The sequence below is a fragment of the Nothobranchius furzeri genome, chromosome 1, assembly GCF_043380555.1.
Source record: "Nothobranchius furzeri strain GRZ-AD chromosome 1, NfurGRZ-RIMD1, whole genome shotgun sequence".
NCBI classification, from domain to species: Eukaryota; Metazoa; Chordata; class Actinopteri; order Cyprinodontiformes; family Nothobranchiidae; genus Nothobranchius; species Nothobranchius furzeri.
In genome coordinates, this window is record NC_091741.1 from 97,968,891 (window position 1) to 98,113,069 (window position 144,179).

At 42.5% G+C, this 144,179-nt stretch overlaps 2 protein-coding genes and 2 long non-coding RNA genes across 5 annotated transcripts; 2 read left to right on the top strand and 2 right to left on the bottom strand.

Moving 5' to 3' along the window:
- The first annotated feature begins 1,738 nt into the window (after positions 1–1,738).
- atrx (ATRX chromatin remodeler) lies at positions 1,739–62,509 on the top strand. 2 transcript variants are annotated; one of them, XM_015943324.3, is made up of 34 exons: positions 1,739–1,973; positions 4,832–4,893; positions 4,990–5,039; positions 5,137–5,246; positions 5,329–5,409; positions 5,541–5,650; positions 5,762–5,829; positions 8,980–11,315; positions 22,250–22,319; positions 26,469–26,620; positions 26,704–26,874; positions 28,856–28,979; positions 29,819–29,921; positions 30,160–30,342; positions 30,556–30,697; positions 30,793–30,902; positions 33,015–33,161; positions 33,243–33,420; positions 34,077–34,214; positions 34,314–34,489; positions 34,579–34,696; positions 35,447–35,577; positions 36,790–36,884; positions 36,980–37,119; positions 37,390–37,528; positions 37,613–37,716; positions 38,254–38,362; positions 38,480–38,657; positions 40,036–40,227; positions 54,314–54,463; positions 60,273–60,389; positions 60,831–60,926; positions 61,058–61,186; positions 61,791–62,509. In XM_015943324.3, exons 2-34 carry the CDS (start codon positions 4,837–4,839, stop codon positions 62,013–62,015), a joined length of 6,429 nt encoding a protein of 2,142 aa, XP_015798810.3. In that variant the 5' UTR covers positions 1,739–1,973; positions 4,832–4,836; the 3' UTR covers positions 62,016–62,509. The 2 variants fall into 2 exon arrangements, with proteins under 2 accessions (XP_015798810.3, XP_015798801.3); XM_015943315.3 differs by having other exon boundaries at positions 1,770–1,973; positions 4,987–5,039.
- A 3,993-nt stretch (positions 62,510–66,502) lies between these two features.
- On the bottom strand, positions 66,503–70,790 carry fgf16 (fibroblast growth factor 16). The gene is made up of 3 exons (XM_015943303.3): positions 70,285–70,790; positions 68,291–68,394; positions 66,503–66,972 (listed from the first exon to the last, which is right to left on the bottom strand). Exons 1-3 carry the CDS (start codon positions 70,589–70,591, stop codon positions 66,727–66,729), a joined length of 657 nt encoding a protein of 218 aa, XP_015798789.1. The 5' UTR covers positions 70,592–70,790; the 3' UTR covers positions 66,503–66,726.
- Positions 66,757–73,282, top strand: LOC129162826 (uncharacterized). Its single transcript, XR_008562816.2, has 4 exons — positions 66,757–66,788; positions 68,331–68,399; positions 72,474–72,588; positions 73,075–73,282. It is a non-coding gene; the product is annotated as an uncharacterized lncRNA (long non-coding RNA).
- A 57,799-nt stretch (positions 73,283–131,081) lies between these two features.
- On the bottom strand, positions 131,082–131,360 carry LOC139070352 (uncharacterized). The gene is made up of 2 exons (XR_011520891.1): positions 131,247–131,360; positions 131,082–131,169 (listed from the first exon to the last, which is right to left on the bottom strand). It is a non-coding gene; the product is annotated as an uncharacterized lncRNA (long non-coding RNA).
- Positions 131,361–144,179: the final 12,819 nt, after the last annotated feature.

The following is a 144,179-nucleotide window of genomic DNA, read 5'->3' on the forward strand; positions in this document are numbered from 1 at the left end:
GCGCATGGTCCATTCTCAAAGTGGCGCAACCAAAAAACTATAATTAGCACACGATCGTTCATGTCCGCACATGTTCTCTATTTTGTCTTATTTGTGCCTGAAGCGCTCTGCTACTGCGGAGCTCATCACCTGCACTGCGGTGATATCACCTCACTGACGCAGCAACGAAACGCGCTCTCCGCTTTGTGGTCAGGAGATCCCTTTGATCTGCTCAAAAGTAACTGATGAGGTGAAAAAGTAAGAATCCAGGCAGCAGTTTTTCTGGAGAGTTTAGAGGAGATGCAGGAAGATGAGAGACAGACAGGACATGAAAATAGTTAAATAAAAACAAGAAAACAAAGTAAAATGTAGGTAGATTTATCTCCACTACACGTTTTTACCTGTATAAAACAATAAGTTATACACATGTCATATTTATACATCTGATACAATTCAGATCACCTTCAACACTCAGTCACACACCCAGGGCCGTTTCAAGACATTTTGGGGGCCAAGGCAAAATGACCCCACCCCCACCCCCCATAACTGGGCTCCCCAGAAGCCTCTGTGTAATCCATACCCTGTCCAGTAGTGTTAGTTATAAAGTGCTTATAAAAGCTCCTCAGACATTACTGACATGTTCTAACATTATCAGATGATAAACTAACTTATCAGACACGCGGTCTCATCTGCTGCTTTTCTAAACTTGCTAAAAGTAACAAAACCATTTCAAAGCCACTATTTGTGGATTCTCTGGAAGTTTCCATGGAGTGTGTGACAACTTATTTTATCATTGATCCTATCGTCTAATCTCACAGCTGAAACAAGCATCTTTAATAATCTGTGCACAGGAAGTGTACCGATGCTGTAATAAAACAAAAGGTATAATAATTTATTATTAATAAAACCTTATTGCAGCACTAAAGCAGAAAAATGAGATTTTGCAATAAACATGCAAAATATTGACATATGAATTGTTTTAGAGCCCTTTCATTGGCAGAATCTGATATTAATTTAGTTCTTACAAAAAAAAGGGTCCCATATGGGCCAAGGTGTGACATCATAGGCACAGATCCCCTGTCCTCTTATTTGGAAATGGAGATATGGTCACCCTGTATTAAACAAACTGTCCACCCGGGCTTTTGCGCTGCACAGAGACGCTTCGCTGCCTATGACTGAACGTCAGTTGAGAGTCAGTCTCATGCAGACGACCAATGAAGAGAGGGCCTCAAGTTAAGACCCTCTCCTCATTGGTCAGTCCACACAAGGTGGGTCAAAGGTTACCCTGAGCGGTTACGTGATGTCAGGCATTCAAGTATTGAGTATATTTACTGCATATTACAGTAATATATTCTGTATGTGACCATATTATGGTGATCCTTGGGTCGTGATGATGGGGCCCTTGAATATTGTTGCCCAGGGTACAACAAAGTGTTAATCTGGCCCTGCACCGGCCCTTGAGGACCAGGGTTCCCCACTTCTGGAATAAAATTAAAAAAACTAAAAGTAGAATGTAAAAAAAATCATTTTAAAATCAAGTCCCCCTAATGGTGACCAAACAGGTCCAAGTTTAACAGCATAAAAACTTATAGCGTGTTAGACACATCCTCGTCTTGGGATGAGTACGGTCCTGAGGAAGTGGTGTGGTTATATGTCACAACAGCTTGCTTTATCGCCTGTCCCACATTCTCTAGGAAATCCTTCCCTCCTTCCGCCGGATCCCTGGACCAATCACAGGCGCAGGCGCGCTTCCACGATCAGCCAATAGAAACGCTCACATGATGGAGACTGGATGCGCCATTTTACCGCGTCCATAATCATCCGGCAAGATGGTCCCTTTGCTTTGTCTCTCCTGACCGGAGTTATTTCGGTTTTTATCTTTAATTTTTGCCTCCGCACCATCGAATATTTTGCGTTTTGGAATAAAGGGAGTTTGCTAAAGCTTAAACCAAACCACTCTGGTTTTGTCAGGAAATGACGACGCTGAAAAGCCGGTAGGAACGCTGTTTATACTGTTTGTTTTTTGCGTTGGTCTCAGTTACATCTTTGCTAACGGCAAGCTAAGCTATCTGAGATGTTGCTTCTAGCTGCGCAACCGGCAACGCTGAAGTCCGTGCAGTGCACTGGCCAGTGCTCTCGTGTGAAAACGTGAAATGTTGTTCAATGCAAATAAAACGTTATGGCATTAATAATTTATGAAATCGCGAAAATTTACGTTGGGTTGTCAACGTCTAAACGTTGTGTAGCGGCGGCTACTTCGGATGTTAAGGCAGACCCGGTCTGCATGTAGGGCGCAGTTTGTGCCACGGAAAAGGCCTCCATGCATTGCTGCATGCCCATGCACCAGTCCCTGCATGCACAGGCGAGAATGCAGCGTTGCCAGGCCGGAAAAAGTGGGACAATGAGATTTTGCGGTAAAGTGCAAACCAAGCGCTAAACACGCAGATGTTAGCAAGCGGTTGCCTCACATCTCGTTTATTTGAGTTTCTGGGCTGTCATTGGCTTTGTTGGGGATTAAGGAGTTTCTCAGCTGGAACTGTAAAATTTTGGTTCGGAATTTATTCTACACCTCTGCTTAAATTGTGGGTTTTGGTGCCTTTGGGACTGACATTTGATCACGTCATGGCTAACTAATCAGCTCTGATGTAGCTAAAAACAAAAAGTATTAGACGAGTTAGAGCTCAACAAATGAAAGTGGCAGCCGCATCATGTAGATTTATTTGTTATCAAAATGAAATAGATACATAAATTATAAGGCTAAAACAATCAGCCCAGTCTATCTCGTCTGAATTAACGTGATGCCAGCGGCTGTTATGAACCGGAAGTTTAGTGCTCCACGAGGCAAAAAAACAAAAGGTATGTTCGTAGAGGCCGTAATGATCTTCTGAGGGGGTTGTTGTGTAACAACAGCAGAAACACGTGATAAGGTCAAAAGCAGCATGTAGAACTCACGCTGTATGAAGTTTAGTAGTAAAATGTGTAGATAACTGAAATCTGAGATTTAAAACCACAACTAACAAAAACAATAAATCAACAACAGTGAATACATAGAAACAGTGAAAGGAAGACTGGTGTGATCAGTGGCGATTCATAACAAACAGTTTACACATGCTGGATTTACAATTTTCTAAAGATATAGCCCACTGGTCCCACAATGTCATTAGACTGTATTTCCATTAATAATAATTCCATAAATATTAAACCGGTTTATGAAAACTTGTATAAATATATCTGTTGACTTTTTGCTTTTTATCTGTTTGAGGTTCGGTTCCTTTTTAATGTCTCACATGAGGAGATTTGGAGCAGAGCAGCTATCCAACTCGATATTTAGAATAATTTTATACTTGATTGTCTTTTAGGGTTGGAAGTAGACCCACATCAATCGTGCGACAAAACACAGCAGCAAGACGAAATTTGTCAAAACTATAAATTTCATGAAACCTTTTGTTCTGTCCTGGAATATGATGCTTTTAAATTATTTTTAGGGCTGGGGGTAAACGATTATTTTTAAAACGATTATTCTGACGATTATTTTATCGAATAGTCGACTATTCTAATGACTATTTAGAAAATTAATCTAATGATTATTTTTCTATTGCACAATTAACAAAAACCAGAAAATCTCAAATAAATTCCTCAAAAAAATTGATAAATTCTTACTGTAAGAGAATAAACACTACAGGCCTTCCATTTTGTATATCACTGCGTTTATTGTGTTGTTTGGTTATGTTCTGGTGATGTGTAGAACTTGGGAGTGCAGGCTGCTGCCTGAGAGGTGGTAGAAGATGGAGTGTCTCCATGCTGCTTTGTTTTGGTCACTTATGTGCGTGAGGCGAGTGGTCTTACGGGTTAAACCAAACTCAGGTGATATTTTACACTAAACCGAAAACCCACAGCACTCTAAATGTAATAAAAGGGAGATCTACACCACAAAAAAGATGAACTCTAAACCAAAACGTAACAGCTTATCCCAACGCAAGAAGCTGTTAGCGAAGATGCTAACAGTAGCTTTACCAACATTAAGTTCAAGTTACCAAGTTTAAATAAACCAAAAACACCCAGCAGCAAACAGACCAGCACGGAGGAGAGACTGCTACCACCAAAACAGCTCTCCTCGTGTCTGAAAGAAGCTCCTTAATGAAGGGAGAAGCGCTCCCGGTGATTTTCTACATCTGCGATAGACACGAAGCAGCGCATCTGACCCCGGAAGTTGTTGTCTGTTGCCGGGAGACGAAGGCGGGCAAAACAGGAAAATAATCTAGTAGTGGACGGACGTTGTTCCGGGTCTTCGGTATTTGGCGGAGATGTTAGTGAAGGCGGAGAAGAGGGCGAACTAGAGGAAAAACAGGCAGATTCCTCCTCTATTTACAAACTCCTGGGGATGCAACAAGTGGGCGCGGTGCGTCGACTTCCGGATCTGACGTCGACAAATTTTTAGAATCGAGCCGTCGACTTCGTCGAGGCTTCGCTACAGCCCTAATTATTTTAAAGTGATGCATTAATTGTTTTTATGATTTTTTTTCATCTTATGTCCTGTATAATAAAAGCAATAAGAAAACATAACTTTTTTGGAAGACAGGTTTTTTACATACAGTTATAATAATACAGTAAATTTTTGTGTTATCAATACCGTGAGTTAATAAATGAGAAGACAACAGAAGCAAGTTCTGTTTATAACCTGTGTGATGGATGGTGGTGCTCATGGTAATTTTAGTAGCTGTACATTAAGTAAGGAAGGACTGAGTAGAAACAGTTTGGCTGTTGACTTGTTTATAACCCCTGCTAAGTCTGCTAGCATAATAGCTTAATGCACTGCTGTGTTCCTGCAATGATACATTTCCCGTGTCTCCAGGTAAAATGAGTCTAGCTTCTTCTGAATCGCAAGTAGACCAAATGGGGGAGAAAGGAGATGAGGTAAGTGTTACCTCACTGTCAGTCATGGATGTTTAAACTTCCATTTTAAATGTTTTTATTACAAGGCTGTTAAAATCATTTCTGGTTCCTCAGCAGCCTGGAAGCTCAACAGAAAGCATGAAACCTTCATCTTCTCGCAACAAGAGGTGAGGAGGAGACATGAACACATCAGCACCAATTGCATTCAGTCATGATGAAGTTGAGTGGTTTGAACTAATATGGCTGCATGCTAACATGTCTTAGAAAGCCCATTGCTGTAACCAGGCACAAAGCACTGAATGAATCTGATGCTTCTGATGAAAGTGATCATGAACCAGCCACTTCTGACAGTAACACTGGCAGTGGGTCAAAAGGTATGAAACATTGAGTTTAATGGTTATTACTAATGCTAAAATTGCAGCAGATTTCTTTGTGATTGCCATTTGATTTTTTTAGGTACTTTAGTGATGAGACCAAGTGGGAATGAAAATAAAGGTGCCATGAAGGTCAGAGTGGATTTCAAACCCAAAAAAACAGGTGATTTTTATTTTTCTTTGTTTAGAAACTAAACAAAAGAGTTAAAAAAAATTAGTGTTGACAGCTGGGGCTACATTCAAATGTTTTTAGGGTAAACGGCTAAGAAGAAAACGTTCTTTATTTCACTATAGATGATACCCTGCAGAAGAAGGTTAGCTGCACCGCTTGTGGAAAACAAGTTAACCAGTTCCAGCCTAACTCTGTGTTTGAGCATCCTGTCCTCAAAGTTCTGATCTGCAAGGTAGGATTCTTCAGATACCCTCTTGGCATTCTCCTAACCTGCACAAAGATGCTTCACTTTTACCTTCTCACTAAGTGTCATGACATAATGTTTCTTTTTTTTTTATTTTAGCCATGCTTCAAGTTCTACTCAAGTGATGACATCAACAGAGACTCCGATGGGATGGATGAACAATGCAGGTACAACATTTTATAAAGTAACAACAGGCTGAATAATAGACTTAGGCCTTGCATCGGCTCCACTTTGCTACGCCCAGCCTCGTTCGTTTCATACTGCCTTAGGAATGCAGCCGTGATTGAGCACACGGGCGGTCTGTGATGTCCTGAGCGTATCTCTGAGCATGTGGGCGGGGCAAAGAGCACGGAGAAGTGCACTGTGTCTCCATTATTTAACAAAAGCAACCTGAGCACTCTTGCTTTTGGAGACTCTGACTCTGGTATTGCATCCTGGTTTGCTGTGTCTTGCAGCACTGTGTGTGCGTGCGTGTGCGCGTGCCTCCTTACAGCAGTGAGAGACAGAAAAACAGCTTCAGTCAGAGGCTCGTTAACTCCACAGCATCCAGAATGATAAGGAATCGCGCATACGGGAAGCCCCTGCGGGCTGATTCTATCCACCAATCTGAAGCTCCCTCTAATAGTAGGCGCGCTTTTGAGCCAGCCAATCGGTCAGCAGTGGGTGTGTCAGCCCTGTTCAGCTCTAGGCAGACCTCCTCGAGAAGAGAGCTGAAAAAATGTATGTTTGCATGCTCAGAATATTCAAGGCTACCCAAATGAGAACACTGCCAACCCGGTCCAGGCGGAGTGGAGCTGATGCTTGTGTGTAAAGCCTGATTTATGCTTCTCCGTCTGCGTCAGTGCGGAGACACGCAACGCCATTATCCGTCCTTGCGTAGGGATCCGGCAGGCACGCAAGTACGCTCGGAGTCGAGCCCACTTTTTTAAACATCCGTCGAACGAAACGGATTACGCAAGCTTGTGATTGGTCAGGACGCTGCTGTTGTTTACAGCGCCGCCATTGCAAAGAGAGCCGAGTTTAACTAGCGGCAGACACGGAGAAGCTTGAAGAATATCTCGCGAAAAAACTCTAAAAATATGAACGTTTAATTCTCCCGTGACTGGAGGAGTGAAAAGATGCGCAGCAAGCGTTTTATTTGTGGACGGAAATGACAGGAAACGTGGGTTTAGAGGTGGGGAACGCATGAAGCGGTGGAAGGATGAGAGACAAATATGTCCGTGTTAAAAGTCTCTTATATACACAAAAACACAATATAAACACACGATCTTGGACCGATACATGACAGGATACCACAGAACAGCGCTACGCCCTCTGTTGTCCTGCCGGGCAATTGCTTTGCAACACTCTCCAGGAGACGGAGAAGTATGAGAGCAAAACGCTTCCGTCAATCCGTGCGTGTCTGTCCCTTGCGGAGCTGACGGAGAAGCATAAACCAGGCTTAAGAGCCAATAGAGGTTCATGTACTTGTCGACCAACAAGTTTTGGTTTGGAAACAATAATCAGAACATGGGTCAAATAAAAGTAATTGGGTGTTTTTCATTTTTTTGTCACAAAAATACATGAAACAAAATAAGTCTTGTTTTTCATATTTTCAGTCTTTGATCAAAAATATGATTTGAAAAATTGGCTGCCGTACAGAATTAGATTTATGGCCGGGCGATATGGAAAACAATTCCTATCACGATAGGATAATCAATATAAATCATGATATAAACCAAGTTACTATATTTGTCACTCTTTAATGCTCTCTGGTGCTGGTAAGAGAATATATGAAGAGAATATATCAGAAGATTGTTTTGGATTTAGATTTAATTTCAAAAGCTTAACATGTCATAAAAGCAACTGTTTAGGAAAAAAAATTGAGAGATTTATTTTAAACTAAAATCTTCAAGCACTAAAATAAGCACCGAAATGTAAAATCTCAAAAATTCTCTGCTTGTTTTTAATAGAACTTGTTTAATGAAATACAATAAAAAAAGAAAAATATAAAGAGACAGTCAGAACCTCGCAGCTATGAGCTATAGCTGCACCACAATAGGTTCTAACAAACTCAAGAAAATCCAAACTACATCCACACAACTGAACTGTTTGGTCCTGTTCATTTGGATTTGTAGTGGTTCTTAAAGGTCGGGACACCATGGACAGCCTCTGTCAGAGAATCTTTAATCAGTTTATTTGATGAACTGGTTTCTGATTAGAAAGAGAATACAACATTCCTGTGTAAATGAAATATCCCACACAAATGAAATAGTTTTACAACATTAAGTAGCATGCATTCGAACCAACTAATAACATCTTTCACCAAATACAAAGGTTAATAGACACTAGTTAGTCTTAACAAGCGATAATTATGCCTGCTGTAGTTGGCATGAAACGGGCAAGAACTAAGCAGGATAATCTGAATTAATAAATAATGAAACTTACTTTTCACTCATGGAATGCACACCCGACAATAACCAAGGTAAATCTCCGTATTAGGTAAACACAGGCTGTTGTGTGAGACCGCTGAACAGCAGCTGATGCTTGTGTCGGCTTCAGAGATGATGTGTTCAGGGACGCTGGGAAATATGGCATTTCAAGTTGAAGGCTTTCGGACAGGTCCCTTTTTTTAAACGTCATTCTCTCTGTTTTTTTCCCCATTCAATGTTAAAGTTTTCCTGTTTTTACCTATGAAAAATAGATGCATGTAAACAAAAATATATATATTTTGTACATCTATGTGCGCGGTTTGCATTTTTGTACCACGTGGCTTTATGTATTATTGCTACAGCCTCGCTGTCCCGGATGTGTCGTAACCCAACATGAAGTGGAAAACGAAGCGATGCAGTATTTAAAATCAGTATATTAGTGTTTAACAATTGATTAGTTCTTTGCGATGGTCTTGATTTTATTTTTACAAGGTCTTAAAAAGTCTTGAAAAAGTCTTAAATTTAATTTTGAAATTCCTGCATATACCCTGATGATGTCAGTCAGAGGTGACTTCATAGGTACTTGTTCATGTAAAGACGACCCATGGAATGTTATTCGGCCCGTTTTTACATCTTGTATTATTGATCTGAGGAAGTGTTGAAATATTGAAAAACATGATTTTTGTAATGGATTGAAAAACAAATAACGCACTAAAAAACCTAAACACTATCATTTAGTGACTTACATGGAGTGTTTGACTTGAGGTTGTAGAAGAGTTTGTCTTTAATAGAAGTTATGAAGGGATCCTTTAAAAGTCAGTCTTATGATTACTCTTTTTACACTCTTTTAATTTTGTATTTTGTTGGTTGTTTGGTTTGGTTTTTCAGTGTTCTATTTCTCCCCAGGTGGTGTGCTGAAGGAGGAAATCTCATCTGCTGTGATTATTGCAGCAACGCCTTCTGCAAGAAGTGCATTCTCCGTAACCTGGGCAGGAAGGAGCTGTCGAGCATCACTGATGAGGACTCAAAGTGGCATTGCTACGTGTGCCAGTCGGAGCCCCTCCTGGATCTGGTCTCCAAATGCCACCACATAATACAGAAACATGGAAGTGATGAACGTAAACCAAAAAAAAAAGAAAAAACAGAGCAGCGTGAGGCAAAACGGGACAAGAGGAAATCGCCTAAAGAGCACAAAGCAGTTGCTAATGGAAAAGAACACACCGAAGGCTCAGGGACCATGACTTTCTCTTATAAAAACCTGCAGGTACCCAAAGAGCTCATAAAGAAAGCAAAGAAGCTTGTTGAAACCACAACCGGTCTGAATCATACCTTCATCCAGTTCATCCAGCAGGCGACTGATGATCAGGCAGACAAGTCCATCAGGTATCGGCATTTGAAAGCCTTCAAGGCAGTGCTGTCTGATTTGAAAAAGGCCCACGGTGCTTTGGAGGAAGCTTTAAAGCCAGAATTCAGGAGCATGGAGTTACAGAATGGCAATGAGGATCATACTGTGACAAAGATTCTGAATAGTGCTGAGCCTGCCGAAAATGATCTCATGGATGGTGTTGGAGATTCAGAGCATGAGGCTTATGCTGTTAAAGAGGACAAGAAGCAAAATATTGTAGCAGATTCAATTTGTGATGGAGATTCGTCAGAAGAGATGAAGGAGTCACCTGATGACATGGACTTGGCTTCCCCAGAAGAAACATCTGAAGAAATGGGAGAACAGCTTGATGAAACAGAGTTGGTTCCCAAAAAAGAAACGACCGAAGCGATGAGCAAACAGACATCTAATCACACAGGTTTAGTTCGTAAAAGAGGGAAAACAGAAAAGGTTGGCAAGGAGTCGCTCCGTGAAACAGTTTGCAAAGAAGAAACGACTAAAGAGAAGGTCAAAGGGCAGTCTGGTGAAACAGATTTTATCTGTAAAGCTGAGACAATGGAGGAGACGGACAATGATCAGCCTGATGAAACAGGTTTGTTTTGCAAGACAGAAGCAGTGGACGACATGGACAAGGCAGACCAGCAGAACATGAGCAGTGAAGTGTCTGGCAACATTGAAATGCATGATCACGAAACAGAAACCGATGAAATCACAAAGGTTATTAAAACTGAGGTCTGTAATGATGAGCTCATGCCAGCGGATGAAATGTCCTTAGATCAGGACATCATGTCAGTGCCTCCTTCGGTTCCTGAGGAGCTTTTTCAGATGGTGGAGAGCCTTGCAGATTCGTCCATGCTCTCGCTCAATGACAGCAATACAGTCAAAGATGTGGATTCAATGTCAAATGACAACACGGAGTCCCAGAACCCACAGCCCAAAGTAAAAAATCTGATAGTCAAACTGACTCCAGTACCAGTCGTAACAAGCCGTGATTCTAGGTCTTCAAGGTCCAAAACTAGAGATAAAGTTGCAAAGCTGCCAATCAAGAGTGAGGAAGATGGTGGGGACAAGAAAAGCTCTGGTTCTGCAGATGGGACTAGCAGCCCACCACCCACCCGTCACTCTGCAAGAGTAAAAACCACCCCCTTAAGGAAACAGTCAGAGAAACGGAACAAGAAAGAGTCCTCTGAGTCAGAATCAGAAGAAGACAAGAAGAACAAGGCCAAATCATCAAAGAAATCCAGCAGTGCCAAAAAGGGTGGCAAAAAGACCAAGAATCCAGAAGAGGTGGGAGAAGACTCAGACTCAGATGAAGTTCCTCACGCACTCTTGGAGAAAGCTGCAAAATGCGACAGCTCAGAGGAGGAACAGGAAGACACAAAAACCAAAATGCGTGTATTCAAATCAGAGTCATCCACAAAGGATACAGAAAAATCATCCAAACGCAAAAGGAAGTCTGATGGCTCTGAATCAGATGCAGAGGACAAAAATAAAAAGGTTCCTAAAAAGAAGAAACAAGAGAGTTTAGATGCTTCTGGTTCTGACTCTGACCAGGAGGACACAAAGAGCAAAGTAGCAAAGAGGAGATCTAACCGCGTAAAGAAACAAGGAAACACAAAGGAGGAAGAAAAGACATCTGAGAAAAAGGCAGCGAATAGAAAGCGCTCTTATGAAAAGAAACGCAAAGAAAAAGGAAGCAAAGCAGCCTCCAAGCTGCAGACCTCCTCCAGTGAGGTTGATGAGGAGGAAGAGGATCAGGCTGACGGAAACTCTGGAGAAGACAGCGATGAACAGAAGATCAAACCCATTGTGGAGGATAGTGTAGTAGGAGGAAGTAGAGCCTTCCATCAGTCCTCAGGTAAAGTCCGAATCAGACATTCAGTCATAGAAATGCCACAAGATGATTGTTGATTCTAGTCTCAACCCATTTATGTTCTTGTAAAGCTTTACTTACTGGTTTAAATCAGAGTACAATACTTCCTTTGTCTGCTTTATAGCTGGTATTCATCTGCTGACATACACACATTACCTAAGTTAAAGCCCCATTAGTCATCACACACTGGTGAAATTCTGAAAAAATCTTTGGAATGACAACCAGATTTGAACTCACAATCTCCCAGTCTCAAGGCATACCACAAGGCCACTGAGTTAAAGTAGGTTACTACTTAATAAAAACACAAAACAGTTAGCCAAACTCAAATTAGCACTCCACAAACTGATACACAAAATGTCAGCCAAGGCCTGAATTTGATTCTTACATTGTACTGGTACCTATTGTTAAGGTGGTTTTCCAACACTACTCAGAGCAACTCAGACCGATGCAGCCCGGCCAACCACTGTTTCCAAGGGCATGGTTTGGCATTTTCCTGCTACTTTCTTCCCTATTTTTAGTCCCTGCTATGTTGAGGTACCTGGCAAGGCTGACTCGGGCCGGCATTGTGCTTCTGGCCACTGATTGACTAGGGGGTGGAGTCACTGGTTGCTCTGGCGTTTTTTGCTTTCTGTTTCACTGCCTGCAGCCATTTCCTGGTTCATTGTCTGACAAAAAGCCATAAAACTGAGCAAAAGGTCCAGCAACACCACCATTTTCAGCTGAGTTGTGGTTCTGTGGAGCATACAGGTAGGGCTGCAGCTATCGAATATTTTTGTAATCGAGTACTCTATCGAATCTTATATCGATTAATCGAGTACTCTAATAAATGGCCCTTTTGTGTTTGTAAACCATTATAATATGAAAGACCTCTTAAAATGAGCAAACAATTGTCAGTTATTTTTCAAGTTTGATTCAAAATTAGTTTTCAAAACTTCAACACAGTAAACAAATGCCTGTGCAAAAAATAACCCCCAAATTCCACTACCTCCGCTCCGCTCCGACACGAACGCTGGAGCAAAATCGGTCCCATTGTAATCAATCAGAGCAATTCCACTACTGCGGCCGTGCTCCGGCAGTGCGGCGCCGTGCGCTGCCCTCTGTTCCGGCGTCCGGCAAAAATAGAATCGATCCTATTTTTGCCGGACGCCGGAGCACCTCCACAGTAAATGGACAGAAATCACAACCGCCCAACAGGAAAAGGAGCAAGCACAACTTCCGTTTTTCACAATGAATCGATAAACAAAAGGCGTTTTTTGTTTCATATGCTCAGGTTTAACAACTTTTAACAACTATCAATGGCGGCTGAAGTTTAAATGCACAAAAGAAAGCCATAAATACAGTTTCCACTATCAAAGTAGTCACACTTTGTTGATCCAAACACTGCTGATCTCTCAACACAAATGATGGGCAGATTAAACAGTTCATTTAGATGCTTCTCCCACACAACGGGTGTTTGGATCTAACTTCCGCGTTTATTGCTCGGACTGTATCGCAAGATCTCGAAAATCCCGCGCATGCTTGTTTGCCCACCTCAGGTCCCCGCACCGGAGCGGAGCCGTTGTAGAGCGGGTACCAGTAAAAATTGAGTTTGGAAGCGAGCGGCTGCGGGGGCGGATCGGAGCGGAGCGGAGGTAGTGGAATTTGGGGGTAAGTTTACAACCTGAGCCGATTTTCCCCTCGTGTGAGAATACTAGCCTGCAAGCCAGACAAAAACTAGGAGGATAACTGTTGAAGTAGTACAGCGAGCGGCTGCGGCCCAAACAGCACCAGAACCGCTCACGGCGCATGCGCAAACATAGCTCGCCAGCTATTTCCCTATTAACACACGTCCGTTTTAATTTCTACACTTTTCCTCACACAGTAACAAGGATTGTCGAGAAAGCATGTTTGCCGTGGTTATGTCAAATTATACTGATCACAAAACCATTTATTTACTTTCTTTTGTTTTCCTCTCATAAATACCCGTGTCCTCCTGCAGCAATCCCGAGGGACAACAGACGTCAATAACAGCACAATAAAAAGTCTGACGTGTTGTGTAAAAACCAGGGGCGGCGTTAGGCCCGGCTACTTGGGCTCAAGCCCCGAATCTTTAATGAAATGCCCCGGATCTCAAACGTGGAAGTAACATGCAGTACCAAAGTCCAACAGAGGGGGAGCAGCTGGCAGTAGTTTGTATACAGCCTGCCTGAGCCTCCACCACTGAAGAAGCCCTTCAGCAGCTGGCTTCTTCTGCAGTGCCTGGTTTTTTCTACACTCTGCCTGAAACGCATGAGTGAAGATGGACATAAGGAAATTTATTAGACCAAAAGTACCGCGACAGAACCCCAGCTTTGATGAGACTGTGGTGACTCAGGTTTGTGTCTTATTTGAAAATATTTGTTGTGCTGCTGGTTTGCCTAAAGTTAGCTTACTATCAGGTAAAGTTGTTGGAGAAAGAAAGGGAATATTTACTATCATCTCACACTAAACACTAACAGGAACAATACTCTGTCCTGAATATGCTTAATATGTAGCTTCAGATTAAAAATTATGTGGTACAAGACATATATATATGATGTTGACTAGTGCGTGTCACGTGTGTTAAGCCCCGGATCTTCTTCAGTCCATAATCCGCCCCTGGTAAAAACTGCTATTTTTAGCACATTTTTAGGTCTGACGTGTTGCTACCAGACACACAGTGTGAGCTGAAACTGAGTGCTACAAACAAAAAAGTCTCACAGTGTCCGCAGAATATATAGCGGACTTCCGAGTCCGCTTGCAGAAGTGACATTTACATGTGGATGTTTCCTGGTCAGGTGCTGCAGCATGGAGGATGTGGTGTTGTTGTAGGCTAAATCCATTTTACAGTATTACACTGGACTACATTTTCCGCCTTACGACGTGAAAAATGGTCCCACACCTTTGACATTTTCTGTCTTTTTCGCACTCCACCGGGGTCCACGTTGTCCGCCATGGCTTAAGAGAAAGTTAAGTTGTATTCGCTACTCGCGTGTGCATTCAGTGCAGTGTTTATGTGCATCGATTATTTCGGTCCGGGTGAAACATGACCCCGGGCGATTGCTAAGCCATGAATTAATTAAACATGAATTAAACGAAGCCTCGAGGCAGAGAATTTCACTCGAGGCTTTTTTGTACTCGGAATTATTCGAGGTACTCGAGGAATCGTTTCAGACCTACATACAGGTTACCTTACACTGTTTACTGATCACCTCATGCTATTTTGCCACAAGCAAAAATCGCGTGCTCACCCGCGATCGAAGTTCGCCCAGCACCCATGAGGGGCGCACCCACGTTCTGTAATGGAGCTGGCATGGGAACAAATCTACACTCAGATGGGCTGACTCGAACCACGCTGTACAGAACTGTTGTAGGCTGACAACACATTACTCACAATATAGAATCATATATAAACATGCAATAAAACCATTTAAATGCCGTTAGTTTTTCTCTGCCATATTATCTTTTTTAATCTTTTATATTTTATGTGCTTTTGAAGAAATTTGTGATTTTTATCTAGAAAGGTGCTTATAAAAAACATCCCTGGCTGATATTAACTGATATTTTTTCCATCTCGTCTCCCTTTGTTTGCCTGTTTCAGAGGATGAAGGGGTGATGTGTAATTGTTAAGTTATGTGAACAGTGAATGAAATCATCTCAGAACCATAAATGTGTGTGTTGTGTGTACATAATAACGTAAATTCAACTTTAATAATTTTCATTCTATACAAAATCTGCTTATTTTAGAAGCATTAATGTCAGCATATGGGTATCGGCAAATATCGGTTATCGGTAATAACAGTGATCTTAATATTGATATTGGCCCAAAAATTTCATATCTGTGCATCACTAGTATTTGGCCTATTTTCAGGGCTTTTGGGACATTATGAGCACAAAATTTTATGTGCTCAAAGAACAGCTGGAAAGAAAGAAAACAATCTCTATGTAGCACCTCTCAATATAAAAATCACAAGGCAATTCACAAAAACACAAAATTTAAAATATAAAAAAGATTTTGAAAAAGTTTAAAATGACAAAAAATAAAAATTGTAATTAAAAAATGTAAGGAAAGGAAAAATGAATAGGGAAGAGGGAAATTGGTGGATCCTGTGAAAGAAGGAACACCAAAGCCAGCTTGAACAGATGAGTTTTCAGCTGCTTCTTAAAGGAGACCACTGAGTCTGCTTATCTCAGGCTCAGGGGGAGAGTGGTCCAGAGTCTGGGGGCCACAGCAGCAAATGATCTGTCACCTTTAAGCCTGGTTCATGCTTCTCCGTCAGCTCCGCAAGGGACAGACACGCACGGATTGACGGAAGCGTTTTGCTCTCATACTTCTCCGTCTCCTGGAGAGTGTTGCAAAACAATTGCCCGGCAGGACAACAGAGGGCGTAGCGCTGTTATGTGGTATCCTGTCATGTATCGGTCCAAGATGGTGTGTTTATATTATGTTTTTTTGTATATAAGAGGCTTTTTAACACAGACAAATTTGTCTCATCCTCCTCCACCTCTTCATGCACTCGCCACCTCTAAACCCACGTTTCCTGTCATTTCCGTCCACAAATAAAACGCTTGCTGCATATCTTTTCACTCCTCCAGTCACGGGAGAATTAAACTTTAATGTTTTTAGAGTTTTTTTGCGAGGTATTCTTCAAGCTTCTCTGTGTTTGCCGCTAGTTATCCTCGGCTCTCTTTATGTTTTTGAGGGTGCAGTGGCGGCGCTGTAGACAACAGCGGCGTCCTGACCAATCACAAGCTTGCGTTGTCCATCTCGACTGACAGATGTTTAGAAAAGAGAGCTCGACTCCATCCGTCCTTGCAGAGCTCTCCGGCAGGCCCGCAAGGACGTTGCGTGTCTCCGCACTCACTCAGACGGAGAAGCATGAATCAGGCTGTAATCTTTAGGGTATAGGGACTGAGAAATTCACCAATGTAAGGTGGTGCTTGTCCGTGTAAGGCCCTATAGACCAGAACCAGGATCTTGAAATGAACCCTAAAGGTAACCAGCAGCCAGTGAATCCGGAGAGGCAGGGTGATGTGGGTGCTCTTTGATGATTTTGTCAGAAGCCGAGCACAGGCATTCTGAACCACCTGCAGCCGGTTCAGGGAGGTTTTGCTCGGACAAGTGAAAAGAGAGTTGCCGTAGTCTAAGCGTGAAGGGATGGAGGTGTGGAGAACATTCTCAAGTTAAGAGCGGAACAGAATGGGACTCAGGCTAGCAATGTTCCTGAGGTGCAAATAGAAAGGGCAAACAAGAGAACTGACATGAGAATCCAAGGTGGGAGGCCATGCCTTTGACACAGTTGATCACAATGTTCTTTTAGAAAGGCTTGAGCATGTTGTAGGGATCAAAGGAACAGCGCTAGGCTGGTTTAAATCCTACCTGGCTGATAGATTTCGTTCCGTAAACATTCATGACAAATCTTCTTCATACTCCAGGGTTACTTGTTGAGTTACACAGGGTTCAATACTTGGACCAATTCTTTTTACTACATATATATATATGCTTCCAATTGGTAAAATCATTAGACAGCATGGGATAAACTTCCACTGTTATGCTGACGATACTCAGTTATATCTATCCATTAACCCTGATGAACCTTATCAGTTAGTTAGATTATAGGCTTGTCTTGAAGACCAAAAATGGTGTTATCTTTGACCAGGACATTCATTCAAATCCCACGTTAAACAGGTTTGTAGGATTTCCTTTTTCCACCTTTGGATTATTGCTAAGATTAGAAGCATTCTTTCCAGGAGTGATGCTGAAAAACTAGTTCATGCATTTATTACAAATCAAATCAAAGCTTTATTTATAAAGCACCTTCCGCAACCCTGTCAGGAAGCCCAAGGCGCTTAACATGGTGCAGTACAAAGTTAAATAAAGTGAATAAATAAAAAAATAAAAGCAATTCAAAATACAGATTACAAATTACAAAAAAGGTGAAACATTCTAGTAGAAGACAAATGTGTAAAACAAGGGAAAAATTGAACCAATGAAAACTGTGAGATAAAGTCAACATAAAAGAGGGCCAAATTCAAACATGTTCAGGAAACGCCAAGCGGAGGAGGTGTGTTTTTAGGTGGCTCTTGAAGATTGGCAGAGATGGGGACAGCCTAACTGAGGGTGGCAACTGGTTTCATAGTGACGGTACTAGGACTGAGAAAGCCCGGTCCCCGCGAGTACAACACCTAGAACGAGGGACAACGAGCAGGTCTTGGTCAGAGGAGCGCAGAGCGCGTGATGGGGAATGTCTGTTCAGGAGCGTGGCCAGGTAGGGGGGAGCACCACCCTGGAAAAAATTAAAAACAAAGACGAGGAGTCTGAATTGTGAACGATAGCAAACCGGAAGCCAGTGCAGGGAGGCCAGAACCGGACTGATGTGGTCCCGTTTCCTGGTCCCAGTCAGGAACCTGGCTGCGCTGTTCTGCACAACCTGTAGGCGACGCAGTGATGACTGACACAACCCTGCATATAGAGAGCTGCAGTAGTCAAGCCTAGAAATTACAAAAGCATGGAGTACCCGCTCCAGGTGGGCTCTTGACAGCATGGGCTTGATTTTTGCAAGGTGTCTCAGGTGAAAGAAACTGGACCGGATCACAGAGTTGATGTGAGCATCAAATTTAAGTCCAGCATCAATTTTCACCCCCAAACTGGTCACAACTGGTTTTGTGTAGGGAGAAAGAGGCCCAAGATCAACATAACGATCCACATTCCTGCTGTTGGGGTGAAAAACAATGAGCTCTGTCTTTCCCTCATTCATATGCAGAGCATTGGCCATTAGCAAGACTTCACCTCGTTAACACAGGACACAAAGGACTGGATAGAGTGACCTTTCTCCTGACACAATGGAGAGTAAATCTGGCAATCTTCAGCATAGAGATGGAATGATAGGCCATGTTTACGAAAGATTGACCCCAGAGGTAGCAGATAAATGGCAAGGATCGACCCCTGTGGGACCCCCCCAGCGGAGCCCCTCCCAAGAAGAAAAACATCACCCAGTTTAACACAGAATGTCCTGTTGTGGAGATGCGATCTCCAACCAATCCAGAGCTGACCCTTTGATCCCAACCCATCATTCCAAGCGATCGAGTAGAATCGCGTGGTCCACTGTGTTGAAGGCTGCTGCCAGGTCTAACAACAGAAGCACCACAGATGTACCCTGATCTAGTGATAGATAGATGTCATTTAGGACCCTCAGTAGAGCTGACTCCGTGCTATGGCCAGACCTGAACCCTGATTGGAAAACCTCAAACAGATCAGAGTCAGCTAAATGTGAGACCAGCTGCTGATAAACAACTTTCTCAAGCAGTTTTGATGTAAAAGGCAGGGTAGAGATAGGCCTGTAGTTTGCGATCACAGAGACATCAGCACCAGGTTTCTTCAGGGTCGGCCGAATAACTGCTGCTTTCAAAGCAGCTGGGACAACACCTGTGTTGAGGCTCCCATTGGTAATCTGACCAAGTGAAGGGCCAAGGCACGGAAAGGCAGCCTTCCAGAGACGAGGCGGTAGAACATCAAGTGGAGAGCCAGATGGCTTCTGCCTCGCAACAAGCTTATTCAGCTCAGAATATGAAACAGTATTGAGGGAGCTCAGGGTGGGTGGTGATGGAGGAACTGAAACAGGGTCAACAGAGTTACCAGAAATAGCAGCTCTAATGCCTGACACTTTATCTACAAAGAATCTGTGAAAAGCTTCAGAGTTTCCAGCAGCTGTAGGAGACATTAAGCTAGGCTCCTGATACACCAGAACAGAGTTTAGTGTTTTGTAGAGAATCTTAGGATTATTGGACTTTGTTTCAATGATGTCTGCAAAATAGGCCGTTTTGGCAGCCCTCACAGCATCCTGATAAGCAACCAGAGATGCTCTGAACAACTCACGCGAGACCTGTAGGCCATCCTTTTTCCACTTTCTCTCAGAGGATCTACACGCCCGCCTACAAGTCCGTGTGACATCAGAGAGCCAAGGCTCCCTCCTAGGCCGAGACTTGCAAAGTTTGAGGGGGCAACCACATCCAGGACCTGATTACAAAGTAAATCAAAGTGTTGTGAATAATGATCAATGTTAGATGGATCAGGGTTAAAGGTCTCTAGTGGGCCATTTCCATCTGTACCGGGTCGGCCCGGGCCGGGTAGCGTAGGTTGTTTACATATCTGGGTGGCCTGGTATTTTTCCGGGCCAACCAAGGCTCATTCTCAGTCCTCTTCTCGAGGGGGTCTGCTTCAGGCCTACCAGGGCCAACACACCCACTGCTGACAGCAAATTCACACCTTCCATTAGAGCAAGCCTCTGATTGGTGGGTAGAATCAGCCCACATGGGCTAAAGGCAAGGATATGTGGAATCAACCGGGCCAGGCTGGGGCCGACCCGGTACAGATGGGAATGGCCCATAACCTTACAGACATACAGTCCACAAACTTTGAAATAGTTTCTGCATCCAGGGCTCTGAACCGTGTAGCTGGAGCTTCACACACAGGGACAGGACATGGCAACTTAACATCACAGAGTATAGGAGAGTGGTCAGAGAACACAGGAGGTAAAGGCACAAGGTTCATGACGGGGAGACCAAAAAAGAACCAGGTCCAGGGTGTGACCCCTGGCATGAGTTGGGGATGATACCCATTGAGTTAGATTGAATGAATCTAGCAAATTAAAAAAAACCTTTAGCAAGCACATTGTCAGGACAGCAGATATGGATGTTAAAATCACCAAAAAATAGGACATAATCATATTTTAGGATGCAGTCTGCCACAAGATCACAGAAATCATTAAGGAAGTTAGTCAGTCTTTGGAGGCCGATAAATCAGCACGACGAGCAGGCGGGGGGTGATGCACAGTTCAAATAAGCACAGTTCAAAGGAAGAAAATGACATGGTGGGTGTAAGCTGTTTACAAGGAAAGCTGGATTACTGTAATTCATTACTCTTACATTAATGTAGTTAAAAGTCTTCAGCTTGTCCAAAATGCTGCAGCTAGAGTTCTGATGAGAATTAAAAAGAGAGGTCATATCTCTCCTGTCTTAGCTTCCCTACATTGGCTACCTGTTAAATTCAGAATAGATTTTAAGATCCTCCTTCTCACATATAAAGCTCTTAATAATCAAGCTCCATCATACATCGGTGACCTGATTGTTCCATACGTTCCTAACCGAGCACTTTGCTCTCAGACTGCAGGTTTACTGGTGGTTCTATGAATATCTAAAAATAGGATTGGAGGCAGATATTTTAGTTATCAGGCTCCACTCCTGTGGAATCAACTCCCAGCTTTAGTTCGTGAGGTAGAAACCTTGTCTACTTTTAAAACCAGGCTTAAAACATTTTTATTTGATAGGGCCTATGGTTAAAATCTGATGTTAGCCCAGATCTGGACAAGTGGGGGAGTAGAGGGAGGTGGAGTGTACAGTCGGTAAAGACAACTCTCCCTTGCCCTGCCTCCAATATGCCTCCATCTAAAAGGCTAGGTTATCCAGAGTTATCTCTGTAGTTATGCTGCTATAGGTTTAGACTGCTGGAGGATACACTGACCACTTTCCACACTCTACTACTTTCTTCTACAATTTGCTCTTTAACTGCATTATTTCCTGCTATTTCAGTTGTTAATTTAATTTTTTCTCTTAAGTGTTTTTCTCCCCAGAAGAAGCTACAGTGATGTTCTGCTGAGCTGTGGTGCCCTCATGGAGGGGGCCATCGGCTTGAACACTGTTGCTAACCACTAAAACATTCTCGCTCTCCTGATAATAACATTTCCTTGACATTGAATGTGCTACTACTAGTTACCCATTTAATTATAGATTCACTAGGATAAATACAAAAAAGTTTTATCTCTCATCAAATAGAATATTTACTAAGAAATCACAATGCAACCATCAAAACATTACTTGGTAAATATGTTATGTGTGTGGGTGGGTTGGTGTATGCTTGTGTCTGCTCTGTTATCTCGACCCCCAGTGAGTCGTGGTGGATGGCTGCTTATACTGAGCCAGGATCCTCTGGAAGTTTCTTCCTGTTAAAAGGGAGTTTTCCTCTCCACTGTCGCTAAATGCTTGCTTAATATGAGGATTGCTGTAAAGTCACTGACACTAGTCAGTGACTTGATGCAATTTGCTGGGTTCCTTATATAAGAAACTTTTCTGATTGGCTTAATGAACTGATCCGTATTGGAATGTTTACTTTGTGAAGTGTCTTGAGACGACTCTTGTAGTGATTTGGCGCTATATAAATAACCTTTAATTGAATTGGGTCAAGGGTTACACCAAGATTCCTGACGGGTTTCACAGTGGTAAAATAGACAAAAGTTGTTCTAAGGTTCCTTATGTGCAGAAGTTCACTGGAGTAATTTACCTGCTTCTTGAAGTCAATTGATGCTCTAGTTGCAAGGTTCTTTAATCCCTGGGTTTAAAGGTACATTTTGTAAGAATTATACAGTGACAGAGGCAGTGATACTTTTATATGAATTTGAGTCTCTCAAAACACGAAAGCAAGTCTGATCATGTAAAAACGAAAGAGTCACTTGAACCTGTCAAGTCCCGCGTGATGCTGTGGCTATCACGCGACTTTCCAAGAAGTGCTCAGTGGTGCTGCACGTCTTGTGTGACCATTTGACTTCCAAAAACCGCGGCGCGTTTGTTTCGGGCTTTACACTGTTTACTCATGTGTCATTCATGTTATTTTGTCATGAGTCAAAATCATGTGAATGCGCTATTAGTGGCATCTACTATGGCTGTTGTTGAATGGTGTTTTACAGTAGAAATAACCCATGTACTGTCCTTTGTATTGTAAAGAGTATGAAGCTCTGGGTTTTGATACAAATCTGACACTTATAGAATAACCTGCACAGGTCTCGGTAGGTAGATGGTGAACTTCAGGCGTTTGTGAAGAACATGCATGTTCTGAACCATCATTGAACAGCCTCTCTATTTGTCCACAGGAGATGAAGCAGACGCTAAAGAGGATAACGGTCAGATTTGTGAAGATGACGATGATGATCCCGAGAACAGGTACTAGGAAATGATTAGCTACTGACTGGAAACAGACAGCTGAGCAAACATTGTCTCTGTCTGGCAGAAACATTTTATGTTTACTTGTTTTTGCAGTAATCAGCTTTACTGTTCACCTTTCTGTGGTTCAGTTGATTACTAAACAAAACAAGCATGGAAAGAGTTCATGAATTAACCTTGAAATGCTGTTTATATAAAGCAACAACTATGAAAGAAGTGTCTTCCTTTTAAAAGAAAGAATGCATATATCTTTGAAAGTTAGACATCCAGTTATTTAACATTTACACAGACTAAATATAAACTGCAACTGAAAGTTTTCCTTTTGCCTGACCGCAGCCATTCTTAACCTAATCAATAAGTTTGGTTTTTGCTGCATGTTGCTTTTATTTCCACAGCTTACACAATGTGAGCACTTTCACACTCTGTTTCTACTAAAGAATGTCGCAGATGTTTAGTGCCTGCTGGGCAGCATTCACTGGTTAGACTCCAAATATGTATTTTTGCTCTTTACTGAACCATCGTTCATTTTTAACCCTTTTTGTTAACCTGGCAAGCCATCCTATACATGTGAATATATAGTCTCGCCACGAGCCTTAGCCACAGCTCAGTCATGGGGCTGAGTCTTGTCTTTCAAGCTGTCTCCACATGCTATTGGACAGCGCTAGGACCAATCAGAGCAACAAACAACACGACTTGTTTTCCTACACAAACAGGAAAAACGAAACCCATTGGTAGGGTGACAGGGATTAACCTGTTTGGCTATTAACCACTATATGAAACGCTGTAGTTGACCCACCATGAAGACTTCTCCAACACTGCCAATAAAAAAAAGACAAAAGTGCGACCTGCACTCACAAAAGCAAAGTGAAACTGGAACGAATGCGAACAGAAACGGCGTGAAGCATCAAGACTGATCCGTTTCCACCTAGGAAGTGCTTGAATCTCTTTCCCTGTGTGGGATTGTTTTAGATTCCCAGAGCTACTAAAGGGGAAATTCAGGATGATGACTCACCTGTTTTCAGAGCTTGCAGAAAAATGATTGATGATGATGTTTCATCATCTCTACGATCACCACACACACAAATACCTGAGTCAGATTACGTTAGTGACTGAAGAGATTTAACTGTCATATTAGAACACACAGTAAACAAGGGTTCATTTGGGAGTGTACTAGAGCCCTGCACGGGCCTAAAATCTGAGCCCGTGTCCGGCCCGGCCCGAGGGGGTGGAGCCCCAGCCCGACCCGGCCCGAAAAGGTTTTCAGGATTCTCTGGCTCGACCCGAGCCCGACTTTTTTTTAACCAACTAAATGAAAACAAAGTGCGTCAATCCTGACCAATGTGTTAAAAGATGTGCAGGATCCGAGCGTCGCAGAAGCTCATGCGGGAAGCTTCCTCCCACTGAAGCGAGTGTTTTCCAAACCCTGTCTCTCAGAGAGACTTGTCACTTAGAAAATGTTCCCTGATTATGAAACTTAGGCTGAATAGCGCTTGTTCCTGTCTCCAATGTGGCGACACATCCAGGAGTCTGTCTGAGGAGAATCCCAGAATCTCACATCCTCTTCAGCTCATGAGCGCATATGATTACGCACACGCGTGACCCAACCCGGTCTCACAGTAAGACTGGGTTGGAACTGTTCAGGTTTACGCAGACAATCTTCACATAGAATTGACTTACAGATATAAAATTAATTCAGTAAAATATAAAGCATTTTATTTAAATATCCATTCATTATTTTACAAGCACAGAGAGCGGCAGATGGATGGAAGAGCCGCGGGTTGCTGATCCCTGCTCTAGTTCAAGATATCATTAAAATTCCAAAGGTGCTGAAAAGATTAAAAATGGGGCTTTCCGTGCATATACAATACATTACGGTATCCACCGGGATTCCCTGTCTTGAGCGCAACAAACCACAACACAGATTCAGAGACGTGCAAGTTTGTCATCCAAAATGCTCCGTTTTATAACTTTTGAATGGTTGATCAGATTCAAATAATTCCAATGGTTCCTAAAAGTACATAAAAGCAGCTTTCCAACGATCTATAGCATGAAGCAATCAGAGTTCGAGAAAATATCGCTATGAGGGGAAATCCTGCTGTACAGCCTGATTGAAACGGAGCGCAGCGCTGCAGTGAAAGCGGATAACCTATAAAATGACATGTTGAGGACGCAAACTCAATACATCTCTTTTATTGTGAGGTAATAATTTCTCCGAGTTTTGCGGTTGCGGGCGGGAGTAGACATGCACGCTGCAGGTGCGGGCGGGAGTGTAACACACACGTTGCGGTTGCAGGCTGTAATGGTCAGAAATTCAGCGGGAGCGGAGCGGGATGAAGAAAACAGTCCCGCACAGGGCTCTACTGCTGCGTTTAAGTGTTTTAATTTTTTTAATGATTTTGAATAAAAATAAAGGCGCCCGGCCCGGCCCATGTCCGAGTTAATTACACAGTCGTTGGCCGTGCCGACCCGAGGGCCTAGGGCTTCAGTGCAGGGCTCTAGAGTGTACTACATTTCCCCTGTATTTGTCTAAAAATAAGAAGTATGGCAAGCCATTTTGATATTTAATCAACAACACCACTCTGTAATTCCTGTTCTAAATAGCAATAATATAATTTATCTTAGTCCAGATAATATTCTTGCTAGTCAAGTTTGAAAATAAGGGTAGGAACAGGTAGAAATTATCTTTAAGGATTTTCATAACTACAGCTGCACTAGTGGGAATTTAGCATCTTATTTCATAAAGATGTCTCCATCCTTTAGTGTTGATTTGAATAAATGTCACATTAACCCTGACTAGTTGTCAACAGGTGAATCTTTTTTGTCTTTTTACAGAAACTTAAAGCAGGCTATTATTTATTAAGGACATTTAAATGTTTTAAACTGTAATATAAATAATACAGAGATTACTTTGACTTTACAAATGACTTTTTCTGAGCAGAATCACTGAAAAGCAGCAATAGATATCTTTTTGTGTTAAAAACCTTTATATAATGCAATTGTGAACTTTATTAATACTTTGTAGCATTAAGGATCGGCTCCATACACATTAAATGATCAATAAGATGTGATAATTCCATATAAATATGAAATGTCAACCTGATTGGTCTTTGAATGTTAAATCAGAAGACTAAAGTTTCTTTGACTTATTCAGGGACCATACTTGTCAAACCATACAGCCAAACTGATTTTACAACCCAGACTCCACAAACTCTCTCAGATACTTAAAGGTTTTGCTAAAACATCTAGCTTCCATTCCATCATTTAATTCATACATTGTCATGTTGTATAATCATTAGTTTAAGGAAAATGGAAATCAATTATTTTTTATAAACTATATACTTGACTCTGTCTGAATTAATATGAAGTGTGTTTATGGTCCCTGAATAAGTCAAAGAAACTAAAGTCTTCTGGTTAAACATTCAAAGATCAGTCAGATTGATATTTCAAATTCATATGGAATCATCACATCTTATTGATCATTTAATACACATGTAGCCACTCCACAATGCTACAACTTGAGAGAGAGAGAGAGAGAGAGAGAGAGAGAGAGAGAGAGAGAGAGAGAGAGAGAGAGAGAATTTGTATGTTAAAACAGATGTGAAATTGTCAGTTTTTCATAGTTTGAAGCTATTTTGTCATAATGACCAAATACTTGTGTAATGATAATTTTTCCAAACAATGCAACAAAAATTCTCATGAAATGAAATACAAGTGTGATGAAAACACAAAATTCTAAATAGAATACCCAAACCAGGTCTGTGTAACCAACGTTACCCCGTCTTGTTTACAAGCACGTCTTCAACCAGTCGCTCCAGCTACAGGCGCTGCGTAGAAACGGGGATTCGTGTTGGAGTAAGCCCTCCAATTAATCCGCGTATTTCCAGTAGTACAGACTCGAAGACGTTTACTGACAAACTTGTGCAATAATCAGATTTTTATTTTACGTCCACAAAAAGCAAATTCTCAAGCATATATTACAGAATGCTGTCCCTTGTTATTTAGATGGGCCTTTTAAATATCTGGCCGTCAAAATAACCGCGAGTCAGCTCGCTGGCTAATACCATCATATCAGGTCGTGTTTCTTTGTATTTGTTAAAAACGTTTCACTGCCTGTAATGCTAGTTTGTTTCATTTGTGTTTATCTTACAGGATTGCTAAGAAAATGCTTCTCGCCCAAATCAAATCCAACTACTCTTCAGGAGCCGAGAGCTCCTCTGACGATGATCAAGGGAAAGGGGAGAAATCCTCCAAGAAAGCTCTAGAGAATGATGATGACGAGGAGGAGGAAGAGGAGGACCAAGGTTTGCTAAAAACACCCATTTGTTCTAAAATAAGCGTTCCCCCAATTCTGTTTAGTCTGAAGCTGTTTAATTTCCCCTGACAGACGAAGAAGTTACAGAAGACTCCGGTTCTGAAGTTGAAGTGAAGAAGAGTGGTAGACGACACAAACTGCTCCGTCATAAACTGTCCCTGAGCGAAGGTGAATCAGGGGAGGACAACGCGTCTGATGAAGGGAAAAAGAACAAGAAAGGAAAGAAAAAGTTTGGGCTGAAAGGTAAAAGTCACAACCATTACTGCTAGGGAAGCTCCGATTGAAAATCAGGCCCAAACACGTCATTTTCAAAGGATCTGGAATCAGGTGGAAAAGATTGGATTTAACATTTTAAAACAACAACCATGACTTTGTAAATTCATCCTGAGATAGATTTTCTAATGGAAAAACAATGGCTTAGTTTTAATTAAAAAAGTTCTTCTGCATCAACATTCATTGTTGCACGAACTAAACACCCGAACATCAAAAAATTTACAGCAGGCGAGGATTCAGACACCAACATGTTAGCTAGTAGGCTAATGCAGAGCTTAAGTGTTCCCTAAGAAAAGCTAAAATGTCTTCAGTTTGAACGTATTTGAAACCAGACAGCAAAGGCAGAGCAACAGCCTCTGTTAAGCCGGGCGTACACTGTGCGACTTTTTCACTTTTTTGAGCCAATTTTCCAGTCGTGCGAGAAGCCACGACATCGGGGCGAGTTTTGCGCCGAGCGGTCGTGTAGTGTACAGGGGGTTACGAGAGGCGATTAACACCACGTGACCAGCCGCCGATCAGCAGTCGTGAGGTCGCAGGGACTTCTGGTGTGTTTAATATTTCGCTCGTCCCTCGTGAGGGTATCGCACTGTTGAAGCGGCGCTGCGAGCAGCTGTGAGCAGCTACGATCCAAAAAGTATCAGAACCGCTCACGGCGCATGCGCGCGCAATCCTGCATCAACGCCGGTGTTGTGCCATAAATCGACTCACTGCCAAAAAATGATTAGCTTAGTTTTGTCCAGTTCGGAAGTTGTTTTAAGTGTTGCTATTTGTCTTAAACGTTCACAATGAGGATATATTAATCCTTTTTGCAATATTTGCGATTGAAAGATGGTTTGTGGTAAGAACTGGCTTTCTTTATGTTACAGCCTTGATACTAAAAAAATAAATAAACAATGTAAAATGGCGCCCTGTATTGAATGTAAACGTTGTATACATGTAAATAAACAATTCTCCAGCGATTTGACTTTTTCCCCTTCCTTTCTTTAGTGGCTAATCATTTTTTGGCAGCGAGTCGATTTATGGCACAACACCGGCCGGTCGCTCGCTATTTCCCTAATAACACACGCTGTTCGTTTTTGTTTCTACACGTTTTTTTACTCACAAAGATTGTCAAGAAAGCGTTTGTCGTGTTCATGTCAAATTACACTGATCATAAAACACAGATTCACTTTCTTTATTTCGTTTTCCTCATCCAACCCCCATAAATCCCTGTGTGTCCTCCTGCAGCACTCCCGAAGGACAACAGGCAAGACAAAAAAGTCTGACGTGTTGTGTAAAAACTGCTATTTTTAGCACATTTTAGGGCCGACGTGTTGCTACCAGACGTACAGTGTGAGCAGTCAGGTCGCATGCGAGAACTGGGTCGTGCAGTGTGAGCACACGACTCGTGAGATCTGCTCTGCGAGGAAGTCGTACAGTTTGAGCTGAAGCTGAACGCTGCGAGTGAAAAAGTCGCACAGTGTACGCCCGGCTTTAGTGTGTGCCTACTGGGCATTTAACAATAGACAGCTGCGTGACTATAAAACTTCTTTTTTCTGTCGTTTCCCTTCAGGCGTCGTCAAAAAGAATCACCTGCCTCCATTAAGTTTCAATTTGCCAGTAAAACTCCCAGTTCATTACGGCAACCCAGACGAAAACATGGAGTCAGCTGACAGTGAAAAACACAAGGATGTAAACAATTAGAAATATGAGCGACATGGCTATATTTTCATAGTTTTAAAAAATACTTCCCGAGTGAATGATGTTTTTTGGCAGATGAACTAAGAAAGGGATGATCCGTAAATAATAAAACTTAAAGGACAATTTGGATGCGTTCTCTTTTTTCTTCTTATTTTAACACAACGCCAAGTTATTGTTTTGGGACTCAGATACACTCAAAATCAAATTATTCGGAGGAGGACACATATTTACTGAGCTTTCTGTTTGTTGCTGCTGTTTTGTTGGTCTGTAGGGAGTGACGACTCTTCAGATTCGGACTTTGAAAAGTCAGAGGGTGACTCGGACTCGGACAAGAGCAACGCACTGAGCGAGGAGCTGAGTGAGTCCGACAATGACGGCAAGCGTCGAAAGACCAGGTGAGGAGAAAGGGCCACGTTTCCAATGTAGATGCTCAGAAAATGTCGGGGAAAACAAAGCAAGCGCCCCCTAGTGGATGAATACAGTACAGCTTTGAAGTTTTGTCCCTTTCATTTCAACATTGTTCTGATGTCAGAATAAATCTCTGACCATTTGTCAGATACTGATTTCTACTATTTTTATATATTAGAGAGGAAAAACTTGTGATGCTGACAGGTCTGTTCATTGTTGACAAAGCTCTTTGTCTGGTAATGGCTGACTCTGATTCTGAAGAGTAATATTCACCCTCTGATGTAGATTTTCACTTGTCCAGTGAGGAAGGAGGTGGCGTTGCTGCTGCACGCAGCAACAGTCTGTGTGCATCATGAGAGTAAAACCACTTCACACACATGATCCAACGCTCATTTCACCGTGTTCAGAACATGGTCAAATAATTGACATGAACACTCCAGCGATCGCAATAAAACAGCATTACTAAAAGTATAAAACTTTATTTTGAAATCCGTATGAGTGTACTGATTTTATGAAGCAAAGAGCAAGTTGTCACATGAGGGATGAAATGAAAACGGAGCACACCTGACAGCTTGTCTTGGCCATGTTGTTTCGGTGATTTAGGTCTTTCGGTCCAAAACTGAAAATGTACTTCTGGGTCATTTTCGGCCGAAAATATTTGGTGGCAGAATTTTTGGCGCAATACTTAGTTATAATCATTTGTTTCAAGCTTAAAAGAAAAGACTGGTAGCAAAAGCACAACATTTCTCCACCTTCAGTAAAAGGTGGAGACACGAGGGTCTTACTTTCTAACTGTCTTGGATTAATCAGGTTTGTTTTTCCGTAGAGCTGCAAAGAAGAAGGAAGGGGAGAAGCTGAGAAGTTACAAGCAGCAGAAAAAGAAGCGTCGCAGGATTAAAGTTCAGGACTCCTCCTCCAGCAATGAGAAGGTGTTTTAAAAATAGCTTGCTACCCTAAAATCTCCTAAAAGTTTCAGAGTTTGTAGATTCACGCACGTGAAGTTCACTAGTCCAGTCATGTATGTGTAAAATGTTATTTGAGCTCAGACCTGGAATATGTTTTGATTTTCACCAGGGGCGCAAAAAAATCCTGGGAGTTTCTCAGAAGCAGCTCTTTTAACCTCAGGGCCAAAGATCAGAGAGCTGAACCTAATTTTCATTTCCACAGAGTGGAGAGGAAGACGGTGATGATGACGATCAGGACGGAGAGGAGCGCAAGGGTCGAAAAAAGATTCGTAAAATTCTGAAGGACGACAAGCTGCGGACGGAGACCAGAGATGCTTTGAAGGAAGAGGAGGAGAGGAGGAAGCGCATCGCTGATAGGGAGGCGCTCAGGCAGAAACTCAGAGAGGTAAACAGAAATATTCCTGTTGCTGGACGCTTGGAGATGAATTGGTTTTATAAAATTAGAAAATACACATTTACGTGAGTTTGAAGAGATGGAAAACAAAAGGCAGTGTTACAGAAACAACAAGTAACAAGAAAAAACATTTTAAAGCAAAACTTGATTGACTTTAACTTTAAAATGAATTGAACCCAATTTCCTTCTGGGTCTAATCTGTAGGTGATTGTCCTGGAAGAAGCATCTCAGGTGACCTGTCCCATCACCACCAAGCTGGTCCTGGATGAAGATGAAGAGACCAAAGAGCCTCTGGTTCAGCTGCACAGGAACATGGTCACAAAGCTCAAGCCTCACCAGGTTGATGGTAAATGAAGGAAAACGGGATAGAAGTAAGGAAAGCAGATTAGGTAACGATGCTTCAGACTACAGCCGGTCTTTGTGCTTCCTGTCTTGTATCAGGGGTCCAGTTCATGTGGGACTGCTGCTGTGAGTCGGTGAAAAAGATCAAGAAGTATCCAGGTTCTGGCTGCATCCTGGCCCACTGCATGGGTCTGGGAAAGACTCTGCAGGTAAGAAATGGTCCCATAGCATCGTTTTTAGTCTGCAATAAATGTGACATCAGCTGTTCAGATCTCAGTCTCATCATCATTCAAGCTTATTGTTTACAGGTCAGCCATGGCAGTGACCAGTAGGGCTGAACGATTTACCGTCTTCTGATCAAAGTTGCTATTTCAGACAACGGGATAATGTGAACATCAAAGCTGCAGTTTATTTGAAAGCATTCCTGACTGACCCAGGAACTGTTTTGTCAAATGTTTAACACATCCAGTGTTTTCCCCTGATGTTTAGTTTTAAAATGTTAGCCTCTAGCCACTCAGTCATATGGTTTATGATAAGATGTTTTCATGCATGCTGTACTAGTGAACAGCCTAGACTAGACCGGAGCATGCCCAGTGGCAATGTTTCAGCGGGGACCAATTTCACTGATGCACATTAACACCACAGTTTCTGTGAATAGTAAACATTTAGCATGCTAACTGTGGAGGTAGCTGACCCAAAGATCATTACATTTAAGTGTCTATCACACTGTGACACTTTTGGTTACATCAGGCAAGCCTGGTGCTGAACCAATGCACGGGGAAGAAGGGGTGGCTGCCAGGACTGGTCCACATGTTATGTTTTATGCACAATCTTTTGAAACCTAATGTGTAAAATATGTAATGCTGACCATTATCGATATACTTTAACATAATTATTCTAAATGTTTTCTGTTTATTTATTTTGCTAACAGGTGTAGCCTAGCAAGTAGGGATGTGAGAAAATATCAATATGGCAACATGTTGTGATATTTTCCCTGCGATATTGCATTTATATTCAAAAGGTGCGTATCTAATTTTTGGAAGAATTCACATGAAAACATCTGAGTGTTTTCTTTTCTTTTGGTGCAATTCAGATGTTTCCACCATTAAATGTAAATCCCTCTAATATGGTTCAGATACCTCATGTTAAACATGTTAAGTTTAGACTGTTCATTGAATTTTCCTATGATAAATTCAGTCAAAAAAATTGCTAAATGCTGACTGAATGTATCGCAATATGTCGTGATACGTATCGTATCGCCAGAATTTCACCAAAACACATCCCTACTAGCAAGCAACACCTCTGTATCTGTTAGGTTTGGACTGGCTCGGTGTTTACATGTTTCCATGGCAACACTTAAGAGTGTTGTATGATAAAAAAAAAACACTAAACTGAGGATTTATTAAAATACTGTAATATGAAAGTTTGTCATACCGCTGAGCTCTGTTAGCAGGGAGTGGGTTCTAGGTTACAGGAGCCTGATGTCTAAGCTTGTGAACTGGCACATTTGGTCACTTTCTGTTAATTTAGTTTGTTTTTTTGTGGCACGACTATGACTGATATTTATGGATGTGGCTTTTAAACACAGTTAGCTGCTCTTTGCTCTGTTTCCTGTCTGTTTTTCTGCCCCTCACTGCAACGCTTGTGTGTGTGAAGGAGGAACAGAGAGGCGTCCTGAAACAGCAGACAGGACATTAGCAATTATAAAAACTTTATTTATATGATGCCTTTGAACAAAGTTCTGCACAAACATCATGAGACGCATCACACAAAGCATAAAAACAACAGCATCAATTAAAACATTTTAGGCAATAGAATTGAAATGTCAATAAAATAAAAATGTAAAATAGGAACAAGTTAAATCAAGACATTAAGAAAAATATTTTAAAACAACTGTTTCTGCAATAACACTATGCAGAATTAAAACCAGAGCTTCTTTTCTTTCAAAAAGCATTTGATTGTTTTTCTGATGGCACAAACTGACGCAGATTTACGATAATTCAAAGTACGAATAAATGTGTCGGCGTTGCAGCGGCAGTGTTTTTGAGAGCAAACATCCAGTCGGACCAGAAAAACAAATTCTTAACGTTATTTTCACTCTTGCATTAGACTGTTGAAATGTTTCGATGGTCTGGTGTAGTTTCCTGTCATGTTTGTAAATGCTGCTGTACATTGAGAATATCGTGCTGAGCCTTGATTTGAAGAATCACGTTGAAGCTGTAATTTCTGCCCTAAAATGTTTTAGCCTTAGTGAGTTGAGCTCAAGTCAATGTCTGAGGAGACCTTGTTTAAGTGTGAGCTGTTTTCCTTTTGGCCTGTAGGTGGTGGCGTTCCTCCACACGCTGCTGCTTTGTGAGAAGCTCGACTTCTCCACGGCTCTGGTGGTTTGTCCCCTCAACACCGTCCTGAACTGGCTCAATGAGTTTGAGAAGTGGCAGGTTGGATTAAAGGATGAGGAGAGTTTAGAGGTAAGGAAGCATTCCCGTCCTTTGCTCTTCATTAAACCTCCATTGTGGCTCTGATCATATTTGCTCTGCCGTGTTGAGCAGGTGACAGAGTTGGCCACAGTCAAGAGGCCACAGGAGCGAGCATATGCCCTGCAGAGCTGGCAGGAGTCTGGTGGCGTGATGATCATGGGTTACGAGATGTACCGAAATCTAACACAGGGTCGTAACATCAAGAGCAAGAAGCTCAAAGAGACATTTCAGAAAACTCTTGTGGATCCAGGTACTTGTTGACTATGATTTTAACAACGCTGGTGATGTCTAGCTGGAGAATGTCACGAAGGTGTAACGTTGCATCTGAGCAGAGGAAATCTCATTCTCCCAGAAATCTTTTTTTTCTTCTGCTTTAAATTTTGTTCCAAATTCAGAGTTGACATCTGCCTTATAAATGGATACCGGTAACCATAAAAACCAGAGGAAAAATAAGGAAATCAAAGACACACATCTTATAAATAAAAGTTTAAAAGCTTATTAGGATGGTGATTTTACAATGGAAAAAAACGAGAGTAGTACTTATCATTACCCAAAGCTCTCTGTAGCCACTCAGATTTAGCAGCACAACAAATTTCTGTTCTAATAAAAACATGTCGTCACTAACGTTTCAGTGTTTAAAACTTTATTCTAGACTTTCTTTTTTGGTATCATTACAGAGTTAATATTTCTGTGTCCAAGTCATCTACACGATACTAAATATATCTGCAGTTAACTTTCAGACAGAACAACTGATTGAACGCAAAAGTATTTATGGATTGAACCAAGCAGTTGATGAAAGTAGCTGTTCGTGGTTCAGCGTGTCATCTTTGTGTCTTGATATCAGTCATGTCTGTTAAACCAGAGCATTGTTGCAGCATCAGACTGTTGCTGTGTTGTTTTCTTTAGGTCCAGACTTGGTGATTTGTGATGAAGGTCACATTCTGAAGAACGAGGCTTCGGCTGTTTCCAAAGCGATGAACTCCATCAGGACGAGGAGGAGGATTGTTCTAACTGGAACGCCTCTACAGAACAACCTCATTGAATGTGAGGCGTCTTCTGGATGATGGAAATAAATTCAGATCAGATTTTTTTTGTAGATGTTTGATGTGAGACTTCAAACGTGACGTTTGCTTCCCCCTACAGACCACTGCATGGTGAACTTCATTAAAGAAAACCTTCTCGGGTCAGTTAAGGAATTCAGGAACCGCTTCATCAACCCCATTCAGAACGGTCAGTGTGCCGACTCCACTCAACAGGATGTTCGGATCATGAAGAAGAGAGCTCACATTCTCTACGAGATGCTGGCTGGCTGTGTCCAGGTACGAAGGGTCCCAAAACAACCGACTCTGCTGCTTTGTCATTTTTCTTTTCTGCCTCCTGAATGAATTCTTTCCCATCATTCTGACAGAGAAAGGACTACACAGCACTCACCAAGTTCCTGCCTCCCAAACACGAGTATGTGTTGTCGGTCAGAATGACTCCTCTCCAGTGTAAGCTCTACAGACACTACCTGGAGCACTTTACAGGTGAGAGCCATGTTGGAGTCGTGCTCTTTGAGCCTCTAGGTGCACGGCTGGCTTTCTCTCTCTTTTTTTTTCCCCCTGTCTGTTAGAAGTAGCAGAACCTTCAGGGAGCACTAGCAGGGATTTTCCAATGTCGGGTCTGCTTGGCACAGATTTAGTCTAGTCTTGAATTAAAACTAAATTGAATAACACTAGTAGTACTGAACAGGGCTAAATCCTGAGGGAGACCTGTGTCTGATAAAAGTGCTCTCCTTACCTGATGTCATTTAATCACAGAAGGTTTTCAGATAAATAGGAGGCTTTTCTGGACTCTGGCTTTTCCGTTATGTGTTAAGTAATTTTGTGGACTTGTGTGTGTGTGTGTGTGTGTGTGTGTGTGTTAAGAGTGGCAGCTGGCACTGTGCCGCAGGCAGGTTTTAAGCCCACTTTCCCACGTTTCTTCCTAATGAAGAGCTCTGGGAGGGAGGGAACAGAGAGTGTGGGGTGACAGGAGAGACATGGGGGCATAAAAAAGGAGAGAAAACTAGGGGTTGGGGCCAGGGGTTTTACACCAAAAGCAAAAAAACAGGAGAGCTGGTGTGGGTGGGTGTCGGGTCGGTGGTATGTGCTGTGGCTCATTAGGCAGAGTTGTCCACAGGGCTGATGTTGTGACTGAGGACCTTCACAGTGGGGTCTTCAGACCAAAACCTTCACTCTGTGATCATGGTGGGAATGGCTATAAATGTTCACTTGTACTTTTCCCTTTGCGTGTAGGTGTGGGGAATGCTTTGGAAGGGGGCCGCGGCCGTGCAGGAACAAAACTCTTCCAGGATTTCCAGATGCTGAGCAGAATCTGGACCCATCCTTGGTGCCTTCACCTGGACTACATCAGTAAAGAAAACCGAGTAAGACTGGAGAAGAAGAGAATGCGTACATGCTAGTAGCTCTGGGGGTGTTGAAGATTCACTTGTAATTCAGAGAGTTGTGGTGCAGTTGTAAAACCATTGTCCTTGCATCTGGATTCATCTTTCTGCAACTTGTTTCTCTGTTTTTGGGCTTCCCATAAATCATCTGGGTTCTACACTCCAGAGTCTTAAGTGCAATTCTTATTTACTGTTATTTAAGGTGGAGTGGATGTGTTTGGAAAAAGCCATTCAAGCAAGTTACATTTAGAAAAAACATGGAAAAATATGTTCACTTGTTCTCTGTCAGTGTCTGGTATTATACCTTATTAGGTAGCGTATACCGTAAAATATATACCGGCTAAATTAAGCCGTTTCAAAAAGTCCCCATTTGTGACCTCAAATGGGAAATGTTGAATCAAACCACCGCTGGAAGAGCAATAGCTCAACTCTGAGCTCCTCCCAGATTTTGGAGCCTCAGCTTATAGCAGCCTGAGCAGATGGGTGGGCGTGGCCAGCTGCCACTTGTTTACTTTAAGTGACAGCGCCCTGAAACAGCTAATTCTGGAAGGTACTGACACTGTGTAAAACTGCTGAAATCACTATGTGAGAAGGATTTAGTAAAAATAACTCCATTAACATGGTTTGTATTTACCATAGAACTATTATAACTTAAGAATAAAAAGGCATATGACTCTTTTCTATGAAATTTGCAGAATGAAATGTTCACTAGGCAGCACAGCAGACCACTTCCTGTTTAGCTGCCACATAGAGGGGTGTGTGAAGAGGGGGGAGGGATGGGCAGAGGAGCAGTTTGATGGCTAAATCAAGATCCAGTCATTAATAATATGACTTGACAGTGATCAATAAGGTTTTTCCAGGATTGTGCATGTCAGGGGTGACTAAAATGATCACTTCTTTTGTTAAAAATCTGTATGTGAAGAGCATTTCAAGCAGTATGACAAAAATGCTCCAAATAAACTTCATCCACCCCACCTTTAGTTAACATCATTAAAATCTGTTTAGAACATTTAAAAATAGATGCTCTTCCTACAATAATTACACACATATTTGGAGATTTGTAGAAATATACTGCTGACAGGTCGAGCTACATGCTTATTTTTATTCCAGCAGAACTTCAGTCACTGGATGTTGATCCTGTGTTTAGGACGGACACACACACACACTCTAGCAAGTAAATGTGTTCTGTTTCAGGGCTTCTTTGACGAAGAGAGCATGGATGACTTCATCGCATCAGAAACAGATGAATCCTCCATGAGTTTGACCTCCGATGATGAGAAGACAAAAAAGTAACGTCTGCTTTCACACTGACCCCTCCTCGTTTAACTGGACTGTTGTAACTCTACCTGACTCTTTCCTTCTCTACCGTCCACTTTTCCAATAGGAAAAAGAAACAAGGAAAAGGGAAAAAGAGAGGTTCTGATGACTCTGACAGTGATGAGGTGGAGGTCATCAAGGAGTGGAACTCAAGCTCTCGTGGCAGGAACGGTGAAGGTCGGAACCGAGAAGAGCCTGTTGAGGATAGTAAGTTTGGTAAAGTTGTAAAAATGTATTTGTGCTTTAGAGTACCAGACATGGTCTAAAAACTAAAATCTGGAAATTAGGATTTTAAACTTCTGTTTTTATTTGAGAAAAGAATTGATCATGCTTCTCGTTCATATTTCAGTTTTCTACCATTTAATTTCTCCTATGAACAGGACAGTTTTTCGGTCTCTGACGCGAACCTAGTTGCTGTTGTGTGAGCCTTGTCTGTAGAAGCTACCAGAGACTGATGGTTATGCTTTTGCATCCCAGCTCGGCCCTCGAGTCCCTGCTCTGCTGACTGGTACAAGGAGTTTGTCACCGACGCAGATGCTGAGATCCTGGAACACTCGGGGAAGATTATGCTCCTCTTCGAGATCCTGCGCATGGCGGAGGAAGTAGACGATAAAGTGTAAGTGTGTGTTTTTGCTGTGCTGGTTTTGGCTTGTAAGGATTGACTTGTGGCAGAGTAACGTCAGTACGTTTTCGTTTTCAGGTTGGTTTTCAGTCAGTCTCTTATCTCTCTTGACCTTATTGAGGATTTCCTTGAGCTGGCTTGCAAAACTGATGAAGATGATGAGAAACCTTCTCCTTATAAAGGTTTGCATCTCTTTGTGCTGTCTTTATGTTGTGTTAGTGATGCAGTGGGAAGGAGAGCCACATTTTTACTTTTGACTGCTCAACTAATGTGTTAGATGTGAAAAATATATTAACACTAACTTCTAGGGGCACAGCGTGTGTGCTCCTACAGCCTGGTGTGCTTTATTACCCTTAAACACACACATACATGTTGCTGCTGTTGTAAGGTCGTGTTCCTAATTAAACTCCTGCAGCTGTTTTTGCTTTAATTTTGAAAATGATTAGACCTTTTTTATTCTTCAAAAAAGTTTGCTCAAGGGATTGTAATTTGTAATGAAAGATCACAGTGCCGTAATTGGAAACACACCGACATGTTAGTTAAGAAGGCTGGTGGGGGGGGGGGTTGGCCATCTTGAAGGGTAAACATAGCTGGCTGTGAACCAACGCAGCCATCTATTAGTTGATGGGCTACACCCAAATACAACGGAGAAGATGTCGTTCATGGCAGCTTGATGAGTTATCAAAGCAGATTTCTCTTTAATGTTTTTGTTGGTGAAGGTGAAGGCAAATGGTTCAGGAACATTGACTATTACCGCCTGGATGGCTCCACCAACGCTCCCACCAGGAAGAAGTGGGCGGAGGACTTTAATGACACCAGTAACACAAGGTACACTACTTGCATCAAACTGTGTTGTCCAATCCAGATTCTCCTTAAATCAAAAATGTTCCTAAATTGCATCATAAACAACATTTCTTTTCTTTCCTCTGCTGCTGACTCGCTCAGAGGACGTTTGTTTCTCATCTCCACTCGAGCTGGTTCACTTGGTATCAACTTGGTAGCTGCAAACAGGGTCATCATCTTCGATGCCTCCTGGAACCCGTCGTACGACGTCCAGAGTATCTTCAGAGTTTATCGCTTCGGCCAGGTCAAACCTGTCTACGTCTACAGGTTCCTCGCCCAGGTGAGCTTTTTATATTTCTTTCCCTCCTCAGTAGTTGTGTGTTTTTATAGCTCTTTAGTTCTTGCACACAAGGCTGCAAATTGTTTTTAAACCTGTTTTAATGGGCACAGTTTAGTGACTATTGGGTCAGCATGATCCTGATTAGGGTTGTCACGGTGTGAAAATGTAACCTCACGGTTATTGTGACCAAAATTATCACGGTTTTCGGTATTATCGCAGTATTTTTTTTTTAAATGTGTTACATTTTCAGGAAACTAAATAAACCCTGTATGTCAGGAAATATTGTCCTCAGTTTGTGTCTAAATTTTGCCTAAAATTTGTTACTTTGTAATTATGTTGTTTATTTGTTTACAGTTTTCCCCTTTAGTCTTTAAAGTACCAATATTTGCCCATAACTTCTTATTTTTTGTCTGTTTGATGTCATCATTTTAAAAATATTAGTTCAGATGATACTCAATACTCAAGTAGCCTTCTAATCAGATACTTTTTTTACCCTTACTTGAGTAATAAACCCTATATCAGGAAAATATTGTCCTCGGTTTGTATTCTTCCAGTGAGCTTTGCAGATGTGGGAAAATGTCATCAGGCAGTAATCATTGTTAAATTCATAATTATTCTCGGAGAGAGACCAACTCTTATCTGCCCCTGGGAGCCCCGTAATGCATAGCATCATTTCAACATGGGCGTGTTCGCGACACGGTTTATATGCAGGTAGCGGCGCTGCGGCTGCTTTATATAGCGACTCGTTGCATTCTCCCTCAACCCAAATCCTCGGATCACGCATTTTAGCTAAAACGCTAACGTTAGCTTGCCTTGCGTTGACTGTAGAGTTGTGGGTGATGGTCACGCAGATGTGTCATGAGATTTGAAGCGTTGCTGCCTTTCACATACACATTTTCTGCACATGCTGCAAACAGGATAGCCGTCTTCTATCAACTGTCCCTCGGCATTCTTCAAATATCCAAAAGATGCCCGTACTTCCCACTTTGTCTTCTTTGAGGGATAATAAATGTCCTGAGCGCTGCCGTCTCCTCCTTTGGCCATTATTTCGGCTTTAGCTTCAATTAAGTTTTGGTTGTAAACAACAAAGCGTGCATGTGCCGCCGACAACTTTAACAGATGATACGGTGGCTGGTAAGGGTCACCGTGCCTACACCACAGCCACGGTAACCCACCGAGATAATATAGTTTTTTTTTTAAAACAAGACGGTTATTATTATTGTCCACTTTTTTACCGGGGTTTACCGCTACACCGGTTACCGTGACAACCCTAATCCTGATTTGTATGGAAGTTCTGACAAAGTCTCTTACACAGATAAGACATAAAATAGATGTGTTGCCAAACTAGTTAATTTAGTGCTTTCTATTTTTCTTTCAGGGTACAATGGAGGAGAAGATTTACGAGCGGCAGGTAACCAAGCAGTCTTTGTCATTCCGAGTCGTGGACCAGCAGCAGATCGAGAGGCATTTCACCATGAACGAGCTGGCTGAGCTCTACACCTTTGACCCGGACACGCTGGATGATCCTTCAGAGAAGAAGAGCAAGAAAGCCACTCCTGTGCTTCCCAAGGTCAGCACATGCATGATTGATCTGTTATTCCTCTTTTAGAGACTCTTTAATATAAAAAAGTCACGTTTTTGGGTTTAGACGGCTGGTTCTACTAAAATATTCTTTGTTTTATATTTCTGATTTTGTAGAGATTAGTGTGTTCCCTGTTTTCATGTGCAGCACTTAAACCTGCTTTTAAACTCGGCGCCAAGCGCTGTACTCCACAACCTTTTGGGGATATTTCTATTTCTTTTGATTTCCTTTCCTAATCCCTCACACGGTTCTTCGGGTCTTCATCCAGGTGCTTTGTCACAGATATGCCCCCCTGGGGTTTAATAAACACACACCACCCTTACATGGACCGTCCAGCCCTTCACAGCTGCATGGATCTGTCTGTTTACTGTTATTTACTAAATACTCGACTCATTGCAACACTGCTGCTTCGCTGCTATAAACTTGAGCTTCTCTTTTTTTCATTCATTCCATCGAGTCTTTTTTTTTTTTTTTTTTTTTTTTTTTACTTCTCTGTTGATCTTTTCCCGCTTCCATTTGCAGACGTGGGTTTATTAATTTCTTTTTCAGAAGTGGTTTTACCTCTTTGTTTTGATTGAACCTGGGTTACGTTACAGAACTCTGTAAACAACACGGATTAAAGAAAACACTCCGGCCGGCTCTTTCTGATTGGACATCCAGAGGGTCTCTGAGTCTGCCTTAATAGAAAATGTGTTTTTCATTTACACGGTGAAACTAATCTGCAAATTACTTCATCTCAACAAAATGACTACACTCGAGTGTGTGTGTGTGTTCCTTGTTTCCAGGCTTCGTCTTTCTTGGGAACCCAAGGAGGTTTTTTTTTTTAATCTATGTAGGTGCTTGTATTTTGTGTTTGGGCTTAAAATATTTCAAGCCACCACATCGTCATCATTATATTTTTAATTGTGATCCTTAAAGGGTTCCCAATGAACATTTTTCAAGTTTTTTTTTTGTTCTTGTCTTGTACTCGTACTACTCTGTTATATCCTTAAACATAAGCTGGAGGAACTGATGTTGGTTGGTCTCGTAATTGAGATCGATTGTTTAGTTAATAAGTTATAAGTAGTATCTTAAATGTAGTCATAATAAGAAATGCACCGATACCAGTATCAATATCGGCTCAATAATGAGCGTGGTTTATTTATTTTGAATTTGTAAAAACTGCCCGATACTTCACAGCCGATATTAATGGCGTGGGTCCACCATGGTGGACGTTACAGGAGAGTTGAACTGACTTTTTAACTTGTTTACCCTACGTCTACTAGTTCAAACCCAGTTGACTTGTCAGAAGATGACATGCAATTAACGAGTATTAACACATTCACTGCCAGCATTTCTCACCGTTTTTACTGTTTTTTCAAGAGTCACAGAACGTTGCGCGCAGGGTCCGAAATTAAATTTTTGACTCACCGGCCAAGTTGGCCGGTAGATGATGAAAATCTAAGCATATTTTTTACCGGCCAAAATTCTATATGATTTAGATCTACCTAAAGCATGTTATTCTATATTATGTTGATTCCAAACAGAGTGACAAAATAATTAAAACATCAATAAGAAAAACAACTTTTGTCATTTTACTATTTATTTATTTATTTTTAGAGATGTTTTTATGAACTCTTTCACTGAAATCTAGTCAGACTCCTTGTTTTCTCTGTCCATGAAGTCTGGCCTCCTGCTTCTGACACCGTCTTTGTGCCAAAGCATTACAGCCTCATTTGGGTCATAGTCCTTGATCTCTGGAGAACACAGCTTCACCATGAGAATATCTGAAAGTGTGTCAGGGCTCATATTGGACGTCCAGTCATTTTTAACTTGCTTCATGGTGCTAAAGCCTCTTTCACACTCAGCAGTTGAGGGAGGGAGGGAGGGAGGGAGGGACAGCACCAGGTCGATCAATGTCAGCAAATCAGGGCAGGAATGCTGAAAGCGTCTGTTTACTGTGGTCCATGACATCTTCGGCAGCGACCCAGGCTCTTGATACATGAGCGACTTGATGGCAGTCCACTGGTCAGGAATGCTTTCAGCGTGGACACCAGCGGTCTCCAGGACAGGCCTGAAGTGGTCCACAAGTGTTTCCAGTTCTGCATCACCAAAATCTAGAACAGTGGTGTAAAAAGAAGGCATTAAAATAATTAAGCATGCCGTTTTTATTCACAACCTGACTGGACAGCTCTGATAAACCAATCTGCTTCTTCATCTCCTGACTGTGGCCAGTTGGTGAAGCTGACTAGCTTGGTGGCATGCAGAATCCCTACACTGGCATCCTGGAACCTGTGATTCATGTTCTCAACTAGCCTGGCGATCACTTCTGTCTGTGAGCTGATGAGGGCCTTGTTATCACCTGCTCTTGTTAGTGTTATTCCCTCATAGCAGCCTGCAACTGTGGCTTTCATCATGGGTCCCTGTCTGATAAATAACAGCAAAACACTTTCTTCCCCTTTTCTGGTGGAAACTTTAAAAAGAAAATAACTATAAAAGTACTTTAATAAACATACCTGGTTTTGTATTTTTCCAGTACTGCTTGTGTTGAACACAAGGTGCCATGGGCCTCTGCTACAGTGATGACAGATCTCTGCAGACAGGTGGACAAGTTGTTCAGATGGGTGAGGGTGTCATGCAGGAAGCCACAAAACTGGACAATAACAGCTTCCCTAATGGTGGAGTAGTATTTTCTGGCCTTGGCCTGCTGGACACCCCGGATATTTTGAGCATCAGGAGACTGAATCTAAATTCAATTTAAAGAAGATCTACACATAAATAAACAACTGCTCTCTATAGATTAAGGTAAATGTTAATAATTCTAACTAATTTTATAGGTCATTACACATTATTATTACTTAGCCAATACCTGCTCAAGGTGTTGTACAAGACCCCGGTATCCTTGCAGGAAGTGGTCCAGGGCACACAGCAGGTGTCCTACCCAACGGGTCCCACCTATTGGCTTTTGGCAAAGAACCTGAAAGCTGTTAATTAGGTTTGCCCTGTTGAGTGGACTGGTGTGATAGAAGGTGTATAGCCCAGAAAGCAGATCTTCCACTTTCTGAAACATCACATTTGAGCGCATAGCATCAGAAAAGCTCAATTCGAGGCGGTGTGCCATGCAGTGGATGCCAATGATGTAGGTCCGGTCACCCTTCAACTTGCTGATGACTCCATTTTTTGCTCCAGTCATTACTGCTGCTCCATCTGTTCCCATAGCGACTAGTTTGCTTCCCCAGTCATCACTCACTTCATCCATGATGTCACTAATGGCTTTGCTAATGTGTGATGCGTCTTTCTTCTCCACTGACTTGATGCCAACAAACATTGACTTGACTTTGCCTTCGTGACTAAATCTTACATATACCAACTCCTCCTCTTTCACAGAACTGTCTGTGGAGCCATCAGTGGTTAGAGAGAGAAATTTTGTGTTTTTAAGATTCTCTCTAATGTTGTTTCTTTCTACCTCAGCTATATAGTGCATAAACCCTTTGGCCTGCTTTTCATTCCTGTATGTTGATCCCACAGTTATTCCCTTTTGTTCATCCAGACTGCAAAGAATGAAAATAGAATGTTAAAAAAATATATATATTTGCATATTGTAAATATACAATAATTTTAATCAACATAACTTGCCTTCCTGGTAATAACATTTTGTATTATTATAATTAATTAGCCATATTTCACATCTGAACTTAAGAGCATGGACATTTCAAACAAACAAAGTTTACTTACTCGCACATCCTCTCAAAATTGGAGAATGGCCTTGCCTTCTTCCCAATAGCATGCACGGTGCGAAACAGCGTTTTCATTTTTGTGCTTGTTTTCTCTGACATAGCCATTAGCACCGAGACCGTGGGTGTCACCAGTAGAGACTCAGATTGAGCCCGGGACATGGATGTGCAGGCAATATGGCATTTGCTGTTTTCATGTTCTCGAATAGTCACAAGCTTCATTGTCTTATTTCCTATGACAAACGAGTTGTTGCAGTTCTTCTCTCGAGCGTGCTGGCGGCAAACGGTGCAGCTCATATGCGCAGATTCTGGGTCATAATGTAGCCATTGTCTTACGACTCCGCCATCTCCAGTTCGCCACTTCTCACAAAATCTTCTGGTTGCCACTGGTCCTGGTGGTTTTTCTTTTGGAAGGCTGGCTGACTCCAGTTAAAAACCGCCACATTTCACTGCTAGTTTTAACACGAAGCTAACTGCTAACTTGATAAACTGATTGAATGAGATATTCGGAAATGACGTTGGATGCGGCGCTCCCGTTTCGTGTACGTTTGTGTACGTTGCATGCAGGCGGGAGGAGTATCACAGAAATCCATGGAAGATGACTGATAAACAGCTAATTTGGTGCAAACATTTACTCGCCAGGTGGCAGGCAGAGCTCAAAATTTTACTCGCCAAATGGAGCAATTTGCTCGCATTTGGCGAGTCTTAATTTCGGACCCTGCTTACGACTCGCGCTAGAATGATGTCGACGCCAAAACAACCAAAACAGAGCGGAGGCTCACCTCTTACATCAGGAAGAATCTGCGTGTTTTGAGCGTTATCCGTTCTTTCATAATCCATTATTGAATTGTGATCGTCAGAAGCTTTTCCGGTTCGCGCCTCACTTATTTTACAGCAGTGGCTCAAAACCATCTCCTAACACATGGATTTTCTGCTTCCTGATCACGTGACGTATGCGGATGAAGATCGGCTTTAGAGCTGAGATGTTTATTCTCAAGGTGCGGGGGCTCGTTCCGATGCCCACACAGTAAAAAATGCAAATGACCACTTTAGTCGTCATTGGTAGTGAATGAGTTAACAGGTGTGATTGCCTTACATCTTTGTTCCTCTACAAAGAGATGCTAGAGAAGCATCATTGAGAAGAAAATCTGGTTCATTGAGCTGCAGATTGGTAGATGCATAACGCTTAATGAGCAGTGTGACATTTATGTGACGTGATACTAAAGACAGGGCGGCTGATGAGTCTTTTACCAGGCTGACCTGCTGTAGCCAGTGGGGCAACTGAAGTACAGTGGAAGGAATTTGCTGTCTGGAATAATGTGAAGATGAGTCAGACGCCCTCCGTCACCGTGAGCCAGAAATGCCCTGCTCAGAAGAAGAGAGCGATTAGAGACATGGCAGACCCATCTGCACTTTCCTCTGCTCTCCATGCTGGGAACATGTGGTTTCCTCAGCTAGAAAGTTTTCATTCAGCCTTGTTTGAAGGAAAAGTCATTTATGTGCTCTGGTTATTTTAGCACCTGTTATCCAACCTTTAGAAACCATTTTCCTCCTCGTCGTCTTTACTCATGTTCCCTCTCCCACCACCATTACCCCGTGGCATCTTTTCCCGCCATCTTCAAGAGCATCTGTTGTTATGACTCGGCACTTTACAGAGCTCACTTTGAACATTTTCTGGCAAAGTGGGCTTTTTTTCCCTGCCTCTGGCCTTCCCTGTATGATGAACGGTCATTATTTTAAACCCCCTCTTTAACATTTCTCACCGCTCTTCAGAAAATCTAATTGGAGACAAATGTAACGGACACACTTCCTCTTAATGACAAAGAAGGTTCTTGTAGTCCAGACATGAGCGTTTGACTATCCTACCCACCCACCCTGAGATATTCTGCCCGTCTTCCTGTTCATCATGCTTGTCTTTCCCATCAGACATGCTTCCACATGAACAACGGGACGTTTCAGTGGTAGTGTATACAGATTATTTCAGTGTTTTGTGGATATTTAAGTGCATTGGGAGCAGGCGGTGAAGCCTGCATGTTGGGGAGCATGCCTCTGTGTACTAGCTCACAGCAGGTGATGGCTGCAGTGGTCATTAGACTCTGACAGGAACACTTAAAGGCTGTGCACTTGAGCACCGTCAGACAGGAGCAGTCTGGAGCAATAAACCCCACCATGCTCGTCTCATTATGAGTAGGAAGTCACTTTGACCTTGAAGGGAAATCCTCCCTTAAATACCTTTTCTGTAATATATCACTGATCAATGGATCACAAGATCACAGGAGTTATTTTCCGATGACAGTGTTATAAATTATTCCTTTTCTTTTCTACCTCAGAGTCACCCTGTTCATTTCTGCTGGGCTAAATGGTTTCCTCTGCCTCGCAGAAAGCTTCCTGCCAGCTCTTTAGAAAACAAGCCTGATCTTGTTGGACAGCAGGTGGAGGGAGCACTAATAACAGCAGCAGCAAACAATTATTGTTGGTGAGAATAAGCAAGAGGCGCTGTTGACCCTTGATTGCAGCTCTCAGGTCTACTGAGAATATCGGCTGGTGCTGATGAGGCTGCAACCTTAATGGGAAATCTCTTCCTTGCTGACTTTGGACTTTAAATGAAAGCCTCTGTTTGTTTCTCTGAACATCATCAGCAGCAGAACCACACAGCTTTACCTTCTTTAGGAAGATGTTGGACAGAAGTCTACCGAGAGGTGGTCCAAATGGAAATAAAAGCTCTGGAGAAACGGACTGAACGATCCAGTAATCTGTTGTTCTGTCTGAGGATCAGTGAGGAATTCTGATGGATGATCCAGAGGAGAAAAGTAAATCAGAAACAACTTAAAGAGGCAGTAAAATTTAAAACCACATTTATTGTCTTGCTGTTGAATATAAGCATCTTTGGGTGTCATACTGAAAGTCAGAGCCATGTCTCACCTGCTTTGTATGTAAATGTATAATCTTGAAAAGGCAAGGGAGAGACACTCGGTTCCTAGAAAAGCTGGTTTAACATGTAATAAGCAAGCCACTCCTGCTTGCATCTGCATGTCCCAAACCACTTTGATGCCGGCAATAAATTAGCGCTGGTTGAAGAAACGCTAACCTAGCTTGAGCTACTGCTAATGCTAGGCCGAGCTACTATGGTCGTTGGTGTACTGGGAAAATCCAAACTATGACTGAATGCCAGATAGATCCGTAGCCTGTGGTCCTTGCCACGATGCCGCTAGCTCACCCACACTCATCATTTCATACCCACCCCCCGCCCCAACACTTCCGACCTCAACGTAGAGCCACAGGGATTGACAAGTCAAATGGCAGGCAGCTGATTTAATATGCATGTCTTGGCCGAGTGGGCGGGGAAAACCAGGCTTGTAATTGCAGGTCTAATTTATGGAGTTGAGCTTGACCATTTATCAGGGCTCCTGGGTGATTGTGAGCCCTAACAAAATTTCAAAAGCGATTGACCCTTTGCACATGTCATGTCACGGTGTCATGTCGTTTTTTAGGGGCCACCCCCCTTTGCCGTGAGGGACAACAGAGAAGCTGTTTACAGAAGCTGAAGTTCATATGAAGCTGCTTAAAATAAGCTAGTTTGTAGCTTTGGATTGCATTTATTTTGTTGATTTCACAGTATAATGGTAATAGCTTGCTGCACAGTTGGTTGCACTAACAGACCAGGGTGTACACTCCACTGGTCTTTATATTGAATAACTGGTGGACAGAAGATGGCAGTAGACAGCAGCTGTCAATCAAGCTGACTAAGGCTACATTCACACTGCAGGCCTTGATGCTCAATTCCGAATTTTTTTTGAGTAAATCTGATTTTATTTTTCTTTGTGGCCGTTCACACTATGACTGAAATGCGACATCAAATTCACTCCAGTGTGAACGCTTCACGGCCCCAAATGGACCCGCGTGCAGCAGCACCTCCACCTCCCGTTCATATTATTTCTTGTATTTTTGATTCCTAAACCTAAAAGAGGATGTCCAGACAGACTCTTGAACCCTTCTGTCAGAGCTTCTCCACAGGAACATCCGCACACGACGCTCACCACCGCTGACTCAGTGACGTAGGTTGCTTTCGAAAACATCAGATATGTGTCGGAATCGGTACCACATATTCAAGTGACACGGATTGCATTTAAAAAACTGGATCTGTGCGTTCAGACTGTCATAAAAAATCAGATATGGCTCGCATATGGGGGAAAAGCGGATTCATGAATCCTGTGAGAAAAGCAGCTGAACCCAGTGACCCATCCAGCAACAAACACTGGTAGGGATCCAGACTTTATTTTTTATTTTTTTACGTGAGCATCAGTGTGAAGGGAACGTTAAAATGTAAGAAACTTCATTGTGATTCAAGCAGACACTGCACTGATGATAACCTTTCTTTTCTGTAGGAGGTATCTTCCTGTTAAAGGGCAGTTTTCCACTTCACTGTCTCTACATGCTTATTTAGGATGAGGATTGCTGTAAAGCAGGAGTAATCAACTCTCTTCCCCAAGAACCGGTATCCAGCATGTTTTAGTTTTTTTTCCTGTACACAGTTTATTCACCTGTTTAGCAGCTCATCGAGCTCAGCAGAAGCCCATTAATGGGCTCGACACACGAGAGGCGACAAACGACCGCGATCAGCGAAATTTGTCGCAGTCGCTTTTATTACCTGACACACGGGAGGCGATCAGCGGCAAAGCCGTCTACGCGTTCTGTTCCATGGCGAAATCGAAACTTCCGTTGTTTTGTTTGGCTGTGTCAGGTTGGAGGGAATTGAGGTTATTTAAGCGGTTCAGAGTTTAAAAAGCGGTAGATATGATGTTTCACAAGGTGCTGCTAGAGTTATGTGAAATCTTACTTCTGATTTTACTATATAAAACATAATAATAATCAACATCTCCTTCATGTTCAGTCGGAGGTATACGAAGCATCCTGCCCGCTCATTGGTCAGCGAATGAAACCTCCGTTGATTGGTCCTCGTCCGAGCGACAGCGATGAAAAGTTGAAAATATTTCAACTTTCTGGGATCGCGTCGCTGGATCGCCTGTGCACGACACGTGCACGAGCGCAAATTTTCACATGCACGTTTTTCGCGTTCCGCTTGGTAGGAGGGAGACCCGCGATTATCGCTTTGTCGCGCATGTCTCATTGGAAATGAATGGAGAAAAGGCGATGTCGCCAATGGGCTCGACACAGTGGAGGCGACATCGCCTTTCCTCCATTCATTTTCGCTGCCGCGGATTGCCTCCCATGTGTCAGGTAATAAAAGCGACGGCGACAAATTTCACTGATCGCGGTCGTTTGTCGCCTCCCATGTGTCGAGCCCATAACACCCTGCTGATTAAAATCCAGTGTGTTGAAGCAGGGAAACAACTAAAGTTGGTTTTCCAAGAGCACTACTCAAGATTGACTTAGACGGGCGCAGCTCGGTATTTTCTCTCTACTTTGTCACACATTTTTAGTCCCTGCTCCATAGGGAGCCTAAGTCACTTCCGCACCATGGGTCTCCGGAAGAACAAAAAATGAATCCAGGTCAACGGGGCTAAAAACATCATTTTCTAATCTGCTTTGCCTTACGCGCTGGATCACTCATTTGTTGTACTGCTATTTAAATGAAAACTATTAATTGAAACCCTTTGAGATTTATTAGCTTGTAAAAGTTCATAATTAGCATGACTACAAACTAGAAATCGGCGCGTCGCATATGTGATGTCACCACATAATCTCCTCTCCACAAAGTAGCTGCTACTTACCAAATGACCACATTTATGGTGGTTCTTTCCTCCTGTGGGAAGTTTGCTGAACTTACAGCCATTTTCCCTCAGTTTTCTCGATGTCTGGTTCGATGGCGTCACTTTTGTCAAGCGCATTTGTGGTTCTGGACTGGTATCAAAATGCGTCTTTAAAATTTGCGGACATCATATGTTAAATCCATGGCACAAAACAAGCAGAGTAAAAAAATAGCGTATTTAGCCCCATTGACTTGCATTCATTTTTCCGTTCTTCCAGGGACCCATGGTGCAGAAGTGACTAAAGCTTGGTTTATGGATGACGCATTTACTTTGCTCTTGGTGATGCGGCTCGCGGATGGAACGCGCTTCACAACTTGCAGAGTTTATGGTTCATGCGGCTTGTCGCTGCGGTGAGCCAATATTCTCCCAAACTGTAGGGGGCAGCATGGAGCTCTACGGCATGCATCCAACACTACACCATAGTAGAAGTAGAAATTACTGTTTACAACATGGCATTCCAGCAGTTTTTAACAGCGTCCTCGTCTTTTCCGACAGTGCGAGCTATTTCTCTCCAAGAATTATTAACAACATGTTGATCACGGTGATCTCTGAGAGCTGAATCATACAAATGTCTGTATTTACGAACCTCTGCCATACTAGTTCTTGCCAGTCCGCTATGTTTTTCCGCGTCCAACTGTCCGCGTGGTTAGAAAATTTCCTAGGTGCGCGATGCTGAAAGTTTGGGCCGTGTGGAGGGGCGTAGTTGTTAAAATGACGCTATTTTGCCGCGCGAACCTCATGGATGCTTCAAGCATAAACCAACCTTTAGGCTCCCTATAGAGGTAACTGGCAAGGCTGAGTCAGGCCAGCATTGTGATTCTGGCCACCTGTTGGCTAGGGGGTAGAGTCACTGATTACTCAGAAGTTTTTATGCCTTCTGCTTCACTGCCTGCAGCCATTTCCTGGTTCAGAGTCTGACAATAAGCCATAAAACTTAGCAGAGTGTCCAACAGCAGTACCATGTCTGAGTTGTGCTTCTGTGGAGCATACAGATCACCTTACACAGTTTACCGATGACCTCATGCCACAAGTGCCGCGGGCCCCCGTTGGCATGGAAACAAAACTACACTCAGATGGACTGACTCGAACCACGCTGTACAGACCTGTTTCAGGATGAGTAGTGCTCTTGGAAAACCAGCATAAAACATGCCGGGTACCGGCCTTTGAGGAAGGGAGTTAACTACCCCTGCTGTAAAGTCTCTGACACAAGTCAGTGACTCGATGCAATCTGCTGGGTTTCTTACATAGGACTTTTAACTAATGGGCATAATGACCTGAACTCAGTGAACTGATGAGTAGATTAAATTAGAATGTTTACTTTGTGAAGTGCCGAGACGACTCTTGTTGTGATTTAGTGCCTTATAAATAAACTGAAGTACATTGAGGTTTTAGTTTAGTGAGCATGTTTCTCATGATTTGTTCAGTATGATATTAGCATCACTATAATTAAGGACAAAGATTGGCAGCAGTTCTGTGTCTTCTGTATATTTGTGCAATTTAAAGTGGTCCTAGAATTCAAAGCCACAAAGACCTTGTTGGCAGCCTGGTCTGTCTAATGCTGCTTTCATATGTAAATAATTATGTTTTAATGGCTGCTGAGAAACGTTTTTTCTGAGAAAAGCTCACCATATCTTCTGGTATTAGTCGATGGCACAATTAAGGAATGGTTGCTTAGGAACGCAGCATATAGATTGGGTAACAACTTGGTGCATTACTGCCACTTAGTGGTATTGTTAGCAGTGCCTTGCTAATGTGCTAGTGTGGTAAGAGTTGCTTAAATTGTTCAGATTAGTTTGACTTAACAGCTGTTTGAATTATTGAAACTGAGATTGACGGTACGTTCCTCCTCCTGCACTTGGTTCAAAAACAATAAAGAACATTTGAGTTTTTATTTTTATTTATTTTTTTGTTAATGAAAATAATAATTAAATAAAATGAAAACTCTCCCCAGTCTGGTTGAATGCCTCTGAAGCCCTGGTGATCTACCAGCAGCTCCAGCCGTCTGGCGCTCTCAGAAGTAGACCCCCCTGCTGCTGCTGCTGCTGCTAGCTGAGGCTTGTTTTTGTAGGAATTTGGTTTGTTTATTGTCTTCTGCCAAGGCCTTTGTGACATGCATGATTTTGTTTCTTTGTTAGCTGACTGACGGCTGGATAAAACCTCTGCCTTGTACTCTGGGCCTGGAGGGTGTGAGGACAGTGTGGCTCTGAAAGCAGGGGTGTCCCTCTGATGTTAGCAACAGTACTCAGGTTTCCGAGTGTTTGTGGAGAGAAACTGTTAATAGCCAGCCACTAGAGCTGTGTGTGTATCACTGGTGTGCAGCTGGTGGATGGGGAGTTTTGACTGGCTATGTTTAGGTATTAGAGATATCTCAGACGCTTACATTCCTGCTGTCGGGATCCCGCCTGTTCCCCGTGGTTGCTATGGTTAGTGCACCTGTGCGTCACAAGGAGCTTCTCGCAGACACAGCTTTTGAGTTCATTCTAAAATGTTCTGAGCAACTTGAGAAAATTGCAGCTTTTCTCAAACAGCTGAGTCGTTTTCAAGTTTCGGCACCGTGCTTCAATAATTTCTCCTGTTTTTCTTTCTCATTACATTTAATGGCTCCTGTTCGATATTTCTCTGGGCAAAGGCTTGCAAAAGGACTTTTGATGGACGGGCTACATATTCGCCACACCTGAACCGATGGTTTCAGGTGAAGGGAATTGTGTTGACACGCTGGATAATAGTTTGTGAGAACGTCTGATAACATAGATCCAAAAAAAAGAAAGAAAAATTCCTGCCGGGCAGCGTTTTACTGCATCATTCCTTTTCCAGTCCAGCGGCACCTACACTCTGTTGATGAAGAACACGTTAGAAGTCGGTGCCAAGCAGTAAAGTCTACATGAGGCCCCTCTGATGTTGACTCCCAAGCTTTTGTCTCTGAGATGTGAGAGTTGCCGAGTTTTTAAATCTCCTTTACGTCATACTTTTTCATATTTTCTACATGGACAAGAATTTGGTTTGAAGAAGATAGAAATGTTTTCTTAATGGAAGAAAAAAAGATTTTTATGTGTATTTTAACACAAAGACTGTTAAATCGTTGCTAAATAAACAGTATAGAAATGACGATTAACACACATAAGTGATTGTTGATGTTTCTTTTGTAAAGTGAGGACGTGAACTCCAATTTTTTATGAACATAAGTTGAGTCAAGTAGAGTGATTTAGAGCCTTTTTTCTTTGTGTGTGTGTGTGTGTGTGTCTGCCCACCCAGTGTCTTTTCTCCCTTTCAGGAAATTGATAGGCTTCACCGTGCATGTTCATGAGGATGACAATAGTGTAGGTCGGGTTACCTACAATCATTAGTGCTGCCTCAGGACACACGCGCACACAGCTTCAGGGCAGAAGATGGACCAGACCACCCCAGAGCCATCGCTGATGGGGATTACTTGGGTATCCCAGAATGCACTATTTACCGGTGGGAGCGTCTGTACTGTCATTTGACCTGCAGCTCTGCTGACCCGTTACCCAGTCAACTGTCAGAAACACTCTCCTTTCATGCCTCTGGATCAAAACACTTTGTACATCCTGAGCAGATTCAACCAAGACTAAAAGCCAGCCAGACTGCTGAGGAGGAGCCAGCTCTACCTGCGTGACTCCGTATGCTTTCACTACTCACTTGGTTTAAATGCTGTAGTCAAAACCACACACATTATCAGTGCTGGCGTTGACTTCGGTTTTTATTTTGACCTTCTGCTCACCTTTTTTTTGTTGTTGTCAGAACAAACCGTAACAAGTCTTTTATCCATGTTAGGCCAACAGGCTCCGCTGTGCTTTTATGTCTTAATTAGAGGGTAAAGCAGCAGTGGGATCACTCGTGTGCCGCTTCAATATGTTTGGCTGTTCGGGGGTGGCCCGGTTTTGTTCTGATTGGGACTGATGGCCAGGAAACATAAACATATGTCGTGGAGGAGCACGGTGTGTGTGCGTTGGTGAGAAGCTCTGCACAGAGCCATAAAAGATAGCTCTGCTCAGTTCTTGCCCCACCCCCACCCCCCCCACCCCCCACCCCCCATGATGGATCTAGTTTCACTCCATCTAGTCTGGTGTTCATTTCATGTTTATTCACCACAGATTTGCAATCAATGCTAAATTTCATGGTTTGATGTTTAAATTTTATGTTTTTCTTCTCCTAATCCCAACAGCATTTTGTTTATTTAATATTACATTCACACACATTTTCTCTGATAAAACTGGGACAGATGAAGCCCAAAGCCCCTCTGAACCTGTGTGTGTGTGTGTGTGTGTGTGGGGGGGGGGGGGGGGGGGCAACGTGATGTTCCCAGAGTTCCAGTTTAAAGTAAATCTCTGTTGAGACAAAGGAGAGTTCAATCCTGCAGAGAGAATAATTTAAACCACGTTTGTAATCGAAAAGCTGGCGCGGTTCTTAATTTCACTCATGTATTGTTTTCAATAACAATGCAGGCATGGAAACAGGATTTTCTCAAACTTGATTTATTTATGTGTTTACTTTGTGTCTGGATCTGGCTGGACCTGTTTTCTCCCTTCCCTCATCGTCAGCACAGTAAGGTGTCCTATTGGTGTCCTGCAGGATCCCATCCTAGCTGAGATGTTGCAGAACAACAAGGACCAGATCGTGTGTTACCATGAGCACGACTCTCTGCTGGACCACAAGGAGGAGGAAGCCCTGAGCGAGGAGGATCGCAAGGCTGCATGGGCCGAGTACGAAGCAGAGAAGAAGGTAGGCAAAAAGGAGAACACCACAGCGGACACATGCAGCACTTAGTCCTCGTGTCCATCATCCTCCAAAACACTGAGAAGAAAAGTAAGCAGAGGTTGGTTAGAGAAGGTGAATAAGAGAGACTGTAGGATCTGGGTAATCCTATCATCACTCACAGTAAGGAGAAGCTCCTGGTGGTCAGTTTGGCCCAGCGTTGGGCCCAGACAGTCAGTGCTGCTTACTGTAAGTTCACAGACGGTTAGGAACTCCTCCTGCACCTTTCCTCCCTCCATTCTGGTGGGGCAATTAGTAGGGTTTATTTGGAGAAGTGTATAAGGGGGGTTGTGTTGTGAGAGAGCGAGAGCACGTCTCCTCTGTCCCCTTGTAATCCTAGATTCTAATTCATCCTAATGATTATTTTTCCAACACACTCTCCCTCTTCTGTTCTGGGTGTGTGTAAGCGGCTTTCCCCTCCAAACTCTTCTGCTTTTCAGCAGAACCGAGAGTTCCCAGTGGCAGGAACTGCAGTGACACCGAATATATATACAGGCTTTAAAATCACATCCAGCTCTAGCACGCTGGGGTGGGACGGAAATGGGTTCTGAGCTCCTTCTTCCCTTTGTCTGTCCAGTTTAACATGCTATAAATGTAGAAATCAGACGACAGTGGTTTAAATAAATGTTTTAGGGAGTCTGAGGATGTTACAGAAAGTTCTTTTCTTGTTAAAAGTGAGGAATGCTAGTGTGCAGATTCATGAGTGGTGCAGTTTTGTGGTTGTTTGGAGGTTCTGTACTGTTTAGGTTTGCACACCTGTCTCCAACCAGGTCCAAAGACCCTTGTTGGCCCCAACACACACACACACACACACACACACACACACAAATGGCCAGATTACAGGGCACGGGGAAACCATCTGCAGCTGAGACTCAATTACATACAAACATCGGCATTCTGCTGGCCTTTACTGGGACAAGACCGTTTACTTCAGGTCACTGCATGCACTCACGCACACACACATACATACACACACGCACACACACACAATACAGCAAACAGTTACTGGAGATCTTGTTCTCACCGAATGAAATGGGCTGAATGTGGAAAAGGAGGGGTCTTTTGGAGGCCTCGTTGTCAGAGGTGATGTTCAGACTGTCACCTTATCTATCTTTAACTTGACTTTTCATTTAGTTTTTCTTTTGCATGCCTGCTGTGGTGGAAAGACGGCCGATTCATTTTCAGCAAACCTGAACTGTATTTAAACGTGGCTTCTGTTTAGGAATTCAGAAGAAAAACAGATTCTTGTGCTCAATCAGAAATCAACTGATAATTTAGAGCATTTGTCATTGTACCCGATAGACCAGGGTTGTCAAATATGCGGCCCGCGGGCCTGATCCGGCCCGCAAGCGGGTTTAATCCGGCCCGCGAGACGGTTGTGTAAACTTTATTTTCATACTTTACAATGTAGAGTGAAAATAAACGTATCATTGTGAGCAGGTTTCTCTGTAATAAGTCAAACAAAGCTGCGCTCAAGGCTCACACAAGAACTTGAATCACATCCTGAAGTCGGCTGCCACTCAGGATGTGACTTCTGATATTGATGTGCTGGTGAAAGCTAAAAGATGCAAAGTAAAATGAGTCAAATATACTTTAAGTGCTGCATGAAACTGATCTTGCCATGTGATCTGTAAGCTCTTTGAATCACTAAGGAATGCTTTTTTATTGATTTGATTTTTTTATTTTAATTTTTTCAAATTTTCAAGTACACTTCAGGTGTTGTACTTGTACTATTTTGGATACACTGTCCTCAGGCTCCATCTTTGTTTTATATTGATTGTATTAAAACAAAGAAAACAATCTGAAGTTTTTTTTTTTTTTTTACCGGTCCGGCCCACCTGGGACTAGATTTCCCTCAGTGTGGCCCCTGAGCTAAAATGAGTTTGACACCCCTGCGATAGACCCTTGAGCAGCCTCAGTTTGGGGAAACACACATTCTGAGCCGGTTCATGAGAGTATGGCCTTAGACCAAACCAGATCTTAAAATATATCTATGTCCTATCTAATAAAAAGGCACAGATATGGTCAAAGTGCTTTTTGCAGATGATGTGGTCCTGTTGACTTCATCAGACGGTGTTCTCCAGCTCTCACTCGAGCGGTTTGCAGCTGAGAGGACACTCTGCTCCTCTAAATCCGAGACCATGGTCTTGAGTCGGAAAAGGGTAGAATGTCTTCTCCAGGTCAGGGATGAGGTCCTGCCCCAAGTGGAGGAGTTTAAGTATCTCTGGGTGTTGTTCACATGTGAGGGAAAGCTGGCACGGGAGATCGATAGGCGGATTGGTGCTGCATTTACAGTGATGCGGGCGTTATACCAATCTGTCGTGGTGAAGAGAGAGCTGAGTCAGAAGGCAAAACTCAAGGTTTACCGATCGATCTTCATTCCAACCCTCACCTATGGTCATGAGCTTCGAGTAGTGACCGAAAGAACGAGATCGCCGATAAAAGCGACCAAAATGAGTTTTCTCCGCAGGGTGTCTGGGCTCTCCCTTAGAGATAGGGTGAGAAGCTCGGTCATTCAGGTAGTAAGTAGATCCACTCCTCCACTTCAAGAGGAGCCAGTTGAGGTGGCTTGGACATTTAGTTAGGATGCCTCCTGGACACCTCCCTGGTGAGGTTTTCTGGGCACATCCAACTAGGGCTGGACGATGTTGAAGCGCTTCATCTTCCAAGTCGGAATCTTAACTCGGAAAATGGCAGGGCACGCCAAGGTACGCCTCTGTAACACGGCTGGTCCAGACATCAGCAGTCGGGGACCATCGACAGCTCTGAGAGTCTGCTTTACCGTAAAGATAAAAGCTATTATAGTTAGTTTATTTACCAGATTAATACTTCTGTTATATCAAATAAAGTAGGTTAAGATTTAACACAAAGAAAATGTTTTATGCTATATAAAATATTAGTTTTGTGTTGCTCAGTCAGCAACCTTTTTATTTGATCATAAAATGCATTTTATTCTAATGTTTGTTTTATTTGTGTCCAGAGAGAAACAGACACACACACACACACACACACACACACACACACACACACACACACACACACACACACACACACACACACACACACACACACACACACCCACCTTAAATGTTGTTTAATTTTTCTTTTCCATCATGGTGGTGAAATGGGATCGGCCTGTTAGGTAGTAGTTGTGGTAACCTGGGTTTAGCTGCTTGTTCATCTCTTTCAAACCTAGATCACTCAGCATGGACAGGAGTCTTGTGACCAACATGCTCACAGTGGCCTCAGTCAGGGCGTTAGCTTGCTTAGGTGTTCACGTAACAAAGAGTTTCACTTTACGGGCCTTTCTTTTGAATTTGTGTAATGCTCCCAAACTTTTGAACTATGTTGCCGACCCTCCTTGTTTTCTTTCTCCGGTGATGAAGGCTGATGATGATGGCCACCACTTTGCATGCACCCCGGAGCTAAAGCGGCGGCTGAGCAGAAAGGCAGGAAGCAAATGCCAAACGTGTTGCAGCAGGCGAGATTAAAAAATGTTTATAAATTAAGGTGTATTTTATTAGTCGGCGACATCGTGACGAGTCGACTAATCGTAGCAGCCCTAGAGATCTTGCTGCGGCTGCCTCATGCTCTGTTTTGGCTTGAGAGGGGAGGGCCTGGTGACTTAGCATGCCGAGTCTGTAGTTTTGATTGGTTAGGAGTAAGTAGTGAGTGTAGTATGCTGCTACTTAATAATAATAATAATAATACATTTTATTTCAAAGCGCCTTTCAGGACACCCAAGGTCACTTTACAGAAAACACGTAATAAAATACAATAAAACAATAATAAAACCCAAAGAAGAAAAAACAAAGAGAGAAACAGTTCAATAAAATCAGAGGTTGTAGGCAGATTTAAACATGTGTGTTTTGAGTTTTGATTGGAAAAGGGTAAAACTGTCGATGTTCCTGATGTCTGGGGGAAGTGAGTTCCAGAGACGGGGAGCAGAGCGGCTGAAAGCTCTGCTCCCCATGGTAGCGAGACGGGCAGAAGGAACCGCAAGATGGATGGAAGAAGATGATCTGAGTGAACGGGACGGGGTGTGAATACTTATAAGGTCTGAGATATATGGAGGAGAGAGGTTGTGGATAGCTTTGAAGGTATGGAGGAGAATTTTGAAGATGGACCTGAATTTAACTGGGAGCCAGTGAAGCTGCTGGAGAACCGGGGTGATGTGGTGAAAGGAAGGGGTTCTGGTGATAGTACGGGCTGCTGAATTCTGGACCATTTGCAGTTTATGAAGGAGTTTGTTGGGGAGACCATAAAGAAGTGAATTGCAATAGTCGATACGGGAGGTGACGAGGCTGTGGACGAGAATGGCGGCAGTGTGAGGGGTCAGTGAGGGACGGAGACGGTTAATGGAACGTAGATGGAAGTATGCTGACCGAATTAAGTTATTAATGTGAGCTTGAAAAGAAAGTGAGCTGTCAAGAATGACACACAGAATCTTGACGTGAGGGGAGGGGGAGACTATGGCGCTGTCAATAGTTAAAGAAAAGCTGTCAGATGTTGAGAGGGTGGAGTTAGTGCCAACTAGAAGAAGTTCAGTTTTGTTGCCGTTGAGTTTGAGGAAATTAGAGGTGAACCATGATTTGATTTCAGAGAGGCAGAGTGTAAGGGAGGATGGTGGGAGAGTTGAGTTAACCTATCAAGTTACCTACTTGATAGGTTATAATGAAAAAAGGAAACTTTTTATCAAAGTTTTATCGCCCCGTTTTTTAATCTATCACACCACATGTCTATCGATAGATGTATTGAACTATTGAATTATCGTCCAGCCCTACATCCAACTGGTAGGAGACCCAAGGGAAGACCCAGGACCCACTGGAGGGTCTATGTTTCTTGTCTGGTCAGGGAACCCTTTGGGATTCCCCCAAAGGAGCTGGCCCAAGTTGCTGGGTAGAGGGAAGTCTGGGCCTCTGTGCTTGGGCTGCTGCCCCCACGACCCCACCCTGGATAAGCTGTTAAAAATGGATCGAGGAAATAAAGTATTTACAGCCGTCCCTCGTTTATTGCAGGAGTTGCATTCTGAAAATAACCCGCACTAGGCAAGATTCGCGAAGAAGTCCGCTTCATTTTTTGTGGTTTGTGTAGCATACACAGCTACTGTTGGGCTCACACTCACAAAATCACTGGGATGTCTGTATCTCAGCCGTTTTACTTGCACACACTCTGCAGCATTTGAGGCACTCATTAAGTTATTGAGACTTCCGTCTTCACCTGTATAAAAAGACACAGGAGCGCTGATTACTACTGCGCTCCAGCCGTGGCACGGCTAGCGCGCTCCTCTCCTCCACAGACGTGTTTATCCCAGCGCACCGCCACGATATTTTAAGGCTGTAAAACCCATCACTACACACTTCATACACTTGTCAGCAGGCATTTTCAGTTTTCTCTCGTTTAAACACTCAAAGTTCAAATCTTTGTACCTTTGGATGCAGAACGCAATTTAAAAAAGAAACTGCACAAAGAAAAATGGTAAAAGGTGAAGGGCGAGGGACCACTGTACAGATAATAAATTCCAGATCTACTATAACTCATAAGGGAAGCCTTGCTTTAAAGTTGTATCTGTGACATATATAATAATTAATGCAGAATTGTAACTTGATTCTAGCTGAAAATTAGCATATTTTCTTTAAACTTTGTTTCCGACTTTGTCATGAGCGTGATCTGGTTAGTGTTGGATGCTGTTTCTGCTGTGCCGTAGTCATTAAAAGCAGCTCCCCTCATCGTGCCTGCTCTAATTACCAATGTCATCCCTCGTTTTATTCCTCAGGGTATGTCCATGAGGACCAACTACCAGGCAGGTTACAATCAGCCGGACATGGGCTCCGCCAACTACTTCTCGTTCAACATGGCAGCTTTGGCCTCCATGAGCAACCAGCAGCTGGAGGTAAGTAATGAGCTCCACATGCCTCCCCCCTCCCCCGCAGCATGGCGTCCCACATTCCTCAGAGCTCACATCTAATTGTGACGACGGTCAAGCAGCAGACAGGGCCGGCTCAGCGCTCTCCTCCACCTTGTCTGGGGCAGCGGCTACTCCTGCAGGAGCGGCTTTGTGTTTGTTAACCCAAGAGCGTAGGGCTGATAACGATAGAAGCATTGTTTTGTGTTGACCCGCTCCACCAGCGTCTCCCTCTTGGGTGTTAGCTTTAGCTCTTGGTGCTGCAGGTGGTGAGACTGAACACAACAGTAAATGTTCCGGTAGTAAAACCCACATAATGAGCTGCACACACTTAATGACTGATGCTTAACAAGAATATTTATGTGAGGAACATTGTGCTGGTCTACATTTGTCCATTTAAGCTCAGTGTCTTGTTTGCTTTTTCCTCAGGACCTCATAAACCAGGGTCGGCAGAAAGTCATCGAAGCATCAAATTCTTTGAAAAGCCTCAGTCGGGAGTCACTGGAAGACGTCATTGCCAGAGTGGTGAGTTTGAAACGGCGAGAAACTCCAGCCAGCTAGGATAGGCATGAGCAGGTCTCTCCTAGCACGAGTGTTTGGTCAAAAGTTGTGGTTTTCATAACGCCTCGTAAATAAAGTGTCTCTTGTCCCCTCAGTGGAAGGACAGCCCAACTCTCACAGAGAGCCAGGTTCAGGCTATGGCTCTGAGGCACCAGGCCTCTGTGGAAATGGAGCTCAAGCGCAGGGAAAACGTCTACAGGGATGTGCTCACCAGGCAGCAGTCGGTAAGGACTAGAGCGTATGGGCTTTAACTGAGCAGCACTCGTTTTATATAACTACGACCCCGGGTCCAGACCTGACTCATAAACTAACTAATGGATTTGATATTAACAGGATGTTCTAATGTTTACTATTTTGGAACCACTCCACAGTAGGTTAAACCACTCGGAAATACATGAAATAACATCACACTCGCTGTTCAGAGCCTCGTATCTCTGACAGAATTAGTCATGTCAGACAAAAGGGGTCTTTCTACATCCACAACGTCCAATTAATGTCCTCCAATTAAAGTCCACTTATACCGCTTCAGTAATCCATGGTTTTAATCATAACTTTCGTTAGCGTCTTCATATTAGCTTCAAGCTAACAAGATTGTGATTGGTCGGTGACTGTGGTCAGGAGCCACTAACGTTAGATGAGGACGTGCTGAGTGCAACATCACAGCTGGACCTGCGACGTGACGATCACACACAAACGTCGTGATGTCGATCCTCAGACACATCGTGCAGCTCTAGTAGTCGTGTTGTAAAGTGAAGTCGTATCTTTCCTCCCATGTTTTCTGATGCCTATGTTGACATTTAGCTAATTCACTGTTTGTGTTTTGTCCAGCTGATGATGTTCGTGCAGAAGCTGATCACCAACAGGAAGGTGCAGGAGCAGCAGCTGGCCATGGCCAACCAGGCAACTTACCTGAACCAGCTGGCCATGCAGAACGGCTTGATGGGAGCTGGTGGGCTCAGCCAAGTGGACCTGCTCGGGCTGTACCAGCGGCTGCACGGCATGGGCTCCAATCAAGGCATGGGCAAGAGCCCCGGCCCCTCAAAGGGCATGTAGGTCCTCCGCCCTCCTGCATCACGACACACTGTGAGACTTGGAGCTCCAGACCAGAGCATGGAGGCGTTCTGCTCTGTTAGGATAGACTCAGTGTTGTACTCTGTGACCCACCGCCAGACGGTGGAGTATAATGTATAAATAACTGCGTGAAAGGCTTGTTCTGAATTCCAACAGAAAAAAAATGTGTTCCGCCTTAATGTCGTTCAAGTTCCATAGCTTCATTTTTCATGTATTTAAAGACAGGTTTTACCCCACCCCCCAATGCTGGTAAGCATTGTTTTCTTCTCCCTTCTAAAAGGGGTTCCTGTTATTTAAACTCAGTTTTTATACTCTTTTAAATGCCTCACAGCCCTCCGAATGGGACCAGAATCCTTGGTGATAAAAATAAAAAGATCTGATTATTATCCTCACTTGGTTGTGAATTATCTAGCAAAGTGTGCAGCTGTTGGTGTTGCAGAGTCCTGCTCATTTCACAAGCTAGATGAAACGGAAAACTAAAAGTAAAGAAGGCCTTATGTTGATTTCTATCAAAGGAAAAAAGCAAAAGAATCTGTAAACACTTGATTTGTTGTGAATCTTTTCTATTATGCTTGTAAGTGTTTAGTTGTTACTGAACATATTGGATGGTTGTATTGTTCAGAGCTGCCCGTTGGCTCCTTTGACCCTTTTTTTTTGTAACATCATTCTCATTGTTACGTGTTGTTTAGCATAGCACCGTGTGTTTCTGATCATCCCACGTTATTTTCTGCTTTTCCTCCTGTGAGTGGTGAGTGACTGTGTCTCACAGCAGACGGTTCATCTGGAAGCCACACAGGCCCAAAACTCACTCCATACCTGTCTTTGAAATTATAAAATATCAGTTTCAAGATGGAGTTGACGGGAGAAGAGAGAGACTGCGATTGCTATTATCCACGGCTGATCTCTTTTGTCCGGTGCTTTGTGAGTAATGCTCTCCTGGACGCTGTCGCTCTCACCAGGCAGGCTCCCAGACTACTCGTATTCTACTTTGACACATTCTTTCTTTAAGGCTTAAACAGTTTTAGATGCTTAACAAAAAAGTTTTCTCACCGAGAGACGCCTGTTGACTCCTACGTTTGCACAGGGTGTATTTTCTAAATGTAGAATAATTTCCTTTGCCCATATCGAAGATTGTTCTTATGTTAGATACACCATTATGTTTTGCCATTGATGAACTGCTATTATCTTCATAAGTATTTAATATAACATTTAATAAAGTGACCAAAACAGTGGGCAGCGTGTGTCTGAGTCGTTTTTAGTAACAGGTTTGATTTAGTCGCCTTAATTTTGAAATGATTGGATTTATTAAAAAGTCAGTTGACAGAAGGCAGATGTGCTTAATCCATGAACGGAGGAGTTTGACTTCATATTTGCAGCATAGTTGAAGGGAAGAGTTTCCGAACATACTGCATATCCTTGAGTCCTACTTTCTTCACATCTGAATCAAACACCAACAGAACTGTGTGGATATTAAGGACACAATACAATTTTTAAAATGATCAACAAAAATGGATCAGAGCTTATTTGCTACTATTTACACAAAACTTCTGATTAATGTAATCTTCATATAAAACCAGATTAAGGGATTTAAACCAGCATAATCCTACACCTATAACGAGATGCCAACATGTTTTTATTTAGCAAATAATTTATTTGTTTCCAGTTTATACTCAAATTAGGGATGTTTGATATCGGCTTTTTGTCAGATTATCCATCAACTCTCATTCTCCTAAATGGATATAAACTTATAGCAATATTTGCATGGTAAAATAGTCATGTTAGGTAGCATGTGCATGGTATGTCAAAGGTGTCATTTAAAGAGTAAAAACCAGTACTGATAACTTCTGAAATGACATTTTAATGCCAATATCAGCCGATAATTAGTCGCCGACACACTCTGTTGAAATTAGGGATGCACCGATACGATACTGGTATTGGTATCGACACTGATGCCAATACCAGTATCGGTAAAAGTTAACCAGTACCAGGAACCGATACCAATGCAGTTGCTTGAAAATGGCTTCACTAACTTGTCATTTCTGTTCAGCCAATATTTTAGTTTTGTGATGATTTCCATTCTTATATTTTACTTTTTATCTACCTCACAGTCTTTTCCTGTTGAAAGCAGAGAACAAAATAAAATCTGTATTCCAAATCATTGCATTTTTTTGTGTAGTAGAAGTATCTGTATTGGTAATCGGTACCGGCGAGTACTCAGATCCAAGTATCGGTGTGGAAAAAAGTGGTATCGTTGCATCCCTAGTTGAAATGACATCTCTGCATTTGACCCGTCTCCGTGGGGAGGCGTGAGCTACAGCAGTGGCTGCGCTCAGGAACGCCTTAAGGCTGAGTGTCAAGCGGAGAGGCATTGGTTCCCATTTTTTAAGGTCTTTGGTATGACCGGACTGGGCCTGAACCGGGATCTCGCTGCTTAGATATTGGATGTCCCTAATTGAAATACAATGACAATATTTTCTAATCACATCTTGTTTTTAATGTACAGAATCTAATTTAATATACATGCTGATTTGGAGTAATACTACCGATCTCTATGAAGCAGATGTGAAGCTTTGACCAACAGCTAAGCAACACACCAGCTCGCTCTCTCTGAAGAAATCAAACCTTTGTTTAAATTGAGTTGAAATTGAAATGTGATCATGTTTTCAGGAGTGTCCTGGGTCAGACGACCTTTGAACTGTGAGCTATAATGACTGTTGTTATTTTAGAACAACCCAGAAGTTTGTAAAGTCCGCTGATCAATCACAGCAAACAAGTGAAATGCAGCAACGTGCTGTACAAAATACCAACGACAGATATGTGTTATTTTTATTTGCAGCATGTAAGCTTGTTCTATGCACCCCCCACCCCTGGAATAGCACCTATAAATAGCTGTTGTATGTGTGCTTTAATAATTGGAAACAGCTGATTCATCCCCGTGTTCATGTGTTTCACACCTCACGGCTCTAAGTGCCGTTTGTCCCCCTCTTGTCTCCCATCCATCTTTCATCTATTTTCCCCTCACCCGGTATTGTTTTCATTTCTCAGCCTGTCAGGGTTTTCCCCTGCATGTCTTTGACTTTTCCATTCCCTTCCCTTTCCTCCCTTCCCCCCAGGGGAGCTTGCTCTCACAGCGTACAGATATCTGCCAATGAAGCAACATTGCAACTATTGCAGATGTTGAAATGTTGATCCCATCCCATCTTAGCTCCAGATTACCACCACGCCGGCTCTGAGAGTCACGTCCACGCAGCTTCTCGGCGGGCAGCTGTTTCTGTCCGTTGAGAGGCCCCCGCAGCAAACACCCAATCACTGCTCCTAATCCACACTGATGTGCAAAGCCAATTAGAAGTCGGGATCCAGTTGCATAAGAAATCTGATTTTGTATGGTGGAGGTAGGCAGGCCAAGAACCCAGGGAGACAGAGGAAGCCTGTGTTACTCTCTAAAGTCACCCCAGCATGCTGAAGGGGTTTATGAGGCCAACCTAGAAGGGATTGTGCTGCTGGTGTTCTCTGGGAAAGAGCCTGATAAAAACAAGAGTGCATGACTCATCATCACGCTTTAAAAGTAATAGTTTTTGTGTTGCATTTTAAAAATCCTTTAAAACGTCACCTTGTTGCTAAACTAGGTCTAAATCTCATGAAAAGTCACAAACTTCCATCTGATTGTCCCACGAATCAGAACAAAAACCAAATAAAAGACATTAAACCTTATAAATGTGGGTTTAATTGGTACATCACACTGTCTTCCAAGCAAAAATAGTCTCTCACAATGAGTTCTCAATAGCAGGACAATTTTATTGTCTTGTTTGTTGCGGTTCTCAATGTTTTTTCGTTTGTTTTTACGCCTCGTTTCAGTAGACTCTGCAGTCCAGATAACTTCAAGTTCATTACAAAATAAAGTCTTTGCAATAAATAAATATATAGATTTACATTTATAATTTGTATATGTTGAAAATAAATACATTGTACATCTCATAAATAGGAACACCCATAAGTACAGCCTCAGAACGCATTTTTTCTTCTTCTCTTTTATAATGTTCACTGCACTCTGAACATCACAGGTCACTGTCTTTCCACAGAACAGATCAGGTTTTTTCCCTAATGGCTAGAGAAGTGCTTTCATCCCAAACCTCTACTGAATCTTTTTTCAAAACTCCTGTAAGACGGTGCTTGATATTCCATTTAAAGTTGATGAAGGCGATGTTTAGGTTGGGACCAGACCCACAGCTGGGCCTGGGGGGCGTGCGGTAAGTGCTTCATCGATCTTCGCCGACACTCTCCTTACAGACTCTGCAGCACCTGACTGTCTGACCCTGACATGCTATCTGCTGCTGTAAATGTGGAATGTCCTCTCTCTCTTTGCGTGACGAGTGCAAAACAACCCTCAGAGCTTCTGAAAGGAACTTCCTGTTGCTCTCATGATCAGTAACAACCTGCTGGGAGCAGAAAACTCAAAAGCCACAGCGTTGTGTGCACGAGTACGTGAGATAAACATGGCATCTGATTTAGTTTCCCCGATCGCCCCGCGGCTCATCAGTCATCAGGGTCTCCAGGGTGAAAGCTTTCCCTCCTCGCTGAGCCCACTAATCCTCCACAGCGACTCTGCTCTTGCCTTCACCATCGACGAGGAGCGTAAATACTTCCTATTCCTTTCTCTCTGAATTTAGCCAGTCCTCCTAGCTGTGAGCACTGGTCACCTGTACTGGAACACGTCCCTGTACGCCTGAGGGATCTTCTCAATCTCCACCGGTCTGGGTAAGAAGTGGGTGAGCTTCTGGTGTTTTTTAGTCCTGCTGCCCTCCCTGGGCGAGCCGTCCTTGTTCAAAGCCACGTAGTAGAAGCGTCCCGTATCCGTGTGCTTGTAAAGAGTCGAAGCGTAGGTGTTGTACCAGTTCTCCTCAAACTGCTCTCTGAAGACGCACTCTGCTGTCAGCTTCTTCTGCAGGAGAGGAAACACAGTTAGCCCATGAAGTCAGAGAGGAGCAGCAGCAGAAACACGGACATCTGTGCAGGTTCTTCAAACACATTTAAGCAGGTGTCCTTTATGACAAATGAGGGGAAGTGATCACACTGTTGACCTCTGAGGTGATGCAACAAGCTCTGAAAGACAGAGCAGCGTGAGGCTTTTGCATGTGACAGTTTCTGCTCTTACAACCGGTCTCACTGAAACTGTCGAGGTTTTATCCAAGTTTGATGACCGGCTGTCAGGCTCCACTAGGTTGTTTTGTGTTGTGTGTAAACACAGCTTAAAGGGCACAACTGGGCCACCCTAACACACACACACACACACACACACACACACACACACACACACACACACACACACACACACACACACACACACACACACACACACACACCTCATCGGATCAAAAGCTCGTCAGGCTCTAGCAGTCGTGGGACGGAAGCGCCCCTCTGCCTGTTCCTCTCCCCCCTCCTCCCCCTCATCTCCTCAGACAGACATGTCTACATCTCTGTCAGTCAGGTGACTCATTCAGGTGTGCAATTATGTGAAATCACCGCCTCCCTCCACCCCTTCATCTCAGGGTCAAAGCTCCAGGATGCCAGACTCTGATAACATGCAGTAACAATATCTGCACTTCCAGCATAATGGCGTCCTTTAAAGTGGCCTCTGTTTGAAATGCTCGGGGGGGCAGAGCCACCAAGAGGCCCCCAGGTACTGCCCCGGGACACTTGATACAGGGCTGCCTTTACATTCTTCCCCTTTCATTGGGTTTATCTCTTCCCTTTTTCCTGTCTGCAGGTAACCATATGTGTGAGAAAGTTAGCGACGATGTGGAAAGGAAAAAAAAATCATGAAACGCTGACGTTTCAGTTAAATTAATATACAGAGTGACTCATCGGCCTGTTGTGAAAAAATCTGAGAACTAAATGCTGTCTGTCTTTAATCTGCTTTTCTTCAAATCCTTGTAGACAAAAAAAAAACAAGCATGAAGAATAAGAAACACGCGCTTGTTTAGTCTGATTGTGGTTTTCCCATCTGCCATGCGAGAACCTCCGTAATTTTTTCATAACGCTGAAAAAAACAAAAAATGTTCTATTTGTCAAAGAATGACGGGAGTATGGTTTAAAATAAGTCCTGGGTGACAGGTGTGTGGGGAGTGAGACCCTGACCCGCACAGTGTGTGTGTGCGTGCGTGTGTGTGTGTGTGTGTGTGTGTGTGTGTGTGTGTGTGTGTGTGTGTGTGTGTGTGTGTGTGCGTGTGTGTGCGCGTGTGTTGGGGGGTGTAACTCACCGACCCATAGAGCTCTCCTTTCTCATTCATGCCGAGGTAGAGTCCAGCATCCACCCCTCTGATGCTGACCAGACCCACTGCCAGGCTGATGAACTCCAGGATACCTGAGGTCAAACACACACACACACACACACACACACACACACACACACACACACACACACACACACACACACACACACACACACACACACACACACACACACACACACACACACACACAGGTCAGAGAAGTCTATAGACACAACGTGCAGCAAAACCCACAAATTAATTATTATTGTTGTTTTAAGGCTTTTTTCTGCTCCAAAACTTAAACTTTCATACAGTATAATAACAAATCTTTAAAATTATGATTTCCTTCTACTTTTATCAAATGATCTGAGGGTTGGACAGTTTTTAAAAATGACTTTAATGGGATTTTCTTTGCATTTTAGTAGCATTCTAATTCATTTTCTGCCGCTGGCCACTTTTAGACAAACTTTTTGTTTTTGTTTGTTTACCCACGTTTATCTGACCTCTCAGGCTCCCAACATCTAAATATAAACAAGTGCTCCATTAAGATGTAACAGACAGTGTAATAATGTTTAGGCTACATTCAGCTTTAGCACCAACATACAGATGATCTACAAAACACCACTGCGTCTCCCACAGTTTTGCTGTTTTATTCATTATTTTTTTATTTCTTGTGGGAAATTCACCCGGATACAATAACTGGACAGAGAAGGAGTCAAAAGCAGATAAAGTTAATCAAAATCTTTTAGAAAACTGTAAAATCTGGGTACATTTATTAGATGACAGCGCTTTCTGACTGTTTCAGGTAAAATATGAAGAAATGAGGGTTAGTTTAAGACTTCTGCAGAGCTTTGTGATTGCACCACCATTCTTTTACCTGCAGCTCAAATCTTGGTAGTAATTAGTATGAGGTAGTCTATAAAGTGTGATGGAGTTCCCCACCGGCTGCCAACAGCCTGAGAAGACGCTCTAATGAAGCTGGAGGTGGGCAGCTTGTTCTGACTTACAGGAAGTGACAGTAAACCGAAAGCCCACTTCAAAGGCAGAGCAAACAACTGGTAAAATTAAAAGCCAGTGGCTGTTGTGATGCAGAAGTTAGTCAGAGAGGATCCAGCTGGCTGGCAGGGGCCAGCAGCCACCTGGTCCCCATCTCCTCCAACTCATCAGAAGCCAGAGGATGACAGAGAAGATCTCTCTATAATTTTTTTTCTGAGGGTGAAGAGAAAAGTATGTTTCATGTCCCTCTAATCAGAGCCATGTCCGACAAGCCTGCGCGTTTTAAGACAAACTGGGACCACCCATCCCAGTAAAAACCCCTGGTTCTTTTGGCTCAACTATGAACATTAAACCTTCTCTGAATTCCGCACTAGTCACGCTTTAATTCAGAGTTATTCGTTTCCGCAGCAGGCGAGCCGGCCTGCACCTGTGACGTCTGACCTCTGACCTCTCTTGTTTAGCGTCTCCTTCTCCCATGACACCGCTTTTCTGTCCTTGTCCCACCTCACAGATGACAGTGTGGTGTAGTATCGCGAGAAAACGCACAGCGAGCTGGGCAGCGACTATTTGATGTTATATTTCCATTATGAGTTTATTGGTGTCCGACGGAGGCGCGCGCATGTATATGAGCGTCCCTCATGGGACCAGGGAACGCGCACGCGCCGCTTATTTGCTGCTTGAGGAGAGACACCTGCGCCCCACGCGCACAGGCGATAGGTGCCGTGGCGCAGCCTTCCTGCGCACGAGATGACGCACGAGCGACAGCTCACCTGGGGTGAGAAGCACGAGCGCTTCCCAATTCAACCTTTTCTTGTATTTTTGTAACAATTTCATTAAAGTAATTACAAATCTCCTCATCATTTAAAAATATAACATTTATATGTTTTAATCAAACAATTCAATGTCTGATTAAAACGGTATACTTGAGGCACAACAATAAATAAATAAATAAATAAAATAAGTTGTAGAATGAAGTCAGTTCTGACCAAATCTGCTGTGGTCCTGCCTTGTTCCGTGCACGGTGCCGTTGGGGAATATCTCCAGCTGGAAGCCGGTCCTGCAGTAGAGCTGTCGCCGCCTCAGGATCCCTTTGAGGTGGCCAAAATCCGTCGGCGACCCCTGCTGCAGCCTGCCTTCAATCTGCCCCAGCCGCTCGTTCAGCCCCACAGGAGGCTCCGGTAAGGGCATCGTACTCCCCAGAGCAGGAAAGCTTTGTAAATCCAAGTCGAGCGTCCCCAGAAAGCTCCCGACCTCTGCCATTGTGTGTACAGCTGTCAAATTAAGCGTAGGCATGTTCAGATGTCTGTGTGGAAGTTCACACAATAAGTCCGGTCCATTCACGCAAAAAGAAGCGTCCCCAGCGCACAGAGCTGCTCCCAAAGTCCTCTCAGTTTATTGATAGTCCTCTGCTGTAATCATGAGTTTGATATGTGTGTTTATCAGATGGAAGGACTCTATTATATACATACTCCCCACGCATTCTCACATTGGATATTCAAACACAAGCCACGCCTGGCTGGCATCCCTTCTTACGCATCAGTTTGCTGGACCTCGTGCGCATTTTCAGACCAACGTTTACAGCTGATGGTGCGACAGTGATCAAACTCAGGTCTCAGATCTGAAGGAAACTTGTGTTTCCCGTCCGATCGCACGAGTCCATGTCCGGAAGTCTACTGCGCTCCTGTTTGCGGTTCGCGGCCGTCTCCTAAAACCACATCGTCCATCCAGTGGCAGGAAAATCTGGCACCAGCATGCGCTCCGTTCAAATACGTGACAGATGTAGCCCGGGGAATAACTTTCATAAAAAAAACAAAAACCCCACAGCTGTCAGAATTAACTACATTTGTTTAACTCGTCACCACAAATGAGTTAACCCATTTCTCTAAACTAATTTTTGAATCTCAAGGACAGAACACCGCAAAGCACCTTCCCCCGCCGCAGCCTGTGCGCACCCAGGGTTAAATCCAACCTCCTGCACAAGTTTCAGGGCCAACCACTGCAGTTGGACCGCGTCATGAGAGCGTTTTCTCCACCTCCTTGTTGGAAGCAGGTGCTTTCTCACCCCCTCTCTGCACAATGCGAGCAAGGAGCAGCGGCTCGGGGCAGGGGGAGATGGAAACTATGATCAGGTGTGAGTGATCTGACTGGAGCAGAGATAGGAGGAGGTTTACAAGAACTTTAACGTTTTATGTTGATCATCTGAACCTTTACTGGCATTTGTGCCAAATAATTCAAACTGTCCAAGCTCTGCAGCTTATGTTGATGTTCTTCATCTCTGTAGTTCATTAGCACAAGATCTCAGGTGATCTGTTAAAAATACACACACTGCCAGTCCAATTAGAATCAGTAAATAACCATTTGTTTGCATTGGGTAAACTCCAAAGGTTAGTAATGCTTCATACAAAAACCCCAAATTGTGCCGAGTTAACAAAGAATGAGATTATCATCTATCAAGTTTTAGAGCCTCATAGAATAGAAACACTATAGTTAACAATTAACTAACTATAACTATCTATTAACTATAGATAACTAACCATTACTTCATGATGAAATAATAATTACCTTAACATTACATCCAATTACTAATAATCAACTGTAATCATTTAATTAATCATTAACTAACAGTTAACACATCATTTACTAACAATAGTTAACCTCTAACCATCAGTTTGTTACCTAACATAATTTACTGATTATATATTTAACTGGTGTTTATGTCATCATGTACTAACGTTACTAACAATTAACTAACATTCATTCCTTAGTAACAAAATCATCACCTAACTACAGTTCATCATTAGTTACATTAGATCACCATTTCCCAACCTGGGTTTAAAAATTCAGTGGCCACTTTAGTGAAGTGATCATTATTGATCGATGATTAACCTGTTAGCTAACCCCGTTAAGACTATTGCTGCAAGTTAGCATCAAACCACTTCTGACCATGAAGCTTAGATGGACTGTCAGGATAAGGCTCATGAAATACTTACTGTTTAATGATGCAAACGAGTGTTTAAAATGGCTGCCACGTGTTACCTGCGTTGATCTGAAGCATTGTTTGTGCCCCCAAATTAATGTGATGCGTCCAAATTCTTCAATTTACGAGTAACCAGTAGGTGGAGTTGACAAAACGAGCAAGAAAAACTCACCATGGTGATTTCATCTCTGGTTAAAGGTCTTTCACACCATCTACGACGCAGATATGTATATAAGCACTAGATGGCGAAAACGGGAGTCGACGGCGTTGCTAAACGGCGGCCATCTCCGCTTGCAATGGTAACAGCTGGAAGGTGAGTGATCAACTTGAACAAAAACACTTTTAACTCACTGAAATATTAACAGATTTACAAGCAGTTTGCCTTGTTGCAAACCTCAGAACACATGCACATGGACGACGAACTTGCACATGTTGAAATGAACGCTTTTGCTTTTGAAAGTGACCAAATTGTGAACCATGTGTCCCACCTAGGCTATTTGAGTGTTATTCAGGTTGAGACCATAATCAATATGGTTCTACGAAACCCATAACGATTTTACGACAGCCACATTTTTGTCTGAATGTACTTAGTAGCTATCTAACTTGGCTTAGAGAGGACGAGGGTACAGTGGGTGCACCACTTAGCAAAACAAAGTAGACAATTTACCTAAGTGGGAGTTGCTCGTTTTACTTTAAATAAACAAATGCTAAATTACTCATGATTTCCAAGTGGCTTGGCTTGTTAAACAAAACTTGAGACAGAGTACAATGGAGAACATTGCTGGATTTGTGTTTACAGAAATACTCCTTTGCTAAATTGTGACGCTTGAGAGTCAACATGCCTGACTTTTGTGCAGCCTGTGGATGCCCAGATCAGCGTTGTGATAAATCGAGACAACATGGGATCACCTTTCATCTGAAACTGTTGCAAAGAAACCTGTACATGTACATTGTTCAATGTGTTAATTGTTTTTATTTTACTAAAATAAAACTGTTGTTCCATTGCGGTTGCTGCCTACTTCTATACATTGTTTATCTAGTTTTAAGAATGTTGTTGCACTGGACACCTGAATATATCCTTCACAAGATCAGCTAATTATCCATCTATCTTCTTTATTAATGTAATCCATCCAACAATCCAATCCAATCCACATGTTTTGATTATTTCTAAACATTTTCAGAAAGCAACGTCCAACGTCCTTAGTCAGGAATTTCATGACAGAATCAAAAGAAAGCCTGTAAATAATCAAACAAATTTCAAGAAATAGTGAAAATACAAAATACTTTACCAGGTTACATTTTGTTGCTGGTGGGCCAGATCTGGCTGACAGATGTGGTTGGGGTGTTGGTTGTTTTATTTGTTGGGGGGCACATTTTGTGTCTGTGATCAATTTATGTGGTCTTGAAACCTCATCTCTAAACAAATCTTTATATAAAATAATAATAATAATAATAATAATAATAATAATAATAATAATAATAACAACTAGAACTGCAAGCAGTTATCAACGGGTTCCAAGCCATCCAGCGCCAGTCGCCTACCTGGCCCCTCCCTCACCTTCGCCATTCCTCACGCGGTCCCGCCCCAAAAACACGTTCTCCCGCCGGCGGACCCGTCAGCTCACGTCAACCGGCGCGGTGAAAGTTACAATCAGGATACGTCAATAAACCTTTTGCACAGCCCATACACATCTTTCACAGGAATGGCTGACTTCTCAATCAATTGAGATTCTTAAATAAATAGACTGAAACAAAAACTTTATTTCCATGCTGTAGTTCTTTTTTAAAACACAGAACATTTTTGTTACCTGTTTTCCAGCTACGTTTCGTTTGTGGCCGCAAACTTCCTCAGGCTGACGCTGATGGTGGCGTCACTTCCTTCTCGTTTATCTGCGGGCAGCAGAGGACGTTGTCGCCCTCTGCTGCCCGCTCTCCCCTCTCTGACGATGCAGTCCCATGCGCGGTCCAACGTGTAAACGCCATCGTCCCTGTTCATGGTCCCACATCCACATCTCCTTATCTCGTTTGCTTCTTTTATCCATCTTTTTTATTTTTGTTGTTCGGTGTTTATGATCCTTGTGTTGTCCCAGTCCATTATATGGTTTTCTCTTGTGCAGTGATCTGTTACGGCTGACTTCTTTATTGTACTTTCTGCTTCTTCTTTTGCTGCTCTTGTGTGTTTTCGACTTGCCTCCTTCTCGCACTCCTTTCTATGTTCTATTGTTCGTGTGTTGAGTTGGCGTCCGGTGTCTCCTATGTATGTTTTATTGCAGAGTTTGCATGGGATTTCATTAACGACTCCACATTTAAGTCCAGCTGGTATCTTGTCTTTTGGGTGTACTAGTCTGTTTCTAACTGTTGTGTATGGTTTTGTTGGTGTGTTTATGTTGTGTTTTTTCATTGTTGCTCTTATTTTTCTGTTATACCTTTGATGTATGGTAGGGTTATCACTGGTTTTGGTTCTTGTCTTTCTGGGTTTCTGGTTCATTTTTTGGGTTGTTCTTTTCTTTCTGTTGTTGTTTGTTGTTTTCCTTTGTTTATTGCCCATGTCAGGTATCCACAGGTCTTTAAAGCGTGTTGTATGTGTTTGTCCTCTTGTTTACGGTCTCTTTCTTCTGTTATCATGTTTGCTCGGTGATATAGTGTTGTGATTACTGACATTTTGTGTATGGTGGGGTGTTCTGATGTCCATAATAGATATTGGTCTGTGTGTGTTGGTTTCCTGTATGTGTTTATGTTTAGGGTCCCGTCGGTCTGCCTGGTGATTTTCATGTCCATAAATGCTATACTGCCTTCTGTTTCTGACTCATAAGTGAACTTTATGCTGCCTGTGTCGTCATGTTATTCAAGTGGTGTGTTAGTGTTTCTGTTTGTCCTTTTGGTATGATTTCTAGTATGTCATCTACGAAGCGTTTCCATAGTTTTATTTTGCAGTTTGGGGGGGGGGGGGGGCAGTGGCTATGGCTTTTTGCTCTAGGTCTTCCATGAAAAACTCGCACAGCGTGGGTGATAACAGGTTACCCATGGCGAAGCCTTCCAGTTGTTTGTATATTGTGTTGTCGTATGTGAAGTAAGTGGAGTTAGCTACCAGTGCTATCAGTTGTGCTATGTCCTCTGCTGTGAGGTTTGTTCTTTTGTGTAAAGTCTTGTCCTGTCTGATTCTGTTAACTACTATGTCTATGGTTTTTTGGGTTGGTGTTTTTGTGAACAGGGATGTGACGTCATGTGAGATGAGTATGTTCTTGTCTTCTATTGTAATCTCCTTTAGTTCTTTTGCCAGTTCTATACTATTCTTGCAGTGTTGGTCTGTGTTACCTAATAACGGGCTGATGATTTAGCTGATTTCTTTTGCCATGTTGTATGCTGGTGTACCTATGCTGTCTACTATTGGTCTAAGTGGGGTGTTTTGTTTATGAATTTTTGGCGTTCCATATATTCTTGGTGTTATGTTTGCCGTAGAAATCCAGTGTTTGTTCATTTTTTCTGTTATTTTGCCTTTTTCTTGTAGTGGCTTCAGTAATTTTTTCATGTTTTTCTTAATGTTTTCTGTTGGGTCTTTTTAAAGTATTTTGTATGTATTTTTGTCTTCTAGCATCTGGTTCATCTGTTGTTTATATTTTTCTCTGTCCATAACTACTGTAGTTCGTCCTTTGTCTGCCGGTAGAATAATTATCTGTTCATTTTTGGATAAAGCTGTCATGGCTGATTGTTCTTCTTTTGTAATATTGCTTGGCTGTTTTTTAATATCCCAACTACATTATTTCTGAGTTCTGCTTTCTTTCCCTCATCTGTGATCTGTTGATATGCTAGTTCTGTTGCTACAATGAATTCATCATATGGTATTTCTTTTGGTGTGACTGCAAAGTTTAAACCTTTCTTTAATATGTCCTCTTCTGCTTCTGTTAGTTCGTATTGTGAAATATTACATACCCATGAGTTTGGTGTGGAGTTACCTTGCATTTCTCCCCTCTTTTTCTTGTTTATGAGTTTGTTTAACTTTTTTATGTGTCTTTCTTTTACTTTTGTGAACTCTTTTTCCTGTTTTTCCATCATGTGTCCTTTAATTAGTTCCTCCATTTGTTTATCAAGTTTGTAATTCCTTTTCAAGTCCAGGTGTCCTCTTTCCAGTTCGTCCTCCACACGCCTCTGTTTGGTTATGACATTCCTTATCCTCTCCTTGAGCAGTGCTCTCTGTGCTCTTTCTATTATATTTTGTGCTGTCTTGGTCCGGATCGATGTTTTCAGCTGTAGGCTTGTGGGTGTGATGTTTTCGTCCCGGCATCTTAAACAGAAGCGAAGGTGGTTTCTTAGACCTGCGCGTTTTAAGTCATGAAATGAAATTCATAGTTTTTGTTGAAAATCTATTAAATCTAAAGACATTATCAAGTATTTATGTTATTTGTATTATTCTGTTGATGTATAGATTATTGTTTGATAATCTTTAGTTCAACTATGGATTTAAGAATAAAGTTTTTGTACATCTTAGGTGTGTTCTTAGCCATTGGGCTTGGAACCCTAAATAATAATAATAGTAATTATATAGATAGATAGATAGATAGATAGATAGATAGATAGATAGATACATAGATAGATAGATAGATAGATAGATAGATAGATAGATAGATTCGTTTAGAGATGAGGTTTCAAGACCACATAAATTGATACTGATAAGGACGTCGGACGTTGCTTTCTGAAAAAGTTTAGACATAATCAAAACAGGTGGATTGGAACATACATATATACATATATATACACACACACACATACATACATACACTCTTACTTATAAAATTATAGGTTGTGTGTACTGTAAATTACTGTAACTTACAAATAAATATGTTATATATATGCCCGTGGAGTGAAATAACGGGATTTTCCAGGCCAAACCTGTGATATTTCACATGCATCATTTACACTGATTTTACAAAAGGGGGCAGCTGTCTGAGGGAAGATGGCCACCAAGTTGCGACGTTGCTCTCCATTGGCGAACAGCACGGGTGGGCCATTTAGTGTTTATATACGTGTCTATGATCTACGATACCACCCTTTTATTGATGCCATGTTTGTTTTGGTTGTTCCTACAAACCTGGCTCTCTTTCCAGTCTGGGTTCTCTAGTCCGCCCCCTAGTGGGACCCTCCAGAACTACATGCAGTGCATAGCCATGCAGCAAGTATGCGGTCTGCACCAAAGCAAGGTGCAGACCGCATACTTGCGACACACAGTGAGCTCATCCACACACACACACACACACACACACACACACACACACACACACACACACACACACACACACACACACACACACACACACACACACGCACGCACGCACGCACGCACGCACGCACGCACGCACACACACACACACACACACACATCCATGCACATATACATGGGCAACAGCATTTTCACTCACTTTTACCCTCCATCAGCGGGTGATAAAAAGCCTCAATAACACTTTTAATTTGACATTAGTAACTCAAACCTTTGAGTTAAAGCCAAGGGTTAAGGCATCATTAACGTTCTCATAAAAGTCCTGCATCCGAAAAAGCAGATGGGAAAAATGTTTTATTTCACACTCCCGTTCTCTCTAAGTGGCGGTATGAAGATGTCAAATAAATCTTGTCAGGTGAAAGTACACTGTTTGATGTGTGCCATCATGCACATGAAAGAAAACATCCAGAAACCCACAACAGAACTAATGAATAATAATTTATGACAGAATGGGGATTTTTGCACTTCTGTGTACAATGGGCTAACAGGCCTCAGCTTGTGGCAGTGAAGTGCACGGCAGAGGCGGAAAGGGAAAAGGAAAACACAGCTGTTTTTGCCAGTGCTTTATTTTTGTGCAAAGGTTGAAGCCAAAAACAGACTCCAGGAGTGTTTTAATTAGTTCTCTGTTCTTGAGATATCAGTGGCACTGGGTTTACTGCAAGGGAAGGGAGAGAGGGTGTGATCACATCAATAACAGCATCTAACTATTTGCATGTTATTTCAGACCTCCTTCACGCTGTTTTCAGAAACTCCCGTCCTGAGGGGCACTTCTCACCTCGGAGCCGCTCTTTGCAGGCCTGTGCAGCTTCCCTGCAGAGAAATGGGATTTATGACAGTGTCTCACTGCCAGTGAGTGGTGACAAATACTCTGTTTACGTGATTGTTTTGATGTCACTGTCAGGGTTTAGATGAATATCTCAGCTTCTTGTTTGGGGCTAATTTATCAACTTTTGTGGTGATGGTGCAATCTATTTTGAAGCAGATGTGAGTCCCTCAGAGTGGAATACACCGTGATGGACCTTCTAAAGCACACAGGCCCTTTTTTCACTGCTACTAATTATGCCACTATAAATCTTGTGGGTGTGTCATGGCTGCATTGAAGTCAGAGGAGGGACGGTGGCTTTTCAGCTGGTGCGGGATATGAAAGGTGGTGGGGGTGATGAATGCCTGTGGGCCTCCACTTGATGAATTGGGTACGGGGTTGACGAGGAGTCACTGATGGTCAGGCTTTGTGCAAAAAGACATCAGGGTCCTCGCTGCTGAGGAGGATGAAAGGAGGATTCGTCTCAGCTAAAGGTTGGAAGGATTAAAGAAAGGAGAGAAGAGGGTAAAGAAAGAGATCAAGCAAGCGAAACAGAAACAGAAAACAAAAAAAAAGTCTTTCTGACTTTAGCTTGACTGTACATCGGTTCCACATACAACTAAAATCCATCTTGTGTTGGAATAAATTCCTAGCAGTGGTAAATTTTGATTTCTTTGTTATTGTGGTAGCTATTAGAGCTACATCTGTTACTGGTCAGTCATATTTTATAGATGACATGGCAGATTTATGGCTGCGGACATAAAAAAAAAAGAAATCCAGAGGTAAAATGTTCCCATATGCTGAGAACCTGCGGAGGATATAGAAATGAAGATAATGACCTCAAGTGCAAAGCTGCAGCTTTGAAGCTGCTCTCCTATGAGTCACTGCACACAAGTTTAAATTGAGAAAGAAGTGACACTTGCACTGGAAACAAAGGACCTCACATGTTTATTTAAACATGCAAACTTCATCTATGTTCTTGTTTTGTTTTTTAGAGTGAGGAGAGACTGTGTGCTTTTAAAGCACAGATCTCTAATTAAAACTGTATCATGTTGTGCATTTTCTGTTCTGATTGTTCTGAGTAAAGCTGTTAAACCTCGCTAAGAAGGCAACATGGTAAAATGGTTGATATTAGGCAGGCTGTCAAAAACATTTCATTTTGAAAAGATCTTTTTGATCATGAGACGATCTCATTTAGAAGTTAAACATGAACTCTGGAACAATCTCATTACATTCTGCTCTGATCTAATTTCCCATATCTGTACCGCTGGTTTGGGCTTTTTAGTTTGGCCCCATGTTTGTTTGACAGTAGCCAGAGGGAACAACTTTCAGCTTTACCACCACATCACATTTTAGCTCAGCAGCATTGTAGCCATTTGTGTTTTTGTTAAAGGTATTTATCATTTCTTCCAGGGTGGTGGTCCCCCCTATCTAGCTACACTCCTGAACAGACATTCCCCATCACGCACTCTGCGCTCCTCTGACCAAGGCCTGCTCGCTGTCCCTCGTTCTAGGTGTCGTACTCACGGGGACCGGGCTTTCTCAGTCCTAGCACCGTCACTATGGAACCAGTTGCCACCCTCAGTTAGGCTGTCCTCATCTCTGCCAGTCTTTAAGAGTCGCCTAAAAACACACCTCCTCTGCTTGGCGTTTCTAGAACGTGTTTGATTTTGGCCCTCTTTTATGTAGAATTTATTTCACAGTTTTCATTGGTTCACTCTATCCATTGTTTTACACATTTGTCCTGTACCAGAATGTTTCACCTATTTTGTAATTTGTATTTTGTAATTTGAATTGCTTTTATTTTTGATTTATTCAATATATTTACCTTCAACTGAACCATGTTCAGCGCTTTGGGCTTCCTGACAGGGTTGCGGAAGGCGCTTTATAAATAAAGCTTTGATTGATTGATTTCAAGAAAGAATGACATCTTGTGGTCAAATTTGGGTACTGCACCCCATTTAACAAAACAAACTAGTCCACACTTGAGAAACAGTTCCCAGTTATGAATCAGAAGAGATGGGAATTATGTCATCAGCAAGTCATCCCCATGCCGTGTTTTTGTTCTGCTCAGAAACTGAACCACGTTCAGTGATTGAAATCACCTGGTTTAGTTGCTGAGCTGAAGAAAGACATGGTATGGAGATGACTTGTTGATGCCACAATTCTCATCTCTGAGAATAAACACCAGAAGATTCTAGATGACACGCAACAAATTGTACTCAGTATTTTTCGAACCAAGCATTTCTGATAGGGCTTTCACATCTGGGCTGGCACAGCCCAGATGTGAAAGCCCTTGGCCAGCTGAAGTGCACGCCTACCTATAGAGGGAGCCTCTGATTGGCAAGTAAAATCAGCCAGCAGTGGAGGTGGAGGGAAGATGGCGGAGGGACCAGACGTGTAATCGGGAGCCTCCCGAAGCCGGACATAAAATGCCCTCGAAACTGACCCAACTAGATTAAAATGAGATAATGTGAAGAGAGGGCACAAAAGAAGAAGCAAACGGTCGACAGCCGAACGAGATAAACCCGCAAAAAGCAGAGACACGCCGTCCGAAAGTGGAACTAGTGACCACGAGGCCGACGACATGGAGGACCCGGAGGAACAACTACGCAATGAAGCAATGCGTACAAGATTTGCTGCAATCGGTAAGGATATAAAAGACCTAAAACTGGATTTGAGATTTGAACTTAACGCACTGGGTGTTGACTTGAAGAAGGAAATGAAAGAAGAACTATATGCCCTCCGAATGGACCTGGAACGCAAGCAAACTGAACATGCTAACGAGCTACAGTCACATGGACTAGCACTGTTAGAAGCACAGAACCGCATTAGAGAACTGGAAGAATGGAAGAAGGACGCCAGTGAACTGTTGAAGGAATTGAAGGGGACACTCGCCGAATGTAGGACAAACTAACGGACCTAGAAGGAAGATCAAGGAGGAACAACATTCAAATCTTTGGCTTACCTGAAGGCACGGAGGGCAACTCCACCAGAGGTTATATAGAACAACTATTGAAGTTCAAACTCACACTCCCCGAGGGCATTGAATTATACATCCAAAGGGCCAACCGAGTGCCTTTCCATAGACCAGACGCACAAAAAGTATCCAGATCTATTGTGGTAAACTTCCTCAGGTACGAGACAAAAGAAACAGTCTTAAAAAATGCCTGGAAGACAAAAGTGCGGGTGGAAAATGCCCAAATCTACTTTGATCATGACTATCCTCCTGAACTTGTGCAGCAACGGAAGTCGTAAAATGAAATAAAACGGGTGCTGAAACTAAAAGGAATCCGATTCCAGACACCACTAACCAAAATGAAGATCCATTGGGAAGATGGGACAAAAATGTGCGAGAGCGCCGCGGAAGTCAAACAGGACATGAAAACCAGAGGGATACTGACACCGCCACCAGAGGAAGATAACGCAACGGCAATGGAAAAGGAGACAGGAGGAACAACAGAATGGAGACGGCAACGGGGAAAAGAATCAGGATGGGAATCAGCACACAGAGCAAGAGGCAAACTCCAAGAATTCCTCAGGAAAACGTGAAGGTCGGGGGTAAAGAAGGACAAATGGATTGGAAATGAGAACAAGCTTCTTCGAGAGACTCGAACCTATCTGGAAAACGGCTCATAAACTGCACATAATAACGTTTCTTGTTTAATTTACCATTATTTTTATAGTTGGACACTACTAGACTTTAGTGCGTATCGGAACCGATTTCTTACGAGACTAGGAAGGACCCTCATTGTCAGATGAGCGATTTCCCTTCTCCCACCAACAGCACTTTGGGGCTAAATAGCTACCCTTAATTTATTTTGAAGGTTAAATGGTTATTATTTCCACTGTTCAAGAGATCTATGTTCTGTTTTGTTTGTTGGGGAAACTGTTTTTGGAAGAATAAGAGCAACACGGATGACTAGTTTTTTTTAAAAATAATGTCGCTAAACGTTAACGGATTGAAGGATCCAACCAAGAGACAGAAAGTTGTGAAGAAAATTCAGAATGAAAGGGCACAAATTGTTCTTTTACAGGAAACCCATCCGTCTAAACTAGATCATATGAAACTAAAGAATTATAGACATATGAATGTATACTAAAGCTGTTTTCCGAAAGGGGGGAGGAGAGGGGTAGCAACACTACTCCTACACACATGCCAATTTGAACTAGAACAGGAATTTAAAGATAAAGGGGGACGATATAATATGATACGAGGGAAGTTGGATAATAACGATATGACAATACCGAATGTATACGCCCCACCAGAGAGTACAAAGCCTTTTATAAGCATATATTTGACTTGATAAATATGGAGGCACGAGGAGTATTAATATGCGGAGGTGATCTAAATTTAATCACAAATCAAAAATTGGATACAACTAGCTTTAAAACAAATAGGACCAATCTGAAGAAATTTTTCAACTACTCCCTAGAAGAATCAGGATTGGTAGATGTATGGAGGAACATGCATCCCCACAAGGAGTACACACACTACTCACCAGCACACAAAATACTCTCAAGGATAGACAATTTTTTTAATGGCGACTGAGGACGTGCATATGGTTAGGGATTGTAGTATAGGCAGCGCAGATGTGTCAGATCACAAACCGGTATACCTAACCATAAATATTAACACCAGGAAAAAAAATACTACGTGGAAGCTGAACATAGGATTATTAAATAATGAAAGCCGATGAGAATGGGCAAAAAGAGAACTTAAGGAATATATGGTAGACAATGTGGGAACAGCAGATCCAACTATTGTATGGAATGCCATGAAGGCAGTATTTAGGGGTAAACTGATAGCCGAGGCGACTCGCACCAAAAATTTGAGGTTAGAAGAATATAAACACAATCAGTAAAGTTGAGAACTGGAACTGAGTTACGAACACTTCCCCAATCCACAAACTCATAAGCTTCTAAAGGAAACCAAGAGGAGGATAAATGAAATTCTACTTTACGAGGTTGAAAAGAAAAATATTTTCATTAAACAGAAATGCTATGAAACAGGGCTGAAGGCCACCAAACTACTCGCAAATCGGATGCGTAAGCAACACACATTGAATACCATACACAAAATTAGAGACCCCCTTACAAATCAAATTCTATCCACCCCAGAAGGAATTGAGGAGGTTTTCTATGGATTCTACCAGAAACTTTATGAGCAAAAAGAACGCATAGATCCAGGAGAAATCGATGTTCTTGGTGAAACTAGATTTACCAAAAATTGATTCGAAACAGAATAGTAAACTGACAGCAGCCATATCCATAGAAGAGATCTACAGAACAATTAACAATATGAAGAATAACAAATCACCAGGCATGGATGAATACCCCGTGGAGTGGTACAAAATTTTCAGGGAAGAGCTAACACCATTGCTTTTGGATTCCTTCAGTTGGACACTCACCCAAAACACGATTCCACCATCTTGGTCAGAGGCAATTCTTACGATTATACCCAAACAAGGGAAAGATAAAGAACAATGTGCCAATTATAGACCCATGTAGCGTGATGAAGGCTCTCTGATGTGTGGCAAAGGTCACATTTGCCCAGCTGGGTCAAGCTGGGTCAAACAGCACTTTTTGAATCCACAGATTAACCCAAGGAGCATTAGCGGTTTTAGGCACGGGCAGGCAGGGCAGTTGCCCGGGGCGGCATCTTTTCATGACACAAAAGGGGCGCACAAGCGCTGAGTAAAAAATAAAAAAGAAAGAAATCTGCGCCGCACCGAGGTTTTCTATTATCTGTCATATGACAGTGTCTGGATTGGAAACAGCAATTTGGCGCCCCCTGCAGCTGCAGGCGCTCCTGCTGACTGAGGGTTCAGATGCACGTGCGTGTATGAAGAAGAGGAAGGGGAGGGGTGAGGCGGGGGGGATTCACCTCTGGGTCTTTCCCAAATGAAATGAGCGGGTAGGGGCTGAATCAACTGTAACATGGCTAAAGTCAATCACATCTTGATGTTCTTCCATTTAACGCACATTTCATTCATAATATTATAAACACAGGCCTATCATTCTTTCAGGTTTTTCTGAATTGTGTGAAATGGCCGAATAAAAAAAGGAAAAACAAAATGATTTTGTGGTCACCCCCCCATCAAGGTCAAATTGTTTAGTCCTGACTAAAGGAAAATTATTGAGTCAAGAGCCAAACAGAAGAGATGAACATAAAAAGGCTAAAACCACCAGGTTCCCGATTCAGGAAAAAAAAAATAGAAAAAAGGAGGAGAAAGATAAAGGTATGTACTCTCTCATGATGCATGTTTTCAATTTTTTGAACCAGTTAACTGGGATTTTAATGGTTAAATTCGGTCAACTAATTGCTAGCAGAGCTAATAGGGCTGAAATATTGAAACGAATATTCAAATGGTTCGAAAAAATTCCTTGAATCGTTTTTTACTGATTCAAACTAGGATTTGCTAAATGCTCGCTGCAGCCTGTGGCCTGCCTGAACAACAACAAACACACGTTTATCACATAATAATAAATAAAACAACTCTATAAGCAGAAGAAAACTCCCCAGTCACCACTAACTATCCTGTTTATTTATTGCAGATGGCTGCACTGATTATTTTTTACCTGATTTGTTCTGTAAAAGTTGGCATTTTTGGTAGTCTACAGGTTTTTTTTATGTAAGTTTAAATTACAATTTCAGATGCAATTCTAAAATATTAGGGATCATGGTAAAGATCTATTGGAGATCTACCCAACTTTTGGACTGCTCTGCCAGTCACTGTGGCTCAAGCTGAGAGGAGCTTTTCAAAACTTGATCAAGTCATACCTGAGGTCAACTATGTTTCAGGGGCGGCTCACTAACCTGGCTCTGATTGGTATCAATCACTCAGTAGGCGAGCAGATTTCATATGATGACATTATTGATGACTTTGCATCAAGGTTAGGTTTTAATTTTAGTTTGTGTTTTCTATTCTAAATGCAATGCTGTAGTGATTATCTTTAGTTTGTCATGTGTGAAATATTTTTCTATTTTGGATTTTTATTATGTTCATATATTCTTAATATTTAGTTAGTTTAGTTGTTTTTGTATATTTGATTCTATATATTTTGACACAGTATATAATGTATATAATGCTTTACATTCTGACAACTTCATAGTAATTAATGTAAATATGTGCAACTTAGAAAAATGAATGTTCAATAGTCGTTCTAATAAAACATGCCTGTTTGTAGAAAACATGCGTGTGTTCGTGCAGGCGGGGTGGTGTGGTGGTGGTGGTGGTGGGGCGCTCAAAGGGGGCCTCGCCCGGGGAGTAATTCCATGTAGAACCGCCACTGCCAAGTCTGCTCAAGATCATAACATCATATCTGCTGTTCCGTCCAGAAGGACACTTCAAGTCGTGATGATAATAATTGGATAATAATTAATAAACTCATTGATTTTATTACTGTTTAATATAATCATCATAACATGATCACTTGTTTCAATATAAAGGTATTTTAATTACATGAAATGGATCATTATGCTTTGGGTATATAATAATAATTATTAAAATGATTAAAGATGTGTTTAGCAACAAGGTCAAGTTCACCCTATCCAGCTAATACAGAGTTCAGATAAACAATAACTGCATCACATGTTTTTGACGCATGTTCAAGCTTTCTTCCGGAGAGAGTGGGAGTGGTTCTGAGAGCTTTTGGTAAAACTGTAACCATCACAGATTCACGTTCAGTTCTGAAACCAAGCATCATCCTGAGGAGCCAGGGATGGCCGCCCTGACCCTCTGCCTGCTGCTCTAGTCACGTTGACCAGAATAGCCAAAGAATAAACGAAACTGTCACCAGCTAACGAAGACTCTACCAGAGTCAATGATTTCTGAAGTTAAGTTTAAGACGAGAATGTTCATCTGCCAAATGCTTCATACATCGAGTGACCCAAGAAGACATCTCAGGACCGATCTGGTCGTGCTAGAGGTTTTTCTGCCAACCTCGTGCCTGGAGGAAACCCATCTCCACCTGGACACTTCGGATCCAAAACAGGGGTCTTCTGATTGGGTGAGGTAGACCTCGACAGATTGCGTTTGATGCTGTTTCTCTCAAAATAACTCAGTTATCTGCAAAACATCACTTCCACCCAGAACGTTTTCATTTTCTCTGAAAGAAACCTTCTGAGAACTTCATTCACGCATCCAAAACTCATCATTCTCATGTTAGCTCCATTCAGTCACAGGTTTGCTTTTAAACCAGTTTAATATCAAAACTGTTAAAGATTGTCATTAAAATTGCCATCCATGAATTGTCATTTTATAATTGTCGTTTCAAATCTTTTGTTTAAAATTGTTAGTAATAAATCTCTTCATTTTTAAACTTGCCTCATTATTGAAAGGAAACACAGAAAAGGGTTGCATTTCCATTTATCGAATGAAAAGAATCTTATTGAATCTTCTGTTTAATAAATAAACTTTTGCTATTAATTTAAGTATCTTAAATTAAGTATTAATCCGTTGATTAATCATAGACCAAGCTCGTTGGTGTATGATCTTCTATCGCTTATATTAATATTTTATATTGATATATGATAGAAGCTTCATATATTAACTAGTTTGTGTCATCCTAGGTCTAACATTGAATAGCGCAGTGTTAGAGCTGTGTGTGCGAGGTTTTCGCTCCATAACACCCATATCCCTATTAAACGTAGATTACAAAATATTTACGACAATAATAGCAAACAGATTAAATACATTCATTGCAGATCTAATAGACGATCATCAAACAGGGTTTATTCGGGGACATCAAACGCATGACAACATAAGAAGAACCTTGCATGTAGTGGAAAGGGCGCGTATTACCAGTAGAAGCACAGCTCTAATTAGCACTGGCTAAATAGGCCGAAAAGGCCTTCAATCGAGTAAGTTGGGATTTCCTATTTAAAGCTCTGGGGGCATTTGGATTTGACCAAAAATCAATACAATGCATTAAAAATTTGTACTATCGACCAACGGCCAGAATAAAATGGAACGGCAGACTAAAGGACAGAATCGCACTACAAAGATCAACGAGACAGGGGTGCTGTCTATCGCCTACTCTCTTCGCCCTCTTCATAGAACCATTAGCACAAGCAATTAGGCAGGACGAGACAATTACTGGGGTGGAGGTTAATGGTATCGAACAGAAAATAGCCCTCTTTGCGGATGACGGCATTATCTACCTAGAACAACCAAACTTATCAATACCCACCCTATTGACACTACTGAAAAAGTTTGGACAATTATCAGGATATAAGGTAAACATCAACAAAACACAGATGTTGGTGCTTAATTACTATCCATCCCAAAAAATAATATCCTGATATGACTTCAATTGGAAACTCCAAACGATTGAATATTTGGGAGTCACAATAACTAATAACAGGGTTGCTGACTAAGGAAGAATGGGGGGTGGGACTACCACGGCTCAGGGAATACTACTATGCGGCACAACTCCGGTATGCGGCCAGATGGTGCGATACGACAAATACACCGAGATGGGCAACCATAGAGCGCAAATGTAGACACCACCACCCTGTTCAGAACATTTTGGGAGATGAGGATGAAAATAGGAAAATAAGATCAAGTTTAGATCCCATTACGAAATTCACGGTTGAACTATGGTACCAAACAATCAAATCATATAAAATCAAAGATGATATTAAAATATTGCGATGGGTTGCGTATGATAGCAAATTCACGCTGGCAAAGCATGATTCACAATTTAGACAATGGATATCAAATGGCTTGACAGCATGGTGCGTACTCCTAAAGGATGGTCAATTAAAATCATTCAGTGAGTTGAAAAATGAATACGGATTAGAGAACCATGACCATTAAAGATACTTGCAACTTCGGGATTGTTATATGAAGGAGATAAAAAGCCTCAGACGAAAGGGCTACATGGTATAATACAAACATTGGTAAACGCATACAAAGGAACTGAACAGATAATTATATCGAAACTATATACAAGAATTACAGAAAACAGAGGCTCCGATACTTATGTTAAATCCAAATGGGAAAAGGAACTGCAAATAACTATAACAGACGAAAGCTTGCGTTACATGTGGAAAATGCACACTACATCCACAACCTCTAGACTCTGGAGGGAATCCTCATGGAAACCCCTGATACGATTCTTTATAACGCCTAAGATTGAGAACAAATACAAGGGGAAATCAATATTGTGTTGGAGGGGGTGTGGGGAACCTGATGTCCACCATAGCCACATATTCTGGGACTGTATAAAAATACACATGTTTTGGACAGAATTACACTCAGTGTTTATAACTGTCCTCAGATATGCTGTACTTATGACCTGTGAAACCATGTATCTATGTAATTTCACTGATCTTATTGTATGTGATGTTATTATGATCTCTTCTTGTTCGTGTTATAATAGTTAAGTTGTGAAAACAAGAAAATTAATAAAAATTGAATGAAAAAAAAAAAGATTTAAAAAAATATCAGCCAGCAGTGGCTTTCTGCATGCGCCATTCATCATCAGTCTGGATTCAATTCAATCAAATTAAATTCAAAATTATTTATATAGCGCCAAATCACGAGTCATCTCAAGGCACTTCACATAGTAAACATTCCAATACAGGTCAGTTCATTAAGCCAATCAGTAAAAAGTTTCCTATATAAGGAACCCAGCAAATTGCATCAAGTCACTGACTAGTGTCAGCGACTTTGCAGTAATCCTCACACTAAGCAAGCATTTTGCGACAGTGGAGAGGAAAACTTCCTTTTAACAGGAAGAAACCTCCATAGGATCCAGGCTCAGTATAAGCAGCCATCTGCCACGACTCACTGGGGATCGAGAAGACAGAGCGCACACACACACACACACCCACACACACACACACACACACACACACACACACACACACACACACACACACACACACACACACACACACACACACACACACACACACACACACACACACAACATATATACCAAGTAATGTTTCTATGGTTACATTGTGATTTCTTAGTAAATATTCTATTTAGTGAGAGAAACTTTATTGTATTTATCCTAGTGAATCTATAATTAAATGGGTAAACTAGTAGTAGCACATTCAATGTCAAAGAAAGTAAAATGTTATTATCAGGAGAGGGAGAATGTTTAAATGGTTAGCAACAATGTTCAAGCCGATGGCCCCCTCCACGAGGCTCCCACAGCTCAGCAGAACATCATTGTAGCTTCATCTGGGGAGAAAAACACTTAGAGAAAAAATAAAGTTAACAGCTCACATAGCAGGAAATAATACAGTTAAAGAGCAAATTGTAGATGAAAGTAGTAGAGTGTGGACAGTGGTCAGTGTATCCTCCAGCAGTCTAAGCCTATAGCAGCATAACTGCAGAGATAACTCTGGATAACCTAGCCTTTTAGATGGAGGCATGTTGGAGGCAGGGAAAGGGAGAACCGTCTTTACAGACTGCACACGCCACCTCCCTCTACTCCCCCACTTGTCCAGATCTGGGCTAACATCAGATTTTAACCATAGGCCCTATCAAATAAAAATGTTTTAAGCCTAGTCTCAAAAGTAGACAAGGTGTCTGCCTCACGGACTAAAGATGGGAGTTGGTTCCACAAGAGAAGAGCCTGATAGCTAAAATATCGGCCTCCCATCCTATTTTTGATATTCTGGGAACCACCAGTAAACCTGCAGTCTGAGAGCTAAGAGCTCGGTTAGGAATGTATGGAACAATCAGATCACTGATGTATGATGGAGTTTGATTATTAGGAGCTTTATATGTGAGGAGGAGGATCGTAAAATCTGTTCTGAATTTAACAGAAAGTCAATGTAGGGAAGCTAAGACAGGAGAGATATGATCTCTCTTTTTAATTCTCATCAGAACTTTAGCTGCAGCATTTTGGACAAGCTGAAGACTTTTAACTACATTCTGTGGACTTCCTGAGAGTAATGAATTACAGTAAACCAGTCTTGATGTAATAAATGCATGAACTAGTTTTTCAGCATCACTCCAGGAAAGGATGTGTCTAATCTTAGCAATATTCCAAAGGAGGGAACAGGAAATCCTACAAACCTGTTTAATGTTGGATTTGAATGACATTTTCTGGTCAAAGATAACACCAAGGTTCCTTACTTTGTTCTCGGAGACTAATGTAATGCCATTCAGGTCAGGTGATTGACTAAGCAATTTCCTTTTCTGAATTTTGGGTCCAAAGATGAGAACTTCAGTCTTGTCTTGATTTAAAAGCAGTAAAGTTTTGAGTCATCCAATTTTTTTTATGTCTTCCAGACAAGCCTGTAATCTAACTAAATGATCAGGTTCATCAGGGTTAATGGATAGATATAACTGAGTATCATCAGCATAACAGTGGAAGTTTATCCCATGCATTCTAATGATTTCACCAATTGGTGACATTTATATAGTAAAAAGAATTGGTCCAAGCACTGAACCCTGTGGTATTCCGCAAGTAACCCTGAAAGTATAAAGAAGATTTGTCATGTATGTAGCGTCATGAATGTCCTGTTTTTGACATAAAGATCATGATCTGCTGCATCTGCTTGAGCAGAGACATAAAGTCTCTGACACAGGCCTAATCTACATGAGATATTGGCCAAGGTATTTCATGCACTCTGCTCATCTGAACTGCTTCACCTTTTACAGCTCAAGATGAAGACTCATCTTATTTTTATCTGAGGCCGTGAGAATATCATTTGTAACTTTCACTAATGCATTTTCAGTGCTGTGATACTCTGTAAAACCAGACTGAAATTCCTCAAACAGATCATTAGTGTTTAAATGCTCACATACTTGGTTGGCCACTATTTTCTGAAGGACTTTGGATAAAAATGGAAGGTTAGATATTGGGCTATAATTCTTTGAGTCATCTGGATCCAGAGAAGGTTTCTTAAGTAAAGGTTTGATTACAGCAACCTTATAACCCCGTGGTACGTATCCATTTACTAAGGATAGATTGATAATATCTAGAATGGGGGCAGTAACCAAAGGAAATGCATCTTTAAATAATTTGGTTGGGATTGGATCTAAAATGCAAGTTGAAGGTTTAGATGAAGCTATTATTTTGATAACTCTGAAAGCTCAATTGGATCAAAATGGTTCAAATACAGATGAGGTTCTACAGTTGCCTCTGATTCTGCCTCAGTTACTGAGGAAGAAGAAATTGCATTAGGGAGGATGCTAATGATTTCTAATAAAATTAATTTTACTTGTGAAAAATCCCATAAAGTCATTGCTGCTGAGGGCTAAGGGGATAGATGGTTCAGAGCTATGATTCTGTGTAAGTTTGGCAACTGTACTGAAAAGAAATTTTGGATTCTTATTCTCACTTAGCGATGAAAAATAAGCATTTCTACCGTGTCGAAGCTTATTTTTTATAAAGCTCAAGACGGTTTTTCTAGGATAAGTAGGACTCCTCCTGGTGTGTAGAGCACCATGTTCTCTCCAATTTTTTAGTGTTTTGTTTTAAAGTTCGTAAATGAGAATTAAACCAGGGAGTCAAATTCCTGTGCCTAATTACCTTCTTTTTTAAAGGGGCAACATCATCGGGGGCAGTTCCTGTGGAGTGGCAGACCGGGGTGGTGGTCCCCATCTTTAAGAAGGGTGACCTGAGGGTGTGTTCCAACTATAGGGGGATCACACTCCTCAGCCTCCCTAGAAAGGTCTACTCCAAGGTACTGGAGAGGAGGGTCCGATCGATAGTTGAATCTCAGATTGAGGAGGAGCAATGTGGTTTTCGTCCTGGTTGTGGACCTGGGACCAGCTCTATACCCTTGCAAGGGTGATGGAGGGGGCATGGGAGTATGCCCAACCAATCCACATGTGTTTTGTGGATTTGGAGAAGGCTTATGACCGTGTCCCCAGGGGTACCCTGTGGGGAACGCTCCAGGAGTATGGGGTGGGTGGCTTTCTGTTAAGGGCCATTCAGTCCCTTTACCAGAAGAGCGTGAGTTTGGTCCGCATAGCCGGTAGTAAGTCAGACCTGTTCCCGGTGAGGGTTGGACTCCGCCAGGGCTGCCCTTTGTCACCGGTTCTGTTCATTACCTTTATGGACAGAATTTCTAGGCGCAGCCGTGGTGTGGAGTGTGTCGAGTTTGGTGGCAGGAGAATCTCGTCTGTTTTTTTTTTTCGGATGACGTGGTCCTCCTAGCTTCATCCAGCTCTGACCTTCAGCTCTTGCTGGGTAGGTTCGCGGCCGAGTGTGAAGTGGCTGGAATGAGGATCAGCACCTCCAAATCTGAGACCATGGTTCTCGACCGGAAAAGGGTGGCTTGCCAACTCCGGGTCGGGAGAGAGGTCATACGTAGTGGAGGAGTTTAAGTATCTCAGGGTCTTGTTTACGAGTGAGGGTAGGAGGGATCGGGAGATCGACAGGCGGATTGGTTCAGCATCTGCAGTGATGCGGACGCTGAGCCGATCTGTCGTGGTGAAGAGGGAGCTGAGCCAGAAAGCCAGGCTCTCGATTTACCGGTTGATCTACGTCCCAATCCTCACCTATGGTGATGAGCTTTGGGTAATGACCGAAAGAACGAGATCGCGGATGCAAGCGGCCGAAATGAGTTTCCTCCATAGGGTGGCCGGGCTTAGCCTTAGAGATAGGGTGAGGAGCTTGGACATTCGGGAGGGACTCGGAGTAGAACCGCTGCTCCTCCGGATCGAAAGGAGTCAGTTGAGGTGGTTTGGGCATCTGGTCAGGCTGCCTCCTGGACGCCTCCCTGGGGAGGTGTTTCGGGCATGTCCTGCCGGCAGAAGGCCCCTGGGTCGACACAGGACACGTTGGAGAGGTTACATCTCCAATCTGATCCGGAAACGCCTTGGGGTCCTGCCGGAGGAGCTGGTGGAGGTGGCCGGGGAGAGGACGGTCTGGAGCTCCCTAGTTGGGATGCTGCCCCCGCGACCCAGACCCGAATAAGTGGAGGAAGACAACGACAATGACGACATCATATAATGCTACACGTAAAGAAGAAGTAACATTATAAACTAAATCATTAATTTTTGAAAGTCTGGAAATGAAAACATTGCCCTCTGCTATATCCCTCTGAGATGCTGAAGATAGTAAAGATGGAACAGATGATTTAAAAGATGCAACAGCATTGTCAGATAGAGACCGACTATAGTGAAATTTACTTTTATGTCTCGAGAACTCGGTTATAAAACACTCAAAGGTTATCAAAAAGTGGTCAGAGAGGACTGGATTATGTGGAAATATCATTATTTCCTCACACTCTATGCCATAAGTCAGCACAAGGTCTAATGTATGATGGCAGGAGTGGGTGGAGCTATGTATTCTTTGGGTAAAACCAATCCAGTCTAAGATATTACTAAAGGCTACATTGAGGCTATCATTTTCAATGTCCACATGAATATTAAAATCCCCCACTACAATGACCTTCTCAGTATTTAGCACCAAATCAGATTAAAAAAAAAATCAGAGATCTGATCCAAAAACTCAGAGTAAGAGCCTGGTGGACAATACAAAACTACAAAACAAGTGTGAATTTACAGTTTTGCAATCTGGATTAGGAAAACTAAGAATAAGATGTTCAAAAGAACTGTAACTATTAATTGGTAAGGAATTGATTAACAGGTCTGAATGTAAAATGGTTGCTACTCCTCCTCCTTGCCCTGTACTTTGAGCAATATGATGCTTTAAATAATTAGAAGGAGTCGACTTGTTTAAACTAACAAAGTCCTCTTGCTGCAGCCAGGATTCTGTGAGAGAGAGCAAAGACATCTGATTATCACAAATCAAGTCATTAACTAACAAAGTCTTAGAAGAAATAGACCTAATGTTCAGTAACCCACATTTAATTTTTCTAGTTTTCTGCTCAGTTGAATTAGTTCTAATATTTATAAGATTTCCATGATTTGCTTTATTAACCCTTTGATGCATGAATTATGAAATCTTCAACCATGATTTTTTAAACAATTATTTTCATTCATCTTTAGGTGTGAATGAAACAAATTTCATATTTACACATTTTTGTAACATTTAATTTACACATAGTTTATTACAAGTCCACCTCAGTGGACAACGTGCAATCTGAACATGAAATATGTTGTCTTGACTTACTGAAGTCCAAATGGAGGGGCTCAAATGCAATAAAGTCTTCAACAGCTGTGCTTAATAGCAAAAATAAATAAATAACAATTTTGAGTACCTGTCCACTGTAGTGACCATTATGCATCAAAGGGTTAAGCCTAATATTTAATCTGTCTGATTTTGGCCGTGGGCAGGACACTGTCTCTATGGGGTAGTGGATGGGTAACAGTACTGAAGCTGCAGAGGGGAATGTTAAACTACCACTCTGCTTCCTGGTCTGGATCCTGGGTTGTCATGGAGGACTAATAAAATTGGCCATGTTCCTAAGACCTGCTCCATCCAAAGAGGGATGGATGCAAACTCTTTGCATCAGACCAGGTTTTTCCCAAAACGTTTTCCAATTATCAATTTAGCCCATGTTGTTTTCAGGACACCACCTAGACAACCAGTGGTTGAAGGACAGCGTGCGGCTAAACATGTCGTCACTGCTCTGATCAGTGGATGTGGTGAAGTCTTCTCTGACTGAAGTTTGGAACTACCACTCCAGCCAGAGCAGGCAGGAATTGACATCCAAAAGGCTGAGGAGGTGTCAGGACTCAGGCAGAGGTCAAACTCCAGGCAATCAGAGTCCACAAAAATATCCAAAAAGGGGCAGGCTAGGAGCAGGGTTCTACAGGCAGAAACACGGTCAAAATCAAAAGCTGTAATATTTGATACTGCTTCTTCTTCATTATGCCGGCAAGCTGGTCACCCTAGAGGCGCATTGCTGACACAGCCATCCTTTCAAAACAAAAGTTGAGCTCACAGCCAATAGTATACCCCTGCAGCGCACCAAAAGCCCATGATCACCCTCACCCTGTGCTTGTCAACAGGAGCCAACAATGTGGTCAAGCTAAACACAGTCACTCCAGAGCCAGCCAAAACTCCAAAGAACTCCCACTTCTGTACTGCATAACTCTCACAATGCAGGTGAATGTGCCCCACCGTTTCCAGTTCTTCACATTCACACCTCCCACCCGGGTGTTTCCCAACCAAAAACAGCTAGTCTCGGAGGCCACTATTTCCTAGCTGCAGCCTGACCAGGACTACCATGTCCTGCCTTCTACTGACACAACCAGACCCGCGGGTCCCTACCAAACACTGTAACCCATAAAAGGCCCTTCGCTTATGCCCTCCGTCCCAAGAGGCCTGCCAGAAATCCATTGCCACCTGGTCCACCTGAAAATAAATCTCCAGCCGACAATACCCCACAGCCTCTCCCACCTCAACTTGTAGCAGAAAACCTTTGGCTACTGCATTTGCCAACTCATTAACCACCCAAAGAAAGACTACCCCCCCACCCCGAGCAGCAAGTACATGCAAGGACAACCAGACATCACACAGCAAATCTGACCAAGATCTGGGTTGAGCCCAATTCTAGGCATTCAAAGCTGTCGCTGAATCACTGCAAATAACTGCTGGGAAGGCAACCCTCTAGCCAACACAAAGCTTGCTCAATAGCCACTAGCTTAGCCATAAATACAGAACAACCATCAAAAATCTGACATCCAAGGCTGAAGCCCAGCTGGGCAACAGCAAGCCCAACTGTCACTTTTCCACTCACCCGATCCTTAGAACCATCAGTAAAGACTTGTAGATACAAACCACACACAGCCTCCAAATAATCCTGAGTAGCAGATGCAGAACTTCCAATCTAACTCCGGTCCAACAGGGAGAGGTCAACCATTGGCCAAACAAGGGGAGAACACACGGGCCACTCCAGGAAACCCATTACCTCCACCTGCTCCCTCAGCTGACCAGCAAAATAACCCCCTCACCTCCGCCCTCCCCTTCAAACTCCCAATGATGGTGCAGTAAGGAACCTACTGGGGAGGACCCTCCCAGGCACTCCACCCTCATCAAATAATAGAGCCTGAGTTCGAATCTCATGAACTACAAGGGCTCAACTCTTCCATCCCCACCTAAAAGGCTGAAACCGGGGTGATCCTAAAAGCCCCACAGCGCCTTAGCCTTCATCACCTCCAACCATTTTAGGACAGAAGAGGCTGTGAACCCATACAACAAATAACCATAATTCAACACTAATCTTGTCACAGCACTATACACCAGCATTAAGGTGCCCTTATCAGCCCCTAATCAGTGCCTGACAGACACCTCAGAACCTCATGACCACAACCACAAATACCTGAGAGAAGGCACCCTCTCAAGTGCCACCAATTCAAACAACAGCCCACCACCAGGAAACTTCCTTTGCAGCCAAACACCATGTATTTCATCTTAATGGAGGACAGTTTGAAACCCCAACATCTTAACCAGGCCGCCACACTATCCTAAATCATCTGCATTCAGCGAAATACATATTGAGGTTCCTGCCCCTCTTCCAGAATGCCCCATAATCCGCAAATGAGGACCTCCCTACACCACTGCCCAGGAAACCTAACTAAACCTTAATTAAATCATAAAAAGCACAGGGCTAAGTACACAGCCCTGAGGAACCACATTCTCCTTCCCCACTGAGTCACACAGGGTAGAACCCACCCTCATCTGGATCTTTTGATCACTCAGGAAATCACTGATCCAACTAAACATCCTCCCACGTGCACCAGCCTCACTTCCATTTTGTCCATAATGCTGCTGCTATTGCCAGCCAATGTATAATTACAAATGCTAGCACCGTCTTTGCATAGAAGACTTGGCAACCCTGCAGGGCTCATGACTGGCTCTAGAACCAGGAAGTGTGGAGGAGAACATACTATGGCCCTGTCCCAATACTTGCTCTGTGTCAGGATCTGGGGTGAGTCTGCACATTCATCTAATCAACCTCAAGTCGTTGCAGGTGGGCGGCTCCGGAGAGCGGCCAGCTGCTGTGATTTTCCTCATTAACTACCTGCGTTTATTAGGAGCCAGAGATCACTTCACCTCGCTGGAAGATTGCTCACTTTGGGTAGCTCTTGCCTCTATAGTTAAACTGCAGCTTTAGTCTTTGCCTTGCTATTGTCTGTCGTTGTTGTTTTTGATGACCTCTGCCTTACCTTCACCAGGAACTCTCACCACTGACCTACGTTACAATAACCTGGTTTTCTTCTCCGAGCCTGATCTCCCTCCTCACCCGAACCGACCCGCCCTCCCACCGCTCACCTCCCTTGGATTTCGGATTATCACTGACGTTGCTCACCCCAGTCCTGGCTACCCTCCCATGCTTTGGATTTCACCCCCACAGTAAGATCCACTACTAACTGAGTCCTCCAAATTCTGTTCCCCTCTGCCCAAACCCTGACAGTGTTTGTCTCAACAGACACAGCCCCTCCAAGTGTGTCGTACACAAGTGCAAAAATAATTGCTGAATTGGGACAGTGTGTATTGCGTCACTGACCTCACCACACGCCAGGATGCCAGTTGTTACAATTTTTTAAAATCTTTATTAACAACTTTCAAACAAATTTTTTTTTTACAAAATTTGAATTAATTGCTGTTCACATAAAATCTTTGTTTAAAATTTCATTGCATGGATAAAAATCATTAATCATATGATCATTCAAATGATAAAAATTTGGTTTGAAGTGAATATTTTTTTCCTGACCGTGAAGAGAAACAGTCTCATTTCATTTCATTTTTTAATCTCAACATTTTATTGTTGACTCTGCAGTCTGTGAAATTTTACTGAATTACATTAAAACAAGTGATAAAATTACTGGTTGTGTTGTGTCCAAAAATACACAACAGCATTGTTAACAGTTAACAATATTTTTGAACATAATTGTAATGTATCGGTAACAATTTTCATTATTAACGGTTCTGATATTGTGTACTTAAGTGTACTTAAGGTTGGAACAAAGGGCCATGTGTGTGTGTGTGTGTGTGTGTGTGTGTGTGTGTGTGTGTGTGTGTGTGTGTGTGTCTGCTTTGTAATCCATTACTTAATATGCATTACTTAATATTACCATTAATATTAAGTAGTTGTTAATACTTTATTTAATAGCTAATTAATGCACAATAATACCCTAAGTAACATTAATAAAGGGGCCCTCATTGTAGAGTTACCAATGTCAAGTCAAGTCAAGTTTATTTATATAGCGCCAAATCACGACAAGAGTCGTCTCAAGGCACTTCACATAATAAACATTCCAATTCACAGTTCATTAAGCCAATCAGAAATAATGTTTCCTATATAAGGATCCCAGCAAATTGCATCAAGTCACTGACTAGTGTCAGTGACTATACAGCAATCCTCATACTAAGCAAGCATGCAGTGACAGTGGAGAGGAAAACTCCCTTTTAACAGGAAGAAACCTCCAGAGAATCCTGGCTCAGTATAAGCAGCCATCCTCCACGACTCACTGGGGATCGAGAAGACAGAGCAGACACACACACACACACACACACAGACAGACACACACACACACACACACACACACACACACACACACACACACACACACACACACACACACACACACACACACACACACACACACACACACACACACACACACACACACACACACAAAGATAAGTAATGTGTCTATAGTTATATTGTGATGTCTTAGTAAATATTGTATTTGGTGAAAGATAAACTTTATTGTATTTATCCTAGTGGATCTATAATTAAACGGATAAACTTGTATTAGCACATCAAAAGTCAATGAAAACAAAAAAGTTATTATCAGGAGAGAGAGAATGTATTAGTGGTTAGCAGCAGTGTGCTAGTCGATGGCCCCCTCCATGAGGCCACCACAGCTCAGCAGAACGTCATTGTAGCTTCTGGGGAGAAAAACACTTACAGAGAAAATAAAGTTAACAGCTGCAATTGCAGAAAATAGTACAGTTAAAGAGCAGACTGTAGAAGAAAGTAGTCGAGTGTGAAAAGTGGTCAGTGTGTTCTCCAGCAGTCTAAGCCTATAGCAGCATGACTACAGAGTTAACTCTGTATAATCTATCCTATTTAGATGTAGGCATGTTGGAGGCAGGGCAAGGGAGAGCCGTCTTTACCGACTGTACACTCCACCTCCCTCTACTCCCCCACTTGTCCAGATTTAGGCTAACATCAGATTTTAACTATAGGCCCTATCAAATAAAAATGTTTTAAGCCTATTCTTAAAAGTAGACAAAGTGTTTGCCTCACGGACTAAAGCTGGGAGCTGGTTCCACAGGAGAGGAGCCTGATAACTAAAAGATCTGCCTCTCATCCTAAGTTTAGATATTCTTGGAACCACCAGTAGACCTGCAGTCTGAGAGCGAAGTGCTCGGTTAGGAACATATGGAACAATCAGATTACTGATGTATGATGGACCTTGATTATTAAGAGCTTTATATGTGAGAAGAAGGATCTTAAAATCTATTCTGAATTTAACAGGTAGCCAATGTATCTTTCCAACAGAGAAACGTGATTTTCATCATGTATGTACACATTAATAAAATATTCAATGTTTTAATTGGAACGGTGGGTCAGGATTAATGGGTCTGCGCTGGATTGGTTCATATCTCCACGGAAGGAGGTTCTGTGTGAAACTTGAGGACGCATCTTCCTCCTGGGAGGATCTTTGCTCATGGGGACCGAGCTTTCTCAGTCCTAGCCCCATCACTCTGAAACCAGCTGCCACCTGCAGTTAGGCTGTCTACCACTTTGCCGGTTTTTAAGAGTCGACTGAAAACTCAATTTTTTCGATTAGCGTTTCCAGAACATGTTTGAAGTCGGCTTGCTTTTATGTTTTTTTTAGTTCTTGATTTTAATTGCTGTTTTATTTCTTGTTAGGTCACCTTTATTCATTGTTTTATCCATTTGCCTTATGCTCTATGTTTTGTGCTCTATGTTTTAACTTATCTTTTTATGACCATATGTCTATTTGCAATGTGTTCTAGTGCCTTGGGTGCCAGTGTTTTACCCAAACACATTAATTGAACGATCGTTTGTGAATTCTTTTGTTTTTTTGGTGAACGTGAACTGAACTCATTCGTATTTTGACTGACGAACGTAAAAGTGAGCGCGTTCGTACTGGTGTGCGTGAACGGGTTTATGAATGCATTCTTTTGCCGTTCTAGCTCCAGATCTCCATGGAGCTTTTCCGGACCTAAAGCCTAGCCAAAAAACATCCTGGTAACCATAGAATTTATAAAAAGAAGAACCCGCAAATGCGGCCAAACATAGGCAGTAGCTGTTGGTGCGGCATCTACTCTTCTACATCTATGCTGTGTGCAAGAGTCAAAGTTCATTCAGAAAAATTGAAAAGGGACTTAACTGAAAAATTATACATTCTTTAATGTTTCCCACTTTTAATATTGCACTTTGAGTTTGCTACCTCAGCCTACTTTCTAAGATAGTTTAATAATTTCCCATAAAAAAAATCTGTTCAAATAATGTTTTCCTCATGCTATTGAGAATATACAGTAGAGTAAAAACTGCTGGGTATGAGTGTGGACTGAACAGGTGCCAACTAATGGAAAATAATAAATAAATAAATAAATCTACATGAGAAAAAACTATGAACTAGTTCGTTTTTGGAACACAGAACTTAGTTCAAAATTTTTCAATTATGAGCTAAGAAATGAAGTAGTTCGTTTTAAATTGTATGAACTGAACTTTGAAATTGTTCATTTTTTAAACGAACTTTCCCAACACTGTTGGGTGCATGAAAAGGGTTGTGGAAGGCGCTATTCACAAATAAAGCTTTGATTGATTGATTGATTTTACTTGAAAATACATATTTTCAGAAAAGGGCGCTTGAGTTATTGCTCAGCCTTCTTCTCAAAATTCCCATGGAGTGGATTGTGAGTAATACCATTCACCAAATTTTGCATCAAAGTGCAGATCAAGGGTGGAAAGAACTGTGGCCGAGGTCCACACTTGTTTGTGGCCAAGGTCCACACTTGTGAACTGGGACACCCTACGTACAAACTTGCACTCCTGGACGGGAAAGTGCAATTGAGGGGCACAGGGGTGGAAGTGTGAGTATTGGGACTGCATCCCTCTTTGGCCTCTTTGGCCCTTTTGATGCAGTGATTCAGGGGACTAATCTGTTCTGATCCTGCTGGACCTGACTGCAGCCTTTGACACTATTGGTCATCACCTGCTACTGGAGAGGTTGAGAGACTGGGTAGGCCTATCAGGATCTACTCTGGAGTGGTTCTCCTCTTCTCTTTCTGAGTGATCCTTTTCTGTGGCCGTCTCCAAGTTTAGGTCTTCCACCACCACCCTTACCCATGGTGTCCCACAAGGTTCTGTGATGGGGCCTCCACTCTTCCTCCTCTATCTGCTTCCTCTTCAGCACATTCTGAGCTCCTTCAAAGTTATCTCCTACCATCTCCACACAGATTACATCCAACTCTAAGCTGCAGCTGTTACACACCTGCTTAGACTCTATTAAAACCTGGATGGCTGGGAGCTTTCTACAGCAGAATGAAGATAAGACTGAGATCCTCATCTGTACCCCAGACAAGCTGGTTCCCAAAGTCAGAGACTCTTTTCCTATTCTCTCTCTCTCTCTCTCTCTCTCTCTCTCTCTCTCTCTCTCTCTCTCTCTCTCTCTCTCTCTCTCTCTCTCTCTTTCTTTGCATTTTTTAAATCACAATTGTCTATAATTTTTGCCTATTTTAAACATATTTTAAATAATTTCCTAAAATCTTTTATATACTTTAAATTTTTCGTTTTGTGATACACCTCGTGATTTTTATCTTGAGAGGTGCTATGGAAAATATAGTTTTCTTTCTTTTCTTCTTTTTGTTATTTACCATTTTTAAAAGGAGAGAAACTGAAAACCCTCTGAACCGGCGGAGAAGGACATTTGTTTCATTGCAACCGTCCTTCCAACATGATTGAGACATTAGATTGTTTTGTGATTATTTCACTCTAAAATTCTCAGTTATTGCAACCTTAATGCTGATTAGCTGTGGCAGCCTAATTGAACTGAACGGATCCTGAAAGATGATCAGTTTTAGATCTTCTCCAATTTTGTTAAAATTTGTCCTGTGGTTTATGAGATATTTTGCCAGCCTACACATCAAGGTAAACAATAATTCCCAAATGCTCCATCTCTCATTCTGTCTGTGGTGAAATAAGTTGCATCCTGTTTCTCATGTGAAGAAAACCTCATGTTTCCTGACGGCTCATGCTCAGTCATCAGCTCTGGGATCCAGTTCCTCGAAGCCCTCTTAACCTAAGCCTGAAAAGGGCATGGAAGAAAAAAAGAAGTCTGACTCAGTGTCAACGACTACACACGGTTAACGAGACCACTAAAGGGGTCAGGACCCCCGCACCACTGCGTCTGCCTGCTAGCAGAGCTGCAGGACTGTTCGAAGCAGAGCTCCAAACTCCCAGAGAGAGGGAGGATATCATCTGTTCTTATTTTACCTTTTGTCAAGCAGCATGTGGAAAATGATCTTCAGTGTGAGTTATTTGCAGAGCTGGATTCCATGTTATTTCATTCCCGAGCAGAGACATAACAGAAAGGGTCTCCTCTTTCACACAGGTGGTCCTTCGGCCTTGTTCAAGGGCGCCGTGTGCGTCGGGGCAGGGCCGGGGAGGGAGACACAGACAGATGCATGCGAATTTAGGTAATGGTGTAACATTTCAGCGCCTGCTTTCCTTGGCCACCCCATGTGGAGATAGTGTTAATTAATTTGTTTGCTTTGCTTTCAAGCTCTAACGAATGGACCCCTTCAGGTTTTGAGAAGCCACCAGTGTGCAAGGAACACAGTCTAAAACAAACTTTTGTTTGTACAAATTGTTAGCATGTGTTTTTGGGATGAAGAAAAAAAAATCTTCATCCTGACACCAGCAGAGATTCTCAGGTTTGTTTTTACTTTCCTTGGCGGGAAACTTTGTCACCAACCTTTTAGTTTGGTGGTTAACTAACCAAATTCTCAACCAGTGGTTCCCAACCTTTTGTCTTCTGCTTTTGTCTGTGTCCAAGAAAAGCCTGACCCCCCAATCCCAATCCTACGCCCAACCACACACACACAGATTAAAAGTGATTAATTACAAACTATCATTTTCAAAAAATAAATAGTTTAAGGTTTTTGTGCTTATTCTCCTTATTTTTCCTTGCAGGGTGTGTTATTGGGATTTTGGCAACCTCACGCGTCTCTAGTGACCCACTTGAGGGGTCGCGGTCCCCGGATTGGGAACCAATGATCTAAGCTGGTGGTTTGTACTCCTCTTATCAAACAACTAACAGGAACTATGTTGTTAAAAGTTGTATTTTCACAGTTTCAGAAAACTTTTCATTGCCTGGCGTTTAAAGGTGAAAGGGTGTGATGGTCATCTTTGGTATGTTCTTGCTGCACCAACAATGCAGTGAGGGTATGATGGTGTATGAGCCATATTTCATTGAACTGTGTACATCTACACCTGCGTAACTTTTGGAGTCACTCCAATTCAACATGGCCACCATAACCAGCTGAGTTTTGGAACGATGCAAATGGCAAACACACACAAAAAAACCCATGTGATATTATGCCTAATGTTAATATTAGTCAAATAATATTTGACCACACAGGCTACAACTCAACATGAAGTCTGAGCTCTTTGTTTATGAAGTTGTGACTGGTGGCGATGCTGGTGTGTGAGTCACCAGTTTACCTGCTGCCCTGTGAGTGAAGTCACCTATGCATGAGTAGAGCCATGTTAAAGCCGCCCATCCTTCGCCGCTAACGGACTGGCGCAGCAACAACTTGGCTCTCTCAGCCCTGCAGAGCTGCAGCGTGATGTTAGAGAGTGTGTATGCGTGATCATGAGCACAGCTGATGAAGGGAACAGGCCCTCAGAGTGAGACTATTATTCTTACTCCAACACAGAGCAGGAATCTACCCTCAAACAGATGTTAGGAGCCCTTTGTAGAGCCTTCTGGCCTGGAGCCCAACTCTACCTATCTGCACAGCTATTTACATGGCAATCCAGCTGCACTGCCCTTTTTCTTCTTCTTCTTCTTTCCCATCATCCCCCTTTTTTTCTTTTCCCACTCATGGCTGCGTCTACACATATTCTCCACTCGCCCCCTCTTTTCCCCTCCCCCTGTTGCTGTTTGAAATCAAATACCTGCTCTTACATAAACTTTGATCAATCAAACACGCTAATTTGTTTAGCCAGGGAGACAGTGACATACTGGTGCAGGTTGAGTTACATGCAAATGAAAAAGGCCAGGCTTCCCGTACATATCTCAGAATATCTCAGGGGTGACACAGACTTTTACACTTTATATTTGGTTCGGCCCGATCTGCAGCAAAGCCAAATATATCCCCCAAAATTTCTGTCTGCTGAGTTGACTTATTATCCCCTCCAGTTCAAGCAGATGTGGGAGAGAAATAAATTTATAATGACAAACTATTCCTGGAATCAGATTTTTCCCACTAATCTTTTGCACTGATATAAAATGCCTTCCACCTCTGGTTTAGCCAGATCTGGGTTTACAAAGCAAAAGTAAAGTTATTTTAAAGAGAATTATCATGCTTTTCCTGTCAAACATTTATTAATTTGTTATTACAAAATGACATTTCCAGTGTTAAAACCAGTAGCAGAATGACAAATTGAAGAAAACTTTAGTTTCTCCCAGAATTAATTCCCTGATAAAATAGTTTGGTCCCATAATGTCCTAAATCCAGCAGGTAGAAGCTAGAACTGTACAAATGATGCCCCAGGTAAGTATTCTTTATTGACTGCTGAACTAGAAAAAACACAAACAGACAAAATAAAATGAGTGATGAGTAAGTTACAGTGAATTAGTCAAACTGTCTCCTTGAAACCAACTTTTTTAACAACAGAATTAAATTACGATAAAAAATAAAAAACAAAGTATAAATATTTGTCAATAATGTATTGAAGACCAGCTCCTAAGCCCGTTTATTTCTGTTTCTATGATCCTTAAGAAAGCACAGAGTTTTCTCACTCTATGAAGGATCTGGTCTTTATTAGCATGCAGCTTGGTGGCCGCGGCATCATAAGCTGATAATTAGACAAGCAACCTTCATGCAAAACGAAAGGAAATGAACTCAAAGTCCGCAGGGGCCCTGAAGCTGGCCGGCCCGTCAGTAGAGGGTGCTGATGTTTTCCCTGAGCCAACATCTCAGATTGCCTCAGAATCATGCGATGTCACGCCATGACAAATGGAGATCCATTAGAAAATTAAAGTGGGGAGTTCAAAGTGGGGTGACGAGGGTTGTCATTTTTTTCTTTTAGTTTCTGAACATTCCTTCCTGCATGATGCAGAAGCAGATCTGAGTCCATTTCTCACTCTGCTGGCATGATCGGGATGCTTTATTTTTCTCCAATTTCCTGATCAAAGTTACAACTTCTGATGCAGTTCTGCTGCTTTTCTCCTCCTTTTTGTTTGATGATCGTTGAATTAACTGAACGCTTGTTTAGCGTGTTTGTGAGGACAATGAACGGTCCGAAGTGATTTACAGTTAATCATTAAACGGGAATCACAGAATTACTTCTTTCCTGCTTGTTATGATGTTATTGGTGAAATGACACACACACACACACACACACACACACACACACACACACACACACACACACACACACACACACACACACACACACACCAGCGGTGCAGTGGGTTCATGGTTGTTGATTTGTATCGGAGAGTTAAAATGGAAACAAAAGCACAGAAACTCCCAGCTCTCATCCAAGGTCTTTAGCATCTCCGTCTTTGATGTTATTGTGGTGAATAGTTGTTCGGCTGAGACAGGCTCTCTGCTGCCAGAAACAAAGCTGGAGGCCGAGACAGGTGCACAACGTTCATCACATCCTGATGGAGGCGTCTGAGGGCCAACATGTTGTTCTCAGCATATTGGAAACGTTTGTTAACAGATGGGGACACGTGCTGGCAAACTTTCCCTGGCTTGGTCCAGAAACAGGGAAATTTAATTTCCAACGGCACGAAAGACACAGAGACAGAAAAGGAGAAAAGTGGGAGGACAATCGATCAAACTTAATATCTGCATGTCAAAGAATTAGATGAAGTAATAATCCTGTAGGTGCAGTCTGAAGGAAAATGGTCGAGACTTTGTTTATTTTCAGATTCTGTCTGTAATATCCAGCTGCAAATTGTGCAAAACCACAACCAGGTTGGAGATTTACCCTCTCCGTGAAATCCCTTTTGATCCGATGTCTGTCATACTTTTCAAGCACACGTGTTCCTCCCTACCCCTATCTGTGTTTGTATCACAGCTTCATTCCTCCATTAAGGTCACGCAGCTACAGCTGGCATCAATATGGCAGGGCCTTCTCTCTGAGCCTCGGCGCTGGAAACTAACATTCATCTGGTTAATCAGCTTAGAAGATAATGAAAACAGAGATTGTTTACAAAGATTAGGCTCTTGGAAATGGACTAATCAGCGCTTTGAAAAGGGCACTGACAGCAGCAGGCTGGATTTCGGTGTCTATAGAAACCGAGCCACGCCGGTGCAGCTCCCCGTCTACAACAAGAGCCCTGATGTCATCACAGATAGAAGATAGAGTACCGTATCCTCCACCGCTCTCCATTTGGTCCCTCTTTGCTGGAATGAAATTACTCAATGTTTAACAGACGGGGCACCTGTCAGCCAGATGTGTCTGAGTAATGAATAAAGTGTAGCATGAAGTAAGCATTTTGACAAAAAAAATGTCCAGAGAAAAGAATAATCACAGCCTTGATTTCTCCTTAGCTCTGTTGTTAAATTTGCTGTTATGATGTATGGGGCAATAGATTCCTATCAGACACCAAGTCAACATTCCACACTTTTATAAGCATGTCTACCGATACTTATGTTGACTTAAGGGTTGCTTATTCCTGCTCTGGTGAGGGTACATCTTAATTTGTGTGTTTGTTGGCTGAATTATTTAACCCACTCATCCAAGGTTAACTGGGAGGGGTTACCTCATAAGACAAGTATAACACACAAAAACATGAAGGCAGTTATCTTATATCTCATCCTGTGAAGTGGGACTAGTAAACAGACTTTAGTGCCTCTTCATGTCAAACTGAGATGACCTCAACATGGTATTTACCTGAAGAGAGTCTCATTGCTGAAGATCATGAAAACTTTTTGTCATGATCTGAGGTATGTGCTTAACCCAAGACATGCAGAATCAGAGACCAAGGCGAGTATGAAGGTAAAAAAATAAAATGTTTTCTTATTAACAGGAGAAACTAAGGGCGCACTGATGTCCAGCGGTAGAGAGTCAGGAAGCGGCATCTACAGGGAAAACAGAGGTGAGTATGGGAGCTGTAGTTCTTGGGAAATAGTTTGTAGTCAGGACTTACTATGCGGAAGTGAAGCAGGAAAATGGAGGGGGAGTGAGACGGGGTGATATCCAGAGTGCGGTTGCGGTCCAAGAGGATGAATATATGGAGGATTTGGTTGAGGAGGCTGATTCGGAGAGGGAGCGTGAGCGCAGTGGAGAGCGGGTCGACTGGAAGAGAGATGAAGCAGGAAACGAACCGGAGAACTTCTTCCAGAGAATGCGGGTAGTCCAAAGATGCAGAAACCTGAGGTAAGTACCAAAAATTTACATGAGCAAGTCATCAAAAATCCAAGCAAACAAAAATCGAATCAAAGTCTTAGCGAAACTCAAAGGGCAAGTGACTACCAGTTAGTAGCAATCATCCGGCGTCGTAGCATGGTCACCCTCCTCCTTATAAAGCCGGCCCGCTGATGAGGAACAGCTGTTGCTCCCTCTCCTGCAATCAGAGCTCAGAGGTTGTGTATGAAGTGAAGAGTACTCACCCCGGCTCATGACAGTACCCCCCCTCAACGGACGCCCCCTGGCGTCCTAACAGAGGCAGCCTCGAACTCCCTGATCAGGGAAGGATCCTCGATGTAGGAACCAGGGATCCACGAGCGCTCCTCAGGACCATAACCCTCCCAATCCACGAGGTATTGGATACCACGGCCCCGACGATGGGAGTCCAAAATCCTATTTACTGAGTAAACCAGGCCACCCTTGTAGAGACGAGCTGGAGGAGGAGGAGGGGGAGTGGGACAAAGAGAACTGGAGACAACAGGCTTAACAAGAGATACATGAAATACTGGGTGTACACGAAGGGAGGGAAGGAGGTCTAAGCGAACAGTGGTTGGAGAGGGAACGTCGGTGATCTTAAAGGGACCAATAAAACGTGGGGACAACTTGCGAGAAGATGCTTTCAGTGGAATGTCTTTTGAGGATAGCCAGACGGACTGACCTGGGGTGTAGACGGGCGCGGGACGGCGGCGGCGATCAGCAATTTGCTTATTGCTTTGGTGGAGGTCCAAGCCCATCTAGCACCACGGAGGAACTGGGGAATAGAGGATGAGACTGGGGACTGTTGGGGAAAAAGTGAAGGTTGATAGCCGAGGGAGGCTTCAAATGGAGACTGACCGGTAACTGATGAAATGTGGCTATTGTGGGCGTATTCTACCCAGGGTAGGTGAGAACTCCAGGTGGAAGGGTGTGAGGAACAGACACAATGCAGCATTGAACCCAGCTCTTGGTTCATGCGTTCACACTGCCCGTTAGACTGTGGATGATATCCAGAGGTGAGTGCTATCTGGGCTCCAAGGGACTCAGCGAACTCTCTCCATAATCTGGAAATGAACGTGGGCCGCGATCTGAGAGAATTTCTTCGGGGATACCATGTAGATGAAAAACATGCTTCACCAGGAGCTGCACTATAACTGTGGAGGAAGGAAGAGATTTCAGGGGAACCAGGTGACAGGCCTTGGAAAAGCGTTCGACAATGGTAAGAATGGTGTTAAAACCGTGTGAGTTAGGAAGACCACAAACAAAATCTAAAGCTATGTGGAACCAAGGACGAGAGGGGACTGGAAGCGGTTGTAACAACCCAGCAGGTGGACGATGGTCTCCTTTCTGTTGAGAACACACATGGCATCCAGATATATAGTCCTTTGTGTCTCTATAAAGGGATGGCCACCAGAATGTCCGTCGGAGCAGTGCCACAGTTCTACCCACTCCAGGGTGTAAAGAGAACTTGCCTGTGTGGGCCCAGTGGATAACTTTACCTCTCAAGTTTTGAGGAACAGTCTGTTAGGGGGTCCATTACTGGGTCCAGGATCGGACTTCGAGGCCTCCAAAACTTGATCCCTAATCTCCCACGAGATTCCACCAATGATCCAGTTGGGAGGAAAGATGGTAGCTGGTTCGGAGTCAGTGTCGGGAGCATACTGCCTGGAGAGAGCATCGGGTTTGACGCTTTTTGGACCTGGACGGTAAGAGATTTGAAAATTAAACCTGGAGAAAAACAGTGACCATCGGTATTGGCGTGGGTTGAGTTGTTTTGCCTCCTTTAGGTAAACAAGATTCTTATGATCGGTCCAGATAATAAAAGGTGTCTCAGCCCCCTCCAACCAGTGCCTCCACTCTTCGATTGCCAGCTTAACTGCCAGAAGCTCACGATCTCCCACATCATACCTGCTTTCTGCTGGGGACAGGCGACGGGAAAAGAATGCACAGGGATGGAGTCTATTATCCTCTTCAGCCACCTGGGATAACACAGCTCCTACTCCGGTATCTGATGCATCAACCTCCAGTACGAATTGTCGTTCTGGGTCGGGACGATGAAGTACTGGAGCGTTAGTGAACTTGCTCTTTAGCGTGCGAAATGCTCTTTCGGCCTCTGTGGACCAAAGGGTCTGTTTATGGATGTGAGACTGGTTAATGGAGCTGCCGTTTGACTGTAGTTGCGAATGAATCTGCGGTAGAAGTTAGCAAACCGGAGAAATCTCTGGAGTTGTTTTCTGGTAGAAGGAGTGGGCCAATCAGTAACTGCCTTGACTTTCTCTGGATCAGCTCTCAACTGCCCGCTCTCAATGACAAAACCCAGAAATTTAACAGTAGACACGTGAAATTCACATTTCTCAGCTTTTACGTACAGACGGTTTTCCAGTAGGCGTTGTGGAACTGCCCTGACATGTTGAACGTGCTGTGTAGGGCCTTTGGAGAAAATGAGAATGTCATCCAGGTAGACTGTTACAAAACGGTTTAGAAAATCTCCCAGAACAGAATTGACCAATGATTGGAATACGGCTGGAGCATTTGTTAATCCGAACGGCATAACAAGATATTCGTAATGTCCTATGGGTGTTTTGAAAGCTGTTTTCCACTCACCCCCCTCACGGATCCTCACCAGGTGGTAGGCATTTCTTAAATCCAAACGACTGAAGATGGTTGCATCCTGGATGGGTTCAAAAGTGGTAGAAAGGAGGGGAAGAGGATATTTATTACAGATTGCTATCTGATTTAAGCCTCTGTAATCGATGCAGGGTCTGAGAGTTCCCTCCTTCTTAGGAACAAAAAAGAAACCTGCACCCAGGGGAGACGAAGAGGGGCGAATGGTACCAGCAGCCAGGCAATCTTGGATGTATTTCTCCATACTCTCACGCTTGGGTTTGGAGAGATTGTACAACCGGCTCGATGGCAGTGGAGCTCCCGGCAGAAGATCAATGGCACAATGGTATGGCCTGTGGGGAGGTAAAGAAGAGGCACGATCTTTACTGAAAACCTGGCGGAGGTCATGATAGACCTGAGGGACTGCTGTGAGGTCAATGTCCTCTGGGGGCGAAGGTGGTGATGGTTGACCGACAGGTATGGCAAAACTCAAAAATCTCTGCAAGCACTCCAGACTCCAACCCAAAATCTGATTCTTTCTCCAGTCCAAAGAGGGGTTATGTTAAACCAACCAGGAGTGACCCAGAACCAATGGCGACTGAGGAGAAGGAAACACAATCATCTCTGGGTGATTACCTGAGACCATGAGACGCAGAGGAATGGTTTGATGGGTAATGGTAGTGAGGGTCTTATTATCCAATGAAGAGACTGAGAGGGGTGTGGGTAGCCTGGTGGTAGGAATCCTCCATTTTTCCACCACTCTCTCGTCCAAGAGAGATTGCTCACAGCCAGAATCCAATAGCGCTTCAAGTGTCACAGGTCTAGAATTTATAGACAAAACACATGGGAAAAAACACCGGGAACCAGAAAAATTTGAATCTCCACCCACCAGTAGTCCCAGCTTTGCCAGCGGGCTCTGCCTTTTGGCAGTTTCGGGCAGCTATTCACAAAATGTCCTGCAGTTCCACAGTACAAACAGAGTCCTGACCTTTGGCGTGCTCTCTCTCCTCTTGTGTGAGACGAGTTCTCCCCATCTGCATAGGCTCCTCTGTGTCAGGTTGTAGGCGATTAGAAGTGCCTGAGTTCTGGTTATGGGCTGCGGCTACTGCTAGTACGGGGGCATGTCTGCTGAACCCCCGTTGGCATTTATCGATTGATATGGCTAGTCTGATGAGTTCCTCCAGTGTACTAGGTTCAGGACACAAGGCTAATTGGATCCTCACCTTGTCACTCAAGGCCTCTGTAAACACTCCTATGAGGGCATCTTCATTCCACGTCATTCTGGCCACTAAAATGCGGAAATCCACGGCCAGATCCGCCACGGTTCTTTTCCCTTGAGAGCGTGTCCAGAGCTTCTTCCTTATATCTGAGAGGGACTCGTGTCCGCCAAAAGTGAGTTTAAAATCAGAGAGGAATGCATTATAAGGTCCTTGCAAAAACGAGTCATCACGACTCTTTGCCTCAGCCCACTTAAGAGCCCGTCCTCTTAACAATCCAACAATATACGAGATTTTAGCAGAGTCTGAGATAAAGGCCGAGGGACAACGTTCAAAAGCAAGCTTACATTGTAATAAAAACTGTTACAGTCTTCAAACTCACCCCCAAAGGTTTCAGTCTGTGGTGAGGGTGCCACACGAAAATGAGTTCTCTCCATGGGAGAAGCTTGCTCCTGACTGGAAGGACTTACTGATGTAGAAGCTGCTGATGGCGGTACTGATGGTTGGGGTGGATGATTAGTTTGGGAGAGGGTCTCATGAATTTGACGGACTAGTGTTTCCAGTTGCTGGTATCGCTGATTAGCTGCAGAGAGTTGTTCCATAACAAGAGGGAGATTTTGTTCCTGTTGGCTCAAACGTTGAGACAGATTAGATAAAACTGATTCTGCTGGGTTTGAATTGTGGCCGGATGATTCTGTCATGATCTGAGGTATGTGCTTAACCCAAGACATGCAGAATCAGAGACCAAGGTGAGTATGAAGGTAAAAATATAAAATGTTTTATTATTAACTGGAGAAACTAAGGGCGCACTGATGTCCAGCGGTAGAGAGTCAGGAAGCGGCGTCTACAGGGAAAACAGAGGTGACTATGGGAGCTGTAGTTCTTGGGAAATAGTTTGTAGTCAGGACTTACTATGTGGAAGTGAAGCAGGAAAATGGAGGGGGAGTGAGCCGGGGTGATGTCCAGAGTGCGGTTGCGGTCGAAGAGGATGAATGTATGGAGGATTTGGTTGAGGAGGCTGATTCGGAGAGGGAGCGCGAGCGCGGTGGAGAGCGGGTCGACTGGAAGAGAGGTGAAGCAGGAAATGAACCGGAGAACTTCTTCCAGAGAATGCGAGTAGTACAAGAATGCAGAAACCTGAGGTAAGTACCAAAAATTCACAAGAGCGAGTCATCAAAAATCCAAGCACACAAAAATCGAATCAAAGTCTTAGCGAAACTCAAAGGACAAGTGACTACCAGTTAGTAGCAATCATCCGGCGTCGTAGCATGGTCACCCTCCTCCTTATGAAGCCGGCCCGCTGATGAGGAACAGCTGTTGCTCCCTCTCCTGCAATCAGAGCTCAGAGGTTGTGTATGAAGTGAAGAGTACTCACCCCGGCTCATGACACTTTCATCAGACCTGAGAACAGTCAACTCAACAGAGGCAGTTTATTAATCTGTATCTAAAGATTTAATTAACTGAAAAAATGTACAATACCTATTCTTTTTAATTCAAAGCAATAACTCTGAGCTCCTCATACAGGCTGAACATAAAAATTATCCTCAACTGTCATTGTCTGCATTAGCCGCCAAAGGAAATAGATGAAAAAAATGATTGGATCAGAGGTCAGACCTTTCTACATCACAGAGAAAATGAGTTATCTTGGATTCACTCACCTTAACTTGTTACCGCAGAAGACTGTGTTGATTTAGCCTCCAGGAGAGAGTAGAGTGCATCTCAGCTAGTAGAAGCTAACAGCATTAGCAACTCCTCAATATTGCATGTTTTACTTGAGAAAGTAGAGAGACCAAAGACGATGCTGTGAGTCAATCTTGGACCACATGTTTGCAAATAGAAATGAGGAAGACTCATGATCCTGTAACACCCCCCCCCCACCACCACCACACACACACACACACACACACCAAATTTAACACCTTTAAACAGGAGCCCAGTAACTTTATTCTCACAGAAAGCAACTCATTTATACTAGACCATGGCAGAGTTATAGAAAAAACAAACAAAAAAAGAACTTTAAGGTAGTCAAACACCCGTTATTTCAGTAGATCTGCTGTGGTTGCTAGTATAAAGTGTGTAATGTGTGTGTGTAATGAATGGAGGACCCAGGGAAGTCCTATTTCCACAAATATTATTAGCTGTAATATCTTCTGCCATGTTGTGGAGTTGCAAATGTTACAACGTTACGTAGATCTGTTTGGCTTGTTCTGACCCAAGCATTTCTCCACCTCTTTTCTAGGAGACTATTTTCATGTTCAGCCTGCATGTGAACCTCAGAGTGACTGATGACATTTCAAAAAGTATTCCATGGTTTCCAAGTGAACCTCACCTGTAAGAAACAAACACATCGGTCTTTTTGTGTTTTGTTGCATCTAAAAACATTTACAATTTTTATTTTTAAACCAGGCTGCACAGTGGTGCAGTGGTTAGTGCTGTTGCCTTGCAGAAAGGAGGCTCCAGGTTTGCATCCTGGCCTGTAGCCTCACTGCAAGGAGTTTGCATGTTTTCCATGTGCACGTGTGAGTTCTTTCCGGGCACTCTGGATTCCTCCCACAGCCCAAAAAATATGACTGTCAGGCTGATTGGTTTCTCTAAATTGTCCTTAGGTGAGTGTGTGTCTGCTTGGTTGTTTGTCCTGTGTGTCTCCGTGTTGCCCTGCTATAGACTGGTAACCTGTCCAGGGTGTACCCCACCTGCACGCCCGTAGAAGGCTGGAGATAGGCACCAGCCCCCTCGCGACCCTGCGTGGACTAAGCTGGTACAGAAGATGGATGGATTTATTTTCAAACCACAGTTAGAAGAATTGTCTGAATAGCTGAAGAATCAGAATAGTTTGGAGACTTTGTACTTTTCACTATGTGATTACAAAATGTAAGTAACAGAGAAAATCTTCTAATGCTTTCAACATATTGTCTCTGTTACGTATTTTAACAGTGACAATCCTGGCCCATGTGGACCCCCACCCCCGAGTCTAGCTTGTCAGGACAAGATCTCAAAGTTTGAGGCAAATTTATGTCATATTTCCATGTGTGTGTTTTACTATTGTCATTATTATTTTTTGTCATTTGGTGACATTTCATGCAAAAATACAAATGCAGCACTAAACAAAAGACCCTGTGACTAATCTGGAGAAGGAGAGGATGGTCTGAATCTTAAGTGTTCAGACTGAGTCCACTTTTGGCCATGGCTTGCTTTCAGTGGAGCAATCCAGGAAGGCTAAATCCCCAACCTGCATCTCTGACCGAAGGGTCTGGCATCTCCTCCTCTGGCATCGTAACACCCCGGGAGGGTTTAAATTCCCTTTAAATTCCTACAATGAACTGAAACGGATCAACTGAGGACTTTCCTGAAGGGGGGTATCACCCAAAAAATTTTTCATTTATCTTTGGGGAGATGACTTGATCACGCTGTCTTATTTACACCCTACAAGATGCATTTCTATAGTTAGACAAAGAAGAACTTTTTCTCTAGTTGTGCTGCTGTCACATTTCCAGAGACTAATGTGAAAGGTTTGTGAAGCGCTGAATGTAATCTAGTGGTATGCGTTTGCGCAGCGCTGGGGCGTTTTGATTTTGAAGGAGACCCTGACTTCCATTTCCTTCCCAAAGGAGAATGACGAGGGTACTGCTTTTACTGCGAGTGGCCCCACTGTGTGCCTAAAAGAACTGAAAGTTGGGTGGTCTGTCCATCAGCAGCAGATCTGGGGCTCGGCCTGAGAAAAGAGGCTCACCCGTATCACTTTCAAAGAATGAAACCCAAAGCGCCGGCCGCTCTCTGCTCACTGCAGCCTTACACGCACAAAGACACCTGTTGTTCCACTCTCACACAAAGGCTTAATCAATCTAGGTGTTTTCACCCAAACAAACATGAATGCCATCATAAATTAGGTTTGATAAATCTGATGTGATTTTAAAAAATTGCATTTGTTTAACATTTGGCAAGCTACAGTTTCTGTGAGCCAGAACACGAGATTACACACCATTCCTAACATCAGGCCTTGTGCCATTAGAGTTGTGCAGGTATTAGAGACAGACATGATTTTCCAAGCACTGTTATGTTACAGCACCAATGAAACACTGTCAGCTTCAGGTTAATTCTGCCAAGTCCTACTTTTGAAGCTCTGGTTACTAACTCATACTTCTGCAAGTGCAAAGAGAAACCACAGGTCACAGGTCTCTTCAGCCTTCTCCATGTTTGCCTTGGCAGCCACCCCAACACGAGCGCATCAATCCACCAATGATATTCTAGTTCATCACTGTCATGTAAACATTTGGAAATGAAAATATGAAAATATATCAATGTTAAAGAGGTCCTAAAATTCAAAACCACATTCATGTTGATGTTGAATACAGGCAGCTTGTGGTGTTGTCTGTCTGTGCCATCTCCGACCTGCTTTCCTAAGCAAATTAGTATTTTGTAATCACCATGAGGAAATTGTTAATTGGGTTAGGGTAACACAGGTTAGGCAGGCGCACAGATAGGGTGGGGGACAGGGGGGGATCTGTCCCCCCCAGATTCAGATTGACTCTGATCCATCCCCCGCACTAAGGCCAGAAAGAAAACAAAATCGGAGGTTAATCGCTTGAAGCTCCTTTTTCCAATTACAATGAATGCAGCATGACGTAAACAAACACCAACTCCAGAGGCGCAAAAGTGGTTGCTGCTAGGATGCAGGATGAAGCAACAAAGGCAAGCAACGATTACTGCGTATTTAAAAAAGACCAACAGTGTAAGTAGGTGAGACCGATCTGTCTGTTTATGCATGTTGGTTATAGATTCAGTACGTTGTTGTCAGTGTTGGGACTTACTCATTATAAGTGCCAAAGCCTCATTGCTGACTTTAACAAGTCTCATCTACAAATATGATCCCTCATGAAGTTACTACTTTACATCAGAAGATAGTGGAGATGTGGAACCTTCAGGCTGAGCAAAGTTTGGGAGTTTTTAGAGTTTGAAAAACGCCTCCCGCCGTGAGGCTCCCAGTCGGGGAGAGGAGGAGATGCGCAACATGAAGAGCGCAAATATTAGATAAAACGTATAATCGCCGGCAGGTCTGGTCTTTGTTGACTGATCACTTTGTCTGGTAATGACTGACTCTGATTATGAAGCAGAATATTGACTCTGATGAAGAAATTCACTCATCCAGCCGGGACGATTGATGCTGCTGCAGCATCAGACAGCTGGTGCTGCACGAGAGGTGTGTGGAGTTTACAAGCTCCAAACGTTGGGTTTGATGTTGGTTTAACCTTCTCTGGGACGTGATGGATGTAGAAATGATGGTAAAACACTAACTAACTAACGTGACAGACGTAGTGACAATGTAAAAAAAAATCTGTAAAAAAGAGGCAGAGGCAGATGCCGATGCGTTATGTATGGAAGTCAAAGTGTGCCACATAATCATAAAAAAAGGTAAAATATAAAATTTAAAAAGAGCTTTATACATGTATATATAAATTAAAACTTTCCAAATACAATGAAAATTTCTAAATAACGTAAAACTACGGAGGAACATCTGTTGGTCAGGCTGAAAAGTTTGGGAACTACTGCTCTAAATGATAAGTGAATTTTGTCTTTTAAATACGTTTTATGTACCATTTTTAGGGCTTTTATGTTTTCTGTAAAGATTGGTATGCTGAAAATCATTTAATGTTTGCATAAAGCATGAGGTTTTGGTTAGTAATTGACTGGGAGAACAACAAATGACTGACTTGGATGGTGTTGATCAGGCAGAGCTTTGTTGCCAGCGTTCTACTGCATAATGGCTTCAAACACGTATATAAAAGTGTTAGTTTTCACGTAAACCATTGGATGCAATTACACAAACTGTCTGAGCTCTAGTTAAGGCTCTTGCATTTTTTTGTGTATGTGTACGTGCGTGTGCGCATACGTGTGTGTGTGTGTGTGTGTGTGTGTGTGTGTGTGTGTGTGTGTGTGTGTGTGTGTGTGTGTGTGTGTGTGTGTGTGTGTGTGTGTGTTTGTGGGAAGCTACATTGGAACCTTGTCCCCCCCAGTTTGAAAATCCTATCTGCGCCCCTGAGGTTAGGGTTAGTGGTGTATCACGTCATAGGCCTAGGCCAGTGACTGTAGAAATGGCTGTAGACTTATGGTGTGCTCCAGTTGTCCTCTGAACTTGTTTTTCCAAGATAAGTTAGCCAGAAATGACGCTGCAAGCTTGTAGGTTTCAGAAGACGCAGAGATCCCAAATTCAAAGATGGCTGCACCCAATGCTACCAGGAAGTAGTTATTGTTTTTATTTTTTTCTCATTCATGTTTTTCTTTTTGCTATTGTTATCAATAGTTGCGTTGCTGAAAATTTTAACACTGCCCACTCCAGTGTGATATAAATGGGGCTAGTGGTAATGCTAACCACAAAACAATGCTAGCCTAAGCTACTGTTAATGCTAGCCCAATCAACTGCTAATTTTCTTGTTGGACAAGAGGAAAACAACAAAGAAGAATGTCGGAGCACACAAGTAACATTCCAGGATGTAATTTAAATTCCATTACAAAATGCAAAATAGTTATAATGTATGATAAAAAGTTATGGGCTGCATGGTGGCGCAGGGGTTAGCACTGTTGCCTCGCAGCATGAAGGTTGCAGGTTCGAAACTCGGCCGCGGCCTTTCTGCGTGGAGTTGCGTGTTCTCCCCATGCATGCGTGGTTTGCCTCCGGGTACTCAGGTTTCCCCCACAGATCACAACATGCCCTATAGGCTATAAATTGTAAGTCGCTTTGGATAAAAGTGTCTGCCAAATAAATAAACATAAACATATACATGTCACGATTTTTAAGAGTTTTGTTTTTAAGCTCTAATGCAGAAACAGGGAACTGATATAAGAAAAGTTCAAAGGTTAGTGAAGACGAGGCAGCAGGTTTTTGATCCAGAGGAGAGAAAGAGAAACTGTCCTAGAAGGAGGAGGAAATCACGATGGAGAGTGGGGCAGGTAGGTGAGAACCCAGATAAGAGAAGCTAGTACTTCACTGAGCTTAGTTAGAGAAGCATGAACTGGTATGAATGATGGTTGTTTTACGCTTGGCCAGGTCAAGCACACTGATCTTGTCACTATTTAAGAGGAAAATCATTGTGCAAATTTACAAAATAGTTTCATAGTAAATGTTTAAAGACATTTTAGAGACTCATTTGCAAATACCCATCCATTTTCTGCCTTTTATATACAATGAGATTTACAACCAGGAAGCAACTCTCCACAGCAACATACTCTACCTCCTCTTGAACGGTCCTAAGACTAGTGAACTGGGTCTGCACAGGGACCTCCTTCCACAGGGAATTACCTGGAAAACATCCAAAGGAAAGGTGACCAGGAAGCACCGTAATCAGAAGCCTGAACCATCTCAGTTGACTCCGATAGATAAAGAGGAACAGCAGTTCAACATCAGGCTCTGCCAGAGGATGAAGCTTCTCATCTCATTACAAAGACTCAGACACCCTACAGAGGACTGCTCCCTGAGCAGAAGTCTCCATAAATAGGTATCACTGGTAGGTGAAGGCCAGGACCTCTTGACTGGAAATAAAGCACCTTCTTGATTTTGTTGCAAACATATGAAGCTCAATAAATGACTTCCTGCTAATTCAACAGTGGATTTAGGAATATAATAAAAATGATTGTAAACCACAATAAAACTGTAAAAAAACATTTCTCCTTCCAAGGCAACAAATAGTGCAAATATTTTTCTGAACATCTGAAAGCAACATTGGGCACAGACAAGACAAAAGTTTGTAAGGTGAGGCAATGCGTTGTTTTTATGATTTCACAATTTATCTAAAGTTAGTTTATGTTAGAAGAGACTAATCTCGCTCTCATTGTGAGATAAATGTTTGATGCTTTTTAATCCAGTCATCAAACAAGACAATTAAGAAAGGCTGAAGGCCGCTGAAGAAAGATGGGATTGGTTTCTGCTTAAGTCTTTCCATTAGAGCTGTGGCAGATATGAATAGCTGCGGTAATGTGATGAGGTGTGCTGCCTCACACACTGAGAGGAGGCGTTGTTTACGTGCCAAATGGATTTATGGAATCAAATAGAAGTTTTCATTTCCTTGTTTGAGTGGATGTGCAGGGATTAGAGGGAGGAAAAATGAGGACAAAGATAAAAGTAGTTATCAAACAGCGATGGAACAAAGGCTCCTTGGTTTACTCATTTTCCATTTACCTTTGAGAAGCATCTTCATGTTGCACCTCCACCAAAATTCAGGAGGTTAGATATGTTCTTGAGGTTAAATTCAAGCAGTAAAAGGTTCAAAATGAAGACACAAGAAAAAAATGTTTCTCCTAAAACTCTACCCAGTTGATTTGTTCACCAGTTCTCTTCACCGTACCACAAAATCACTCACTGGATCACTGATGATGGGCTTAAAACCAAAACGAGACACCTTAATGGTTCAGACTGGACACACATATAATCTTAACTGCAACACTAAAACGTTAATGGCCTTTATGTGTGTGTTTTGTCTTAGATAACACCATGAAAAGACTTTTCATGGCATTGTTGGAGTGTTTTGAGCCTAAACTTGCTAGTATTGATGATTGCGTGTGAGGGACAAATGAGGTTATTAATCATCACCATCTCTCATCTCTTGTAAAGGCAACAGCTGCATTTAATAGGTAACTCACAGGCAGCTTTGTTTATAAAAAGATTACCAGAAATAGCCCTTTTGTACCAGTGAGTGATGAGGTATTTAAAAACGGTGATTCCATCAGAGAACTGAGGTGCCTCAGAAAAGAAAAAATGAAAGGTGTCGTGCTTCTTTCTCTAATTTACACAAATAAAGACTGAAGCAAACTTAAACAATCAATTTTTTTACAGTTTATATTTAAAATGTTTACCAAAATTCTATTAAAATGTCTCATAGCAGAGCTCCTCTAGTTTTGACAGGTAGTGGTGGGAGGTTCCATGCTAGAATCCCCATTTGTGACATCACAAACGCCAACTTATTGAAACTGCTTGTTTTAGGCACCTAACACCTGAAACCTAAAACTGGCAGAAAACAGATTGGTGAGTTTTGCCATGTTTGGATGCTTCATAGAGGCAGTAAAGGCCCACATGGCAGCACAAAAGAGATGGAAAAGGTGAGTTTTGCATAATGTGTCCCTTTAAACTACATCCACTGGTGTTTATTTTGAGTGATTCATTTTTTGAAGGGTCAACGTTTTACGTATATCTTGTGTAAACAAAGGATTTCACTCAAATATGTTCAGTTCTATCTAGCTCTTTGATCTCTGGTATTTTTAATAAATTGCCATTATTTTGTTATTTCCATGTTTCACTGTGGGGTCGGTCATGATGAGCAGGTTTTTCTCCATGCGCTGTGGTGGGAACTGAGACAAATACACCCAGGTGTCTCCCTCAAAAGACTTTGCCTTTGGTCAGGTCAGAGCTGCAACAACATTTAAAGAGTTATTTTGCAAAAAACATTAAAGCTGTTTTTGATCAGAATAACCAAACCATATTATGACTAATATCACACAGTAAATAATAAAAAAAGGTAAATTTTTTTGAGGATATTGTCCATCGGTATTTACTCTTGGCTGGCAGCAATATCCATACATCCAGCTGGCACTAGAATCCAAGGCTGTAAACGCTAAGTTGTATTAACATTTCAGAGCTTTGACACAGTTGTGGCTGACGGATCATTCTCTTCTGGCGTTTTAGTTTCCACTCAAACCCACTATCAGCTGTAAAGCGCTATGTCCACGCTTTCAATGAACTTGAATGAATTTGATAAAAGTAAAGGTGGTGTCCAGTGGAAATGGGAGGGCCTGAGCTCTGCTGTAAGTTTAATGGAAAAAGTCTCTGAGTAAGTTTGAATATTTATGAAAAATTAGTTTTTTGAAATACTGTGTGTCAGTCAAGAAGAAAGAAAGAGAAACTTTAGGAGTCAGAAAAAAGAAAAAATATATTTGTGGTAGCTGAGTCTAGGTTAATCAACTGAAATGTTATATTTCAATTCAACACTAATCCCAGCAAAAGATTAATTACTGAAAATGAAGAAAAAAGATCGTCTTTGCAGCTTTGAAAACCTGTGCACAATCAACATGTTACAGAGAAAAGTGTACATGCATGGATACGTTTTTAAATTTCATTTTAAACTATTTTTGTACGAGATATAAATGATATAAACGGTCTGTGTTTAGGTTCTTTTTAAAGTAAACTCTGACTGGAGTCACTCAGAGCCCCAAAACTCCCCACAGACCAAAACAACAAAAGAAACTGTAAGTGAGGTTGTTGCTAGAGAACACCTCCAACCGGCCCCTCCAACAGAATTAAGTTTCATTGTTTATACAATGAATTTCTAAACCAAGTTGGTTTCAGATTTGTAAAATCTCCCTGACGCCTAAAAAAGTGACTTATTTTTATTAGGTCATCTGTGTGGGCCAAATGAAAACCTGCCCAAAGGACCGGTGGGGGAAACAAAAAGGCAGATGTGCAGAAGGATGCACATTTCTAATCTGTTTTGGGTCATATGCCGGGCAAACAGCTTTACATTATGTGAGTAGGTGGCGAGGTACCCTGTCTTCCTGGGTTGATCCATGTGTAGCGTCCAGCAATGGTCAGTTTAGTTACAGCCTGATCTTTCACCATCTATTCAACATCTGGTCAGAAAGGAGACACAACACTGCGTGTGTTCCCTGTAAATGAGCCTGCATTCATACCAGCTGGGATTCACAGACTCTGCAAGTCTGAAAGATAAACAATAACTTTCTTTCCCAAGGTCCCATCTGTCTGCCTCCACAGAAGAAGCAACTCCAGCTCGAATCAGTTGCTAAATTCAAGAATGATTTACTAAATCAATATGAACTTCTTCTATGACTTATAATCCAGATAATCATTAAATGAACATTTGTTTATTACTACTTTTAATAATTATAGTATAATGAAATGCTTCATTAATTTGTGCACACTGAATGGATGTTATGTTATGTGTGTCTACGAGAACCTGCCATGTGTTCAACATGTTTTGACGACAAGGTCCTCACACCTGCACCTCCACAATAACAAGTACGGTTAAGTTAACTACAACACATAACTTGCCCTTTTTACCAGTCAGGACATCTGATATCAATGAAGGTGTGTTTCTGAGTTGTCTTGGTAAAACATCTCCAAACCTGTCAGCCTCTGATTGGCTGTGCAAATCATAACAGCTAAGCCTTAAAACTAGATCATTCTGAGAGATTCGGCAGTTCTAGAGAATTGCTCAGACCGGCCACCTGTAGTAAACCTCTTTAACCATCAAAGATTTTGACACGTCGTCAAAACCTTTTTGCAACTGCAAAGCTGATGAGAAAACAGTTCCTGCAGAAACAAAGCTGATATTGTTAGACTCCTTAAGAGTCCACCAGACGCACGGTTCCATCCAGCTGTTGTGACCCGAGACATATCTGGACTGAAGAGTCGGTACCACGGTATTCTACAGCCCTCCGGTGCCAGAGGTCAGCCGACCCCTGCGACTTTCGGAATCCACCAAGAGGGTCTCTCAAAAACGGGTGAAGTAGACATGACATATTGCGTCCGATGTTCTTCTGATGATAACAACTTCATAGCTTAGAACAAACCAAATTCTTTCACCAGAACTCAGCTTACTTTGATAAGGAAGCTCTGGCTGACATCACATTCACATATAGGTTCCTTCATCACGTTTAGTTACATCCACTCACAATAAATGCTTAATTAGTCATGTTTTAAATTGTTTGTAAAATAAATTCTTACTTTTATAAACCTGACTCCTTCTTCAAGTAACACGAAGTGTGGTTGATCACTGAAAAAGTAAATAACCTAGATCTTCTGAATTAAATCCTAGAATCTTCTGATTAATTACAATAAAGAACCTAGCAAGTGAATATTTTATATGTATATAGAATACTACATCTTCCTGGTTATAACAAATAAAATCATCAAATTTGCCTCCGCTACACATGTTTATAATGACTGGGCTGATGTGTTTTTATCCTGTTCTAAATAATCTTCATTAGCTGGTTATTACAGAAAATCTGTAAATATAGAAACAAGAATGTGAAAACTGAAACTTCTGTAATTGTCAAGAGCAGCACCAAATGTCTCACACTGCTGCAAGGTTCATCAGCGCTTCCTTTGAAAAGCTTCCTAACAGGTACAAGAGCTGTAACGCAATACTCTGATGTTGAACAGATTAAAGGGGAACTAGGCAGTTTCGGCTCGCTTTTAGCAGCCCCTAGTGTCTTTCTATAGAACCGAAAGCAAAACTTATCTCCTTGATGTGCGTTTATCTAACACCTTAATCTAACAGCTGGAATGTCTCCCAGTCTTAATAAGTGTCTACAAGACTGATTTATCATGAAATTCAACAAATCAGCTGTGTTCACGATCTAAAACATGCAGGAAACGTGCTGGAAGCAGACTGTAGCACCAGGTAAATCAGCTCAATTTTTTCTAAGCCCAACAGAGCGGCTGCCAGTCTGAAGTTGCAAATGGAATATTCTCACCACAGGGAGCAACTGGGGCAGGTTAGCCTTTCATTAACCCTGTGAAGCACATGTGTCACACACAAGGCCCGCGGGCCAGATGTAGCCCGCAGAGTATTTTTATGTGGCCCGTGAGATAAATATCAAAAATATATTAAAACTGACCTGCTGGCCTATTTTACCGCAAATACTACAACTCCCATGATGCTTTGCAGCGTTAGCACGGAGCCGAAACGCCCCCTCCTTTGTGTTTTTTCCAGCGTCTGCTGCCAGTGTCTGCAGCTCCGCTGTCTCGAACAAACTAAACACTCCTTTCACTCAGCGCCGAGTTTACTCAGCTATTTGCCGACGTTGAAGCCCAGAAATTGAGATTTTAACCGCTCAGTAATGTGTTCACGACTGAAAGAGAAAATTTTCCAACTAACTTCCAGACAGATAAAACTCCAGTGAGCAAGAACACGCTCAAATCAGCATGACTCTGTGGTTGCTGTAGTTTTTATTTTTCCTCCCCGACACACAACAACGTGGTCAAGCTGCTCAGACATGTTCATCAGCACAAACCTATGTGAGCACCTGTTGTCATCTAATGTTGTCATTATTATGATGAAGATGAACAAAACAACAGGAGTCTCCTCCTCAGCTCAGAGCTCAACCCCATGATGCAGGTATCTGGCTGGAACAGGTGAGCATCACAGTAAACCAGTGGAGCAAACTGAGCTTTAAATATGTTGGTTTTATGCTCTTTTTCTGCTCCAAAACATGAACGTTAACAGGTGAGATGTTGCATTTTCATTTAAGATAAAATGATATCTTTATTTTGTTGTTGGCCCGTGAGAAAAGATTTAAGCTACAGTAAACAGGAAGTGGAAAGGCTGCAGATAGATGAATGGAATAGAAAATCCCTTTATTGTTCCTCAGTGGGGAAAGCTAGACGTCACAGCAGCGATGACACGTATTACAGGAGAAAAAAGGAGAATAAAAATAAGAAAAATGAATAAACAAGAAAACATAAATCCTGAATAGAATTTAAAATGCTTATTATACCACAAGTAATGAATACCACTGATGCCTTTTATTTAAAATGGACTTGCTCGTGTGTAATTTGGTTATTCCAAATTCAGTGTTAATGCAGAAATAAGTTTGTTTCCAAATTAAAGGGTTCAAAATTGCATATATGTTGATAAAGAAAATGTGCAAATTAGCCGTCACTTTTTCAAAAAATATTAAGTTTGGCCCGCGACTCCGTCCCAGATTTTCATTTCGGCCCCGTGTGAGTTTGAGTTTGACACCCCTGCTGTACAGGGTCATTTTAGCTCATACTGGCTCAAGAAAACGATTTTACAATATGAAAAATGGCAAAGAATCCCTTTAAGCAATATATTCAGTTTGCAAATATTGACAGCATTTCCTTACGCCTTGAATCACACATAAGTTGTACTTCAGTTTAAATGATGAATAATTGTGTATTTTGATTGTGTCTGTCATATAATTTTAGATTTATTGTTAAAATATTAAATAAAATACTAGATGTCACTGCAGAATCTCTTCTCCCCATAGCTGCTGCTTTAATGTTCCCTCTTTCGTCCTGGAAGGATTCGAAGTTCACTAAACTCACAGCCATTTTTCTTCCCCTCATCTCTGTGCTAATTTGACGAGATGAACAGTTGGAGTCCTCTACTTGTTTTCACACAAATCCTGAAGTATCTTTTGCCACCTGTTGAAAATAAGCAATTTCTTGGCTTTAATATGTTTCTTTGAAATTCCTGGACATCACATGTGAAATCCATGCCACATGTCAAACAGGATCAAAAAATAAATATTGGCCCATTAATTGTTGGCAGTAGACTGCCAGAGACACACACAGACTGATGACATGGGTGGGAAGTGGATGGGTGTGACTTGGACTCCATATCTTATATTTGTAACATAAATTCAAATGAATGCACGGAATAAATAAATACACACTCTTTTAGTGTTAAAACACAGTCACAATAAGCCTTTCTATTCATTCAGCTGAAAGATGTTAAATTAAATCAGTGTATCATTACTAGTTTTGTCTTTATTTTAGCACCAAACTAAGATTGTCTCCTGCTGTTGTGAAACAATTCCAAAACAACGCAGCTTATTTTTTAACATACCTATTATTGGTACAGGTCACAAAAACTGACAAGTGTTAAAAAAGAGATTGGTTCTACTTTGGAGTCTACTGTGGTCATTGGAATACCAGGTTATGCTGAGACCAGTGAATTTGTTTCTGTCACGTTTTCTAACAGGATGATGGTGACAGGACTCACAGGGCCAGCTACTTCTGTGCATTTGACCATAACCTCTGAAGTGAGTTGTGATTCATGTATCTGCTGATGGTTTGGTCAGGTGGACAGACGTCCATAAACACACTCCACAGCTCCAGACAAACAGCTGAGCTGAGCACATACTTGACTATATTTAAGTTTTTATGTTTGACCCAATGATGACCCTTGGATCAACAGTCTTCTTCTATGGTCTGTCTTGTCTGCCTCCGTGCTCCATGCCTCAGTCGGATTCTGATGGTTCTGTGGATGCACCTGGCCCATAAAGTTTCACTCAGGTGTCCTCTGCCTTGCAATATTAAAATGCTGACAGAAAGTCGAACTGGGCGGTGCTGTCATCTTGTAGCGGGTTGCTCTGTGGTACAGAGTTCATCCGCACAATGAGAGTCAAACACATTATTGCACGTTTTAGGGGTTTCTCTGAACCAGGATGGAGGTCAAGGTGTAGAAGAAGTTTGGATTTCTTTGGTCCAGTGCAGGTTCAGTGTGGATCATAAGACTCACAGATGTTGGCCCCGTCTCTGTTCGCCTTCCATGCTGCCATGGCAGTTATTCAGCAATTCTGTCAGAGGTTCAGGTCGGGAAGTAGAGGTCCAGGCCTTGTGTTGGAGTCTACCAGCATGCTGTCAGCCTGGCAAGGCTCTGCCTGAGGTCCAGGGCTGGTAGAGGTGTCTGCTAAGAAGATCCAATTCACCTTTGGTGTGAATTTAATGTCTGCTCCTCAAGGCCAAGCTTCAGATAAATGAAGGTTTATCTATAGCTCTCTTATTGGAACCACATTGATGCTTGATTGTCTCCCTCCCCGCCTCATGGTGAGTGATTTCATAACTCTTGTCCGCCGGCGTCACAAGAAACAGATGTGAGCAGAACTCCTGCTGGTTTCTGTTTTCGAAAGAAAACCTGGTAGTTGGTCAGACTGATGACATGTTGTTTGCCTGTGAACATGTTCTTTGTTGGATTTAAAGAATGCGCCTGCTTTCAAAACACCTGCTGCAAAGGGACATAAAAAACAAACTGGAGACTCTTGTGTTTCTGGCATTACTGATCAGATGAAAGCCAAACTCAGAAATGGGTAAAACATGTTAAAGAGAGCCTTTTACATCAAACGTTAAAATGTGTGTGAACATTAATGTGTACAATAATAGACGGGGTAACCGCGAGTAGTTTGCACCCTATAAAACATATTGTATCCACAGTCACATCTCATCCAGGAATATTCAACTTTTATGTTGAAAGCTTTAACACCAAGTTGTGTTAGAGCTATTTATTAGAGGGTTGAACTTGTCAACTAGAAAAACAGTTAATGTTGGATTCTGAGCTTCTTGCTGATGTGTTTAACCTGTGGTTAACCCGATAACTCCACAAATAGCTCTGGAAAGTTGAACGGTTGTTTATCCTCTGCCAGCTTCAGAGGCCCTGTCACTTTGCGTTAGAGCTAACAGTCAGCTGCATCGCAGCCGGCCCTGTCTGGCAGTCAGCTGGAGAGCCTTGAACACCTGCGCGTGTTAGGCAGCTTCCATGGAATAAAGCTGTAATTCCATCAGGAATTGATTGGGATGAAAGGAAAAGGGAAAACAAATGTGTCTGCACATACAGTAGACTTCAGTGGAAAGAATGCCACTGTATATTATTTTAAGGAAAGAAAAAATCCCTACTTTTACCAGGGAGGATCAAAGAGTCATGTGATATAAGACGGTGTTTGAAATGAATTACAACCTGGCTACCAGCCACAGCAAGCTTTAACCTTCATTAATGGTGTAGAAATATAAACTGTTCGATTGGCCTCACACGTGGGGTGTTTTATGCATAAAAGTTTGGGTGCAAAGCCTAGATGCACTGTAGTGCTTTACGGATTGGAAACGTGTTATATTTTTTATGTTTATGATCTAAACAAAATCTGTTTTTCTGACAGGTCTTGATAACTCTACACTGAATTTTCTCAGTGAATAAAAATATAAAAGTGTTTATTTTTTCAGCAGTGGTGAAAATTCCCTTTTATCAAAAAAAAAATCTGAAGGATTGTGATGGAAAAATAAAATTTTTAATAAAGAGCCTGATTCTGATCTTATGCTGATGCCAGGTCAAACAGCCTTTTCCACTGATATAAATACATTCTCTAGCTAACTGAAGGTGAACATGCTGTGCTGCTTTCTGATGTCCCAGGTAAGGGATTTTCTTCTCAATATTACAACATTTCATATTACATTTTTATTAAAAACCAACAAGCCACCTCCTCTTGTCTGCCTTATAGAACCTACCAGAACAGGATCTCACTTGTCTTATCATTTTGCTCTGACTTTTTATTGTGGTAAGAACATTTAAATACATTTTTAACCTCTTATGGATTATTGTTGCAAAACCACATCAAACCCCTTCTGGTCTTAAAGCATCCAGATGGAGTGTCAGCATCAGTGCCTTCGAATGTACCTTAAGTCCTATACACGTCTACTGCCCTCTAGTGGAGGATTTACAGGTGGAGACCATCGACATATAAAAATATGGACATAGCCTGCCCATTGCTCCGCCAGGGGGCAAGTTGAATCCAAAAATGGGAAAAGAGTCGGAGCTGAGGGTGGAGCCGTTACACTTGGAGCAGGGTTGGAACAAATGAAACCAATCTACCTACTAGCTAACTTAGATAACCCAAGAAGCTAAAAAGGGCACTGGAAACCATGGGGTAGCCCACCCGCATGGCCGACCGGCTTCAGTGTGAGGCTGTAGTCATGCTGGTTGCCTGTGGAGATCTAACATGGACTGTGACTGGTAAATTACAAGCAGAGCCAGACAGTTGCAACCAGGAGCAGTGGCCTTTTAGATTAGCTCATTCTCCACGGTCGGAGATCAGCGAGACATTAGTTACATGCTAACCCGAAGCTAACAGAGTTTTTCTGGGGTGTGTTTAGCAAGAAAAATGCAGTAGAGGTACTCCAAAGTAAATGCACCACCAGCCTGCTTAGTAACGAAATCATAACTAGGTTAGCTGATCGAGGATATCAGACTTTGTTGGTCAAAAATCTGCGAGTTCACTGTTGTCAACACATGCAACTCTGGGACTCAGCTCAGAGATGAGAACGGCGGATATGAGGATCTTTCACAGCAGTAGACCAGCAAAGCCTGGTCCTCGGCCAGATACCCAGCAGCCACACTAACACATTATATTTCAACTGATTTCAACCCATCTTAGACCAAGCAGTGTTATGGTAAACTCATAGAATTTTCCTCCATTCAACCAGCAAACTATTAGCGAGAAAAAAGGGGTTGAGCTACTCAACAGTAAAGCAGCATCAACTAAAAAAGCTGCAGTGTTTCTGTGATCTCCCTCAGAAATCCACAAATGACCAGCATGACTACAGCCTAGCATCGGAGCCAGTCCGCGCATCAGCTGCCCGGGAAACAGGAATAGCCAGCCATCTGCTCTAGCAACTCTTCTCGGGCAGGAGACAGAAGACGGGCATCTGCTCAAGTTTCTTATCCAGCAGCCCTAACATGTTTGACCGAGCAGTTAAATGACACAGCATTCCTCCCCATTCAACCAGCAAAATAAAGTACAGAAATATAATTTTACTGATATAAAAAAGCAGAAACTGCTTGGATGATCTGTTAGTGCAGTCATTAACCACAGCTTGCCCTCTGTGTCCAAATAATTCCATGATTAACATCCAAACACGAACACACAGACAAAACTAAAGTTCAACGTTGAAACTGCTGAACATCCATGAATGTGAGGCCGAGGCCCAGGCTGAGGCTTTTCTCCGGAGCTAGCTCTGAAGGAGGTTTTGATGCTCATTAATTATTCAGAATTTTAAGCATTTCATTCCACTTAAACAGAAGAGGTACAAAAACAGTCACCCCCCTCAGAGTTGTCATGAATGTAAACTAGATCTATTAAACCTAAAATGGGTTTTTGAACCAGGCTGTAAACATGTTTTTTTCTGCTGTGAAATGGACATTTTTAACATGGGAGTCAATGAGGATTTACTCACTTCTGCTGCCAGACCCTAGTGGATGAGAATGGAAATGCAATTTTGGCTTAAAAATGTAGACCATAATGGCCCCTTGGTGGAGACAGCCATTTTTGTTTGTCTGTTGCTATTGGATTCTTATATAATTGCATAATAAAATTGACTGAATATTATAAAAGTGATGTAACGTGATGAAGGAGCTATTCCTCCAAGGTTATTTAACCTCTTCCCACAGTTGCCTTTGACACAGCGCCAGGGTGCATGAAACAGCCTCAAGGTCATGCATTTGCTTCTAAACTGTTTACTTTCCAGCAAAATGAAGACAGAAGATGAAGAGACTCTTTTCTTTTATTAAATCAAAGAACTCTATTTTTATTAAAGCTAATCAAAACAACTGTTAGTCAATAATACAATGTGACCAATCTGTGAAATCACAATGTTATGATTAATATGTTTGAATAAGTAATATGACTTAATCTAGTCACTAGACACACTGACACACGTAAGGTAAGCAACCGCATGACACATTGCTGTTGCTGATCCAATCAGAACCTTCCTAGTCTGAAGCGTGGCATAGTCTCTGTGCTGTTTATAAATCTGCCAGCTTTGATTTGACCAGATGACATGATCTGGGGAAGGAGTTTAACCCAGGACATGCAGAATCAACACACTCACAAATAAAGATCAAAAAAAGGTATTTATTAGTAGACAGGAACCAAAAGCGCACTGGAGCTTCCAGTGGATGAGTAAAGTCCGTACTCAGCGTCTGAGGAGGGGGAGAGCAAAATAAGGTGAGTCCTGAGAAGTAAGTCTTAACTGAGGAGGTGCAGAGATAAGACTTACTGGGCGAAGGAGATGAGGAAAAATCGGGAGGGGCCGGTCGAGAGTTGGGTGAGTCAAGGTGAGTAAATCCAGGAGAGGGAGCTTGTGGGAAGCAGAGGAGTGGGGCGACTGGAGAGATGGAGAACACGGGAAGCTGAGTCCAGACTGTTATGTGGCAAAGGTGAGTTTCCTGATGAGTCACTGAATCCTGAGAAGGCTCTACTCCAGAGATGTTCCAAAAAAATCCTGAAGAAGATGTATACACAAAAATCCACAGCGAATAATAAGCCAAAAAAAACACAAGAGGTACAAAGTCACTGCAACACTAGACGGCTGGAATATACCGAGTAGTAGTAATCATCCCGCGTTGAGGTGTGTTCTCCAACTCCTTAAGAAGCCAGTGCCGTTGATTGCTAACCAGAAGCAGCTGGGCGCCTCCCTCTCCTGAAAAACAACTCAAAGGTGGAATGTGCGACGGGAGTACTCACCCCGACTCATGACAGTACCCCCCCCCTCAACGGACGCCTCCCGGCGTCCTGGCAGATGCCACCTCAAAGTCCCGGATGAGGGACGGATCTTCAATAAAGGAGCGTGGAACCCAGGAACGCTCCTCCGGGCCGTACCCCTCCCAGTCAACGAGGTACTGGATGCCCCTGCCACGGGGTCGGGAGTCCAGAATCCTGCGAACAGAATAAACCAGACCCCCCTTGTAGAACCGTGCAGGCGGGGGAGGAGCAGGCGTAGGGCAGAGACGGCTCGTGGTCACCGGCTTCACCAAGGACACGTGGAACACAGGGTGAACCCTGAGAGAGGGAGGCAGGGCCAGCCGGACAGTAGAGGGCGTGGGGATGTCCAGAATCCTGAAAGGACCCAGAAACCTGGGCGACAGTTTGCGGCTGGACGCCTTCAGGGGGATATCCTTGGAGGAGAGCCAAACCTCCTGACCAGGAGCGTAGGACGGGGCAGGACGCCGCCTGCGATCAGCAAGCCGTTTGTTGGAGGCCGCCGTCCTGTCCAAAGCCGCCCGGGTGGAGGCCCAGGCCCGTTTGGCCCCCCGGAGAAACTGTGGAACCGTGGTGAGGGCTGGAGACTGTGGAGGGAACAGGGAAGGTTGATAACCCAAGGAGGATTCAAAAGGTGACTGACCTGTTGCCGTAGAGACGTGAGAATTGTGGGCGTATTCGATCCAGGGGAGGTGCGAACTCCATGATGACGGGTGAGCAGAACATACACAGCGTAACATAGCACCGAGTTCTTGGTTCATACGCTCACATTGACCATTGGTCTGGGGATGGTGTCCAGAGGTAAGGGCGACTCGGGCCCCCAGAGCCTCTGCAAACTCCCTCCAGACTCTGGATATGAACTGGGGACCACGATCGGACAAGATTTCCTCCGGGATACCATGCAACCGGAAAACATGTCTGATGAGCAGTTTGGCTGTAACAGTAGAAGATGGAAGAGTTTTCAAAGGAATGAGATGGCATGCTTTGGAGAATCTGTCCACAATGGTGAGTATGGTGTTAAATCCCTGAGAATTCGGTAAACCACACACAAAATCCAGAGCCACATGAGACCATGGTCGAGAGGGGGTCGGCAGAGGGTTCAACAGTCCAGCAGGTGCACGGTGATCACCCTTCTGCTGAGCACAGATGTGGCAACCTGAAACATAATCCTTGACATCTCGGTACATGGCCGGCCACCAGAATGTGCGTCTGATGAGTGCAATAGTACGTCCTACTCCGGGGTGAAGTGAAAATTTGCCAGTATGAGCCCAGTGAATGACCTTGCTTCTCACAGCCTGCGGAACCCAGAGCCTGTCTGGAGGTCCCTTACCTGGATCAGGGTCAGTTCTCTGTGCCTCCAGTACCTGGTCACGTATCTCCCACGTCACACCTCCCACAACACACGCCGGGGGTAGGATGGTGGAGAGCTCAGTCTCCTGGTCAGAAGCATATTGTCTCGAGAGAGCATCCGGTTTTACGTTCTTGGATCCGGGTCGGTATGAAATCTGAAAGTTGAAACGAGAGAAGAAAAGGGACCACCTGTATTGTCGTGGGTTTAGTCTCTTGGCCTCTCTGAGGTAGACCAAATTCTTGTGATCAGTCCAGATGATGAAGGGAATCTCAGCTCCCTCGAGCCAGTGCCTCCACTCCTCAATGGCGAGTTTCACCGCCAAGAGCTCTCTGTCACCCACGTCATATCGGCTGTCTGTTGGGGTGAGACGGCGAGAAAAAAAAGCACAAGGGTGAAGGCGATGGTCGAGCGGTGATACCTGTGACAACACGGCGCCGACTCCGGTGTCTGAGGCATCCACCTCGAGTGTAAACTGGAGTTGGGGGTCTGGGCGATGGAGCACTGGAGCATTTGTGAATAGTTTTTTCAGCTTCTGAAAGGCTGCTTCAGCCTCTGTGGACCAAACAAAAGGGCGGTTAGTGGATGTGAGGTTGGTTAAAGGTATGGCAGTCTGACTGAAATTTCTGATGAATCTTCTGTAGAAATTGGCAAAACCCAGGAATCTCTGAAGCTGTTTACGTGACGAGGGGGTAGGCCACTCTGTGACCGCCTGGACCTTCTCAGGGTCAGCCCTCAGTCTTCCACTTTCGATCACAAATCCTAAAAACTTAACAGTAGAGACATGAAAAACACATTTCTCGGCCTTCACATAAAGCCGATTCTCCAGGAGTCGTTGCAACACAGAACGCACATGCAAGACGTGTTGTTCCAGAGTCTTTGAAAAAATCAAAATGTCATCCAAGTAGACAGTCACGTACTTATTCAACATATCTCCTAAAACAGAGTTCACCAGAGACTGAAACACAGCTGGAGCATTTGTTAGGCCGAAAGGCATTACCAGATACTCAAAATGTCCTAACGGAGTCTTAAATGCCGTCTTCCACTCATCACCCTGTCTGATTCGTACCAAGTGGTACGCATTTCTGAGATCCAGGCGGCTAAAAATGGTGGCGTCCTGAATGGGTTCAAAAGTGGAGGTTAACAGAGGCAGAGGATATTTGTTCTTTACTGTTATTTGGTTCAATTCCCTGTAATCAATACAGGGCCTTAGAGTCCCCTCCTTCTTTGGAACAAAGAAGAACCCTGCCCCCAATGGTGAGGTGGACGGCCTGATAAGACCGGTTGCTAGAGACTCCTGGATGTATTTCTCCATGCTCTCCCTCTCAGGTTTGGAAAGGTGATATAGTCGACTGGAGGGAAGTGGGGCTCCGGGTAACAACTCAATGCAGCAATCAAAAGGTCTGTGTGGGGGAAGAGAAGAAGCACGGTCCTTACTGAATACCTGTCGGAGGTCATGGTAGGCCGGAGGAACGTTGGAGAGGTCAATCTTCTCAGAAGGAGAGGTTGTGGAATGTTGGAGAGTTGGTGCAGCTGAGCGAAGGCAGGCTAGAGAACACTCAGGACTCCATCCTTCAATCTGACTGGTTCTCCAGTTCAGCTGGGGATTGTGGTGTTTCAACCAGGAATGGCCAAGAACCACTGGAGACTGGGGAGAGGGAAATACAAAAAATGCCAGAAGTTCTGTGTGGTTACCTGACACCTTTATCTGCAGTGGGATGGTCTGGTGAGTGATGGTGGACAAACTGCGATCATCCAGAGACGAAACCGTGAGAGGAGAAGACAAACGGGTGGTAGGTATTTTCCACCTCTTTACCAAACCGACATCCAACATAGATTGCTCACAACCAGAGTCCACCAGAGCCTCTAACTGAAATTGTTCAGAATTAAAACACACAGTGCATGGAATTGAACAACGGGAGCTAAAAGAGTCTGAATTTCCGCCCACCAGTAGCCCCGGCTTTACTGATGGGCTCTCCCTTTTCCCAGAGCAGGACAGGCTCTGGCAAAGTGTCCGGTCTGCCCGCAATATAAACAGAGACCTGACCTCAAACGATGTTCCCGTTCCTCTGGGGTAAGGCGAGTGCGACCCATCTGCATAGGTTCATCAGCTGTGGGGGTCTCGGAAAAGGAGCGAAGACCACCCAGGTTTCGGTCAGGAATAGGAGCTGGACGGGCACTGCTGGCGGGGCGCCGTAGCTCCTGGTGACGTTTATCAATGGAGATGGCCAGGCGAATGAGCCCCTCGAGAGACTGAGGTTCGGGGCACAGCGCCAGCTGATCCCGTACACGAACACTGAGGGCCTCCGTGAATGCAGCCATCAACGCCTCCTCGTTCCACGAAGTCCTAGCTGCCAGGGTTCGGAACTCTACCGACATGTCTGCAACCGATCGTCGGCCCTGCGACAGGTTCCAGAGTCTCTTTCCTATATCTGAAACGGACTCGGTCTGTCCAAAAGTTAATGTAAAGTCCGCTAAAAACTCATCAAAAGGTCCTGCTAAAAAGGCAGCACAATGGCTCTTAGCTTCCGCCCACCGTAGGGCTCTTCCACGTAGCAGTCCAATAACGTAAGAAATCTTACTTGAGTCCGTGGGAAAGGCTCCAGGTGAGCGTTCGAACGCAAGCCGGCACTGGAGCAGGAAGCTGTGGCATTCTTCGAACTCACCGCTGAATGTCTGTGAGGGAGGAGAAATGGCTGGACGAAAATGAGAAGTCTCTGTGGGGACAGGAACTCCCGGTCCGGAAGCAACAGGAGCGGCTGCTTGAGGTTCCGACCTTGTAGTCTGTGGCAGCGGCTGCGTAACCCGCTCATGGATCTGCCGGACTAGGGCCTCCAACTGCTGGTAACGATTGTGGGCAGCGTTGAGCTGATCCATAAGCAGTGGTAATGTCTGCTCCTGTTGAGACACTCTCTGAAGAAGATCTGACAGGGTTGAGTCTGCTGGGTTAGCGGGTTGGCGGGATGATTCTGACATGATCTGGGGAAGGAGTTTAACCCAGGACATGCAGAATCAACACACTCACAAATAAAGATCAAAAAAAGGTATTTATTAGTAGACAGGAACCAAAAGCGCACTGGAGCTTCCAGTGGATGAGTAAAGTCCGTACTCAGCGTCTGAGGAGGGGGAGAGCAAAATAAGGTGAGTCCTGAGAAGTAAGTCTTAACTGAGGAGGTGCAGAGATAAGACTTACTGGGCGAAGGAGATGAGGAAAAATCGGGAGGGGCCGGTCGAGAGTTGGGTGAGTCAAGGTGAGTAAATCCAGGAGAGGGAGCTTGTGGGAAGCAGAGGAGTGGGGCGACTGGAGAGATGGAGAACACGGGAAGCTGAGTCCAGACTGTTATGTGGCAAAGGTGAGTTTCCTGATGAGTCACTGAATCCTGAGAAGGCTCTACTCCAGAGATGTTCCAAAAAAATCCTGAAGAAGATGTATACACAAAAATCCACAGCGAATAATAAGCCAAAAAAAACACAAGAGGTACAAAGTCACTGCAACACTAGACGGCTGGAATATACCGAGTAGTAGTAATCATCCCGCGTTGAGGTGTGTTCTCCAACTCCTTAAGAAGCCAGTGCCGTTGATTGCTAACCAGAAGCAGCTGGGCGCCTCCCTCTCCTGAAAAACAACTCAAAGGTGGAATGTGCGACGGGAGTACTCACCCCGACTCATGACACCAGAATTCAAAACATCCAGATTAATAAAACTGTTCGAACGCCATCTTAAGTTCAGTTCTCAAGATCCCATTGAGTTCACCGCATGCTAAGCGGGGTATCGGACCGGCCATCTGAACTTCACTTTTTAAGCTGAGAACCATCAAGCTGGGAAAAATCTGTTGTTTTTGTGAACCAAGCAACAGTACCTTTCAGAATAAAAGCTGAACTCGTTGACCCAAGGAGGGTCCCCTTTTGACGCTGTGAACCACCTGCCGCTTTTTACCTGGAGACTATCCAAAGACTAGTTTGTCGTACTGTCGACACTGTTTCATCGGCTCCAGTACCAGAGGATGGCCCGTGGCACCTGGCATCTGGATCTGTACGGAGGTCTCAATCTGAGGGTATGTAGATGTGACAATATGGTGTCTCATGTGGTTATGAAACTACTCTGATCAGTTAGAAACAAAACATCATCCCACTCAGACTTGTCTCTTCGGTTACGAGGGTTCTGAATGATACTCATTCACAAACACCAACCATCTCGCACCTCATTCAAACAGAACATCCATCATTAGAAAGTTAGTATTGTTAAATTGTTTAAAATTATTTAGTAATAAACCATCTTAGGTCTCTCTCTTCTCTTTTATCTCAGTTAATACAAAGTGTTATCTAAATCCCTGCATTAAAAAGTTCCAATCTTCTGATTTAAATAACCCAGTGTCCGCAAGATGGATATCATACTAGATATGAAATTTTAATGTCTTACGGCCCTTAATTAAATGTAAATTACTTATGTTACACTGATTTATTCAATTCAGTTCAGTTTATTTATATAGCGCCAAATCACGACAAGAGCCGCCTCAAGGCACTTTACAAAGTAAACATTCCAATACAGGTCAGTTCATTAAGCCAATCAGTAAAAAGTTTCCTGGATAAGGAACCTATAGCAGGTTACATCGAGTCACTGACTAGTGTCAGAGTCTTTACAGCAATCCTCATACTAAGCAAGCATGTAGCAACGGTGGAGAGGAAAACTCCCTTTTAACAGGAAGAAACGTCTAGAGGTTCACTGGGGACTGAGAGGACAGAGCAGACCCCCCTAAATTATTCAGTTGAAGAAAATACATTTTAAACTAGATAAATTGCATTTCTTGCAGAATGCTGTTTGAATGCTGGATAGCTTAAACTGTTAGCTGAATCAGCTTAATAGCTGAACTGAAGCTGAAAGTAAGCAAAACTGTCAAAATGAGCTGAATGTTTTGAAAGATTTAGAAGCAAAATGCACCAAAAAGTGAATAAAGCACAAAAATTTAAGAACAAAAAAAAATCCTAAACAGCAGAAAACTGAAATCTGAACTTTATTTAAAAATCTGGACAGCAAAAATGTCTAAACACTTGTTATTTGAGTAGGACTAGTTTAACAGTTAAATTTTTATATTTAGCAGAACTGTGAAATTAGCAGCATATGCCGAAATCGGAAACTGATTGCTGAAGCTGCTGAGTAGCTGAAGTGAAGCTGAAACTAAGCTAAACTGTCAAAATGAGCTGAATGTATTTAAAGATTTAGAAGCAAAAATCACCAAAAAGTGTAATAAAGCTCGTAATGTAGGTGAAGAATGGCAAAATAAATGCTAAACAGCAAACAAAAAACTGAAATATTTGAATATTTTTTTAAAACTAGACAGTTGAAATGTTTACACACCTGGCACTTGAGTAAGAATAGTTTAATAGTAACATTTTCACAGTTAGCTGAACAGTAAATTTTAGAAACACTTGCTGATATCTGAAACTGATAGATTAACATATGTTCAGATTGTGAAATGGATGGATGAATGGTTGGATGGAGAAAATGGTGGATGGATGGATGTTAGATGGTTTATTGGATGTATGTATGGATAGATGGAAGGATGGATTCATTCGACCAAGACGATCAATTTGATGTATCATATGTGTGGGTGTGTACTTCCATTTAGCCAGAAGTGTCGTGAGCCAGGGTGAGTACTTGCTGTCACCCCTAATGATCTCTGAGTGTGTTGCAGGAGAGGGAGTGGCAGCTGCACCTGATTAGCTGATTAGCGGGTCGACTATTTAAAGAGATGGTGAACACTACTCAACGCCGGATGATTACTACTACTTGGTAGTTTTCCAGCTGTTGTTCTTGGTCACTCATCTCTAGTGAATATTGATTCTAGTGTTTTTGATCCTAGTGTGATTTTGTGTTTTGTTGTACTCACCCACCTCAGGTTCACTGCTCGCCTGGATTTAATCATCCAACCTCCATAGGACTCCTGGTTTCCGTTGTCAGTCACGTTCATCGTCCTCCTTCAGACCAACTCGCTCTCACTCTCAACCCTGCGCTCCCTCTCCAGCTCAGAACAACTCCCCTCTGGATCCGCCCCGGCTCTCAGCCTCCCCTCCGTCCTCACTCCTGGTCATTACCCGTAAGTCTACTCACAGCGTTCCTGCCTCAACCATTTTACCCTGGACTCACCTCTGGTTCACTCTCTCTCCAGATCCTGGTTGCCGTTACTTCTGATCCGCTGGATTCCCAGCGCACCCTCAGTTCCCCTTTTAATAAGACTATTTTATTTTACCTTCAATCTGTGTTTGGTGTTGTGATTCTGCATGTCTTGGGTTAGACTCCTGCCCCAAACCATGACAAGAAGATGTTTGAACTCTCTCAGCCAATCAGAGAGCTGGGATGGGGTTGGGCGGTTTCCCGCCTTCTGACGGTAAATAAAATGTAAGTTACATTTCTAGTTTTACATACAGAGAGGTCAGAAAGATCAAAAACAGCAGTATGCTACTGGCTCAGTATTAGGCTTTTTACATTCATTTCGATGAGACTTGTTTGGGGTAATCCTTATGCATCTGTGTTGCACTGGTAACAGATGACAGGAATCTGCCTCAATATGGTGACATCCAATGTCCCATGATCTTTTTACAGTTTAACTAATGTTTGTATTTTAAAGTATGTTGATACAGTAGTTTCTAAATGTTGACAAAAAGTTGTCGCTAAGCCTGTTGCCATGGTAACTGATAACACATTTAAAAATTAATACAAGATTCTGGAGACCAAGCCGGTCGATTTGATGTATCATATGTGAGGGTGCTTAGTCCTGTTTGGGCAGAAGATGGTTGAACACTCTCAGCCAGTCAGAGAGCAGCACTGTTTTCCTGCCTTTTCTTTAATAGTGGAGTCCTGAAGCTGTATTGAAATAAATGGGAAAAGCTGCAGAGAGAGAGAGAGAGAGAGAGAGAGAGAGAGAGAGAGAGAGAGAGAGAGAGAGAGAGAGAGAGAGAGAGAACAAGCTTACCTAAACACATTTACACACACACACACACGCCCACAGACACACACACACACACACACACGAGCACACACACACACACACAAGCACACACACACACATACACCCAGAGACACATACACGCAAGCACACACACACACACACACACACACACACACACACACACACACACACACACACACACACACACACACACACACACACACACACACACACACACACACACACACACACAAACAACGATAAGCACACAAACAGACAGACTTTGATCTCTTAACTTCTTACATCAACAGTTAACGAGTGAGCTGTATGTGGTTACTCTCGTACGCTCACTCAGATTTCAGCTTGCTGCTCTGAAAGAATGCGTCGCCATTTGAATTGTACAGCTCTGATTTGAAAAATTCAAAGAGCGTGAGTGGCAGAAGGCTTTGGTGGTTATCTGTTTGAAGTTGTGTGTGCCTACCGTGAATCTTCTAGAAGATATGAGGAGAATATTCCAGCTGTTTGTGAGCCACACAAGCCTTCTCTAAAATGGAGGAAAGCTGGCACAGTTCTTGTGAGGTTTGTAGCACCAAAATCGTAAAACGTACAGCAAAACTGAAGACAAAGAAACCTACTAAATTTGAGAAAATCATTAGTGTACTATAAAAGATGTGTTGGTGGAAATTTTTGTTTCAAGATTTCATAAATTTATTTATTTATTTATTTATTGAGAACCTCATTAGCTCACACCATAGTGTGGAGCTATTCTTCCTGAGGTCTCTTTCAATTTCATTTCAAATATTTTACAAAACACCCCCATCCCCATCCCCATCCCCCCCACACACACACCCAACAACAACAAACTCCAGGAGCTCATTATAATCATACCAGCTCAATTGCTATAATGATATACCAATAAGTTACCACACACTTCAGAGTTCATGAAAAATCTAAATAGGTGAAAACGGAGGGTTTACACAGAGCAATAAATATTCAAGAATGAAAAATCATATCACATCACATCCATAACAAACAAAAATTATAGAAGCTGTCATATCAGTCACATTTACAATTCACTGTGCAAAATTTACTGTTGTGTAAACAAAAAAAGCTTTAACTTCTTTTGAAAACATCTTCTATTGTTCTCTAATAACAAAAATCTCGGTATGGCATTCCATGCAACCATGGCTCAGTAATAAACTGCTCTTTGCCTTTGATTAGTTCTGCAGCGCGGTAGTGCGCACCTTATGTCACTTATCTGTCTCGTCGTGTAATCATGATTGTCTGAAAAAAATGATAATTTGTCATAAATTATTTTAGGTATTTTTGTAGTTATTATATTTCTTATAAATGTGATCAGTGAATACTTTAATCTACATTTCACTGTTAACCAGGCCAACCTATCGTGCATCATACTAACATTTGTTCTATAATTACAACCCAGAACAATTCGTGCAGCTTTATTTTGTGCCACTTGTAACTTATTTAAATTCATTTCACTTGTATTAGACCAAATAACTGATGCATAATCTAAATGAGACAGTACTAATGTTTGAACAAAAGTTTTTATCTGCAAACGAGGAATAAATTTACAACATTATTTGATTGTGCCCATACTTCTTCCAAGTTTCAGCAAGACATGATTTATGTGACTAGTCCATGACAATCTAGAATCCACAATTACCCCCAACAATCTTGCTTCTTCTACCTGCTCTATCTCTATGTTACCTAGCTTCAAATGCAGTCTAGGTGTCATCTGTAGTGTATGTATTCCCCACTATCATGCATTTAGTTTTTTCTGCATTGATTTCTAGTTTGTTCATTCTAAACCATTGTGTAACTAAATCCAACTCCTTTTTAAAAATATAATTTAATTGGCCTTCTGTTTGTGCTGATGCAAATAATGTAGTGTCATCTGCATATATAGCCATGGTTGCATGTTTTAAAATCAAAGGTAAGTCATTAATAAAAATAGAAAACAAAAGAGGGCCCAAACAACTGCCCTGTGGCACTCCACAATCTAACTGACCCGTTTCAGAATAACTGCCATTAAAATAGAAGTTGAATTTGCGATTCGTTAAATAACTTTCTGTCCACTTAATGGCGGACGACTGAAATTTATAACGTTCTAATTTTTTTAATAAGATTTTATGATCAATCACATCAAAAGCTGCACTCAAATCTAAAAATATAGTACCAACTAACTTTTTATCATCTATTTCTTCTAACCAATGATCAGTAATCTGAGCAAGTGCAGTAGTAGTGGAGTGACCCGCCTTATATGCATGTTGATAAATTGTGTTTAATTTATTTGTTATAAAATATTCTTGTATTTGTTCATATGCTACTCTTTCCAAAAGTTTGCTTAATGCTGGTAGCAAACTTATTGGCCGACTATTTTTACCAGACAGTGGTTCTCGGTTATTTTTGATTAATGGAATTACTTTAGCCTTTTTCCATTGGGCTGGAAAAATACTTTGATTAAAACTTATGTTAATAATATGTGAAACTGGCAGTAAAATAAAATCTGCCACCAATTTTAGCAATCTTATATCAATATCATCCATTCCAGGGGGTTTATCTTTACTATTTAAGATTAATTTTTTAATGTAATCCTCTGATACCTCCATAAACTTAAACTCACAATCTTTCATTTGCATGATATCATCCTTAATTCTTTGATAAGATGTATTTTCTTTTTTTCTCTCCTCCCTGGTATTATTCAATGTTTTAATTTTATTGATAAAAAAACAGTTTTAAATAATCAGCTATTTATAAATGATGCATTTAACAGTGCTCAGCTGCTCAGATGTCATTTCAGACCTCTGAAACGACTCATCGCCATTCAAAAACTGCTGCACCTTTTGGAAAAATTCAAAAAGCATGAGTGACAGAAGGCTTTTGTGGACATTTGTGTAAATTTTTGTGTGCCTACCATGAATTGTATAGAAGCTATGACAAGAAAATTTTAGCTGTCTGAAGCCGATTGGAGGAGAAAATCTCTGTTCCTTTAACATGGGTTTCAGTGAGACAGAATCAGGGTCTCTCCTCATTCTAAGGTTTGAAGAGAATGAAATATAACACTTAAGGACAAAATGAAACCCATTCTGAAAAGCTGACAAAAATTCCTACTTTCTGAGATATAATTTGTTTCGGTACTCCAAACGGTCTGGGTGTTGCAAAGAGTTGTTTCCAGAAAATGTGAAGTTCAAAGTTAATAGTGTGGAATTTTCAGGTTAGAGTGGTGAGAAACATTTTTTTAATTTTGAATGTTCCAAAGAAATGAAAAAAAAAAACCCAGCCACAATGTTTAGAGTACATTCATGAATTATAGCTCAAAACGAAGGTATATCCGCTAGCTGCAAGCCAGCATGCGTCTTATTTCAATCGGACTTACGGTTTTCTCAGGACAAAGCCAGGAATGGAGCAAAGGAGGGTCATTGCTCCTATCTCTGCTCATTATAATTTTTGTGTTTTTTTCTAAAATCTCAAGCCATACCTCAAATTCTACCTGTGATTTTAGAAAAAACGTAATAGATATCAAAAAGGCTTTTTAACCAGTAATAGCTGAAAGTCTTGTGATTTTGTTGAAACTTGAATGAAGTCTCTAGGTTAAAGTTAAACTATAAGTGTAAGAGTTCAAAAAAGTGATAGGATTTAGCTGAAAATTAATTCATTTCAATGGGACCAAAAATCACAGAAAACGCTGAATATCTCAAAAAGTATAAAATATTTTAATACCAAAAGTCAATGCCGGCATAAGCTGAACGAGCGGAATGTTTTGATACCAAAATTGTGCAAATAGTTGAAGAATTTTGGAAGTAGTTTAATGCCAAAAAATGTACGGAAGCAGAATAATAAACTATAAAGAGAAACAGGAAAACAATAATTTGAATGTTTTACAGCATTCAAACAATTAATAGTTAATATACATTAACCATTAAGGGGTTAAAGATGCCAGAAATATACCGTAAATCCTCTAATACAGGCCTGGGTCTCTATTTGACTCAAGCTCATCAAGCTCCAGGCCTTTATTGGAAGGAGGGCCAGAATTAGAGGCAGGCCTCTATTTCTATTTGAGCAAAATGAACTAATGGTTCGCTGGAGTTTTTGACAATTAAAATTGCGCCCACAATTTCAAAGTTAAACACATTTC

What these genes read in the sequence shown, in the direction of transcription:
- atrx (XM_015943315.3), top strand. Translation starts at nt 4,837, where the DNA reads ATGAGTCTAGCTTCTTCTGAATCGCAAGTAGACCAAATGGGGGAGAAA. An exon ending in GGAGGAAGAGGAGGACCAAG is followed by an intron (nt 26,621 to 26,703) that starts GTTTGCTAAAAA and finishes TTCCCCTGACAG; the next exon opens with ACGAAGAAGTTACAGAAGAC. An exon ending in GAAAAAGTTTGGGCTGAAAG is followed by an intron (nt 26,875 to 28,855) that starts GTAAAAGTCACA and finishes GTTGGTCTGTAG; the next exon opens with GGAGTGACGACTCTTCAGAT.
- fgf16 (XM_015943303.3), bottom strand. Translation starts at nt 70,591, where the DNA reads ATGCCTACGCTTAATTTGACAGCTGTACACACAATGGCAGAGGTCGGG. An exon ending in GCAGGACCACAGCAGATTTG is followed by an intron (nt 68,395 to 70,284) that starts GTCAGAACTGAC and finishes GTTTGACCTCAG; the next exon opens with GTATCCTGGAGTTCATCAGC. An exon ending in AAGGAGAGCTCTATGGGTCG is followed by an intron (nt 66,973 to 68,290) that starts GTGAGTTACACC and finishes CCTCTCCTGCAG; the next exon opens with AAGAAGCTGACAGCAGAGTG.